Source organism: Rhinolophus hipposideros, assembly GCF_964194185.1.
Source record: "Rhinolophus hipposideros genome assembly, chromosome: 2".
Lineage (NCBI taxonomy): Eukaryota > Metazoa > Chordata > Mammalia > Chiroptera > Rhinolophidae > Rhinolophus > Rhinolophus hipposideros.
In genome coordinates this window covers 85467698-85589593 of record NC_138048.1, presented here as the reverse complement: position 1 = coordinate 85589593, position 121896 = coordinate 85467698, and the positions used below count along the sequence as shown (strand labels likewise).

The 121896-nt window shown below is 35.6% G+C and overlaps 2 protein-coding genes across 3 annotated transcripts; both read right to left on the bottom strand.

The window, feature by feature from the left end:
- Positions 1-1077: 1077 nt before the first annotated feature.
- DHX36 (DEAH-box helicase 36) lies at positions 1078-43964 on the bottom strand. Its single transcript, XM_081029760.1, has 25 exons — positions 43621-43964; positions 38555-38679; positions 37546-37777; positions 34604-34642; positions 33667-33837; positions 32577-32656; positions 31773-31847; positions 31465-31631; positions 29925-30006; positions 25763-25903; positions 25406-25508; positions 24944-25031; positions 23427-23482; positions 21871-21935; positions 20895-21038; positions 18699-18816; positions 17661-17759; positions 12979-13152; positions 12754-12840; positions 11662-11745; positions 8376-8475; positions 8193-8283; positions 5550-5670; positions 4792-4944; positions 1078-4398 (listed from the first exon to the last, which is right to left on the bottom strand). The coding sequence occupies exons 1-25, from the start codon at positions 43861-43863 to the stop codon at positions 4213-4215; spliced, it is 3024 nt and encodes a 1007-aa protein (XP_080885886.1). The 5' UTR covers positions 43864-43964; the 3' UTR covers positions 1078-4212.
- Positions 43965-54683: 10719 nt separating this feature from the next.
- On the bottom strand, positions 54684-114946 carry GPR149 (G protein-coupled receptor 149). Of its 2 annotated transcripts, XM_081072007.1 has the most exons (5): positions 113806-114946; positions 112650-112842; positions 106382-106839; positions 56740-56838; positions 54684-56462 (listed from the first exon to the last, which is right to left on the bottom strand). In XM_081072007.1, the coding sequence occupies exons 1-5, from the start codon at positions 114778-114780 to the stop codon at positions 56310-56312; spliced, it is 1878 nt and encodes a 625-aa protein (XP_080928133.1). In that variant the 5' UTR covers positions 114781-114946; the 3' UTR covers positions 54684-56309. The 2 variants fall into 2 exon arrangements, with proteins under 2 accessions (XP_080928133.1, XP_080928132.1); XM_081072006.1 differs by having other exon boundaries at positions 54684-56838.
- Positions 114947-121896: the final 6950 nt, after the last annotated feature.

Below are 121896 nucleotides of genomic sequence, written 5' to 3'. Positions count from 1 at the left end.
CATCTTTGCCTTAAAAAAACACCACACACACACACACAAATTCCAACAAACCAACAAAAAACAGGCTTCCAGGAACAATTAAAAATAATCAAATAATTTAACAAGAGAAATAGCTGTTAAAATGGGGTGAATGGAAGTGTATGACAAGTTAGGCACTGTAATACCCAAGAGGTATACAGCTAAAAGGCCAAGAAAAAGAAATCATCAAGGAATCTTTATTTCATTAAATGAAAGCTTTGCTAAAATGAATTCTATTCCTCACCAAGTTGCCTTCATTGTGTGAAGGTAACATGATACATTGTGCAAGGACTGAGAAATATATCACATTATCCTGAAAAAAAATTACTTGAAAATTCACATCAGACCATTAAAACAAGAATCAAAATTAAGAACTAGAGAAAGGGTAGTCACAATTGAAAAGAAGTCCCCTACCTCAGCAGGACAGTGGGACTCTCATCCCTAGTACGGGCTGGCTCTGCAGTGTGTCCAGGTCAGCTTCTTCCTTAGCTCCCAGGCTTTGACATCAGTCACCTAAAATGGTACAATTCTCTTCTGGCACTTGATTAGCAGTGACTTAACTCTACTGTACCAACCAACGGGAGAGAGGCATATTTTGTCATTTTCTGTGTTAACGAAATTTTCTGCCATCTCTAAAATTCAAAGAATCCTTCTCCCTCTCCCTGGTCAGACATATCCCTAATGCCCCAGTTACTTACCATATGAGGTGGAAAACCAAAACACACACACAAACAACTAAGGAAGACAGCAAAAAAGCACATGAAATATGCTCATCACTAATCATCATAGAAATACAAAATAAAACCACAACGAGCTATAACTCCACAAACCACTAAAGCTAACATAACCAAAGCAACAAGAAATAACTAAAAACACTAGTGCTGGCAAGGATTTACAAAACTTGGAACCATCGCACATTGCTGGTGTGTGTGTAAAATGATACACCTACTTTGGTAACCAGTTTGAAAGGTTTTTTACGAACAAATTTACCATATGACACAACAATCCTAATCATAGGTATTTACCCAAGAGAAATGAAAACGTATTTACACACAAACTTGTAAACACATGTTCATAGCAGCTTTATTTATAATAGCAAACTTAAAAGTCCATCAATTGGTGAATGAATAAACTGATATAACCATACAATGCAATACTACTAAATAAAACAGGAACTACTGATACATGCAGCAACATAAATATCTCAAAATATCTCAAAAGCACTGTTAAGGGAAAGCCAGACATAAAGACTACATATGATTCCATTTATTTGAAATTCTAGAAAAGGCAAAACACTAATGACCAAAGGCAAATCAATGGTTGTCAGCGGACAAAGTGGGGGCAGGAGATGGACTACAAAGGGTAACAAGGGAAATTTTTAAGTGATGGGAATGTTTTATATGAAGATTCTGGTGGTAACGATTACATGACTTTATACGTTTGACAAAATTCACAGAATAATACACTTAAATTGGCTAATTTTATTACATATAAAATAATACCTTAAAGCTTAGAGTACGGAACTATATCAAAATGGGTAACATGCTTTTTTATGTGAAATTTCTAAATATTTGACGAGGACGTATTGCTTTAAAATCATAATAAAAATGCCATTTAAAAACAACTAGTGTATTATAAATGATTACCACGATTACAATTTCATAAAATAAATATACACAAACTCAGCTAAAAACCGTAGAAGGAAAATTACGATTTACTTTGGGTAAGAGGGTACTACAATAAATTCCATCTAAAGCTTTTCTATAGTTTTCTAACTTTTAGGGTGGACTTTATTTTAAAAATGCAGTAAGAAACTCACTTGTAGTAATTGGTATAAATTTATCTAGAGCTTTTGCCCTACTTAAAGAATTAGGAAGATGTCAAAGACTCACTTTTCAAAGACACTTTCTAAAGATTATTAAGTGATTTCTTCTGTTTTTTCCATAAGTTTCCGTTTCACGGTTATTTGTTCAAGAGATTCTCAGTATCACTCACAATGGTGAGGCAAATAAATACTTTTTTCTTAATTTCATGCTTTATTCTTTAAAATGACCAAATGACAAATAGTTCTCAGCCCTGTAATTCATTTTCAATAGTAACACCCTATTTTGTAAACAAAACAAACAAAAAACTATAGATAATACTTTCAATTAAAATTTCCATCGTAATGAGCTACAGACACAAATTGGGGGTGATAATAACTGCTTAATCTCTTTGAGTAACTTCACCATTAGACAATTCTTTAGGACCATTTTCACCATTTATATGGAGACTAAATAAAGGTTTGCAAACATGGAACCAATTAACTAGTCATCTGTCTTCAGATTTTTAAAATGCTTTCTGCTAAGACCATTTTGGCCAACTGACTGTATAGTAAAAGCAAAAAAAGAGTCACACTCTTTAGAACAAACAGGACCTATTGGTCACCTTAAGGTTAGGGGCAAAACTAAAATGGTGCAATATTGTGACATGACTCAGTGCAAGAATTCAGTGAGATCCAGGTCACTTTTGGGAGACTAGCTCAGAGAATGGATTTAGGACACACCGTACATTCAAAACCTTGGAAGGCAATGATAGGTGGACACATGTTCCCAGAAATGGAAGCAGTACCAGAACCAGTGCTGTTAACAGATCATCATAGAATTATCAGTAAATCTCAGCCCTTGTAATACTCTTTTCCTTTGGTTTCTCTGCATTTACTGGAAGGCACAATATGTAGTTTCTAGGGTTTCTCTGTGCAGTATGTCCAGTACTACCATTTTTGTCAAACATTTGTGTCAAACTGTTAGATCACAAAATAAATGGTAGAAACAGAGGCCTCAGCAAACAATGCTCAATGAATAGCGTATTTCAGTGAACAAGCTTCCTGCCAAGTTACACAAAAGACCCTACCAAAAGAGGCTAAAACAATGACAGGTTGAGTTGGAGAATTCAGCAGCTCACTAGCATCATCAAGGACTCTGATCTTCCCACTGAGCCAACCTTGTGCATAAAATGGCTGCCGCAGTTCCCAGTGCCAGATTCAGACAAGACAATCTCCAAGGGGGAAAGCAGAATTTCCTCCTCTATGTCTAGTAGTGAGGAAAATTTCCCTCAGATGTTCCTGGCAGATCTCTTCTGGCCAGTGGCCAGGACAGGGTTACACAGTTGTAAGACCGTGCAGGGTCCAACATCTCTGGGCACAAGGCCGCACAGAGCAGGAACACGTGAACATAAGCAAACAAAAAAGGGAGGGACAGGATGGCTGTTGTTGGCAGCCAATAGTATTTGTCACAGCTGGATAGAGTTAAAAACATACAGTACATGTCACATTACCTTCTATTCGCGGAGAGGGTAAAATAGCACAGTATGGGGAAAAAAGTGTAATACGATAGACTATTAAAAAGTATTTTAGGGAGAAATAACTAAGATTCAGTGAGTACACTCTACGTGCCAGACACTAATCTATGCACTTGACGTATATTAACATATTCCGTCCTCACAATTGTTACCTGTATTTTCGATAAGAAAAAGTAAGCCAAGTAACTTGCCCAAGATATCTAGTAGTGGCAGAGCTGAAATTTGAACTTAGGTAGTCAGGCTCCAGACCATGTTCTCAATTGCTACATTATGCTACACAAGGTGACGTAAAAAGTATGGATGTATTCTAAAAAGATGAAAAAAAAATCAAATAAATGAAGAGGTGGAGATGTAGAAACCAAGCCAAAAAGTTAGCTGAGATTTACACACTGTACATTTTATTAAATACTGGGTTTTATTACAACAAATTAACTTCTGACAGAAGTTGCACTTAAAAAATGTGGCTGTGTTCATATTCCTACTTGACACTTTTTGGTTAACCATTCTATTTTTATTGGTTCTATACTCAGTCATTTTGGGCAGAAAAATTAATTTTAACAGAACAAAGGAATTTCTCACGTGGTATAACACTCAATATACATAAGAGGAATACTCCCAAAGTGTGGACATGACCACAACAGAGCATATGATCAGAGAGCATATTGTTTTTTATGGTATATTTATAACAGCTATATACAACATTGTGAACTCATGCACAGTTTTCACTGCCTACTGAAGGTTCCTACCTTACACATGAAAATTATTCATGTCCCAGTGTTTGGCATCTAGCCAAAAATTAAACTATGATGGAAAATGGCTGTCAAATTGGCTTTTCATACCACCACAGAAAAGTTGTCAGCTGTAATATCCATCTTGAAATCGTGGTGGCAAGTTCCTTGGAGTTGCTTTTTCCTGTGTTTTGATCAAGTCTGTAATAGCTGAGAGAACTGCACAGTCTCTGGATTTAGTGTCACTCCAGTCTACGGGATGGGGGCTTTCGATCTTCTCTTGCAAAAGGGTATCTAGTTCCTTTCTTAATTCCTAAGGTTGGAAAAATTACACAAGTTCAATAAAGGCAGATGTGCTACCAAATACTGTAATATGTAAAAGTGACTTTAGCCACTACAAGGAACTTCATAAGCTATTCTACAAAAGCCTGAAATATTCAGTGAGCAACTAACTAAAGTGCGGTTTTGAGTAGCCAACTAAAGTACAGTAAAATCTAAAAGTTCAAACTTCCAATCACACTAAGCATTTACAATTGTTGGTCTGTAACTACCTCAAAAAAATATGAATCAAATTCTCAACACTATTTTCTCTGCTGAAATACATAAAGAAATGTTTACTATAACATATATATAGCATCTGGAACAAAACCACAGACACATACTAAATTGCATGTAGATTCAGAGACAATCGTGTAAAGTCAGTCACCTTAACAAGATGTGCTATTCTTGCTGGTGACTGAAAGACAATCCATTCATCTACTGCAATAGTTTCCTGGTCGTTATCCTTCTGGATGGAAATATCACCTCCAAAGAACAAGAGACAGTATGGGGAAACTTCTGTGCAGTCATACAAGTAGATCTACAAGGAGAATTAAAGCAAATGAATACCATCAGCAGTCTGAATTACTGCCACATTAATTCAATACCACCACCAGTCTCAGTCGATTAGAATCAATCCTTTTAACATAGCTATTACCCTGTTAATGTAATTACGTACCAGTTTTGAAGAAATATCATTTTAAATGAGCCATTTTTGTTTCAATTCAAACAATAGTAGTATTCTTTAAACAAAATATTCTAAGAAAACCAAAACACTAACGAACCTGAAATTATTTTTATCTCTATGTAAACAGAATCCCACTTAATATTAGGACCAATATGCCAACAAGTTATGTGGACAGTGTAAACACCTGTATACCAGAAAATGGCAGTATTTCTTGAATGCAGCCTTTGAAAGACAATTACAAAAATCAAATAACGGTCCCAATTAATTCAAATACAAAGATCAATCATGACAGACCTGCACATTAAAAGTATAGGTTCTTTGATTAAGGAAGTTATAATTCACGTCAGAAAAAAATTGTTTTAGACAGAACGGATTTTGTTTATAATTATGAAAACTATACAATTATAAAAATACAAGGCTTATACTCAGATCTGTGATTATTTTAAGTATTTACTTACACTACTTGTTCTCATCTTGAGGTGATAGATAAGCCAGTTATAGTGAAACTCTGTTTGCTCCACATTAACGGATTTGGGATGAATAGCAACCAGCCCATCAGTTTTTGTGTAAACTTTCACCCTTTAAAAAAGTTAAAATGTAATTTGTTAAAAAAAATTCTGGGAGATTCCAAACTAATCCCTCAATCTAAAAAAATTTCAGAGATGACCTCAGTATATTTTTGCAATATAAATTTTATTTGAAAGAACATTTTTTAACAAAACATGGAAAAATATCAGCTAAATATGAATATGCTATATAAATCATAAAATCTCTTCGTGAGGTATAGTCAACCTATTAGAAAGGTGACAAAATATTCCTTAATTATGTTTATACTACACCACTGAAGGACAAAGAATGAAATAAACAGCTGAAATACTTCAGAGTGATTCAGACCAAGAGAATAGTCTTTGGTCTATTTTACTGTCAATCATAATAAAAAGTAGCCCTTAATTTACAGAATAACTGTGAAATGATCAAATAAAAAATTTCACAGGTTATGCTCACAGATAATAGAAATAAAAAATTAAGAATTTTGTTTAGAAGAGGTATTAGCTACAATTGATTTTTAGAAACCTGTTCTAAAACATATTTTAAATGTTTCACATTCATCCAAATCCCCAAATTTCAAAACAGGAATACTTAGAATAAATGTACTTTGACACAGCTCTACTTTAGCCTCGTCATTCCTATGGGTCTTTGCTTTGAGTCATAAAATTTTTACCTCAATTTGTAGGAATTTTTAATTATAATTCAACAGGGAGATATTGGTGGTTTGTTTTTAAACAGTCAATGATAATTACTTATATTAGATAAATAACAACACAAAAGCTGATAATCCATTAATTAATTCTTCCTAATTAGTTTTTAAGAGCATCTTTTTTTGTGCTTCTAGGAATCCGTAATACTTCTACCAAAATCATAAATTATAGTCATGAGACATTATTCAGAATAAAATCATAAATTATTTTACTCACTGCACAATTTAACCAATGCCACCCCGCACCCTATCTACATCACTAGAGCAGCAGAGTTTGGCCAACTTTTTCTGTACGGCAGCAGAGAGAAAATATTTTAGGCTCTGTGAGCCCTCTGATCTCTGTCGCAACTACTCAGCTCCGCTTGTATTGCAGGAAAGCAGACACCGACAGCACGTGAACAAACAGGTGTGGCTGTGTTCCAATAAAAATGTATACAGAAAGGTTTTGGCCAGTATGCCAAAATCTGCTGACCCCTGGTCTAGACCAAACCAAAGCACCAATCCAAAGAGAACTACATTCCCCACCGCCCCATAAACCCTTCCCAGAATGGCAGAAGGATATATAAAATATTTGTATTTCTGTTAAGATACCTGTCAAGTTAGGGATAGACATGAAGAAGAATTTGACAAAGTACTGATGTCAAAAAGTACTTGGATCACTTAAAGTACTGGATAATCCAGCCACGACGGTTAAAATTGATGTTACACATTATCTTATACATGAGAATAAGGTTTCTGAGCATCAGCATTTTTGACATATGGAATAATTTGTTGTAGGCGGTTGTCCTCTGCATTACTGAATAACTAAGAGCACCCCTGGCCTCTAGCGACTAGAGGTATTCCCTAGTGGTATTCCCTCAGTTATAACAATCACAAATGTCTCCAGAGACTGTCAAATGTCCCGAGGGGCAAAAGCATCCCATTTGAGAACGACTGCCCTAGAATGATGTTTGTGCTTTGAGGTCTATATTTTTTGTTTATAATCATAGGGTATACAACTTTATTTACTTAATACCAGTTCAAATATTTTATGCTACCACACAATAGCTGTTTCATATGCCCACCTAACAGAAATGACATATAATGTGGCATTATGAAACCATAATTTTCCCATTGCTACTAGACATCTACGTGCATGTTGTTAACAATAATAACTTTTAAAAAAATTTTGGAATTACATGCTTAGGACATATGCCTGAAATTAAAATACTCACTTGAAAAATCCACTGGGCCGGTGACTATTTTAAAGATAGTTGGTACATAATTCTAATCTAGGGTAACCTCCAAATGGGTGGCAACAATTCACACATCACTCGCAATCTGTGACTTTCAGTTTCTGTTTTCTCACTAGCTCATTTACTAGGCAAACATGCCTCGTTGTTCTCTCCAATTACTACTGAGGCTGACTCTATTTGTACACATCTTTAAGTTATACTTTATTTTTCAAAATAGTGAAATCACAATTTTATTCAGAGATAAATTATGAAACGATCCATTTTATAAGAGAGGAAGAAAATCCTAAAGCAAAACAATTCTAAGCAATGTCCATCAAGGCACTGGATTTTAATAGCTGGCTTACTTTTCTCATATTTACACTGCTATGATATTTGACTAACATTCTTTGTGAATAATGGGTGACGGAGAGCTGATTCAGGGACATGATGGGAAAGCGATGCCACTGTTAAACAGTTTGCCTTCTCTTAAATGCTCGAAGGTACAGAACAAGAATATGGCCCAGACTACAACTAAGAACAAATGTATAACATAAGCCCTGTTGCATTACAAGATTTCAAAAGTTTAAGGACAGAATTACAAAGAATTCATAATAATCTTCAATGCTTACATTTTTCTTTTTTTACCCAAATTTAGTCGGATTTTAGCAACTTTGGGATACAAACCAGCACAGATGACAGCTTTAATTATCTTCTCATTATCTATTAGGAGTGGGAAGGTAAAGAAAAAATAGTAAAATACTGATACAATGGACAATAGTAGCAAGTTATTTACATCACATTTTCTGTTTTACCTGAATTTATATTAGATTTTGGATCTTTAGGATTTCTACTGCTTATAAATCCAGCTCCAAGAAGATGCTCAGCAAACTGCCCTTTCATGTTATACAGCATCTAAGGAGCAATGGTAACAAACAGAACTAAAATACCTTTCACAGATTTATGGGTATTATAAAGCATACACTCACTTGTAAGTATAGCTATAAGCTTTCCCTGCTTTATGAAATACTTTTGAAAAACTGTGATGTTTTAGATAGAGCAGGGGTTGATAAAAACTACAAAATTTATAAAAATCTGTTTTTGTCAATAACGTTTTATTGGAACACAATCACACCCATTCATCCATATGTTATCTATGGTCGCATTGTACTGTGTCTGAGGTGAGTGATTGCAACAGAAACCTTATAGACGTAAGCCTAAAAGTTATCGTGTTCTTTTACAGAAAAAGTTTGCTTATTGTAGGAAATAACCACTACTTTTATGGATTACTCCATTTTTCAAAAAGACTAATATAATTTTCAACATTGTTCTCCACCTCATATTTCTAAAAAAATACAGAAAAGCATAAAGAAAATAACCAAAATCCATATTTCTATTACTGAGAATTAGTTACTGTTGTGTACTGACAAAAAAAAACTTAAGGCCTGTTTTTCGTTGTTATTTTCAAGAAAAATCACTATTCGGTTAAAAAAGATGCAAGGCTCCTTAAATAAAGCATTCAATTAATATAAAAAATATACATAAAGCAACTTCCCTAAATTCAATACTGTCAGAAAAATCATTACGAAATAATACTGTACTTACTTATTATGTATATACTGACAGAAGAATTAGAAATGCTATCCTAACAATGGGGTAAAAGTATAGGAGCTGTTTTATAGAAGTATTAAAATTGATTCTATCCGATGTTCACTGTAGTTTTATTTACGGTGGCCAAGACATGGAAACAACCAAAGCGTCCTTCGATAAATGATTAGATAAAGAAGATGTGGTATATATACACAATGGAATACTATTCTGCCATAAGAAAAGATGAAACAGTGCCATTTGTGACCACATGGATGGATCTTGAGATTATCATACTGAGCAAAGTAAGTCAGACAGAAAAAGTAGAGAACCATATTTTACTGATAATGTGGGATATAAAACTGAAAGCAGCAAAGGAACAAGACAAACAAATAAGAACTCATAAACAGACAATAGTTTAGTGGTTACCAGAGGGTAAAAGGGGAGGGGAGTGGTAGATGAAGGTAAATGGGGTCAAATACATGGTGATGGAAAGAGAACTGACTCTGGGTGGTGAACACACAATGTGAGATATAGATGATGTATTACAGAATTGTACACCTGAAACCTATGTAACTTTACTAACCACTGTCACCCCAATAAACTTTAATAAAAAATAAGTAAGTCAGGTTCAATTTAAAGAAAGTTAAATAGACAGAAATGAAACTGAACTAGATAAATCTCACATTTTCATAATCACTAGAGGGTGCCAAAAATATGTATATACATTTTAAGAAAGGAAAACTCTGTATTAATTGTAATACTCAATATATACAGGCAACAAAAGATGAATACAAGTCACGTTTGACTTCTAAAATTACAAAGGTGCTCAAAGTGGTTACCACCAGAGTCCAGACACTTCTGATTATGGCAAACTACTGCTTGAGCATAGATAAATATCTCTTAAAATGTGTATACATTTTTTGACACCCCTGGTATTTAATGAAGCATCTTTGTAAGCTTGAAATGAGATTATGATACATAAAGTTGGTTATATTTAAATGCATCTTCCTTTTATGAACTGTGTGTTTTGAGTTTCCCCACCTGATTTCTTATAACTGACTCTCTAGGTTAACTCCTGGCTTTTATTACCATTTTTTTTACTGTTCAGAATAATAACCTTTACAGTACATTCTGTATCCATAATTCTTGTTTTGTATTTGTTCTGTGTTTAAATAATTTCAGTGCATACCACCAGTTGACTTAGCATGCATGCTCCATCCCTGAATTCTTTTTGATTCATCTCTTAATAGCATTTCACTGTCACTGAGTTTTTCAAGAACAGCTCATGGGTGTCATATTTCAAGTGCTTTCTTGAATGCCTGTCCTTTGTCTTTATACTTGAATTAATATCTTGACTGATTATAGTATGCTCAAGTAACACTTGGATTCAGCTATCTTTTCATACTTGTGGTTCATTTCATTTTTCCTTTTTCAGGAAAATGTTATACCTCTTTGAATAAATATTCAATTACACGTGAATCTTCCAAGTGTAGACACTTATAATCTTCAGGATGGATCAATCCTGTCTTACTGTCTACAAGTTTTTTACTTATTGCTTTAACGTTTTTCTTTTGCAGCTGCATCTATAAACTGTGATTATGTCAAGCCTTTCTTCTATGGCAACAATATGCTTTAAAAGGGTGTCCACTTTGTTCCTTGCAAATCTTTTCGTCTTAAAATTTTCTTAGCTCAGCACTCTTCATTCATTGGGTTGGTTTATTTTCTTATTTTTGTTTTTCTGAATTCATATTCTTAAACTGTTCCTTACTATAAAGCAGTTGTAAAGTATTTCCTGTTGAGATATGCTGTGTTCAATTCCTCTTATCCTTTGGCTATAGTAGGTGTCAGAGATGTCACAACCCTTCTTTTAATTTAGTTAATGTTTGGGCATTTTTAATTAAATATGCTGGATTCTGGATTCTTTTAACCTCTTATAGATTTGTTAAATGTCCAGAAGCCACACATGCGTAATGAGGAATAATAAGGGTATTCGCCTTCACAATGGCTTGAGATCACTTCTCCAATTCAGTGCGTCTGTCCTCTGTGTTATTTTCTTCCATTTCACAAATACTGCCTGTCCAGCGTTTTCTCATTACAGTTAATCAGTTAAAGACAAAGATACCGATCCAAAAGTTAAAGCAAAGATAGTTAAAAACAGATTTTAGGAGTATTAGTGAAAATTTTCAGGTTGAATCGTCATAATGTCAAGTAGAGGATGGTGCAGGAACAGTAACTGAGACTTACTGTGTTTTCTTGATATATTATAGACTCTTGTGTCTTTTCTTAGCTATTGGTATTTTGCTTATTACATTATTCATCTTTTCTTGGTTTGCTGCATTTGATTTAATAAAGATTACTTCTATTTTGCATAAGGATTCAACTTCATAAGACAAACTCACACCTTTAACTTTTTGCCACAGATCTAAGTGTACAAAATGTACACACACACACACACACACACACACACACTAATATAACATATGAAGATCACTTCAGAACATTCACCATTACCTGCAGTGTGTTTGAAGACAGAAAATATTCCCAGCAATAGTCTTTTTCATATCTGAAACCACGTTGCCTGGCTTTTTCCCAGCCCTATGGGGCAAAGAAATGAAAAAAACTATACCGTTCCCCAAAGCAAGGATTACTTATTTGTTTGTTTTCATTTAGGTAATAATTTAATCTACTGACATTTCTTTTGTAAAAAGGCCAAAGAATTCTAAAATTTACACACACAAAAAATAAAACTCCCCAGAATCCTACTTAAGAGATAACCACCACTAACTGAATTTCCCCACCTTTCTATAAATAAGTATGTTATATGTAGTAATATATTGTGTATTTTATACAAAATGGCATACTATAATAATATAGTAATCAAAACAAGCATTCTGTTGAACAAATTTCAATGCTATTATTTATTTTTCAACTTCACAAATATGAATTTTCATCTTTTTATTTTAGCTAGAGGAAGACGAAAATGGGGAAAAAGTAATACTGAATGAACTTAAAGGGAAAAAACATATAAACTTTCCCCTAATATGCAGTATAAAACTGAGTCTAGAACTATAGTAAAAAGATGCTTTCTTGATAAACTAAATTACATTTATATTTTGCAAAGATGGGTGATAAATGTTTATCCTCAGATAAGCCTAGCTTTTGGGAGCAGAAAATGTCCCTCTATTCTGAATAATGTACAAGATTATACTACTCTATGAAAATGTTAAATCTGAATATAGGTATAGTTTATTAATGAACAAAGAGACCTTCTGTCATGAATGTCAGTAAGATACAAATGAATGTCAAATAAAATTTTTAAATAAATTGTTCACTTGTTCTATTATCAAAATACAAACATAAACTTCTTTTCCAAAAGGGTAAATGTAATAAGCTATTACAATGTTAATATTTTTAATGTTAATATTTTTAACATATTTGTTAATATTTTTTTAAACATTTACTTGATTTTAAACGTTCACATCTCACTTAGCAATTTACTCCTGATAGCTATATAATATCTATATAATATAGATTTTAAAGAGTTAAATGTTATCAGCTTTTCACTTAAATAAATGTCACAATCCAGAACAAGTTATTTTTCACCTCAAATGCATTCACAACTGTCAGGTGGTCACTTTTAGAATCCTTTGCCAATTCCTTTCTTCTTGCATCTGCAACCTTTTCTTTCCCCTTAAAAAATAAAGAAAAGGCAACTTAAATTGTTCTGATAATAGAGTGTTCTAATAAAAAGCTAATGAAAACTGGATCTAAGCAACAATTATTCTGTGTATATAAAAATGCCCAGCCTTTTCTTTGTATCTTTCTTACCAATGGAATCACAAAGGGATCTTTGAAGCTGAGACTAGCAGCAATGGTGAGTACTGGGTCTAAGCAACAGAACAGAGCTCCAAAAAGAATCATTTTTCCAATGTGTGGTTCAACTGGTAATCGTGCTAAGTGGACCCCAAGTGGTGTCAATTCTTCTTGTTTATCCAAAGCGTTCTGTAAAGGAAAGATTTATATTTAAAACTTGCCTTGTAAAGCATCACACTCAAAGTTAATTTTAGTTTGCTTAAAACAGAAAAAAAGAGGCCACTCCTCACTCTTAAGCCCAAATGCCCTAATATTTAAGATTGTTCATCAGTTTTAGTTTTCTTTATCGAAACATAAGTTTTGAGGTCAGCAAAAGTTAAACTTGTATAAATAAAAACTAAATTCATCTGTATCTCGGCTTTACTATAAATGTTAGGAGAGAAGTGGCACATTAGAAAACCTTCAATTGAATAAAGAAAATCACTCACAAGAGCAAGAGTTTGGAAAAAATATAACAAACAAAAAACTCAGAGAATATTATATATCGATTCCAGTATTAATAGTTTAGGAGGCATAAGACAGGAAGGCAAGAGATAACCCTATATAGAGGACCCTGAAAAATGGGGGTGACTTCTCTTCTGATTACCTAGATAATTTGGTCCAATCTTTCTACTGAGCATAGCTAGCAAAGCTTCTTGAAGACACAGAGGAGTTAACAAAAGAATTACAAGTCTAGGATCTGAGGAATGACAGAAGTCCAGGAAGTGACCCCAATGTTAGGGCTTTGTTTCCCTGGAAGAAGCAACATAAATCCTCCATGGTGGAAATGACCATCACCCCAGGCTCCAAATTTTTATCTACAAAGAACTTGGTAGATAGAATGTCCAGTATACAATTAAAATAACCAGGTATACAGGAAAATATGAACAAAAAGAAATAAAATAAAAATCCCATATGTGTCCCATCAGGCTCCTACTAAATGTGTCCCATTAGACTCCTACTAAACATTTATGGAGGAAATAACCCTGATCTTACAAAAACTTTCAGAAAATAAAAAAAGAAAAAGTATGTAATATTACCAATTTGTTTTTTGAACCTAGCATAATCTTGGTACCTAAACTTGAGAGGGACATTTGGAAAAAGGAAAACTAATGAATAATCTTATGCATGAGAAACCCAAAACAAAATAATGGCAAATCAAATCCCAGAAAGTTAGGTTTGCTTCAGGAATGAAAGTTGGTTTAACCTTTAGAAAAAAAAAAAAAATCAATGTAATTCAAAACATTACAAATTAAACAAGAAAATCATATCATAATCTCATTAGAGACAGAAAAGGTGTTTGATAAAAATCAATTATCCCTGCATGACAGAAATCTCTAAGTAAACTAAGAATAGAAACTTCCTTAACTTGTTAGTTTCTACAAAAAAAACTTCAACATGCTCAATGAATTGTTGACAGCTTTCTCTTTGAGAAAAAGAACACATTATCATACCACTTCTGCTCAACATTTTACTAGAGGTCCTAGATGACTGGAAATAAATAAAATAAATAAAATTGTAATTATATATAGATGTGACTGTGCAGAAAAAAATCTATATCTAAGTATTAGAATAAGTGGGTTTCACAACACTGATGAATATAAGGTTAATATTCAAAAACCAATGTCACTTATGTATACCAGACTTACAAGAAAATGAAAAATTAAAATGTTAGGGTAGAATCCAAAAAAAAACAAGTAACCAAAAAATAAATCTTTATGAAAGCTCTATAAAACCCCTACACAGAGAGCAATGAAATGCTGAGAAAGATTACATACCTAAATAAATGGGATAGATAATGTTCTGGTTTGCTAAGACTCAATATTGTAATTAAGGCAGTGTAGCACCAGCTCAAGATAGAAATACAGACCAACAGAGTAGAACAGGACCTACAGACACTAGATCTATGGCAAAGGCTGCAGAACAAAGAAGAGAGGACAGACTTTTCTGTAGTGTTCGGTCAACTGAACTACATATGTAAACTGATCTACATAAGTAAAAACTTTGGACTCCTAGCTCCCCTCTTACCTCCCAACCCCCACACACATCAATTGCAAAGGATTATATAGCTAAGTGTGAAAAACAAAATAGTAAAATTAAAACAATATATATATATATCTTTGTGACTCCAGGGTAAAGACTGACTAAAGGATAAGAAGCAATAATAGCAAAGAAAAAGACTGAGACATTTGACTACATTAAAATTAGGAATTTGTTTATTAAAGCACTATGAAAAAGTAAAAAGGTAAAAATATAAACATGTGCAATACACAGCTGACAAAAGGCTCAGATCAAGAGTAAACAGGAAGTATATAATGATCTCTTCCAACCTAACAGAAAAACAGGCATCAATAATTTATATAAAAGAGTCTATCCAAATGGGCAATTAACCATGAGAAGCTGCTCACAAATTCAATAGTCAGGGTAATGCAAATTAAAACCACAAAACTACTATATACCTACCAGCATGCTTAGAATTAAAGATTACCTAGGGTGGTGATGCTAGACCAATGTGAACTCTCACCTACCAGCACCAGTGGCACAGGTAGGAGTGTAAAGTGGTTCCACAACTTTGGAAAACTGCTAGGTGTTACCTACCAAAGTTGATATCTCTGTCTCTCTCTCTCTCTCTCTCTCTCTGTCTCTCTCTCTCTCTCTCTCTCTCTCTCTCTCTCTCTCTCTCTCTCTCACTCTCTCTCTCTCTCTCTCTCACACACACACAATATACCCATGACCCAGTGAATTCACTCCTAAGCATATACCCATGAGATATACTTAAACATGTGTACCAAGAAATACCGAATATTTAAGAATATTCTTACCAGCATTATATGTAATGGCCTCAAATTGTAAATAACCAAAATGTCTTTCAGTAGTCATATAACAAAGTACGGTAAAGAAATAAAAATGAATGAACTACAACTAAAAGCAATAATGCAGCTCAATCTCACAATGTTAAGTGAAAGAATCCAGAACCCTGTTCCCCCCTCCAAACCCCTACCCCACATCCTGTGAGAGTTCATGTAAATTTCACAAATTAGGCCAAATTAAACTGAGCTCTTTATAGAGATGTGCACTTGTATCATAAAACCACCAAGAAAAACAAGCAAAATATTACCATTACAGGCATGATCGAGGTTATCTTTAGGACTGAGGGGCAGTGATCAGGAGAGGAGCAGGTAGGCTTTTAGGATACTGGGAATGTTCTTCTTAACATAGTAATGATGACATAATGCTCACTTTGTGATAAATCATTAACCTGGGCATGTTTGCTTTGCTCACTTATCCTGTATAGGCATACAGTATTTCAGAATAAAAAGCCGTGTTTTTTTGTTTTTTTAAAACTGGCCTCTCGACCCTACTACTGGCAAGGATTTTCTGGCCTTCTCATGATTTTGTTGCTGCAAATTGCTTACAGTGGCTCTTCAATTCAGTTGGGAGAGGGGAAGTCATCCCACTCAGGTCTCAGAGTCAAACTATCCTCTAGTTAGTTGTCCATCTCTACCATAAATAATAAGTTTATTCTCAGCACCACCGAGCTTTCCAGAGCTATATTCTATTAGACAAAAGTGGAGGGGACAGAAGTCACTAGTAAAACTGTACTACTTACTAAAATACCGGGAACCTCACTAAATCTAATATATATTCCAACAAGGGTTAGATAATATACAATGCTTTCTCATTTAAATTTATTAGAGCTATTGCGATGTTCTGATATGGGCCAAATTCTCAAACTAGTCTGCATGAATGGCTCAAATAAAACTGAAGTATGCAAAACACATTTTTGGCATCCTCTAACCCAGCACTAATCCACTTGCAGCCATGTCAGAAATGTTGTTTCTGAGCTGTCCCTTACATATAGCCCTAAGTCACATGTGCCTATCGAGCACATAAAATGTGTGTATGTGACTGAAATACTGAACTTGTAATTGATAATTCAAATTTTAATAGTCACATGTGGCTGGTGGCTCCCATACTAGACAGCACGGATCTAACCTCTTTCTCTCCAGCCTGGGCACTCTACTCAGTACCTTCTTCCTCACTAGGCACAACTCAAAGCCAGTCCTGTGCCTCCTCACAGCATGGTCTTGGGCAGGAATGCCTACCAACCAAACGTAACACACTGGAACAAGTTACTCAAAACACTGATTTCATGAAAAAGAAACTAAGGAAAAAAATCTGTAAGAATAAAATGACAGGTAGGGGAACATGATATTTTGGAGAATAGCCACCTGTTAAAAATATAAGAGTTGCCTTTTTAACATGTCCATACTGTCATCAAGTTACTTAGATTTGACAGAAGCTCTAACAACATTACAGCAATCAGAAAGTGTAGAGTAAAGCAACCAAATTCATTTCAAGAATACAAATAAAGACAGAGACCTGTAATTCAAAGATTTCAAAATGTTATGTAACTTTAAATCAGACCTACAATGAAAAATACTGTGTAGAAAGGGCCCAGTTACATAAGAACATCACAAAGGTATCAATTTATACCTTTCTAATTCGTATTTCATAAACTAACCTGAAAAACCAAGTAGTGTATTAAATTTGGCACTGAGCAAAATTGCAGTAATGAGAGTAAATATAACATAATTAGCTGGCTTACATGCTCTAACACTCTATATCTAAGTTAGAATTTAAAAAAACAAGTTTACCAGTTCCATCAGGTGTTTTATGGAGAGTGACACTGCTTCATTTGATGGTGGATCCATTAACCTGCTCAGAAAATGAGCAATTCCACCTAGCCTTAAAATCTGGGGAGAGACAAATATAATTAAACATGTATCATATATTGACATAACAGCTTAGTCTTCCTGTGTCACTCACTCGAGTCAAGCATCAAATCTACCGTGTTTCCCTGAAAACAAGACCAGGTCTTATATTAGTATTTGCTCCAAAAGATGTATTAAGGTGTATTTTCAGGGGATGTCTTATTTTTTCATGTACAACAATCTACATTTATTCAAATACAGTCATGTCATCTTCTGGAACATCGTCAGAACGTACTAAATGCATCCGACTGGCTGATGATCTTAACTGGGGCTTACTTTCGGGGAAACATAGTATACATGATTTTCAAGTACCAGAATAAGTTAAAATCATATTTGTGATTCTATAAAAACATGATTAAAGGCTGATGTACTACTTTCTACATAGTATACATGATTCTCAAGTATCAGAATAAGTTAAAATTATATTTGTGATTCTATAGAAAACATGTTTAAAGGCTGATATACTACTTTCTACCACTCACTCACCAATTCTCAACTAATGAGAATAGTTGGTTAAAATTTCAACAAACAAGTTGATTTCCAGTTATTTTCAAAATAAGGATAATTATATCAAAATATATGATACTAAAAAAATGGTAAGTAGTTATAAAGAGGGATAACATCTTAAGATGAAGTTAACAGGGGCTAACATTTACTGAACACTTACTATGTGCCAGTAAGAATTTTACATGAGGTTAACTTAAATAACTTGCCCAATGTAACAAAACTAGCTTGTTCAGGGAGGAGTTGGGATTCAAACACAGGCAATCTGGCTCCAGAGCAATACATGATTAAAAATTTCTAAATAAACATTTGAAGGAAGTTTAAAAACAGTTTACTAAACCCACATAGAAAACAAATGCATGGTAAAAATTAGAACCCCACCCCCATTTAGTTTCTTAACCCGCACACTTAATTTACCTTAATTTGTAAACAAAGTTCTTCCAAAGGAGTTCTCAAGATTTCTGGCAGCTGATAGTCATCCAGAAGGCTTGCTCTAAGACCGTTATACAGATGATAGCAATGACCAGGTTGAACTCTTAAAAAAAAAAAAAAAAGTGGTGGGGGAACATTTATCAGTGACTTTTTAGAACTCGAGAGAAAAGAGCAGGTAGACAAGGAAAGTAGGCAGTATCTATTTCTTACAAGCCACATCACAACTCATTTATTTAATGATTATTTTCATTAATCATATATTTCTTCTCCCCACCTGTTTTGAAGAGCCTTAAATCTCATATCCCTATGTCCTAGTTTTAAGAAATAGAAGATTCCCTCCCCCCCACCAGTAATTTCGTTCTCAGTTTCTACCTTACTGTAAAATCCAAACTACTGTGCTCAGTAACAGCAGTCTACCCAGGTGAATTTTTAAATGCCTTATGAGTATTTTATGTAATAAATCCTGACATTATGTTAGCCTGTCTATATTATTTAAAAAGCCTTTAGGTATGTGCTATATTTAGTGAGCTCTCCGAGGAATGTTAGTAATTTTTTTCTTATTGTTTGCATCTAGTGACAAGAATATTATTCTTTGGACAACATTAAATATAGATGTGAACAGGTGAGGGTATTCATTTTATGTAGTTTCAAGCAAAACAATGTTTCTATGGGCTCTTATGAGGGGTAGGCCCTTTTCCTATAGGAATAAAAATAAATTCTAAAAATCTTAGCAATTTCTGTCACAAGTCTGCAAAGACCCATCATCTATATCATGTCTGAAGAAACAGAGAGAGCCTCCACTGAGGAGCACATAATATAGTTTGCTCTCTCCAAAATAATTACCAATCTTAGGCTTTGCTAAAGGAATTTATATCTAAGGATCCTACAAGGGACCATTTTCCATTTGAATTAAAACACTGTAATTCCACAGTTAACCGCCACTAAGATGGTGGGGATGAAGAGTCAGATAAACTTTAATACTTCATTTAATTGATTTCCAAATTGTTTCATGGATGAAACCTAAGGCCTGGAGTGTGTACTATTCACTTATAAAAGTGTGCAAAACCCACGTACTACGGTGAATGTTTTCTAAATCAGTATCCAGTAGTGTGACAGGTCTGCATGGGAAGACCCTAGTCTTGCTGGTCCCCAATCAAGTTATCCCCTAATAAATGATTAGAGGAGTACTCTTCTTGGACTAAGCCATGACTCTGGCTCCACAGCATCAATTACATAATCTAATAAACTACATGGAAGTCAAGCTATACTGGGATAATCTGCAAAGATTACAGCAAGTGAGTCAGAGCTTTATCGGTATATTACAAATTTAAAATGGCTTGTAAAGTTTTGTTTCAACTCTCATTTTCTTACTTAAGCCGATATCTGAAGACTAATGGGAATCTTTTCATTCTACATGTAAGAGGCTAACCCTCTTCTTCTACAACTCCAGATAATGATTCTACCACGCACATGAATAAGGATGTAAAAATATTGTGAAGTATGCATAATAATGAACAAGAAGTACAAGTATTTGTGTTAAAGGCCAATCATTTTCCTCCCATTAAGACAGAGATATTTTTATTTCTTATGTTCCATTACATCAATGGACAAAGGTACTTTCCCTGTGTTTTCACCCGTTACTAACAGTACAGCTCCGTCCAGTACAGAAATTAGGAGCCCAGACTGTGGAAGCAGACTGCCTGGATTCAAATCCTGGCTCTGCTACTTACAAAGCTGTGTGACTTTAAATGGATTATTTAATTTCCTTGTATCTTAATTTCCTTGCCTTAACAGAGAGATAATAACCTCAGAGCATTGTGGTGAAGATTAAGTAAGTTAATATGATTAGGAGATGGCCTGTCATTCAGAGTATTAGTAGTTGCCATTATCATTAGTATATATGCTTTAAAAAAAAATGTACCTAGGTAATATAGCTAATAAGAATTAAAAATAAATAGTAATTTTAATTAACTGGATCGAGAAATAAGAAAAATCATAAAATATCATTCCAAAGAAACTATGATTAAAACAACTTTCCCATTTAAAAATGTGTAAATTTCAAAAAAAAAAATATGAAAGGTAACTCTTAATAGATAATATTTTTAAATGCCAGCAATACATTTTACTACTACCTAAAATGTTTTTGTGTTCTAAAGGCTTCAGACAAAGGTCCCATCTTACCTTCCGGCTCGACCTTTCCTTTGTTTGGCATTAGCTTTACTAACCCACTCAGCAGACATTGTACTGATATTATTCTGTGTGTCAAAGTGTGTCTCCTTTATTTTTCCTCCATCTATCACATAAACCACGTCATCTATGGTAATGCTGTTTGAAAAATAGATATATGAAGTATTAAAAGCACATTAATCTATAACAGGCCCACAGAGAGGGATTTTAGAGCATTTTTACTAGATGAAATCGATTTTAGCAGTTCAGGATTTTCACCCCTCTCCACACACTTAGCAGTTATGGAATTCAGCACCTCATCGCAGGCAGCCTCAGCAGCTGCAATGGCAGCACGGTGCCAATTCTGCAGAGGACCTGCTGAGTTCTTATTTGTCCCCAGCCAGACTTCACAGCTTGTGTGATGACATTTGTACCTGGCTTTGTGGACACCCCCTGACCCCCCATGGTCCCTAGTGCCATGGTTTAATATCAGTTTCCACAGAAGAGTCTGTTGCAGTGATACTGGTATACCTCCAAGAGAATACATTTTACTTATTTATTTATTTATTGAGAATACATTTTAAAAGATGTACATATTTAGGTTGGTGTAAAAGTGCGGTGTTTGCAACTATTTTTAACCTTTTAAACCTCAATTACTTTTGCACCAACCTAATAAATGACTGCCAAATTACCAAACAAGTCCATCTCCAACCAACAAAAGGCAAAGAGAACAAAACTGACATCAGCTCCCATGGTTCTTTAGGAAAGGTTTGGGAAAAAACCACTTAAACGGCTGTTTCTGAAGAGAGCTACATTAGTATAGGTTAAATAACAAAACAATAAAATAAACCTATGCTCACTACCATGACTAAATTAATTTTCAAAAAATTGCAAAGCATTTTGTAAAGAAAAAAAAGATTAAGGTATGTTCATCATTTATCAGGATCAAAACTAATGTAATCACTAGGTTGATATTAAAATCTATTTTTACCTGGTCTCTGCAATGTTGGTAGCAATTACTATTTTCCGAACACCAGGAGGGGTTCTTTTAAACACCTGTAAGAATAAATAGATCAAAACTCCAAAAGTATAGTAATTTCTGATACATCACTCTTGCAATTGGAGGAATTCCTTCAGATACTGTTATTTTTTAGCATTCTGTGTTCATTAGTTGACATATGTATACATCCAATATTTCCAATATTTACAGATGCATTTATAAGGTATACAGCATTTTCAATATTACAAAATTCCTTTTCAGTAAACTAATCCAAATCTCCACTCATGTCAGAAACAAGGTTTTAAATGAAATATAATTTAAATTCACAGAATGTTTTTAAACAAAAGCTGGACAGTATAAACATCTTAGTGTCTAATCAAACATTTAAGGAAGGGAGAGAAATTTAGTTTAAGGATAAGAATTATGAATTACCCAAAACTATATGGTAAGGACACCAACCAACCAGCAAATGCCCAACTCATTAGAATGGATATTAGCTGGATGTACCATTTATAGTAGCTTTTGAAATCAAACTAGATTAAAAAAAAATCCCCTTCAAATGCTGACTCCTATAAACAATGCCACCCTTGACAGAGCCACCCAAATAGATGAAAAGACATGTAGCCAAGTACCACTTGACTGTAAAGCAAAGGGAAAAAAAGCATAAACTTATCGCCTATAGTATAAAAATAATAATAATTGAGAAATCTTGTTTCCTGGTCTAGTCACATGTTCTCTAGCAAAGGAATAAATAACTGTTAGGGTGTCAGAGATGGAAGTGCCTTCTCACTGGATACTCTGCCATCCAGTTTTTGGAATCAAGAGTTCTGTTTCCTCTTCTTTTCCCTCAGGTATACACTCTGTATCTAATTCAGCTGGCTGAACCTTAGTACTATGGAAACAGCAAAAAGGATATTAGAAGGGTCTCAATAAAAAAAAACGTGTTGATATTTTCTTACAAAAAGAGTGGAAAAACTAAAAGGGAAGAGAAGTAGATTTTCTGATCCATCACATTCCACCAGGGCTCGCAAACACTGCAGAAAATTACCTTGCCTTTGAGAATGCTGTGTTCATTCTAACTAAGGATCCCTGAATCTTACTGAGCCAAAATATTCAAAACCATACAAAACAGGCCAATCTCATACATGCTAATATACTAATTCTAGTAAATAACAAGTTCAAATATCAAGGTATATAGTATGTCAGATGCTTAATTTCTAGGTTGAGTTATTTTTATTGGTATTCACATACCTCTTCTTTTATTCAGGAAACCCACACAAGTTGTTGGTGAAACCAATCTTTATAAACTTTTCCCTAATGTTGACAAAATTAATTTGATTTGTGGATTACCCTCTCATTCAAGTTTTTGAAAAATCATCCCCTGAAGACTCATTTGGAAAGGTACTTAAAGAGTATTTTTTATATGGATTACTATTTGAAAATATACCTTAAAAATAAAAACATAGTAATAAAATAAAACACACAATTATCAGTCCTGTAAGCTTGCCTCCGTTTAAAAGACAGAGTGAATAAATGTAACAACATACCTGTGTCTGGTTAACTGTAGGCATCAGTGAATGTAAAGGTATGATAATAAATTTGTCTGAAAATTAAAAGGAAAATTAAACTTTAAGATAGTTGCAGAAAAGCTCCATCAGACATATATGGAATAATGAATTCAGAGGCTAAGCCACATAATTCTTCATTTATATTCTTACATATAGTCAGACCAACTTTATTCTTATGTTCTTGTTTTCTGAGTGCTCTAATAAGTTACTGTCAACATTTTATTGTTAGATTAACATATTTCCCAAATTCTTAGAATGCTTAAAAGTTGGAGGCAATGTTTTCAAATACTAGAAAAGCATCAACTCCATTCCCACTACTTAATAGAAGATCAAAGAATTTTACTTAAAATGGATCTAAGTTTGTATTTTGGATAGTCCTCACGATTTTAATGCACTGGTTAAATGTAATACATTCCAAAAGTGACCCTCATTTTTAAACATTAATTTTGTTAGAAATCTAAATTATATTCATGTTTTAAGTTTCAAAATGAAATAGCTCAAACTCATTCATGATTATTAGCCAATAGAAAGTTTGATGTAGCATAGTATGGAATGGAGGGTGAGTGTTAAAGAAGCAATGGTAAATTTCATTTAGCTGTGGTTACAAAAACTGCAAACTGATTTCAATCTCTCGCAACTGTGCCCAAATGATTCAAGGTAGCTCTATTTCCCTAGTAGAGAACTGTTGTTAGTCAAAGGAGATCTTCGCATAGACTCTCTATGATCCTTCTGAACTTAAAAAGTAGTGAAACGCTGTCAAGCAACTGGTATTGCTAGAAAAGAATGCTCTAAATTACTTGTCTCTGTTACATAGTATGAAATACATCAACTCAATCAAAACTCAAGCCAAAAAACTAAAATTGAATTAAGCCTTCAGATATAACTTCCAGTTTATAGGAAATACAGGTAAGAGAGGATCAAATGAAATGATACATAAAAATTCAGAGAAATCCAGAAAATTCCGTAAGTCATTGTCATGGAGGAAAGTAAGGAAAAGATAGGAATAATATTCTACAGCTAGAGTCAAAGATTTACCTGGTTTAACTTTTTCAATAGTTTAAACAACCTAGCTGTGAAAGGCATTTAGGGGGAAAAAATGGGGAAACTTGATTATAGACTAAACTAGTAGATGATATTAAAAGATTAGGCATGATAATGGCATTGTGGTTATATAAGGAATTGTCTTTATTTTTAGAAAAGCATGATTATACATTTAGAGATAAATGTGACAGCTACAATTTACTTTAAAAAGGAAAAAAATTAGACACCAAGAATAATTCTTGCACTGAAGTAAGCGCTTTATGGTAGTCATATGATTTCTCTAGTTTTCTGTAAGTTTAAAATGTTTCATTACAAAGTTGAAAAAATGAGCAGTCAGGGATAATAAAAGTAAAAATGTTCAAATGCTGAACATTTCTGCAAATAAAAGATGAAAACCAGGCTACATGATCCAAGTACCACTCTTGGAATTGGAATAAAATACATTTCTATAATACCTGATTTAAACATCACTTGTGACATCAAGAGATCATGTAAAGTGCTGATATTGTCCCAGCCTGGTAGAAAGACCAATATTGCACCATCCTGTATGGAGGGGAAATAATCATTACAAAGGATCACATAACAAAATACACTAAGAGTAAAAATCTGTACACCCTTAAGTCTTCATTAAAATTATACTAGCTCAGGATTAATTTTGGTTACTGATTATAACTAAAGAGCATAAGCTTGTTTTCTAAAAATAGGATCTACAAACCAGATTTCATTTATTCAGTCTTTGCTTCAAATAGGTTAAATGTCTAAATCTTTTGGTATTTTGAGATTTATTCCTGGTATCAAAAGCAATTTCTTCCATAGTCTATTTTTTTTAAAAAGCATTTAAGAATTTTTTTTCTTTTTCATGGCCTTGATATGTAAATAAAATTAAAATTATGCTACTTGAAGAAAACAAAACTAACCTCTTCTTCCAAAACAATGTATCGAATAAGGGCAGCAATCAAATTCAGATCAACTTTATCATCATCCATCATTTCCATAACATCTACAGTACTTGCAGAATACCTATCAAAGTTAAGTAGACAATCATGAAATACTGGGTAACATTTCCTAAGGTTTAACTTCCTATAAATTCTAAAAATTAACTCAACCTGCAAATGGGGGAATTACTGGGATAACAATAGTGTTTACAAGTCAAATCAGCATAGTATTTAGCTGATGGTCTCCTTACATATGCACAAATTCAAGAAGACAATCCCTGATTTTTGTTTTAGTCATTTAGTCACTGTATTCTTACTTTCAAACAAAATATAACTTACCTTTTCCGCAGGTCCCTTACATAATCTGGCCAGCGTTCTTTATAGACTGCTTCTTTTTCTTCTTTTTCTTGTCTATTTACATGCCCTTGCATGAAACCTCTCTTAAATTGGGATCTGTGTTCTTTTTGTTCTGGAGCATATCTACAATAAAAACATTCTTAAATAGCTTCACTTTTTTGAAACTCTGGTTTTAGCTAACATCTACAACTTTTTACATTTATAATTTTTAAAAAGATTTTAAAAGAACATTTTCACTATAATTTCTAGTGAACACTAATTAAATATAAATTAATTTGCAAGTATTCATTAACATAAAATCTGACATTTTGTATAAAAATCATTCTTCCCTGTAGAAGTATATACATCTCTAGATCATCTTCAGCAATCAAAATGAAAAATAAACAGTAGAATAACTTTCACCTTCAATTTTAAGTTTGCTCGGAAAAAAAGTTAGCATTGAGTCCAAAATAATAGTTATGATTGCCTAGCAGACGACTCAGATTTTACATATAGGTTTCCAAACCCGAGTACACACAAGAATCCCCTAGAGTTTGTATAACGTAGATTCCTAAATCCTACACCTTGTGATTTGGATTCAAGTCTGGTTGGGGACTGCAAATCCAGGAATTTTAATTAGTACTCCAGGAGATTCAGATCGTGTATCTATAGATCCACAGACTCAGGCTTGAGAACTATGTTAATTCTGCTCAGGCCCACAGACAGCTAATGGCAGAGCCAGGATGAGCATTCAGCTCTCACGTCTGTCCAACACTATACTATGACTCCACCATGCTGCACTAACCGCTATAAGCAGGGCACATCTCCACAAGAATGTCACCTATATAGGTTCTGAGAAGCATGGCAGTGGAGAGAGACAAAGAAAAATGAACCTGAACTTTAACCCCAAAACCCCTCAGAGTTCACCTAGGGACAGCATCTAGATGGAATGGGGCATATGGAGCATGGGCTTTGTGATTCAGAATATGGGAATGATGTCCTTCCTTTGCCATTGACTAGCTACGTGAATCTCTGGCCTTTAGTTTTCTTGAGAGCTTAGTACCATTGTAATAGTATTGGCATAAGATTAAAAACAATAAAAAAGGGACAGAGTAAAAGCACAGTGCCTGGTATATAGCAGGAATACAGCAGACACCCAAAAAAGTGTTAATCCCCTTCCCTATTCAGTACCTGTGACCCAGGAATCCCCTAAAGTCTTCGATACATATAGAGTCACCAGCGTGAGGTAGGACAACCTGAGACAGAGATTAGTCCTAGTCAGCAGGATGGACCCAGTTGGCTCCGCTTCCAACAATTCCAACAACAGAAGAAACCTTTGACCCCCATGCCCCAGGGCCCAATCACAACCCTCCATATCATCTCACCCTACTGTCTTCCCTACTTTCCTGTAGTGCAGGTCTTCTGAGAAGGCGGGGGTTTCTGCAGAAAACTTCTATCCAAGGACACCCTCCTTCAACTCCCCTCTTAGGGCCAGTTACCAATTAACGAGTGAATCGATACCATCCTTTTGCTTCAAGAGACCCTTTAGTTACAGTTCCTTGAACATAAGGTGTCTTCTAGAGAGCTTAAGAAAGCAATTCATCTTTATGTAATTTTACATTACTGATCTCTGAAAGTTTGTTTTCATTATTGTCAAGCTGTTGACTATTATTCTCTTAGAAAACAACTGGTAAATGTGCTGTGGTGGGAAGTGGGACACATGGTGGAAAGTGGAATTGAGGGAGGGCATAAAAATTTACGGGCACTGATAAAACCAGAACAGTCTCTCTACCTCACTTTTAGTATGTTCCATCCTCTCTGACATACACACTTTCTTCAGTCTTACTCTGAATTTCACTGCTTTCCTGACTTGCCCAGCCTATCCCTGCTATTTAATCTCATCCTTAACAAACTCTACTTCCCCAGAACAGGTCAGTCATACTTTATATTGATAGCATACCCATATCTCTGTCTAGATATAAGCTGTGAGGGTATGTACCAAGTCTTTCCTTGTTTTAGGCTCAGATCCTAGCACACAGTGCAAGGCATACCTTAAAAAATATGTTAAATAAACATCTACTCAAAATTTAGCTGATTCTCTCCATGTAAAATACGTAGTAGGATCTTTCTTCTCACCTTCCTACTATCATTTCTTCATTTTCTCATTTATCAAGCTGCAGAATCTTGAAAAATCTCCTCACAAGTGTTTTACATCGGCCCATATACTTATTCAGATGTTTATTATAGGCCAAGCACTGTGCTATGCATTAGTTACAAAGATGAACAGGACAAATCCTTGACCTTGAAAAATGTAAAACCTAGTGCAAAAGGCAAATATAAAGAGATACATTACGTGGCAATAAGGTTAAGTGTTGTAAGGATCACGATAAAAGTGCTCTAGGAGTCTGGATGAAAAAGCAACTCATTCTGTGAGAGGTATCAGAGAAGGTTTAACGGGCAATCAACCTGGGATTTGTTTTTACATAATCAACAGCTTACAGATGAAAGGAAGGAAAAGACACAAACATACGTCTAAAAGGTAGAAATAACATGTATCAAAGCACCAAGTTGTGAATAAAAAGGCATATGCTGGCAGAGCAGAGAATGGTGCATTAAGGATGCATGAGGCTAGAACAGGATGGGGTCAGACTATAAAGAGCCTTGAGAGAACTAGTTACGGAATTGGAACCTGATCCTATGAGGCTGCCCTTTCCCAGCGCTGTTCTCATCAAAATACCAATGTTGTGCAACCCTTTGAAGAAGGCTGCTAGTAGCTACGGTTAATGGCCAGAGTTTTGTGGGGATCAGTGACTTACTTGGGCATACCAGTGAGGTGCTCTGCTATGCACCGTGATCCATCAATAAAGGTTCTTAAACAGAAAACTCTCAGCGGTCTTGCCTAGGGGGAGACAGCTCACATGACCAGATTTTTAGGAAAACACATGGCAGCAGTTGCTAGAGTGAAGACCACAGTGCCAAAAGAGGAACTATTATATTAGCAGAGGAGACGTTATATGGACCTTCAGTAGAAGAAATAAAAATGAGAAGGAAGACATGTTCAAGGCAAAAGCTCTCAGGGTTTGCCTTGCAGGGGCGAGGAGTACAGAAAGACTTATTAAATACGTAAGCCTTTAACTCATCCTAGAATATAATTTCTTGATAAATATTAATAGTTTCTAAATTTATAGCTTAGATGACTGGGTGGAGACCATCAGTAAGCATGATAAGGCATACTGAACAAAACACATTGTTTTAATTTTTTTGGTGGAAGCATGGTGGGAATGAAATGAATGGTAAGATAATGATTTCTGGTTTTAAAAATGTGAGGTTCTAGGTATCCAGTATCTATGGTACTGGAATGCTTCTGAGTGTAGAGTTATATAACAAGTTTACATTTCAGAAGAGCTCCAGTTTTGAGGCTGTAGTTCAAAGAGCTATGACAATATAGAAGTACGGGCATGGAAATAGGATTGCACAGTGAAATCACAACAGACTGAGAAAAGGCTAATTGAGAACGCTACGGGAAAATCATTTTTAAAGGGTGGGGAATGGAAGTGCAAGGAGAATAAAAACCAGGTACAAGGATCAGAAGTGAGGTTTAAGCACTGAAGACAGAAGTTCCCAAGCTTTGCTGCCTGCCCAGGGACCTATTTTATTTGACATCCAACCTTATTTTATATTAGTTTCAGGGGTACAGCACAGTGGTCAAACACTGACATAATTAAGGAAGTGACCAGTCCAGTACGCACCTTGCACTATTTATAGTTATTACAATATTGACGATATTCCCTATGTTGTACTTTACATCCTGGTAACTACCAATTTGTACTTAATTTCTTCACCTTTTTCACCCAGCCCCCTACCCTCACCCCTAATGGCACCCATCAGTTTGTTCTCTGTATGCCCAGGGATGTTTAAAAAATACTGATGCCTGGATATCAGCCCAGACTCTGTAATGTAATTCAAGTAGGGAGTGTGAATGTGGAATCTAAATTTTAACATGCTCTAAGTGATTTTAATTTATAACCAAGTTTGGGGATCCCTGATTTAAGGAAAATGTTTTAGAAGGGAGTTGTTAAGGGTGAGTTTCTGAAACTAAAGTTTGCAGGAAAGGTGATAAATTAGTACTTTTTTAAACTATTTTTATCCCCCAATATTTACTCACCTTATTTTTTCAATTATATCTTCCAAAAGATACTCCACAACCGGAAAAGTAAAACCAGGTATATGTATCACTGGACAGTTACCTATTATGGTAGACAAAATATAAGTCTGTACCCAAATGTTCAAAATAAAAATAAACAGATCATAAACAGGACAAGTCTGTTACTTTTTTTTTTTTTGAAAAGTCCATTACTTTTTTAACTTCAGAAAATGGTCTTGAACTTTTACAGTTCTACCTTATTTTTTCCCTATCTAGTTCAATAAAATCAGCGATTGAGTCTTGACTCAGTATCTTCATTGCTACTAAACTGTACACACATTTCACAGTTCTACAAAGTAACCCAGAATACCAAAGAATAGACTATTTTAAATTGGACTCAAAACTGTTAGTGGTTATTTTCTCTTCATCATTAGCCAAGATGGGGCAGTGCAGATTTTATTGAAATCTACATAAGAAGCATTCTTTTTGTGGTACCCAGCATCAGGAAAAGCAAGTAGTTAAAACAATACCTAAACAAATATTAAATTGTTATTATTGTAGAATCACTAGCTAAAAAAAAGAAGTTTCTTAGTACTGTTTTTTAAAATGTTATTTTATACCAAACCAAACCAACAGTACACACTGTAAACAAAGGTCAACACTGTAGCAGAGGTCAAATTATCTGAGGTGGTACCACAGATTTGCCTCTGACTTGCATAAGTTTGCATAAGTTTGAGTAAATCACTCAAATTTAGTTCTGGATACCTCATCAGAAAACAAGAGACATGATATACTCAACCAATCTCACAAGGCTTTGAGCATCAACGAGGCTGAATACAAGAACATGTATCAAATTGGGCTGAATACAGTAACACGTATTCAATATAGCTCTATTCCATTTTAACTCTCTCATTTCCTCCTTCCTTCCCCAATAAGCAGGAGACAGTGAAGCATAATTTTAAAAGGTACTTTGCAGCTAGTCAAATTTAGTTTCAAATCCCCTCGCCCTCTGTTAATTATGCAAACTTGGGTGAGCTACTTAACTGCTCTGAGGCTGTTTTCTCATCTGTAAAAATGAAATAATAGCACCTGCCTGACAAGGTAATCTGAGAATAAAGACAAAGTGCCAAACATACTACCTGGCACAAATTGACGGTATTCTGTGAGTTGTCGCTAGTATTACTGTTATTAGCCAACTGCTATCCTAGCCTGTGATAGATAGTGCATAAAAGCCACAGAAGAATCACAAAAAAAAAACAAAAAAAAAACTTTATAAAAATTATTGAAATCTGTGGCTTGACTTCATTGATGCCACCTTAATTATCTGGTAGTAGCACCAAAAAGTTACGTCTTCACTACAAGAACAGAGATGATGCCATTATTTAAAAAATAGGCCCAATTCTCTAATCTATGAGATAGAAAAATGTTAAAATAAATGAACTGCTAAACACTTATTTTGACTACTCGATGCTCAGCACTGTGTTAGATTTTTGAAAAATTAACTCTGAATCCAATGGCTTTGTGGTAACTTTCTACAGTAACAATCATAAATTTTACTCACCAAAATATTCTGAAAATTTCTCAGCATTCAATGTTGCACTCATCAATATTACTTTCAGGTCATGTCGAAAATTGAGAAGATCTTTAATAACAGTCATTAAAACATCTGACTGTAGATTTCTCTCATGGATTTCATCAAGCACGATATGACTAACACTGGACAAATGCCTAAAGCAGAAGTGTGGTGAAGTATGTAACTCAGTATGAAATTTGAAAAAGGAATAATTTTACGTCAACCATCAGTATCATCCAATTTAATCATTACATTTTTAAAAAATAACTAAATGTCCTGAATTGAAACATACTCACGGGTCTGACTGGAGCCACTGAAGGATAATTCCCGTAGTACAGTATAAGATAGAACCCTGTTTCCTTGGCAACCGACTGGAAACGAAAGACAAGAGTTAATAATTCTTGGTTTCTTTACTAGTAAATTACTAAGTACCTTTCTAACAAAGGGTTAGAAAATCTTCAATTTGAAAAATGCTGACAGTTTTAATGAGTACCTTCATACTTAATTTTTTAGTTATAGGAATGCCTACCACAATAGGGTAATGAGAAATACTACATTCAAGTTTATCATACATTATTTTTGTTGTCATGATACAATGTTAATAATTTCTTTTTAAAGGCATAACCACTAACATTCAGAAAACGACACATTACTTAGAGGCCTAAACTTCCGTTCAGTGATTGGAAAGTCAAACTTCCGTTCAGTGATTGGAAAGTCAGTTGATTTAAAAAGGTAAATGGAAACTTTGTCTCCATAAAAGTACTAAAGAAATACAGTGGAGTGAGATCAGAGGGTTAAAGATACCAAAATCAAGTCAGGGGCTGGGTGGTGGGGGTATAAGAAACTGACAGGTGATGGTGTTCTAATGTGCGTCCAGGAAATAAGTTAGTTCTCTAATCATTCCGAAACATAAGACATTAAAATGGCAATCCAATCTGAATTTGGGTTAAAAAAATGACTCTGTGGGTTGCAAGCCTCCTATGCTTCAGTTACTTTAAATGTTAACTTTAACTGTAATAATCAGCATAAAAATGGGGACAATCTCCAGCTTTACATTTTCACTAAAATCTCTCAGTAAACAAGGCATGAACATTCTTTACCTCTGGAGACGAATTTGGTATCCAGTACTGTTACCATTGCCACAAGATTCTGCCCTTTCTGCAGCCACTCTCTCTGCAACCTTTAATTAAAATAAACGATAGTTACAAAGAAAACAGAATTCCCTTCAGTACAAATATCCTGAACATCCACGGATCTTTGGGATTGTTGAAAAACTGTTCATTACGTTCTCATGAGTTAAAAAAAAAAATTAAATTCTGAGGTATCTAACATTGTGTGTCCCTTAAGTGCTGCAGACCATTTGCTTCTTATGCTTACTTTTCATTTTCTCTTATAAAGCCCTCCAAGGCAAAATTCTCTCTCGTCATTATTTTCAAAATGCCTTTTCTATATAGCATCCTTGCGTTATTTTCTCCCTCTTTTTGTCTTTTCTAAGAGTTGGAAATCATGGTCTAAACTTGTAATTCAAGGGTAAATACCATGTTTACCTAAAAATAAGACCTGGCCAGACAATCAGCCCTAAGGTGTCTTTTGGAGCAAAAATTAATATAAGACCCAGTTTTATTTTACTGTAAGACTGGGTATAATATAATATAATATAATGTAATATATTATATATGATACCGGGTCTTATATTAATTTTTGCTCCAAAAGACGCATTAGAGCTGACTGTCCAGCTTGGTGTTATTTTTGGGGGCATGGTACATGTTGATTTTTAAAATTTTTTTGTTTCTTTTTGTTAGAGACTGATGTTTCTTAATTTCTAGTTCTTGTGCTCTGAAAGTTATGGCTGCCAAAGACAAACTCTGGATAGACGAAATGTTATTATAATCTGTGGAACTAAAAGTAACCAGCAGTCTTTTTATGACCAAATAGTGATAAGTGAGGCTAGAAACAAAAAATGACATGACCAATTTTAAAGAAATAATACTTCAGAAGCAAAATCTCCCAATCAGCATATCCCATATACACTGACTTAGGCCATTATTTCACTTTTTACTACTTTAAATTAAACTACTTACTCAAAACCAACAGGTCTTGGGAAAATAAGTGAAAAAAATGCTACTAGCAAGACTACCCAAAGGAAAATGGAAAATAAAGTGGGGAATTGTAAAGTGAGAGATAACTTACTGAAATGGCACTGATTCTTCTTGGCTGAGTACAAACTATCCTGCATGCTGATCCTTTTCCTCTTGTGATGTAGTCATCCAAAATGAACTGAGTAACTTGAGTGGTTTTTCCACAACCAGTTTCACCACTTACTACTATCACCTGATGATTATTGATCATATTTACCAATTCCTATTTCAAAAGGAAAAATAAGTGAAGGACATCACACGTCGACTAAGTCTGAAAAGATAGTTATCAAAATTCTACCAAACTAAAGGTAGCTGCTTCTAATAAACATTAATACTGTTTAAATGTTGTTACACATAATGCTGGCAGTTTGGCTATCTGGATCTACCAGGTTTCGAGAGCTAAAAAAACACCAAATTATTGAAAGAACAGAGCTAAGGCACTATTAAAGAAAACACACTGGTAAGAACAAAAAGAGACAGCTCACAAGTTCCAGGCATAAGAATTAACATTAATTAAAAAGAACGTTGACATGTGGGGCTATTGAGTACAAGGCAAATCCTGAAACCTAAACAACTACTGAGGACATTAAGGATTTATATCATAATTCATCAAAATAGCTGTCTGCAGGACAAGTTTTATATACTATTTTAACGAATAAGGAAAAGTATAATTTATTTTAAGATCATTTGCTTTCAAATAATTAAAATGCTTAGTTTTAAATACCTAAGTGACCAAAATAACTTACACCTGAAAATTCTATTTTTTAAACTCTAAAGATTTCAATTATGGACATAAATACGAGCAAACTTCAGGAAAATTGTTTCATGACCATTTTTTCTTTTTGTCCTTCAACAATTCAAAAGAAAATGAACTTCCAATAATATCCTTTAGAGAAAAGACCTTTAATTTATATTTCTTGATATAGTTTTTAAAAATATTGTATAGAAGAATTTTGCAAATCAAATTGAACAGTGCATATTCATTTTACCTTTTGCATTCCAAATGAAGGCAGCTTTTCCCTGAAATTCTGAAATTAAGAAAAAAAAAAAGTTATTAATTTTCACCAAAAAAAGAAATATTATAATCCTAGTAATCAGAATATATCATCAATAAATAAGCTAGAATACAAACGTATTTTTATTATCTCACAGCTTATGTAAAGAATCAAGACTTAAATATTATTTTTTATAAAAAAGAATTAGCAATCACTATTTTTGAAACACTGAAAAATAGAATTCTATTATTCTTAGATAGCAGCAGTAAAATGAAACCTGATCATTGAATAGCATTCTTACAATCCCTCACTTTCAGCATTTTTTTCTGTTTGTTTTATAGTATATTCATCTTAGATTTGATTTAGACATCATATTGTTTTCACTCACAGATCCACTATTTACTAATGCATTAGGCATTGAAGCAGATTCAAACATTATTTCTGGGTATTTGCCTTTGAGTATAAAAATGTAAAACAAGTAATATCTGCAGTAAGAAAATCAGGTACTACCATTTAAGAACTGTGATCTTGGTTAAGTCAAAGTTGGAGTCTCAAATGTTTTGCCTCAGGGCTGCCAAAAGATCTGAATTTTGAAAAACCCTTATATAAAAAACAAGTAGCACTTTTTGACACACATAAGCTACTTCAACAAATTTTTGGTGAGTTACAACTAGAGTACTAAAGAGGGAGTATCTAATTCCTTCCTGTATCTTTTACATGATAATTTCTTTCTAGTTTTGCAAACTTTAGGAACCCCACACACACACTGCATAAAAATGACATACATGAGTACTAAGAAGCAGCACTATGGTTTACACTGAACTAGGTACGTTATATAACATTAAAAAAAAATCTTCAGTGGTATAAAAACATAAGCCTCAAGCTTTAACAAACCCCCTTTATTGAAAAGGATAAAAAAACAAAAACCTAAAATGATAACTGTCCTAGGTAATCTAATATATTATTGCCACGCTTTTTAAAAATTTCTTGAAACACCGTCCGTTAATTTTTTGCCAATTTGGTTTGTCAAGATGAAGACTATGTCCAAGTCCCCTAATATATTTTTTATTGAGATGCAATTGGCATATAACAGTTTCAGGTATACACCAATGATGTTCTGCATACATTGTGAAATGATCACCACAGCAAGTCTATTAATATTCAGCACCACACAGTTATAAGTTTTTCTTTTATTGTGATGAGAACTTTTAAGATGCACTCTCTTAGTAACTTTCAAATATACAGTACAGTACTACTAACTACAGTCACTATGCTGTGCTTGTTATGGTCAGGCCATTTGTACCAGTGTCACAAAAATGAGTCAGTGTGGTGACTTAAATGAATTCCAGTACTTTGAAATAACAAGTCACCATACTTTTCTAAGTAATTAATTTTGTTATAATTTTAAAATTATTTAAAAACTATCTCTTAACAATTTCTAAAAATATTAATATTCCATGTAGTTAAATGTAACCATCTTGGCATAAGTATAAAGAATCTATCCCATTAAATTTGAAAATAGCACTAACCATATTTGTTTTCTGCATATGTAAATGCTGCTGAACAGAATTACAATCCAATATTCTTTCCCAAGGTAGACAAACCTTCTATTTCCTAATTTCTGGCTATAAACCTGAGGTGAGGTAATGAGATTATAAACTGTCGAAGAATGTCTTATTGCTCTTCAGAAAATACAGCACCATGATGGGCATCTAGCAAGTGGAAAATCAATGTTTACTAACTTATAAATAAGGAAAAATATGGAATATTACCAAGAAGGATTAAAGAGTCAAGCTCTTAAAGGCATCCAAATTTTAGACCTGGTTCTGTTATTAGCTATGCAACCACAGAGTCACTGAACGTGTAAGATTCTTTTCCTTCATCTCTTTAACAGACACGAGGCTGTCGGGAGGTTTATATCACACAGCACATGTGAAGCATTACACCTGGTCAATAGGAAAACCACTCCAGTTGATTTTATGTTTTGAACATTTCTTCTTTTTCTAAACTAGGTCTATCACTCATCTTTAATATTTCAGTTCTGTCCTTCATACAAAGCAAACAGACACAGTAGCTAACTCTCCTTGTTCCTAAGATGATAAAATCAGCCCTGCTCTCAACCACAACATTCTGAATTAATTAATTAATTAATTAGGCATCAAAAGGCTACACAATTTGGCCTCTAGACAACCTCAGCTCATCTGTTCTAATCAGAATACCCAATATTAACTGGCAGCAGTCAACGCATCCCTTCTTCCCCACAGGAGATGTAATACTCTTCCTTCCTCAAAAATGGCAGTATTTGCATATTAAAAATATGACCCTCAGAATCCCTAGTATTTTCACCTTATTTTATTACATCTATCTCTAGAACATCTGCAAAGCATACAATTGTGCATTGTAACAAAAAGAGAACTTAAAATAATCTTGCCTAGCAGGAAAAGAAAATACTGAAAAAACTCAGAATTTCACTTCTTGTCACAGTCCTGCCTTTAGAGTGTTGAACATAAGCACATTATGTAACTTTTGAGGGACTTAATTTTATCATCTGTTAAAAGGAAGGAGCTGTCATTAAATGGCCTAGAAGAAACTTTACAATTCTAACAACCTTGTCTCTTATGACATCTCCCTAAACTGGCCCAGAAAAGTTAAATTAAGAGTGATTTCTTTTTTCATTTGCACTACCATTTTCAAATATTTCTTCTCCTCATGATATAAGCTGCTGTAGATGAGACAGGCTACTGAAGGTTATATCTAATTCCACTCCTGTTGCTTTTCTCTACTTTATGGGGGGAAAAAATTCCCACAGAGGAAGGCCTGTTTGAGGAATCTCCCTGATCTATATACCATGCAACTACCTCTAACCACAAATACATTTTTATTAAGTTTGAGAAGAGATGACAACAATTTTTTTCCACATCTTGCTTGCCCATTACCTGCATTTCAATATACCGAAGGTCAGTTTTTTTCTTTTGTAAATCTTCTAATAATCGTTGGTCTAAGCTTCCATCTGGTTCATTTTCTTGCAAGAGATACTCAGAATCCCGGTCAATATATTTGTCCCTGATTCTAAATGTCCTCTTTTCTTGATTTATTGATTTCTTTTCCTGGTCCTCAAATTTCTTCTCTGAGTTTGATTTGTTCTCAGCAGGAGCTTCAGTACCATATCTATTTTGACAAAATAAAAAAATGATAAAGGGTTAAATAAAAAACAACTTCAGCCCTGAAACAAAACAATACTCTAATTATTTCAAAATCTTAAAGGTTTTATTCTTTTCTCTTAGAGCAATTATAAAAATTCTTAAGAGTCCTATAATGAATTAAAATTTTTCCTCCCTACAAATAGTAATGCTAGATAAGTTCTTCCTTGTGGTAGTTACACACACACACACACACACACACACACACACACACACACACACACATCCCCCCATTGCAATGATTTAGTGTTTTTCTGTTTGTGAGCCTTGTTTTATTTCACAACTTCATTTCTTCCTGCCACCCTTCCTGAGCTATAAATGGGATGCTACATTACATAGTCCCAGAAAAACTTCCAATTTTTTTCTCTACATGATGCAGGTTCCTGTGATTTTCCTAAAACAGCAGCAATTTAACTTCTTGCAGATCTCCCCAACAGAATTTTGTAAATACAAAGATGATGGGTAGAAAGAATGAATAACAACTGAATAAATCTCATATGCAGATAGACCATTCCTACAATTTAGCTTTCCTGTGGGAATGAATATGTCACCTAAATTTTTTTTAACTTTCACCAAATCTGCTCAATTTATATACAAAAAAAACACAAAAATTACTTCAGGCTAAATTTCACTCATTGAAGAGTCTAAAGACGTTATTTTTATTATCTTTTTTTGTTCCCCTAGCCAATGCTATAAAAGAAGTGTTTCACCTTGCCCATACTTTAAAAGAATACTTTTGTTTTACCCATGATCTTCGGGAGCAAACCAGGATATTTGTGCTTCTGAATCTTTATCATTCTTAGCTTGGACAGAATGTAGTAGCTGCACAATTTGTTCTTCTCGGTGTTCATCCATGTGCACTACAGCTCTCTATTTAATGCAAAGAAAAAACATCCTTACCAACATGAGAAAGCCATCTGCAAAATTATTTGATAAAAAAGGCAAAGCAATACATGTTCAACAAATATAAAACCAAGTTCAAGTTATCCCACACTTGTCCTTTTGCCCAATTCCACATCCTAGACCTAATTAATATTAACATTTTTGTATACATCCTTCTAGACCTTTTTCTACTATATGTGTACGAAATTAGCACGACTGTAATTAGCAAAAAAGAAAAAAAAGCATATTTAAGTCCCTTAAAACTTGGTCTCCCTTACCTTCTACCCTCACATATTAAGTACTATGATTGTTCTCTCATCTTGAATTTTCAAAGGTACACAAAATTAAAGTTAATATTAGGTTGGTGTAAAAGTAATTGAGGTTTAAAAGGTTAAAAAATTGCAAAAACCACAATTACGTTTGCACCAACCTAATAAAACCCAAATGTTGTGTTGAAAAAAAAAAAAAAGTTAAAAACTGGAAATACTATTCTGGTTGCAACGAGCATTTTAAGAATATTTTAAAACTCTTACACTAAAAAGAGGAATAAATTGGGAAGTAAGAAGGCTGACCTGATGCAGCTGCTTCATAGAATGAGAATTTTAAAAATACAGAGAAAATAAGAGTTATATTGTTTTACTGGGATAGAATACATGGAAGAGAAGAGTTACACAGCACAACATGAGAACAAGAACTTTTTAAAAACTGCTCTTTCATAATTGCAAATTATAATTAGTTGAAGTGTAAGTAAACCCAAAAGTGGGATGACTGAAAAATGAAATAGCCCCTGAAAACATCATTTATACTTTTAGTAAAAACACAATCTGCATTATTTCATAAATTAATTTTAATGAGGATTTCTGTACAATGACGGTCCAGAGGCAACGGGCAGTAGAAAATTTGTAGGTCTGCCTCCCTCTTAAACTTCTTCCAATTCCATCACCCTTTACTTTACCTCACTCCCCGTATGGAAAATCTCAAGACACACATTTTATGTTTCATGACTATTTGATTTGATTTGATCTTTTAAAAATTATTTTCCTTCCTTTTGGACATCTTCAAAATTCTTTCTGCTTCTAGTTATAAATTTCTGGCAAAGGAGACCCTCAATGAGGTCCAGCAAATTGTCTATGTCTATCTTATCAGCTTGTAATTAACTGCAATTACCACCCTCTGTATTTCAAACTCCATTCTCTGTGACAAACCAATACCATCTTCCAGATCAGCCTCATAATTTCACACAAATTAATCACAAAGAAAACAAAAAAAACAAAGGATATGTCCTCAATTGCTTGCCACCAAATCTAAACCCACCTGTATCAGAACCCATCCTTGGCTCTTTTCCTTTCCGTTTAAAATCAAAGAGAAGTCCTGCTTAAGGTTCATTTCTCCACCTACACCCTACAGTCCAATTCCTTTCACCTCCTCAGGGCTATGTCTTTCTATTGAGATTTATCTTCCTTTCTAAATCTCTCTCTCTCTAGTAGTCATTAGGCTGCTCATCAATATTCTGGTTTGCTTCTTTCTAGGTACATGGGAAAGTGCATTTTCCCATCCTTGAATTAGGCATGGCCATGACTAATGAGTGGGGAGTCTCTAAGAATCAAGGGTGATGATTTAGGGTGTTCCCCTCACCCTCTGCCACCAAAACCAGTTATGTTCCAGATGGATGGAGGCTGTGTAAGCTTTTCGCTCATAATGAGAATTCTCAACTGAACTCCAATGGTCAATCTGTTGTTATAAGCAATTAAGAACTGGGGGCTGTTTACTACTGCAGCATAATTTGGTCTACTCTTACATACTGTTCCTCTCTACTGACTGGCTCCTTACCATCATCAGTACATGAACACTGTCAAACTTCTTCACTCTGAAAAACAAAACAAAGTCCTCTCTTGAAATCTCCCACCTTCATCAGTTCTTGCCCGATTTTTCTTCTTCCTCTTCACAGTAAAACTGCTTGACAGCACTCCATTGTTTTCATCTCTCCTTCACTAGCCGCACCACTACAATCTGGTTTTTATTTCCATCATTCCACTGAACGGGCTCTCATCAAGGTTACCAATGACACTGTCGCTAAATCCAATAGACTGTTCCTCTTACCTATGTGACATCTGCAGTGTTTGCCACCCTTGATCACTTTCTCTTTTTTACAGACATTTTTCCCCCCTTAAAACAAAACTCCTGGATTCCAAAACAACACCCATCTCTTTACTTCTTCTCTGGCTGCTCCTTCCTAGATCCTTTCACGAGCTTCTCTCCCTCAGCCTGCCCATTACATTCCCCTGTGCCGCACTGGACAGCTCCAGGGATCTGCAGACCAGCAGCACTGACACCACTGGGACTCGGGTAGAAAAGGACAATCTCTGACCTCAGCCCAGTTCTACCTTCTAACAAGACACCAACTGATTCCTATGCACATTCAAGTTGGAGAAGCAATGGTATACAGAATTCCTGCACTGTCCAAGTACTAGCCGTAGGGCCACAAACTGCCAGATGTTCTACCTCCCTCAAATCACCTTTTGCACGCCCTACAACAGTGTCAAACTCAGTCCTTAAGCTGAGTCCATCATTTTCCTCCATCACCTCTGTTCCTTATAAAGTCATAAAAGTATCATTTCCCTTTCCTCCAAAGAAAATCATTTTGAGTTGAGCTCTTAAGTCACTTTAATCTGTCCTCCCTCCTTCTCCACTGCCCATGTCTTAATTCAAGTCCTCATTTCTCTCTCACCTTCATTACTGGAAGGGCTACTTAACTAGTCTCCCAGTCCCAGGATTGTCTCTTCTCAATCCATTCTCTATACCACCAGAGTGGATTTAAACACAACCCCCCCCCCCTTTTTTTTCTTAAAATGCTTTAATGGCTTGCTGGAATTCTTAGGGAAAACTCAATCAATTTCAAAGCCCTTGTATTTCTAGCCCAGGTCTTTTCATATTGCCAGTTGTAAAATCAAAACATCATGACCAGTATTAATAAAAAAAGAGCAGAAAGGTACAAATAACAACAAAACCCAGAACAATGTATAGGGAATTAAGTATTATTTTATGAAACTTTTTTTTCAATTATAAATACTTGTGCACTAGGTTGCAATTTAAACTATATTCATTTTTGTGGAAAGCATCAACAAGTTTGAAAGCCACTGCTTTCACGATAAGCACATAAGAGGGAAACCTGTTATGTTGAAGCTAGATTACCAAGATTCCTGGACAACAGGTTAGGATACCCTGAAATGTATTATTAGATTGAGACAGAACTGACCTGGTCTCTAACCTCAAATTGTGAACTAGAGAATAAGATGATCTAATTTTTGCTTTTAAATGATCACCAGGAGTGGCTCTACAAAGCATAACTAGTGGAAACTAGAAGACCAGTTAGGAGGCCAGGAACAGAAAACAAAATAGTGGCTTGATCTATGGTAATTGCTGTGGAGATAAGTGGTTGGATTTGGGATATATTAAGAAGGCAGAACAAACAGATTTGCTGAAACAAAAAAGAAGAATCCAAGATAAATCCCATCTTGGCCTTGGCAAACGGATAAATAAACGGTAGTGACATTTACTAAAATGGAGAAAGTTTGGGGAGGGGTTGGAAAGCAAGTTTCATTCACAATGATCCAGCAACTGATTTCTGATGGAAATAATATGAACAATTATTCCTCATTCATTTAACTTTTCATCTGTTTAGGTCTTTTATTTCCCAACTAGACTTTAAGCCCCTTGAATATCATAATTCTTCAGGTCCCCACAGCAACATGCATAAAACCTTGTGTGAAATGGGCAAATAAAATTTGATAGAGTCTTAGAAAGTTACTGTGTACGTCCTTTTACAGTAATCGCTCAATTATCTTCTAATTTCAAGATGACTTAGATGTGCTTCCCTTAATTAAAAAATAAAGTTTGCTTCATGAACAAGTTAATTTTGGTTGCCAAAGAAGCCTGATGGTTTTTCTGGAAGAGAATAATATCTTACGTTTGTGAAGATGAATGGGTAACGCTCAAAAACATTTCAATAAAGAACGACATGGATCAAAGAAAAATGAAAAACGATTTAAAAACAAAGGCCTCAACGGTGATTTAATTACACTCTGTACCGAATATAAAGGGTGCTTTTGAAAAAGTCACTAAAAAGCTGTTGTTCTAAGACTTACGTAAAGAAAGCTTCTGTTTAATTACATATTTATTAGAATAGGCCACCCAGGAAACTTCAATCTTTCCTTTACTGCAAATCTCCAAGCTACAAACCAATCACCATCCTGAAAAGAAGGTCCTCCGCCAAACCATCTCCTGAAACTTCCCCTTCCGTCTAGGACCCTAAGTGTCCTTCTCAAAGCGGAGCTGCCAAGAAGCTGACACCTCCCCAACTCGACAGGAAAACAAAAGGCCTGGGTTTGCGGCTGTTTTAACACTAAACATGAAAGCTGGGCTGGGCTACTCCTCGTTTGAACGATCTACGTTCAAAATAGTGCTCAGCAGCTTTTGTTCCCTGCAAACCTTTACCTCCTGTAAGGGGGGGGGTCGCTATGTTGGAGTTCCCCAGGCACAAATCTTACACAACAGTGACCGTAATTATCCTACGGGAAAGGGCAGCCAGAGGTAGGATGACAGCGACACGCGAATGACGTTCATTTCGGTCGGAACCTGAAACGCACGTTTCTGCGGTCCCCAGGTGTCACGTCCTTTGGGCCAAGTACGCGGTCAGCCCCCATCCAGTTGTCTGCGTCAGGTCCGATGCGCACGGCTCACGGCCAGCCGCGTCACAGTCGCTACAGAAAGCCTTGTACACCGTGGCGCTTCCCACTGCGCTTCCCAAATCCCACGCACCAGTTCACAAACCAAGTTGGAAAACAAAACACTGCGAAGAAAAAGTTAGGGGCGGGGTGAGAGAGAAAGGAACACCTGTCCCGCCTCATGCACCATCGCATCTCAGATTACCTCCTGCCTCTCCGCTTCCTTGTTCTTCTGTCCCTGTTTCTTCGCGTACCACAAGCCGATTTCGCGGCCTTTCAGGTGCCCGGGATGCCGGCCTCGGCCGCCTCGACCGCCTCCGCCGCCGCCGCCGCCGCCTCCGGAGCCCCGATTCCCTCCATGGCCTCTCCCATGGCTTCCTCCATGGCCCACGCCGGAGCTGCGGGGCCCACCATCGCGGCCCCAGTTCTGATGGTAGTCATCGCTCATTGTCCCAGAGGACCACAGCGCGTGAGGACCCGCAACCGCGGCAAATGGCGACCGGGACCGGAAGCGGGTGCACGTCCACTCTCACTTTGCTTCCGGCGCCCAGCGCGAGAAGGAGGGGCCTTGAGCGTCACAAGCATCCATTTCCGGTGACGTCACGGGTAGGCCGCCGTGGAAGTCGAGAGGGTGTTGAGGTGCAATCCCGTTGGATGTTCCCTCAGTCGTTTTCTGATGTGTGTCTGAAGGGAGAGCAAGATAAAGGCTCGTGGGTTTACTTTTCTCACTCTCAACATGTGAGGAAGTGGGTTTTATTTTGTTATTCCTTCTGGTTAATTCTAGAGTTTGCGTCCAAGTAGGCCCAGGATACTAAACATAGGTTGGCACAAAACCCGTGGGATGATGCATTCTCTCCTAAAAACCCTCTAAAGAAGTGAAATGAGTTCATCGTATCTTTTTTTCTTTTCCTAGTGCTATATCTTGGAAAAAACCTGGCACTTGTTTCAAATACCAATTGCCCCTGCCTCTTTTAAAAGGTTATTATTTACTATCTTTATCCAATAGCATAAGATGAGCATGTCTACCCAAATTCAGTGCAGAGCAATTAGGCAATTTAACTAAAACATCAGTTGAAGATTCTTATTTTCATATGAAGCCATCTATTGTTGATTGACCAGGCTACTGAGTGTCTAGCACAAGCTGTTCTTGAATAATCAAGTCTCTGGGCCACACAGGGTTCGATATTCACTGGGGGATAACCAGTTTATTTCCACATTTAACTGATTTAAAGGTGTTGGGGATACTCACTGAATAAGATAAGTACGACATCAGCTTTCATTTGCTTACAGTGTAGAGGAGAAGATAAAGACTAAAGAAATCAGTGTGCAGTGAGTTAAAAAAGGAAAATGCTGTATTCTGTAAAAAGACTGTGGCATTAAATATATGTGTATGGTCAGACAGTTAAGTTGGTGAACTCATCCTAGAAAAAGTGCTACATACCTTATCGCTGAATATCACTATGATCACCTTTGCAGTACTCCTTCTGGAAAGCTATGCACCGACGCCAGAACCTAGTCTACCTTTCGAAGCAATTTTGGAACTCTTTGTCAGGAATGGCCATCAGAGTTGTTGTTGTATTACCTTTGATGTCCTGATGTCATCAAAATACCTTCCTTTCAATATTTCCTTTCTCTTTGGATAAAGAAAGAAGTCAATGGGGGCCAGATCAGGTGAGTAGGGAGGGTGTTCCAATACAGTTATTTGTTTACTGGCTAAAAACTCCCTCACAGATAGTACCCTGTGAGCTGGTGCATTGTCGTGACGCAAGAGCCATGAATTGTTGGCGAAAAGTTGAGGTCATCTAACTTTTTCACACAGCGTTTTCAGCACTTCCAAATAGTCAACTTGGTTAACTGTTTATCTAGTTGGTACAAATTCATAATGAATAATCCCTCTGATATCAAAAAAGATTAGCAACATCATTGCAACAGGTTTATGAACCTAATTTTTGGAACTCATATATATATTTTGAGAGAAGCATTTGATTTCCTGAAATCACATATCTGCGTAAAAGCAGAGCCTCCCCAAAGAACTCACTGTCATATATCCCTTCCCTGTGGGAAGAACCAGGGAAGATTGGCTTTTACCACTGGAGACTAGAAGTCAGCACCACACCTTAACAGACATTGCTCCCATTTATTCTCATCAGAGCCCAATTATCTTTCCTAAATATCTTTTGTTTTCCCGTAAATGCCTTTTCCCTCTTTTCCTTCCTCTGTTAAAATGGCACATCAGCCCCAAGTTCTAACTGCCTTCTTAAGTCACAGAAGTTAAATTTTTCTGTGAACTTTCTTAGGTGTGTGACTAAATCTGTCTTTTCTCTTGCTTATCTGTCTTTTGTTAGTTTAATTTGCAGGCCCCCAAAAGCTAAACCTAGGAGGTAGAGGAAAAGTTTTTTTCCTCCCCAACAACCATGAGATGTTACAGCAAAAAGAATCTAGTTTTGAAGTCAGATGAGTCCTTTCTAAGGAAAGAGAAGTTAAATAGTGACTTTTGAGATATGTAGACTTTAACCAGACTGATGGGGAGGGGAGAGATTATTACAGGTGGAGGGGAAAACATGTGAGAAGAGATGATGAAACATTGGAGAGTGAGAAAACTACACTGAAACTTAAAGACTGATGGACAAGATAGGAAGTAGCCTGATCGTGGAGGACATTATATGTCACATAAAGAACAAGAGTTCACTTTAAGTAGTGGAGTGATTACTTTGGCTGCTTTGCATAGAAAAGAATGAAGGAGGCAAGAGTAGGTATAGGGGAGGCAACGTGGGGTGACAGAGCAAGATGGGATATGGGAAGTACTGGAATTAAGAGATATTAGGAGATTAAATTATTAAGACTTAGTGATTCATCGAATGTGGAGAATGAGAGGAAAGGGTCAGATAGATGACTTTCAAATTTAAGATTTGAAAGACTATCAAATGAAGAGATACCATATCCTGAGGAACATAGCATAAGCAGAATTTTTTTTGGTTGGGTGGGGGGAGGGTTGAGTTAATGTGTTTAATTAATGCATGTAGAGTTTCAGAAACCTATGAAACATACAAATTGAGATGTCCAGAAAGCGGTTGGTTATGTAAGTTAAAAAGCATAGAGAGCAGACTGAGGTTATACATTTTGGGAGTTCTTGGCAATTATTAAGACCATAGGATTGAATAGTTCCAATTGAAGTATCTATTGGGCGCACAAGATACAACAAGTTGTGAATTGTTCAATAGGTAAGATTACGTAGGCATGTTGAGTATGGTGAGGGGGATAGTGTGGATTGTTAGGTGAGAAAGTGTTATGGACTGAATGTGTCCCCTCAAAATTTATGTGTTGAAGTCCTAATGCCCAGTGTGACTGTATTTGGAGAGGTGGCCTCTAAGGAAGTAATTAAATTAAATCATAAAGGTGGGACCCTGATCCATTAGGATTAATGTCCTTGTAAGAAAAGTGACCAGAGAGCTTGCTCTCTCTTTCCTCAGAAGAAAGGTCCCAGGAGCACAAAGAGGCTGTCACCAAGGCTGGAGAAGAGCTCTCCCAGGAACCGAAGCAGCTGGCACCTTGATCTTAGATTTCCGAGCCTCCGAAGCTGTGAGAAATAATTGTCTGCTGTTTATGTCACTGAGGCTAAACCTGTGGTATTTTGTTATGGTGGATTGAGCAGCCTAATGCAGAAAGTAAGTGGAGGAGAGAACAAGCATTATTTGTTGCTTAGCGTTTGCAACAAACGCTAGGTGATTCACATTAGTGATCAGCAGAATAATGACCCCCAGAGATGGCCACATCCTAATTCCTAGAAACTGTGAATGTGTTACAGTGCTTGGCTAAGGCAAATTAAGGTTCCTAATCAGCTGACCTTAAAATGGGGCTGTTACCCTGGATTATCTGGATGAGCTTTATGAAATTATAAGCGTCCTTCAAAGTGGAAGAGGGAGGCAGAAGAGAAGTTCATAGTGATGTGATGTGAGAACTCAACCAACTGTTGCTGGTTTTGAAGATGAAGGAAGGGGGCTATAAACCGAGGAATGCAGATAGCCTCTAGTACTGAAGAAGGAGATGGATTCTCCCCTAGGGCCTCCAGAAAGAAATACCTTGCCAACACCAGTGAGAACCCTTGTCCAAACGTCTACGCTACACAGATGGAAGGTAGGAAATCTGTGTTATGTCTCTGAGTTTGTGGTAATTTGTTGTGGCAGCAATAGAAAAGTAACGACACTTCATGTTTCGTACAATCCTCATGAAAACCGTGGAGGAAGAGGTAGTGTTATTTCTATTTTCTGATAAATTATATTATTTCTATTCATCTCATGTTTGTTGATCCTAAGCAGAATCTTGGTTATAAATTTTAAATTACTATTTTTTTCTGACGTCTTCAGCATGAAGTAGTGTGCTATTGATTGAGGTTATTGCTTTAGGCAGACACTTAGAGTAAATGTCATTGTAGTAAAAATCTGCACAAAAGGGAGATTTTCAAGGAAAGACCAGAAAGATATTGGTCAGAAGAAAAGTGTCATTTGTTACTTGGGTTTTTTTTGTCTCTTTGTTTCTTTCTTTGGGGTTTTTGTTGTTGTCGTCGTTGTTGTTTCTGCTTGTTTTTCCTTTTTGGTTGGGACCACAAGAATTTTTAGGTTGCCTAATGCCAGAAAGCAAATGGAGTTACTGGTTCATTATAATTGCCATTGTTACTCTTTCTGGTACTCTGCCATGTGCTGTGTTCTAGGTAAGTTAAACTATGTCTCTCTCAAATGTGCTTTCCATTGATGATTTGGCTTCAAACCTACAGTGTTTGGTATCTACCTTCCACAGGCATCTACCTCCCAGTCCAGCCGCCTTTGAAATGCAGCAAGTGTGAGCCACACATACCACACTACTGTGGGAGGCTATCACGGTTTTCCCAGCCTCAGGGAATCTTTTATTCGCCATCTTCTTTACCCCAACCCTGTGAAATCACTCTTGCATAATATTTCATTGGTCTAATATTCATGAAGGCCTGAGTGGGGATTATTTTCAGTGTTCCTTGGAAAATGGAACCCTTAAGTGAGTCTTACCTCCTGTTGGAGTGGGACATGCTGATAAAAGTAATCTTAGACATCTATAGAATATAATGATCTGGCTGCTTGAGGATGAGAAAGGGGAAACAACGTTGCTTTCTCTCACAAAGCAGGAAAAATACGGAAGAACTTGTTAAGTATCTCAATAGAATATCTTGTCATATAAAATTTTGGAACTCAAATTGGGAAATTTTAGTTACACTGAAAATGTATTTATAGGATCTTCTTGACTGTAACTTACAAAAAAAATCACAAATTTACTTAAAATACAACTCAGATGGGCAAAGAAGATATAGGGTGTTTTTTTAGTTTTTGATTTTTTTTTGTTTGTTTATTACTGATCTGTAATGACGAGCAGGGAAAAGAAGGAGGAGGGACACATGCTAGAATGGGGCTAATTAATTAATTTATTTAATATCTAATCAATTTATTTAGCAATATGCAATAGCAAACAACAAAGTCAATTAATAGAATGTGTTAATGTTAGAAAGTAAAGGTGGCTAAGACTAAACTATATAAATTGATAACAATGTCATGTCAAAGGAGTACACATACATATAAGTTTAAGAGATCCCAATACGTTTACTATTGAACAAAAATCACTTGGCTAAATACACCTATAGCATCAGTGAGAGTATCCAAAAGCAGTAATGAGCTCTATAGGATAGTAACTATTACAATAGATGCCCAAAGCTCACCAAACCGGAGTGGGGGACGGCACTGGAAAAGTCATAAATCAAAACCTTGCCAGGACTGTAGTTGAGAGAAACTCAGGCATCTCCCACACTGCTGCTTACAAGTTCTCAAGAATACTGCTGCTGTTGGCATTTTTGTTGTTGTTAGAAGTCAAGGTATCTTCTGATGCTATAAACTGCAGGCTGCATATAAGTTTTTAAGGTGATAACAATCTGAAGAATGCTGCGGTTGTTGTCGTTGCTGTTGTTGTTAGGACGTTAGAAGTTAGGACATCTTCTGATGTTGTAAGCTACAAGCTGCATACAAGTTTTCTTAATGCTAACCAGTTCTCAAGAAGGCTAACCATGGGGAACATCACCGGGAACCAACCAGCGCTCACCAGGTCCGCGACTGGAAGTCAGGCATCCCCGGGTGTTGTAAGCTGCATGTTGCTGGAAGTCTTCAAAATGTTAGACTGATAAAAAATCACCAATGACAAATGACCAAATGTCCAAATAATAATAATTATTACACTGCCAACTGAGGTCTGTCTTATATATTTTCTCAGCTGTACCTTAGAGCCAAGCATCTTGTTCCTGCCTCCCCGTCCAGGAATGGAGAGTTCCAGGAGGGTCAGGCAGTTACTGATACGAATGTTGCGTATCTGGCCAAAGGGCCAGTTCATCCAGATGAGCTACCAGGACTCGCAATGTGTCTGTCATGTCATCCTGATATAACTTAGCTACTTCTTCACTTCATCTGCTGATGTGGGCGAAACAGACAGAACAAAGAGGGGATTCTGTCAATTTCTGATCAAGAATTTCTTTAACCCTAACCTAGTCATCACCTCACAACACAAACAACATCTCATATCTCCCTTACTCAAGAGAATGAGACCAAACAGAAAAATAACCTCATCTCATGTCTCCCCTGCTCAGGAGAGTGAGACCAAAGGGAGACAGAAAAACAACATCATCTCATATCTCCCCTGCTTGGGAGAATGAGACCAGAGGGGGACAGAAAAGCAACCTCATCTCATGTCTCGCCTGCTCGGGAGAATGAGACCAAAGGGAGAATTTACTCAACCCCTGATCACGGCACAGAAATCACTTCACATACAGGAACAGATAAAAGCTAGTAGACAAAAGCTCACATCAACCAATGAAAGCAAATTTTCTTTATCGTCTTCCCTACATGATCTAATATCTAAATGCCCTCCTTTCTGGACAACAAGGAAATAGTAGAAAATTGCCAGCTCATTTTTTTGTTTGTTTGTTTCAGGTAAGTATGAAGTCTATTTTCTATTATGTCTTTCTCACTCTTCCCTCTCTCTAATGGGAAGATTCGATAGCTGGAGGCTGGAATCATTTGGAGACATCTTCATTCACACATCTGGTAGTTGATACTTATTTGGGGCTGGAATCTTGGCTAGCTGTGGGCTGGAACACCTACCATAACCTGTCCATTGGGATTCTATGTGTGACCTAGTTTCAGCCTCCTCACCAAATAGCAGCTGGGTTCCAAGAGCAAATGTCACAGAGAAAGGTGGAAGTACATGACATTTTTATTAACTAACCTCAGATACCTTACTGTAGTTGAGTCAGTCCACTATACTTTATTAATTGAGTCAGTTACAGCAGTTCACCCAGGTGTAAGGGCAGTTAGGCTGCACCACACTGTGGGAGGAAAGTCAAGGTCACATTATAAAGGACAATGTGGGATGGGAGATATGCCCATCTTTGGAAGATACAATCTGCTAGTGCTAATTCAAGCCTTCTCCAAAACCATGTTATACTACCCTTTTGACAGTTTTACAGACTTTTCATGTTGCGTCACAGGAACTATTGCTATTATCCAGGTGTTAACCAGAAGTAGCTAAACGAATGATTAATACTATAAGTAACACATAATGAGTGTTTATTTTATGTCAGGTACTATTTTCCCTCTATTTTACTACAATTAGATCAAGAAACTCAAGGAACAGAAAGACTAAAAAGAATGAGACTTCTCCAAGGAAAAGATACCACTATCACTGATGTAATTCATTAGTGATTACATTATTATTATTATTACATCATTAGTGAAAAATAATGCTAGAAATTTTATGAATGTTAGAAAAAGAAATCTAGCATTCCTTATGCCTCCTTGCTTTATAAAGCTTCCATTTTCAATAACTGAAACCTCGTTTATCTATTTATCAGAGAGATTTTAAAATACTAAATGGACATATTTTCAGTTCTCTTCCCCATAAGTCATGTTCCCCAATAGACATTTCACAATTATAATTCCAGAGAGGTCAGAGAATGAAGTCTGCCTTGGGAAGGGTGATATGAAGAAATGAAAATCTCTGGCACGTAGGAAGTAGAACAACAAGATGGCTGTATTATCATAGAATGTGGAAACAGTATTGGGGAGAAAGAAGGGAAGATGTGTTTGTATTATGACCTCCTTCCCCCATCGCAGCTTTTGCTACTTTTCCTGCTTACAGTCCTGCAAGCAGACCATGTTTTGAAGCTACACATATATGTATATATATGTAGCTTCTTATATATATATATAGCTTTTATATAGCTCCCTACTTATATATATATATATATAGCTTTTAGTATGTACAAATATATAGTATAAATATAAATATAGCTTTTAGTATGTCCGATGTTTGTGCTAAAGAGAAAAATTACTAACTGAAGCCTGTATTCCCCTGGAATTGTAGGAGGTTTTACGTTTTTATTATCTCAACTTTATCTGTCCTCCTGTATGCCAATTTTGTCAGTTCCTACCACCAGCTATTCATACCTCATTTACCTTTGGAGATTCATTTAGACAAATCAGGATTTTTCCTGATCTTTATCCTAAAATTGGTGAACACTGAGGTCTCTTGATCCAAGAATACCCAACCCTTTATCCAAATCCATCAAGGGTATTTTTGAATGAAGAATAAAATCATAGTAGGTTTTCATATAACCCAGGAGGGCGTAAAGATTCATAGTCTTCGTATAATACGTCAGAATAGCTAAGAGGTTTTAGAGATAATCTAATCTACCTGGGTTCACCTCATCCCTAATCTTTCTAACATCCATTCTAGAATAAACTGAGTTCTAAAAAGTTTAAATGTAGGTCAAACAGTGGTAGAGTCGTAATCAGAATCAGAAACTGAAATTAAGCTTTCTGATTCCTAGCCCAGTGTTCTTTCCATGTACCACAAAGGTAGTTACATATAGGGAAGGTTATAGATTGTGGATATATCAGTTAAAATTCTTACAGAAAACAGATGGCAAACTTAAACTAATTCAAGAATATGCACACACACACACACACACACACACACACGAAGTGTGATAAAAAAATAGGGTGAACGTTAAAATAATTGCAGTAAAAGACACATTGCTATTAATCCTCCTCATAGTATTCCTCCCTCTCTTAGAACACACTTATCCCGTTGTTCCTGCCACTTTCTGAAGCAGTTCTGGAAGTCCTCTTTCGTAAGTGTCTTTAGTTGTGCTGTTGTGGCTGCCTTGGTATGCTGAATTGATTCAAAATGTTTACCTTTCATGGTCATTTTGACTTTGGGGAAGAGCCAGAAGTCTCATGAGGCCAGATCCAGAGAATAAGGTGGATGAGGACATACTGTAAGGTTTTTATTTGATAGAAATTGCTGTATGTCAGAAGCGATGTGTGACTCGGAGCATTATGATGGAGGGTGAATTATGGCGCACTTTAAAATACATCTTCTCTCAACTGTAGCTCACACCCGACTGACTGCACCAAACAACTTGAAATTTGTCACACACTGTTACTAAGGTTCAATGCACCGCTTCCCGTATTGAAGATCCCTTCCTTTCCATTGGATGGCACATATTTTTTGATCATACCTCGTGTGTGTGTGTGTGTGTGTGTGTGTGTGTGTATACGTATACATGTATATACACACACACATACATACACACACTTATTGCAACTATGCACTTGGGTGCAAATGTAAAGAGACTGTAAAAGGTTTCAGTAAACTGGATTTAGTAGTAACAGAGATGTTACCATCTCTAGGCCCAAATGGATGACAAAAGGGAGCACGTACTGGTATCGTGGAATTAGAGGCCTAAAAGGAGCAGTGACCATTGGTAAAGAGACAAATCCAGTGCAAAGTGATCTTTCAGGAAAAGATTTAGACTAATAAATACCCTGAACTCCCTCTCGTCTTTCTGTCTGATCTCTTCCTGGACGTCCCCATTGGCTAAACCTAATGGGAAGCAGAGGGCATTCGCTTCTGTCTGTTGATGTAGTTGGTGCAGGTCAATCTCTTAGTGCACAGTAGGATAGAGAAAACTAGAGGAATCTGTAGGAGAAAAGTTAAGATAACCAACATTGTGATACAGAGCATATGCATATTTTGATATTTTAATTGCAGTGCATTGTAAATATACCACCAAGAGGCAGAGAGCAATCCGAATTTTCTGTCCCTTTATTCTCTATCAATTGCAGATAGTAATTGGCTTCCAGCCTCTTTTTTGAATTTAGTTGACCAAGTATTCAATGGATGGCATTGCTTTTTTTTGTTGTTTGGGGCATTTTACAGCTAAGAGTGGGAGTATAGGTATCCTCACCTTTCAGCTAAGTTCTGAAGGCATGACAGACTTTCCTCCTTTTATTATCTTCTCTAAGGGTGGGTTATTGATGACATCCTATTGTAATTTTCTTATTTCACTGAAAATACTGAAAAGGAAATTTCTCTTAACTCTCTAATAGAAACATAAAAAGGAAACAAGAGATACTGTTAGCAGGAAATTTGGAGTATTACAGAACCTTCTTTTTAGTTGTGGTACGTGTCCTATGTTTTGGAGAAAAGAGCATAAAGATTAACATAACATAGAGTGACCATATAATTTATTGTTCAAACTGGGACACTTTTAATAATTAAAGAGGACATAATTGTTATGCCAGGATGACAGTTGTAAACTAGGGCTATCCCAGGCAAATCAGACATTCTGTCATTCTAACTATGAACAATTGCCACTATCTGCTAGTTCTATTTCTTTCTAAGGAAAAGGAAAAAAGAAAACATTGTTAGAGGTCGGGGATTCCAGGATCCATGTTAAAGACCTTGAGTGTCTTTCATAACATACTTTCCCTTGAAAACTGCATAATGTCTATAAATAATGGTTTTTCCTCTGCCTGGTCTCCTTGAATTTTAGGTGAAAAATTGATGAATGAGTACTACAAAAAAAATCAAAATACATATTTAATCTAAGTTTTAAAAAAATATAATGAAAATACAAGATGTTAAGGCTTCTGTTGACATGTAGGTATATACCTTTACTGTAGCTGTGTGACCGTGGATTTGTCTAAAACCTATGACCCTGACCTTTTAAAGTTTCTGGAAGTTGTATTTCTGCTAATTGATGGAGACAAAAATATACCTCTGAGACACCACAAGATGGTGGTATTTTTATTAGGTAACAAGTATTTTTGTCTTCAGATACATACTTTATAGAGAAAAGAGATAAACTATATGAAATACAGTATTTATTAATAATAAGAACAAAATAACAATGCAAGGATAAGATATTTAAATATAGCAAAAGATATTTATAAGGATATTATACCAGAAACACAATTTACAATCACTATCACATTAATGAGTAAGTAAACTTTATACTAGTGTAGTCTACCCGTCTCTCTGAACAAGGCTAGGGAGGAGGAACAATTCATGCTTAGGTACAGCCCCTGTAGAGGTTTCTTGTAGATTCCACTACTCTTGCTTTGGAGTTTGAAGTGTTACAGGTTAGTATGTGATGCTGATTAGCCTTTCAAACTATGGCTTTGGGTTTAAATTATCCTGGTACTGTGTCAATACAGCAGACCTTTTAAGTGTATCCATTGTATAGTTAGTTCAACAAACAAGGGCAACTAACTGGGAACATCCTAGTTTTTTACAGTTGTGGCAGTATAGGCCGAGGTCCAGTGTGGGTGGGGGAGGGGAGACTGGAACCCAGGAGGAAAAAGGGGTATTACTGTCTTCCGGTCCAATTCTTGTGTCCTTCAAATATTGATTTCCATTAATCTTGAAATATGTACCTCACGATCATTTAATAAAATGTATTGGATTGTTTCTTTGCTTGAGATACACATATCTTTGGGAAAGAAACTAAAAAGCACCTAACTTGGAATAATATTTGAAATAAAATTTTCTGTGTTTAAAGAATGGCTAAGAAAGCTTGCCAACTCTGCAGCTTTAGAAACAGATACTTCTGTTTTGGGCTTACAGGATTTTCCTCTGCTTTACCCAGAAGTTTTTCTTGTATTTGGGCACATGTCACAGAACTTAACCTGGCAGTGCTTACCCCAATTTCCATTCAAATAAACAAAACAATTCTAGAAATGGTGGACTATTTCTAATTCCACTTGTAACACACAGCATATTTTTTTAAGGGCAATCTTGACATACTGAAAAGATGAAAGGAAAACAGTTATATTTAAGAAAGAAAGAAAATGTTCAACAAACAATTTGCATTTTATAGAAATGAAGGAAACAAACAACTATTTACAGACTAGGGACATGCATGATTTGAAGTTGAAAGCTAGTTTGCCATTTTACACAAGAATGTACTTCCTAGACATCACTGTAATGCTAAAACTGTAACTGTACTAAGATTGTGTTGCTAGCCACATTTCGGCAAGCCTCTTCGAATACCACTCAAGAGTTTTGCTGCATTTCTTCCATTCTCCAAGTGTCTTTTTTTCTCCTTTCAGTTTAAAGGCCAACATTATGTATAGAAACACGTGCATGGGAACAGTATATTCATTGAGTTTATACAATTTTTTGTTTACTCTGAGGTTGACAAACATAAGCAAAAACATTAGTAAACTAGGCCAAGATTTGATTTAGAAAAGATTTTTATAAATCGGGTAAGAAACATCTTTTAATTACCACGGTGTGTGATCTATATAGGTAACACATCAAAAGCACTTACGTGTTTGCACTAGTTCCAGCTGTTGGCACTAAAAATCACTAGTAAATCTGTAAAGCTTATGTAAATCAACAAATAAAAAAAGGAAATCAAATAGCCTCAGAACAAAGCTGTCAGTTTAGCAGTCTGAAGGTGCAGAGTCATTCTTGCCTTCATTCGGCCAAGTGATCACAAGCCATCCTTGCTTTCTTCCTCTCTTTTCCTGTAAGCTTTATTTAATAACTGGATTTCCTCCTGGTAGCCATCCCTCTCTTGATGTTGCCTTTTACTGTTCTGCCTGTGTGCTTCAACGGTGTCTGGAATGGAGATGTTGATATCACCATCAGGATTACTCGTGGGTAAAAAGAGCGAGTAGGAGGCTGTTTCCCCTAAATCACATGAAACAAAACGATTTTCTTTGCGTGAGTAGCGTAAGGATGGAGATCTGACCTGTGGGGAGGACTGGCTGATGTTGCTAATGATTGACACTGTGTCCAAGGCCTCTTCATTGTCACAGATTTCAAGAACCTCCAAGTGTATTTTCACACTGGTGTCCGCAAATGTGGAAGGAGAATCTTCTGAATTTGGTTCATGGCCAACACTTTTGGATCGATAGACTTCGATTTTCTTAGAGGCTGGGGTTATTTTTTGTCCTTCTGCGCTTACCTCATAGGTGGAAAGAGATAGGGTTTTCCCTGTCGGGGCTTGGAGAGACACCATCCCCTGAAATGCACACAAGGGAATAGCAAGGGCACCACCGGAACGCTGGGGACAAAAACAAAATGATTATTATTGAAAACTCGTTACTGACATTAGGCCATTTAGAAAGTCATTTTATTCATCAACAGAATAATGTTTTTCTATTTAAGACTCATCTCCCTAGAAACCTTTTACAGGTAAGGGATTTAAATTTTACCATCGAAGTGCCATCCCTGTTCACTTTCTCCTAGAAATAAAACATCTAAATGAGGGCAGTCAGGAACCTTTGTTTGAAGATATGGGACATATTTCCAACATTGAAGGCAAAAGTTGGGTATTGATGGGCAGCAGTAGGTGTTTCCAAGAGCAGAATATGAGCATAGAATTGAATGTGTATTTACAATCTGGAATTTCTTTTATGTTTTTGTTACATACTCAGTTACATTAAGAAGTTTGCCTAAGTTGAAAGAAATGCATAGTTTGTTATCAAAATGCACTTTTCCCCCCTTGCTTGGTATGGCAGAGAGAATGAAAATTGTGAAAGTATGATTCAGGTTAAGTACAAGAAGTATTTCAACTGTTAGGTTTGCACATGCAGAAGAGGAACCAAATGTCACTACAACTGTGCTACAGTGTGCTTACTTTTCAGCAGAGAAATCACAGTCATCAAAGTAAAACCAATAATAGAGAACTCCCCCATATCTTTGCAAAAAATTGCCTAAAAATTTAAACCTTTTACATTAGATTTAAAACTTTGTATATTAACTTTTTAAAAATTGTGTTCACTGCTAAAAAATACTTCAGAAATGAAGAAAATAAGACCAATTTGTATAAAAGTCTGTACCTTTTATTGTTGATTTATGCTCTCATACTTTCAGTTGACTCATTTTTTGATTACATGTTAGTCTTATGAAGCAGCTTGAGGGCTCATGGTGTTTTCACATCTTAGGATGATCAACCTTTCCAGATTGCCAGTAGCTATCCTAATTATAGCACTGAAATTCCTGCATCCCAGGAAACCTCTCTGTCCTAGGGAAACCAGGATGGTTGTTCAACCTATTAGCCATGGGCATTTTGTATATGGACCTAAGAGTGGCTAGAGGAAGCCCAGGACCAGCATCCCATATTGGAAAAAGCTAGGATTCTCGTCTACTCGGAGAAATATTTAGGGGAGCATGCCTCATGAATTCCATTTGTGGTGCTGTCATGCCTCGCTGGGCATGTGAGACGTGTCGCCAGGCTTTCCCCATTTTTGCCTACGGAGAAGTCTTGAACTCTATCCATAAGGGGACCTGGAAACCTAACTTTATGGCCTTGTACCCTAAAGGGCCATAAACTTTGAAAATTCATACTATGAACTTCAGTACCCTTCTGCTGAGGCCCAGAACTTCATGAACTTCACATGTGTGATGTCGACTGTAGGAGGAAAGGCAGAGGGACGATACTTAGGTTCGTTACTGTACAAGAGCATTGTTGGAATGGTGGCAACTTTTTGGCAAAGAAGTGACTTTCATTTACTTATTATTAACCCATTTATTAAACATTTTCTGGGTGGCTATTCAAGAGTCTGAGCTTGGCCCAGATGTATAGATATGCTATACACGAACATATATAAAAATACGTAATATGTACAAGATATACTATGCTTGATTCAAAGACTTCACAGATAATTGGGTGAGAAAGACATGTGAGGAAACAAAATATAAATTTCTTCTGTAACTGTCATAATAGCGATAAGAACCAGGCTCTGTTGGGTTCAAGGAATGACCATCTCTGATAGAAAGATTTCATGTGGGGGTGGTATTTGACATTGATCCTAAGAATCAAGATCTTAATCAAGAATCAAGAAAAGATTTACAATTTTAAATTTACAGTTTTAAAAGCCTTGCTTCCTGAGTAATGAGTCATGAGTTAAAGGGCCAACCTAAAACCTTTCAACCCTGAGAAAATATTTCTTGTTATCAAAGTCAGAAACTTCTGTTTCTTTCTTAAATCAAAATTGACTGAGACAGAAAATTTGACTGTCACTTAATAATGTGAATTATAAATACAGGCTTCTTTATTCTGGAACTAGTTAACCTGAAAGCTAACTTCCTTACATTATACTGTACTGCAAGAAAAGAAAACAAACAAACAAACTATATCACTACTTAAAAAATTGTTCATAAGTTTTCTCTTTTATATGGTACACTATATAAACAAAGTCCTATGGAGTATACCAGTTTAAAAAAGAAAAAAAAATGTTTGCTAAATGGGAGGTGGGGTGGGAATAAGGGGAATGGTGGGGGGATTAGAAAGCACAGTCAGTAACCACAAGATGGCCACAGGGATACAAAAGTTAATTTGGGGAATGTAATCAATAATGTTGTAAAGATTTTGTAGGGTATCCGATGGACACTTGTCTCTTTAGGGAGACCACCTCAGGGAAGATGTAGATGCCTGATCACTGCATTGTACTCCTGAAGCTGAAGCTGAACAATAATTAATGTCAACTACAAGTTTATATATATATGGTTACAAGAAGCAGAGTACAGCATTAGGAATAGAGACAGTGGAAATGTAATGGCTGTGTGCGATGTCAGAGGGGTAGTGGATGGGGGGATGGGTTGACACAGTGTGAGGGATATAAATGATAAATGTTTAACTATTACATTATTTTGTGCACCTGAAACTAATAAAAAAAAAAAGAAAAATGTAGTGAGAAAACTGAGTTACCAGTGCCAAGCAGTACTGGCATGTCTATTTAAAAATAACCTTTACTGGAGTATCACCAGCATAACATGCCTTTATGTGTACCAACCTGCATCAGTGGTGAGCAGTTAATATAAAAGCAAATGGAATGAAGAATATCTTTGCATCTGTTTTATACATCCATGTAGTACATATTTCAATAACTACCCTATGCTAGCCTTATCTTTAAATGAACCAACAAGCTTTATTGAGTTATCAAATCCCTCTCATTAAAACTGACATTATAGAATTGCATAGTGCCAGAGAGTAGCTAAGTATGAAGTCGGATTAATCTGAGATAGCACACAAAATCTTGAGTTATCAAAATTATTTTGTGACATATTTTTTTTTCTTTTCATGCATGTTTATAGTAGCAGGATATATGTGCTGAAAGGTTATATATGTATACACACACACACACACACACACACACACACACATATAAATTTCTTTGAAAGTATTGAAACATTCTTATTCAAAAGGATGGTCTCCTTTTGAGACTCACAGAAGTAAAAACACAGTTTATCCAGAAACAAAGTAACCCAAAATTGGCAAGTTAGTTTCAGCAAAACTACTTTCACTTTAGACTAATTCAATAGTTTTAATTTTACTGGTTAGGAAAGTATTTAATGTATAAGTCGTTTTGGTTTTAGATTTGTATAAGAACTATAAATGTAAGGCATTTGTACCAAATTTTGTTTGTATGTCTTTAAGCAAAATCGTAAAAATTTGATTTCACATTGAAGTTCATAGAATTTTTTTTCCTTTTAAAGGGACTTGTCTATTACTTAAGTTAGAGAAACATTGGTTTAGGTGAGGGAAAATATGAATTTGAACTGAGGGAGCTGTAATGGGGTAGAGATTCAGAGAGAGAGCTGACAGAATTTAAATCAACAGAATTTTTCACCCATTGGATCTAAACCATGGATCATTTTTTAGCATCTCAGATTGCTCCACACAAAAGAACAAGAAATGAAAAGATAGATGACATCTTTAGAAGGCATTTTGATTGTGTTTGATGATAAAATAAAAGCTGCATATATCTACCTACCAGCAATCTTATGTCTGAGGCAATTCCAACCCCACATCTCAACACATAATAATGTTTATTTCAGCACTGTTGTAAGCCCCCAAATTAGAAATAACTTAAATGTACATCACTCAGAAAATACTTGAATAAATTATGGTACAGTTATGTACTGGAAAACTATCTTGAAAAAATGAGTTTAAGCTATAAGTTCTGCCTGTGTAAAATAATTTCAATACATTTTAAGTTATAAAAGCAAATTACAAAATGGTATGTATAATATGATCCAGTTTTCACGTAGAAAAACACCCACCAGAAATCAACCAAATTATATGTTTATAGGAATAAAAATAGATATACAGACACACCGGCACACACATATATGTTATAGGTATAACAAAAGGTTTGAAAGTCTATACGCCAAACAATTGTTTCTTGGGAAATGGATGGGGGAAGGATTTCAATATTTCTAAATGATTTGATGGTGATGATGTTGCTCATGGAAGTTGATTAGGTAATAGAGTAGGCAGAGAGTAAAATACTATTACTAAAAGGTCATCAACAACATAATACGGGCAGGGGAATGAATGTGGGTTGTCTGTGATGGGGTCATCCTTAGAGTTCAGTGTGATAATTTGGTGTTTGTGTGGCATTTGGGTTTTTGTTTTTGTTTTTTTTGCCTTTGGGGTTTGTGCTAGCTGGCATGTTTCCCCGAAAATAAGACCGGGTCTTATATTAATTGTTCAAGGGATGTCATCCTGAAAAATCATGCTAGGATTTATTTTCCAGTTAGGTCTGTTTTCAGGGAAACATGGTATTTTTAGGTTAGGAGAGAGGAGACAAGCTGGGTAGAGAATGTTGTCTCAAAATATTGCCCTAATGGTTTGGTTGATTAGCATGAGGATTTCAACTAGGGTGTAGCTTATTTTCCATTCACATTTCGAAAGCATAGATAATGACACTTATGACAAGCAAAATTAAAATTAAAAAATATCAAAAAGGAAAAGGATCCACTGGTCCTAGGCAGGCAAAAATTTATTGTGCTCTCAAAGTGGCGAAGGTCTATAATGAGTCAGATTCTCCTCACTAATTATATTGGAAAAAAAGTATTATTAACATTTGAGTCCCACAAGCAATCAAAGTAAACATTAAGTTCAAATAAAGACTTGAACTTCAGGGGGAAAAAAAGAAATACTGCAGGACTTGAGTCACAAACTACAGTGTAGCCCACATATTTGCAAACCATTGAAAAAGTTCATGAACAATTTCAAAACAATACTAAAAGTAAAAAAGCAAAAAACACTAAAACCTGAAAAGAAACTTAACATTAATTACAGAAAGGAGATCATATAAAAGACTTAATATTGGTTTAATTTATCTTGATCTTTGTACTAACTTCAATAGTGTCCCCTTCAAAATTCTTATCCACTGGTTACCTGTGAATATCACCTTATTTGGAAATAAGGTCTTTGCAGATATAATCAAATCAAGATAAAGTCATACTGGATCAGGGTGAGCCCTGATTCCAATGACTGGTGTCCTTTTCAGACAAGGGAAAGTTGGACATAGACTCGCATAGGGAAGATGGACATGGGAAGAAGGGGACAGCAACTGCAGTCCCCTTATTCCCATGTCCATCTTCATAAGCCAAGAAGGAAGGATCGCTCCTGGAGCCTCAGGGGACTATGGCTCTGCGTACACCTTGATTTTGGACTTCTGGGCCCCAGAAATCTGAGTCAATAGATTTCTGGTGTTTTAAGCTGTACAAGTTTGTGGTAGTTTGTTACTGCTGCCCTAGGAAGCTGGTATGTTTTATGCAAACAGATAAAAAAACACATGTGTAAATAAACACTTTGTAGAATTTGACAACTGCCTGTTTTCTTCTAAGGAGACTAGATTTACGAGGTGTTTCTGTCAAATCCACATAGAATGTAACCTCCTCAAGAGAAGGGAATATTTCCTTGTTGATCTTTATTTTCTCTGCCATTTATAACAGTGACTAGCACGTGACAGCTCCTCAAAAATATTTGTTGGATAAATAAATATGAAACATTGACTTTGTGGGCTGTAAAACCTACAAGATTCCACAATTTATCTTTCTAAAGCATAAAAAATAAGATTACCTTTTAAAAACGTTGCTGTTTAATTTTTTTTGTATCTTAACAGCCCTATATAATGAATGATGATAGAAGTACATCAGAAGAACATATTAGAACAAATTCTTTTTATAAAAATAAAATAGTGTATTAAGGGACTGAATTGTGTATGAAAGTTTAATGCATGATAAATGACGATAGATTCAGAGAACATAAAACTACTCATTTAGTAGTTGCTGCTTTATTTCCATTTAAAAGTCAGTGAATTAGCATATGCTGTCAGGAAGAATGATAATCCATTATTGCTGTATTCCTAAGTGTAGGTGGCTGGGAGCTTTTTTGTTTGGAAATGAAAAGCAGTCTCTAAACCTCAGAAATGCTTCAGGAGGAGAGGGTATGACATGTAAACACATTAGCACAAATAATCTGCTCTGATAATTGATTCAGACTTACTGACCTCGGGCATATTGAATTTTTTTATTTCTTCACTATAAGCCTCTAGGTGAATTCAGGGTGAAATTACAATATAAAAAGAGTTGCTCCTAACAGGATGAAGTATTCTGTTGATTATCTGAATCACTTAAGAAAGACATATTTAGGCACATGAAATCATAGCACTCACTGGACTGGAGTTCTAATTTCTCATTTTACAATGGGAGACCTGACAGCCAGCGAGGTGACATGACTTGCCCAGGGTCCCGTAGGTAATAGCAGTAGCAGTGACACCAGGATTCAGGTTCCTCCACTCCCAGTTAAGTGCTCTTTCACCATGTTGTCACTTTACGAGAAATCTGCTTTAGCAGGAGTGGATCATGGGTTTTCTGCCCTGGCAGCTAGAATTCTGTCATTAATTCATGAATAATCCAAGTGACTAAGAATTTTAATCTAAATTAAAATCATATAGATTATCTTTAGATGATTTGCGTGGCTTTTAGGCATCTAAAAGTATAGACATTGAGGAATTAAGTCGAGCAGACCATCTAGGTTTTGGAGAGAAGAGATAGAAGCACTTAAAAAAATAGCAGGGAGAGAAAGAACTTTTAAGAAAAACAATAAAGTAGATTTTTAATAATTTATTTGTGGAATTTTATTTAAAACTGTGATTACTATATTTTCATATATTCAACCCCAAAATATTCCTTGTGTCATCCTGTTGCCTTCATTTAAATGTTTAATAAACCACAATAAAGAAGAATATACATGACCTGCTCAAGGAAAAGAGAGAAAAGGCAAGAAAATACTGACCTACAATATGGCATGGAAAATGCTAGGTATTTTAATATATTTCCCATTTAATCCTCACAGACCTTTGAGCTGTAAATTATGCTTTTCCTTTTTAGTGGTAAGTCTCACACCTGTAACAGATTTAGGATTGCTATTCATCATGAGAAATATTTACTGATCCTGCTGAACATAAACCATATACCAGACTTCTTACTAAGCACTTTATGTACAGTTTCTTATTAATTTTCTCATCAACCTTGTGAAATTTAGACACTGATCAACCTCATTTTATAGATGACATAATTGACTCACGGGGAGATAATTCGAGTTAAAAAATGTCTTAGTCAAATCCAAATCCAAAGCAATCTGTCTCACACCCTCTGTTCTTAGCCATTCTGCTACTTCAGGGCATGGTGTTAGCAGTTAAAATATGAATAACACCTCCCTCTCCTAATCCAGTTGGAACCCTCAGTGTCCTGTGGGAACTAGGGAGAGGAGGGATTTATTCACATTAGGAAGTGAAGGGAATATTCAGAGAAGATACTTAGGAAAATGGTTTCTAAATAGGGCACTAAAAGATCATTTCAGTAGTCAGAAAAATAGGACAAATGCATTCCAGGATGAGCCAACAGTAAGAGCAATGGCAAATGGAATTTGGGGGGAATGACATAGTAGAGGGAAATGAGCCTGGGTACAGAGGCTGGGCCCAGGGCTGAGAGCCCTGCACAGCGGGACAATGAGTTTTGATTGTATCATACAGGCAACAAGGGAGATTTTTGTTTTCACATTTGTAGAATGGAAGGAAATTAAGATTTATAGACCATCTCCTATGTGCCACTGCACTTGGCACTTTACATGTGAAATCTCATTTAATATAATGATCCATAAGGGAAGTAAAGCTATTTCTATTTTACAGAGAAGTAAATTGAAGTGTGAAGAGGTTAAGTAACTTGCTTAGGTTACATAGAAAGTTAAGTTTTGAAATGTGATCTAAACTCAGGTCAGATTTCAGCTTCTTTCCACCATGCCATGTATGGTCTAAGAAGATAATTGGGGACCCTGTGAAAGATTGGAGGAAGGAGAATGTGGTGGCAGGGAGACCAATTAGAAGGTGTTTAAAATCACTGTTTGCAAAAGAAAAGGGGATTTGAACTCCAGTCGCGGTAATAGAAATGACAAATGTGGAATGGACAAATGCATTCCAGGATGAGCATTTGCAGAGAGAAATTTCAGACTACAGGGGAATTGCAGAGAGAAAACTTGAGACTGTGCAGGATCATGGTGAAGTACTCCTGTGGGATTACATACATCGACCTACCTCTGAATTTAGGAGTCACTTTCTCCGTAACCTTTACCTCTCTAAGCCTTAATTATCTCATTTGCAAAATAGGAAGAATGAATGAATTAACGCATGTAAAATGATTAGCCGAGTGCCTCACACAGAGTGCTCCAAAAGTATTAGCTATTATTGGGATGTGCGTAAGGGGAATCCATGATGTTTTTAAGATTGCTGGTGCTTGTGTCTAGTACCAGTAGTTGAGATAAGGAGCTTAGGGGGATGTAGACATGTAATCCTACTTTTATAATCTGCGTCTCCTATTTAGGCAGCATATTTCTCTACCCCATTTTATTCTAATGGTCTAAATATACTGAATAAAAGCCACTCATTATGGGAGTGGATGAAAAATATGACTCAATGTATACTGTACACAGAACTGACTTCAAATTTAATAATGTAGACAGACTGAAAGTAAAAGGATGGAAAAGGATGTAGCATGCAAACATCGATGGAAGGAAAGCAAAATGGCTATACTAATATCAGATAAAATAGATTTCAGAGCAAAGAAAATTACTAGAGACAGGGAAGATTATTAAACAATGATAAAAGGATCTACCAAGAAGACATAGCAATTCTAACTGTGTACCTACCAAACAAAAGAGCTGCAAACATGTAAAGCAAACTGATAGAACTGAAAGGAGAAATAGTTAAATTCACAGTTACTGCTGTAGACTTTACCACCCTTCTCTCCGTAATTGATAGGATAACTACACAGAAAATTAGCAATGTTACAGAAGAATACCATAAACCAACATGATCTAATCAACATTTATAGAAAGAAAAACTTCCATTTATAGAAAACTCCATCTGATAAGAGCAGAATACATGTTTTTTGAGTTCCATGGAACATATAGCAAGATAGGTCATATCTGGGCCATAAAATAAATCTTAATAAATTTAAAAGAATTAAAACTATACAGAGTGTGTGCTACAGCCACAAATGGATTCAAGGTAGAAATAAATAACGAAAAAGACAACAGGAAAATCTCCAAACTCTTAGAAACTAAACGAAGCACTTCTAAATAATCCATGAGTCAAAGAGAAAGTCTCAAGGGAAATAAAGTACATTGACCTGAATGAAAATGAAAATACAACCTATCAAAATTTGTGGGACCCATCGAAAGCAGTGCTGAGAGGGGAATCTAAGGCGTTAAATGCGTATAATAGAAAAGAGGAATAGTTTTAAGTCAGCAATGTAAGCTCCCGCCTTGATAATCTAGAAAAAAGGAGCAAAATTAATTCCAGGCATGTATACAGGAGGAAATATTAAAGTTGAGAGCAAAAATCAATGAAATTGAAAACAAAACACTAGAGAAAAAATCAATGAAACAAAAAGCTGTTTTTTTAACCAATTGATAAAATTGACAAACCTCTAGCAACACTAAGTAAAAATGAAGGCACAGACTGTGCAGACATCAAAAGAATAATAAAGGAATACAACGAACAACTTCACACATTTAAATTTGACAACTAGGATGAAATGGACTATATTCTTGAAAAACACAAACTATAACAATGCACCTACTATGAAATAGATAATTGGACTCATAATTTTTAAAACTCCCAAAAGGAAATCTCCAGACACAGATGGTTTCACTGGAGGAATCTACCAAACCTTTAAAGGATAATATAAATTCTACACAATCACTTCCTGAAAATGGAAGAGGGAACATTTTAATTCATTTTATGAAGCTAGTTTTGCCCTGATACTAAAACTATTAATAGAAAGAAAATTACAGGTGGATATCACTCAATGTAGATGCAAACATCCTTAATAAATATTAGCAAATGGAATTCAGCAGTCAATAAAAAGAATTGTACTCTGTGACTAGGTGGGGTTTATTCCAGAAATCCAAAGCTAGTTTCAATATTCAGAGGTAAGTTGATGTGATTCACTGTATTAATATGCTAAACAAGAAAAATCACAAGATTATTTGAATTGATGCAGAAACAACTATTTGACAAAATTCAACATCCATTCATGATAAAACTAGGAATAGAATAAATTCCTCATCTATAAGGAACCTACAGCTAACATAATGTGAGAAACACCTTTCCTTTAATATCAAGAACAAGGCAAGCATGTCAATTCTTACCATTCCCATTTAACATAGAGCTGGAAATTCTAGCCTGTGGAATAAGTAAAAAAAAATGAAATTAAAGGTACACAGATCAGAAAAGAAGCACTAAAGCTGATGATACTTGTAGATTACATGGTTGGTCTTGGTAGAAAATTCCAAGGAATCTACACAAATATCTGGAAGTAATAAATGAACTAGTCAAAGTTGGCTGTAAGTTAAATATACAAAATCATTTGTATTTCTATATACAAGCAATGGACATATGGACATAAAAATTGCAAATACAGTATCATTTACAATTGCTCAAAAAGTAAAACACTTAGGTATTAGTCTAACAAAACCTGTATAGGACTTAATATGCTGGAAACTACATGATTTATGAAAGACATCAAAACCTAAGTAAATGGAGAGATGTATCATGTATATGGACTGGAAGACTTGACATAGTAAAGATGTAAGTTCTCCCCAAATTGATATATGGGTTTAATGAAATTCCTATTACAATCCCATCAAGTTTTTTTTTTGCAGATATAGAAATGATTATTTAAAAATTTCTATGGAAAGGCAAATAAACTAGAATAATTAACTTATTATGAAAAACCCAATATAGTGGCAGTAACCAGTCTACCTAACTTCAGTATAGCTACAATAACTGAGTCTGTATTATTGGTGGAGGAACAGACACACAGATCAATGGAATTGAATAGAGAACCCAGGAGTGGTAGGCCCACTCAAATATGCACAACTGCTTTTTGACAGGTGCAAAACAATTAAATAGAGATAAGATAGCCTTTTTAACAAATGGTGCGGGAGTAATTGGACATCCATAGGCAAATAATAATAATAATAATAATAATAATAATAATGATAATAACCTGGAACTAGTTTTATACTTTATTCAAAAATTAACTCAAAATGGATCATAAACTTAAATGTAAAACTGTAAAACTTCTATTAAACACATAGTTTTTTTCTTATCTTAATAATAAACACTCATTCAATTGATGAAAAATGGTCAAGTTCCAGCGTGAATCTTTATTCTACCTTGATCTTATGGCCAAATTATAAGCTTCTATTTCAGAAGCATTACATTTAAATTATTTATTATTTACAAAAATTGGTATTCTCATATTTTTAATTCATACTTTTTTGACTTTACCTAAGCCCATGAGCACAACCATCAAAGCTACAAGAAATTTTGAATTTAAGTGTGTTGTTGCTCTTGTAATTATTGGACAAGTGTTTTCCATTCTCTGGTCTAATAAAGCTAAATCTCTTGTCTTATCTCTAATAATGACATTTCAACTCAGATATGATGTATATCCAAATTTATTTCCATGTGTTACCGATTCTTTCTGGTTTTCCCAACAAAATAGAGAATAAACTGTCATTTGAAAGGGAGTATACATTGATTTTATTTAAAAGAGAAATAAGATATTATCAGGAATAAATGAATCCTAAGAAATGAAATAGTTTTTTTCTTATCTTAATAATAAACATTCATTCAATTGGGTATTGTATCAGTTAGGAATATCTTACTAAAAGTGGTTTCATGAAAAAATTTTCTCATATCTCATTGACCAGAATTAGGTCAGGAATGAAGGTTTATTTTCATTTGTAAGACAGTTGCAAAAGATAAATACAGTGGTTTTGGTAAGATTACTATTAATCTAGAAAAGGTGTTAAAATTCATGTTGATGGTATTTGTAAAAGTATAGAAAACAAAAATGTTTTTATTAGACAGTATAGTATAACAAAATGTCAAACCAAAACAAAAAAAAAGGAAAAGAAAAAAAGAAACCTATGGAGACAGATAGTTGATGGGGGCAGGTGGGGGGTATCCTGGGACAGGGGCTGGTGATAGATTAAGAGTAAATGGATACATGTGATCTAATTGGTGTGATAAAAATTTTTCTAAAATGGGTTTATGGTGATGATTGTACAACTTGGTAAATTTACTAGAAATCATTGAAGCATATACTTGAAATTGGAGAATTATATATGTGTAAAATATTCCTCAGTAAAGTTTTTTTTTTTTAATTAAAGTTTATTGGGGTGAAAACTGTTAGTAAATTACGTAGATTTCAGGTGTACGATTCTGTATTACATCATCTATATCTCATATTGTCTGTTCACCACCCAGAGTCAGTTCTCCTTCCATCACCATATATTTGACCCCCTTTACCCTCTTCTATAACCCCTCTCCCCGGTTACTCTCTGGTATCCACTAAACTATTGTCTATGTCCAGGAGTTTTTGTTTCTTCATTTGTTTGTCTTGTTCTTTTGTTGTTTTCAGTTTTATATACCACATATTAGTGAAATCATATAGTTCTCTACTTTTTCTGTCTGACTTATTTCACTTAGCATTATAATCTCAAGATCCATTCATGTTGTCGCAAATGGTCCGATTTCATCTTTTCTTACCGCCGAATAGTATTCCATTGTGTATATGTCCCACAACTTCTTTATCCATTCATTGAAGGACACTTTGGTTGTTTCCATGTCTTAAAGAGCATTTGACTGACATTCGGGAGACCCTGAAATACTGTAATTGTTCTGCCACTGAATAAATAGCTGTGTGACCCTAGTCAAGTAGTGACCTCACTGTAGATCTTTCTTTCTTCATTGTCTATATAAAAAGGAGGTGAGGCAGATGAACTCCATGGTATCTCTTGTGTCTCCCCATTTTAATATTCTATTTCTCTATGTTGGCAAAGTTAGCACTAATGTTCCTTAAAAAATATCTAAGTAAGATGCTCTTCTGAAAGAAATTAACAACACAAAATTTCCTTTAAAAACTTGCCAAAGAAATTATGGATTCAACCTCCTTCAAAGACCCCCTCCCTTTTTAATCAATAAAGCATTACTGCTGATGGAATTTTTTTTTTATGATTTCAAAATATATGAAACCTAAGCCACCATGCACTCTGTACAAAGAAAATGTCTGTGGTAGGAAGATAAAATAAGAAAAAAAGTGAAACAGATTATAAACCAATGTTTAGAAAGTAACCTACAAGGAAATTTTAATGATGCTTATGTAGTTTAAATCATCAATCATAAGAAACATTTATTGAACACTAGATATAAGAGACCAGAATCCTGCATATATGAGTATAATGGGTTTGTGTGTGTTTTATATATGTATAATATGTATAATAATTTGTAGTTAATTTTTTCCTGATAATAAAATAACACATTACTGCTTAATATTTGCAATTAAAATGCCATCTGAAGAATATGTCAAGCAATCCTTAGGTTATAGCAAATTAAGGGTGATGTCCATGTGAATATAATTGTAATCCTTTTGAAAAAATAATTATTCAACTCTACATAGCTATATAACTTATATGGATATCATGAGTTATAGAAATGAGTAGGGTTTTATTTTCATTTTTTACAAAATTGTATTTTTTTTGCAAAATAGGGGCAAAATTCTCTAGCTTCCTTTTATACTTCTTATCTAGAAAATTATCTAATAAAACTAGTATTTATACCTTAAAAAAAAGGCAATACATGCGATCAGACGGGTGGTTTGTCAGTGTAATTAAGCTGGGAATTATGTTCTCCTGAATCCCCTTCCTTGCATATGTTTCTAGGTAAGAATTGATGGAGACAGGGACTTACTCAGTATTTGAAAGGCAGAAACAATGCAGTGGCCATAACCATCAGAAGCTCATTTTAAAGGCAGATTCAGAGACAGAAGAAGAGCTGCCTGGCAGGTGCCAGCTTGTCATCTCCCTTTCCTGCTGCACCTCTAGCTTTGCTTCCTGACAAACAGTGGCCTTGATCTACATCCAGATGTTTGGCAGTGGAGCCACAGAGGTTGTAGTTTATTCAGAGGCAACAGCTTTTCATAGACGTCTATGCAAATTCCCCCATCATATTCCTGCTTTGGTGGCTAGACATGTTTGGCTTCCCAAATTGACTGATTATGCTTGGTAATTCCATCTCTGACCTTCCAGGAGCTCATCCAAACCTGCACGTCCCCAACTTTTCCCACAATTCTAAATGAAGGTCTTATCCCATAATAGTCATAGTGCATCTGCTCCCCTGAGGAAATACGAAATCCTAGTTCATGGGAGAGAAACCCCAACTTTAATAGTTTTTAAAAAAGCAATGTTTTTTTTTAATTAATTCAAAAACCCAAATACACTTAGGGCTGCAGGTGGTACCATGTAGTTCCACAGAATCTCTGTCATTCAGTAATAAAATGAAGAAAAAAAGAAAAACAACCGTGGATAAGCAGCAACCAAATAAAGAAGGGGCTCAACCTCATGCATAAGCTCCTAAAAGTTGTGGCTACTAACTAAAAGGAACAAATGATTCACTTGCTTTCATAGATCGTTGTATGGAAAGAAGATGATTTGAAAATATCAGAAAATTCTGGTATATAGACTCCATTTTGGCAAGAGGTGATTTGAAGTATTTGTTCTCAGATGAAGGGTCTGTATAGTCCAAACTATTTTCATAATAATACTAAAGCTTTATTTGCCATTTTCACTGTGTTGACATGTTCACTGATGGTACAAAAGAAATGATGTGTAGAACTGCTGGCACTTTAATGATTCAAGTCAGTGGCATCAAATTCTGTTAGTAGGTGTTTTATATTTCACTGCTGCATGCAAACCCATACACACACACACAATCCAATTTCACTTAAGAATGTCCTTGATGAGGTGAGTATTATTATACCCATAGATAAGTTAACTGAGATGCGGAGATCTTAAGTACCTTTTTCAAGGTCAAGCAGATACTAAGTAGTAGAAATGAGATTCTAATCTGGGCAGTATGGCTCCTGAAAAAAAAATTATACAGTCCAAATCATTAATTCACTACATTTTTATTGCATACCTAATATGAGTCAGACACTATTCCAGGGCCTGGAGTCATAAAATGATTTTCTTTCCCTTCCCTCCCTCCCTTCCTCACTCCTGTCTCCCCTTCCTTCCTTCCTCCCTTCCTCCCTTCCTCCCTTCCTCCCTTCCTCCCTTCCTCCCTTCCTCCCTTCCTCCCTTCCTCCCTTCCTCCCTTCCTCCCTTCCTTCCTTCCTTTCTTCCATCTTTTCTTCCTTCCTTCCTTCCATCCTTCTTTCTGTGTATGTGCATAGAAAGCTATAGTTCTTTCTGGGTAGTATGATTTTAGGTTAGTTGTCACTTTCTTCCTCATTCTTTTCTGTATTCTTGAGTTTTAAAAATAGTAAGCATAATGAACAATAAAGTCATTATTCTTAAGACAAAACGTAATACAACTCATGTCGCTTTTGAAGAAAACACAAAGTAAAATTTCAAATCTTGAGCTTAAAGGAGTATGAAAAGACTGCTTTGTGCTTTCTGCTCACAAATTTTCTTTCTTCTTACTACTTACAAAGCAATAATAGAATTTGACATGTGGACATTGTTTTCTAAGACTGATTTAGAAGGCAAGTCCTCTAAAATCTTCCCATCCCACACAGCAAATACTAAAGCAATTCTTTTAAAAAACATTGTTATAGAAGTTCTTGAGAAAAGAATTAACTAAAAATCTTACGATATTATTGGATCTCAAAGGAGTAGAATGCTAATGATGCCATTATACATAGGACATCATCCATATGAACACTCTGAAATTAACCACTTGCCTTCCTGTGAAAGTGGAAATGGTGTAGCTGACTAATCTTCTTATTCCTAGGGAAAGAATAATATACACATATATAAAAACATCAGGAATAGATAAAAGTCCTTTTCCTGATTAAACTTACATGTTTGTAACATGCCTGATGGTGGATTTTTTTTATTGATGGAATTACTAAGATATTGACATTTAAATTTTTTCTGGATTTTGGTGTTAATTTACATTAGTTATTTGTGTAGTGGATTGGACAACCATGTGCACAAATACATGTTTTAACTTCACAGGGGGAATATTTGTGATGTTCCAAAGTCTTTTATTTTTTTATATGGGCCCGTGCACAGTGTGTTTTATGCTCTTCCCTATCAATAATTTTTAAGATTTCAGAATAAATAGGCTATCCTAATGTGGCAGCCTTAGGAGTCTGCAATAGGGCATCTAGGTTCTTAGAATCAATGATTCTCTGTAATATAAAAGTGTTTGAAGAAAATTAAATCCACTGGTTGAGACTATTTGTTCTTTAGTGAGTCAGGCCTATAGATCAGCTTCTTCAGTTCTGTAGACTAGTTGTTTCCAAATGACAGTCTTAGATTGGTGCTGAGCTTCCCATGTAAGTATCACTGGCAAAGCTTGCTAAAAATACAGATTTTTGGCCTCACTGTGAGATATTCTAACTCAGTAGGTTTAGAATTGGAACCAAGAACTTAGATTTATAAAGAGATCGCTAGATGATTCTTACATGTAGCCAGATTTGGGAACCACTGACTTAGACGATACTAGAAAATAAACATAGAGATGTCACACAGAGTAAATAAATTCCTGGTTAATTTACTGAACATCTCAGAAAAGAATGTTATAAAATATCATCCTATATGCCTATATTGTATTATTTCTTAAGATTTAGTGATTTCCCAAGCTAACAAAGCAAATGGGTATTTGCATTAGCTGGGACACTTAAAAACTATTTTAAAATATCAAAACCTCAGGGAGGAGACAATTTACCATGAAACTAAAGTTCCAGAGCCCCTCACAAGCATGGGCAACTCTGAATGCTGATTACTGTTGGAAGTTGTAATGTCCTGAGTGGGGAGGGGAAGCCAGCTTGCAGTCAGAAAGCATTTTTAGGTAAGTGTATCTGGGACATGGTGAAAGAGATCTTAGAAGAAAGATGCCTGAATCTTCAAGGCACCAATACATTTATTGTGATTTCTTGTTCTAAATAAATATTTATGTTCATACCTAATTTTGTATTCAAGATTTGCATACTTTTAAAAAAGTTGTCTCACCAACAGATATGATATTGAAGTCCCACATAACCTGTGTGCACACCTGTCTTAAGGGTCAGTATTAAGAAATCACAGCAGGAATATCAGGCTTATTTAGAGACGTGCTATTGGAGAAACATTGGATGTGAGATCACTTGATAATACACAGTACCAGATTATCTTTGAAGAATTCTCTAGGAGGGACTTGAATAAAGGGTGCAAAGGTCTAGTGGAAAGAAAAAAACATGGCATATACAAAGAAGTAAAATTATTAATAGAAGGATTGGAGCAAAGAGTTCAAGAGGCAGTTGAGGAAAGATGAAGCCACAGGAACCAATCACTTAAGCCACAGTAAGGATTTTCAGCCCTGTTCTGAATGAGAAAAGAACCACCAAAATGTTCAAAATGGGGTTGACATAACAAAAATTACATGTTTGCAAATATATCCTGGGCTGTGGTCAGTACACAGATTAGAAGAGTTCAAACCTGGAGGCAGGAGGACCAGTAAAGAGGCCATGAAAGAATGGAGATTTAAATTAGAGGAGAGACTATGGCTATGGTGAAACACCATATGTCTATGGGAATAGCAAGACATAGGATGCGGGATTTGGTGACTCATTTGATGTGAGTTGTGACAGAAAAGAGGAGTCAAAAATGTTGACCAAGTGTCTGGCTTGAGCAACTGGATAGGTGATGGTGTTATTTCCAGAAAGAGGGAACACAGAGGAGAAACAAGATGGGGGGGGGTGGGGTCATGGGGTCAGGAGAAGATCAAGAAGGGTTCAGTGTTGGAAAGCTGCAATTGCAACGAGAGAAATTCAGCAGGGGGTTGGCTATTGGAGCCTGGGGCTCAGGAGAGATTGGACATGGAATATAATACATATTTGGGCCTATAGTTGGGATGAAATTGATTTGGGACAATGTGTGACATGAGAAGAGGATCCTGAGAAACAAGAACATTTAAGGAATGAGAAGAGATGGGGGAAATCATAAAGGAACTCAAGAAGGGTGAGCCAAAGAGGAAGGAGAATAATTGTAACTATAGAATGTAATGGAAACCAAGGAAAGAATAGACAAAAGACACAAGAGTGGCACATGCTACTGAGATTGCAGGTACAGTAAGGACTGAGAAGTTCATTGATCCCCGCAGAGGTAAGGAATCTGAGATGGGGAATCGGGCTACCACAAACGGAGTCAATGAAAAGATGCACTTATATGGTCTTTCCTCTTAGGGGCCAATACAGGGACAGTGGCTGATGAAGCTCTTGGGAAATTTTAAAAGAAATTCAGGAGACTTCACCCTTGATTGCCAAACACTTTGATCATATAGCCTGGATTTTATCTGATAGCTTCAGTTTTAAAAGTCCTTTCTTGTCATATACGAGAACTGGTAATCAGATTTTTTGTTGTTTAAGGAAATATGGTCACTGTATATTTTAGGAATAGACATGATGAGAAAAAGAGACACAGTTAATTCTGTTTTAGGAGAAAAAACAATTCTTGGCAAATCTTGGGAAGTGAGGAAAGATTGAAAAGCAGTTGACTGTTGGCCTATCTCTTGCTTTTGTGATACCATCATTGGAAATTCAGCTTCATTCCTCAGAGAAACTCTTGAACTGAACAAACTTCCTGGCATTTTCAACAAACCACCCATCCTTTCTAACGGAATGGCATCGCAGAGGCGCTTAATAGCCTTGTTCTCTCTGGCTAGTCTTCCAAGCCTTACATTATGTGGTACAGTTTGAGCAAAAAGAAATATTTAAAAGTAGCAGCTTTTGACAGAGGTTTATTTCTGGAAATTCTAATATCATACGCTCCTTAGGAAATATTCAATATGAAATTTTAATCCAAGTGTTCACCCAAGAGTCACTTTTTAATATCACTTGCTTCCTTTTCTTTTCCTAGTAGAGATACAAAATCTATGTTAATATGCAATTTTATTTGTGTTACATAGGAAACATTACCTCAAATTAATAAATTATTTGAGAACAGTTTGTCTTCAATAGTTTCATGCCAAAATATTATATTTTGTAAATATCATATTTTTGCAAATGACTCATTTTAAAAGAATTTTTTTTCTCCTTATTGAACTCTTTAGTACCATCATAAAAGCTCAACAAAGGGCATCTTTGTAAGTATTAAATCAGTATAAATTCCTATCCAAGATACCTTTAGGCCAGGTGTGTCCAAACTTTTTTCAACGTTTTTTACCAAGGGCCATATGCAGTAAAATACACAAACAGCCGGGCCACTCACTCGAGGTGAAGTACATATTGCCTCACCTGGTTTATTTAAGTAAACTAAATATATTTTTGGAATTTGCTGCGGGCCAATTAATAATGGATTGTGGACCGCAGTTGGCCCGAGGGCCGCAGTTTTGACGCCCCTTCTTAGGCTATTTTGTCACCTAGAATGTAGGACATTATTTTCACCAGAGGACTAGATATGACAGAATATTAATTTTTAATATGCTGAATTAATGCTCATACTGAAATTTATCATGAATCAAATTATATTTTCTCATAATTTATAATTGATAGTTGGCAGTCAGTCTAAACAAAAACTGGAAAAGATGAGTTATGCTGAAATTGGGTGTATATTCACATCTCTGTTTATGAGAAATATAAAATGATTCTGTTTTTATAATTTGCTCCTCAGTTATTCAATCTTAGTTGATGGGAGAGGCATTTCTCACAATACCCATCTCATTGTTTTTAAAGAAGTCATATAGTTAGGCCTTCAGTTTTCTTAATGAGATTCATTTCCTCCACTACAATCAAAGTTTCTAAAAACACTTCCATAGCAGCGATATGTTTTCATAAATCAATTTTCTATTCAAGACGCTCCTCCTTATATTGATCAAAAACTACGGTGAAGGTTTAAATTAAAAAAAAATGTTTCAGTAAAAGACACATAACCATTAATCCCCCCTCAAAATACTCTCCCCCGCTTCAAACACACTCATCCCATCGTTCTTGCCACTTTCTGAAGCAGCTCTGGAAGTCCTCTTTCATGAGTCTTTAGTTGTGCTGTCATCGCTGCCTCAATGTCATGAATCCTTTTGACTTTGGGGAAGAGCCAGAAGTCACACAGTGTCAGATCTGGTGAATAAAGTGGATGAGGACACACCATAATGTTTTTATTGACAGAAATTGCCATACCAGAAACAATGTGTGACATGGAATGTTGTCATGATGGAGGATGATTTATGGCACACTTTAAAACACACCTTCTCTCAATGATAGCTCACACCCAACTGTATCGAACAAGTTGAAACTTGACACCCACTGTTACTAAGGTTCCACATGCTGCTTCCAATGTTGAAGATCCTGCCTTTTTATTGGATGACACTCAGCAGCAGCGTTCAACATATTTTGTGATCACAACGGAGAGGCTCCGTGTTGTACATCGCTTCTGGTACAGCAATTTCTGTCAAATAAAACCATTATTGTGTGTCCTCAGTTCACCTTATTCACCGGATCTGGCACCGGGCGACTTCTGGCTCTTCCCCAAAGTCAAAATGACCATGAAAGATAAATGTTTTGAATTGATTCAAGACATTGAGGCAGCCATGACAGTGCAACTAAAGACACTTATGAAAGAGGACTTCCAGAGCTGCTTCAGAAAGTGGCAAGAATGATGGGATACATATGTTTGAAGTGACGGGGAGTACTTTGAGGGAGATTAATGGCAAAGTATCTTTTACTGTAACAATAATTTTTTTTAATTTAAACATTCATCGTATTCTTTTCTCACACCTCGTACATTATACATGTCAGGATGAAGCAATGTGTATAAAGAGATTATTTATTGGGATTAAATTCAAAGTTCTACCAGGAAGTCAAACAATGTATAACTGTATGTTAATTTATATTTTACATATGTAATTAATACTGAACAAATCTTATTTTGGAGAAATGGATAGCAAATTCATATAATGTGTCCACATATTTCATGGTTTCTCTTAGGGAAGCTGGAAGGAAGAAGCAGTATATATTTTACAGGGCATTCCTGTTTTAGAATGCTTTATCTAAAAATACCCAAGGCAACAAGGCTATTGAATAGAAATGGAAGATAACCTGCAGAACACTCCGTTTCTTACAATGCTCGTGAGAGGTCGTCCTCTTCAGTGGTTAGGAGGTTGGGTTCAGGATTCACGTCTTGGCTGTACCACCTTAGATATGGGGGACCTTAGGCAACTTCTCTGTGTCTCAGTTTTCTTTAACATATTATAGGGATAACAATAATGCCCACTTCATAAGTTTATTTTGAGATTTAAATGAAATAAGGTGAGAGGTGTAAAACAGATGTGTCAAGTATTTAGAGGAGTGTATGTTTCAAGAAACGTTAGCTATTATTGTAAGCTCTAAACACTAATAGTCCTGAACGTAAAATTAAAAAAAAATCCAATGAAGGTAACAGTCAGTAAAATACATAGGGTAGGTGAGGGTAGTAAATTGTGGTAGAAAGCAAGATGTGAATTGGCAGCAGAACATAATTTTAAAATGAGTGGGAAGATAGTATCGTATATCATTGCTTAATGAATATTTGAGAATATTCATTAAGATATTGGAGAATGGTCCTTGAACAAGAATAAAGTATTAAAAGAACAGAGATTTTAGGTAAAGGATGTTTTGGTTTTAAATTATAAAGCATGTCAGTGTAAGCCAATATGAACAGTGTGCTCTGGGCTAGAACATCTTCGTGCTCTGCTCTGCAATTAATGTTTTATTTTCACAAATAGCTTTATTAAGGTATAATTTACATACTGCTAAACTCCTCCATTGTAAATTCAATTTATCATATTTCTGGTACATTTATAGAGCTGTGCAACCATCGCGACAATCCAGTTTTAGAACATTTTCATCATCCTTACCACCAAAAAAAAAAACAACACAAAAAACACACAAAAGTTTCCTCATGCCCATTTGCAGTTAAACCCTATTCTGGCTCCCAGGCCCTGTAAGCACTCATCTTCTTTCTCTTTATGTAGATTTAAATCTTCTGAACATTCTATTCTACATAAATGGAACCGTACAATATGTAGTCTTTTGAGTCTGGCTTCGCTCACTTTGCCTAATGTTTTTTAACTTTTTTCCACGTGGTAGTATGTATTGATAGTTCATTCCTTTTAATTGCTGAAGAGGATCCCGTTGTGTGGGTATACCACATCTTGTATCCATTCTCTACTCGATGGATGTTAGCACTGTTTGCAGTTTTTGACTATTGTGAATACTGCTGTTATAAATGTGCATGTATGGGTCTTTGCATGAACGTATGTTTTCATTTCTCTTGGGTAGGATCCTAGGACTGGAATTGCTGGGCTGTATAAGTTCACGTTTAACAGTTTGGGAAATTACCAAATTTTTTTCCAAAGTGGGTATACAATTTCACATTTCACCAGCAATGTTCCAGTTTCTTTACATCCTCACCAACACTTGCTATTGTCTGTCCTTTTGATTGTAGCCATTTTAGTGGGTGTGTAGTGGTATCTCATTTTGGTTTTAATTTGAATTTCTCTGAAGATGTTGAGGATATTTTCATGTGCTTTTTCTTGAGTGCCAACAGAATATTGTTTGAATTGCTGTATTTTAAAATTCAGTTCTGTTGGTCACTTAGGTTTTTCTTATAACCAGTAATTATTTTGAAATGTTCCCTAACATACCAGAAATGTCTAATTGATTTAAGACATTTAATATCAAGTCATTATATTTGGTGGGGATGGGGATGGGGGTGAGAAACTGCAAGATAAAATACGCTTTACAATGTATGGTGTGGAACTAAGATAAGGACATACTAGATCTAATTGGAGAAATAACATTAATGAAGTCCATTTATGCAAGAACAGGAAAGTCATATGTTGTTGAGTCAAAATTAAATTTGGTGATATGCACTACTTTTCTTAAAATATTTGATTACTTCCTAGCACAAATTTCTTAGGAATATGCATTTGTCTTTACAAGGGAGTAAGGAGAAATAGTATTCTCAACCTAAATGAATCAAATTGACGCTAATATTGCCCATTTTGCTGCCCATCTACCTCTGTCATAATCCAAACAATAAGAAATCTTCCAACACAGGTTATTCTGCTAAAATTCGGAAATATTTTTTTTTCAACGTAGTGAGTTTCCCTGTGGGTTTTCAAGTTTTCTTATAACTCTGGCATTATTACGAGAGACTAGGAAAAATTAAAAAACTGAGTATTTGAAAAAAAAAAAAGACAGGCCTTTGTCTCTTGAAATTTATCAGTGAGGCTGAGCAGGAGGGAGTGGGGAGGAGCAGTTGAGCACTATATGACTCCATTTGGGTCAGACCAGATAGCCAGTGATGGCATTTCCATCATACAGGTAAGACCCAGCTACTTCAGGAAGTTCTCCAGGCAGCACTGGGGACCAGCTGTAACAGGACTCAGCCAGGTAGCCAAGGTTGGGTGGTGTAGGAAATACTCAGAAATCCAGGAAGGCTGACCATTGGTATAGGAGGTCTGTCCAGGAAAGCACAGACAGCACCCATCTGACTCGAGATCCCTTTGCTAAAAATCATTTTGCAGAAAGCCAATTTATTAAAAGATCATGTGACCATTTGATCAAATTTACCATTTATCAAAAAGCTCATACTGAGAAATACCTCTTGAATATATTTAATTAATATATTTTACTTGAGTTGTGTTTTAATTAATGTTCAATTTATTAAATGCCAAGGGTCGTAAGGGTTATTAAGTTTTCTTATGAGTATGTTCATGAAGAATGGGTTCATAAGAAGAGTATTCATATTCAATATATTCAAGAAGAATATATTCTTTTTAAAAAAATATTTTCTTATTTTTATTTTTTTATTGGGGAATATTGCGGAGCAGTGTGTTTCTCAGGGCCCATCAGCTCCGAGTCATTGTCCTTCAGTCTAGTTGAGGAGGGCGCAGCTCAGCTCCAAGTCCAGTTGCCATTTTCAATCTTTAATTGCAGGGGGCGCAGCCCACCATCCCATGTGGGAATTGAACTGGCCACCTTGTTATTAAGAGCTTACGCTCTAACCAGCTGAGCCATCTGGTTGCCCCAAGAAGAATATATTCTTGATCATATTCAAGTAAAATCTATTCTTGACTATATTCTCAATGAGAATATATCTAAATTCATTTAATATATTCAAAGGGAGTGTTTCTTAAAACAAATAGTTGTTATATTGATAAATGTATTAAATCCAGTGATCATTCAGAAAATTGCTCCTTCAGGAAATTGATATTTTTGTCAATTGTTTTGTCTTTTATGTGAGCTCTGTGATTGGGGGGTGTAGAATTAGGGCTGAGATCTGGAAAGTGGAGGAAAATGTCTCTAGTTTATTCAGATCGTAGTAAGGGCAATCCAGGACACAGTGCCTGTATCTGGTGCCAGCCTGCAGGAAAGGGATGCTCTATACTAAGCCGGAATGAATGGAGGCATTGGGCATGAGGCTACTTATTTATAGCCAACTAAAACCCAATTGTATGAAAATAAATAGTGAGTCTGGATCTGCAGAAAATGAAATGAGTTGACTCAGCTGTTGGAGAACTGGGGAAAGCAGAAGTTCTGAAAATGGGCACGGGGCTGAGAAGTTCCACTGAACAGGCCACACTGAAACCATTTCAGACCACTCGCTATCATCTCTGCTTCCTGTAAGTCCTGGGTGGTCCCAAGATAGGAGACAATTCAAGTGGGGTTTGGCTGAGGCTATGAGCACCTGCTTCTATATAGATTTCTTATCTTGAAAGGAAGAGGCGTTTTCATTTTCATTTTTTTTTTCAGTCCTTGGAGGTGAATATGGAGCACAGTCTGAGCACACGGAAGTGGGTTACAAAATGCCTGTTCACTGGATCCCATTATGTGTTTCTCAAAACTCTTATCAAGTCATTTATGGCCTTTCTCCTGACAAAGTTCTAATTTATATTTTGTACGGCCAATTCCCCAATACTCAGAGCCCTATATTCCACAGGCATATGATTGAGAGGTGCTGCAGTCATACCTTTGAAAAGGAAAGAAAGTTACATGCAATAAGAAATAGCAAGTGATGCAATTGTGTAGTTTAGGCCATAGAAGCCTAAAAGTTGGGCTTACATAACTGGGAGAAAGAAAGCCCTAATACTCTGGAGAGAGAAGCGTTTTGAGGTCAATTTGGAGGACAGTGCAATCAATGAGTGAAAGAATTATAGGTCATAGTATCTTAAGGCTGGAAAAGATCTGAGGGTTATTAAGTTCCAGACTTTCCATTTTTCTTAAATGTTTCATTTGTCAGATGAGAAAACAAAGTTGAAGAGCCTGACCAGTGTCACATAATCCATCTCAAAGCCAGAGCTGGAGTCCAAATTCTGCCCAGCAAAAAGAACTCCACTCAGGGGTCGTGGGGCTGAAGCCCCTTCATGTATAATTACTCCTCTGGTCAGGATAGAGCTAACCATGATGGTTACTCTTTTTAGCTACAGAATAACTATAGAAAAGTTATCAGTGCTACTCCTAGCAGAAGAGGGGTGACATTTGAGTCATTGCTAACTTTTCTTCACCTTCTGTCCTATCAACTTCTCTTCTAAACTTCCCCCAAATGAACATGCAAATCAACTACAGCCTTGACTCTACATTGTTTATTTTGTGTGTTTGTATACATGCCTGTGTTTTGAGAACTGATTATTTCTTAAAGACATGAGTGTGTTTCTTACAGGATACAAGTGTATAGTTCATATTTGAGTTTATAGGCTGTACATGGGTCAGTCTGTGTCTAGGGACTTGGTGTTTAGTGGTAGTTAGGTAGAGGAATTGTTTGCTGAAAAGAAACTCAAAAGATGCCTGCTATAGGGCACGGCAAGGATGTGTTAGCAGGTTATTCCACCTGGTTATCAGCCCCAATCCCTCTGTAGATGGAAAATCCAGAAGAGGCATTCACATTTTTTGTAGTGATGGTGAGTACTAAGAAGCTTAAAACTCAGAAGAGGAACTCTTACCATAGGCATGGCACTCAATAAGCCAAATATTTGTTCTTTCTGTAAAATTTCAGTAACCTAATCGTTGCCATCTTTCAATGACTGCCTAGTCCTATCATAGCTATTGACAGGTGCGGGGTGGGAAGTGAGTAGGGCAAAATAGACGTCAAAGAGAACCCTGGAGTCTGACACTCCGCTATACTCTTGACCAGAAGGTTGACTAGTTTTGTGATTTTAAGGGAGCTCGTTTTTTTGTTTGTTTGTTTGCTTACCATCAAATATACACATGGACTACACTTTTAGAAACTGGTTGAGTGACAGATGTAAATCCAGAGATTTCCAATGTATTATAGTAACTCACACTTTTCTGTAACTTTCTGACTTTTTAGTGCGGGTAAGGGGAATGACTAACAGCTCATAACAAACAGTTGAATGAATATATGAATAAATACATATTTAATGAACAATAAACACCTAATATTTGAAAGGTGCTTCATACTTTTAGCTTGTTTCACCTCAATACCCTGTGAGGTGAGTATTTTTATTCCCCTTCTCAGTTGAGGAAATTGAGAGTCAAAAAGAGGTCGAACACTAGTCACAGATCAGAACTAGAAAGTGCCAGCTTTGAAGCATCTGGCTCTGACTGCAGAGACCCACAATTACAACTACACAACTACAAAGAACTGGACATAGTTTCTGAAGACCCAAGTACACCTGTCTACTTTTGTTTGCATCCATATAAGCTCAGCCTGACAAGTTCCCACCAAAAAGATTGAGACCTGACCTCAATGGAATATTCTGTAGAAGGAGGAGGATGGTGCTGTTTCTGGGTGCAACTCTGTGATCATAGAAATGGGCTGTTTGTACAGATGTTTTAAAGAGATCAGAATTCCACACTTGAGCCTGTATTCATCTCCCTGACTGCACAGGGAAGCCCTTTGTAGTGTAAACCTGTTCCTTAAGGCAACTTTCATCATCCCCTCTGGAGAGACCACGTTTCACTCTTTGATGCCATCTATCACTTGCCTTAGGAAGACTGTGCATTCTCTATGGGCAAAATATCCCTGTGGAAGATGTTGCTGAAGAATACACAGGTCAGGACAAAAAAGAAATATAGCCACTGCAGACTGAATCCTCACGGAGCTGAGCTGACACTGAGATGTGGTCATCTAAAAAACAATTTATAATTGTTCTTACAAAGGTGTTTCCAATCAATAAAGTTAGGAAGGTCTAAATAGAAGAGTCAATGTCTTAAAAATATTATGATTATGTATGTTCCTCCTATTGATGGGATAAATTCAGCTTTTCATTTTTGGCAAAAAAAAGGGTTCAAGTGTATTTTTCTTTTCTTTCCCTTTAAAAGAAATATCCAAGAGAATCTCAGGATTATGCTCACTACATGTTGAATTTTAAAACGTGTAACTGAATATATATATAAACAATACCTATCACAGCTATTTTTGAACAGAAATTTCATACCAAAATGAAATGTGGAAAGTTCCTGGACTTTTCTTGCCTCTGGGTGTTAGAAAGCTCTCCCTTCCCCCTACTCTTTCTGCCCCATGAACTATTATTCCTTTTATGGTTCACAGTGAGAGCTGTGATGATTTCAGTTGTCCCTTTGGCAGAATTCTCTGTGCCTGTAGCACTTTTGTACAAACAGCAGTAATCAATTATCTTGACATATTGTCATTATCTGTGCCCTCCCTCCCTTCCTTATCTCTGAGTTACTTGAGTGCAAGGATTCTAACCTATTGCCTTTGAATATTAGTACAAAAGTCCTGGGCTCAATGAATGTTTGTTGAGTGAATAATATAAGCCCAGGCAGAAAGGACCCTCACACTCTCTCCATACTAACTAATGTCAAGATGCAGTGACCTAACATAAACTCAAACCTGACTGAACCCAAGCATTGGTCAGACCCTGGGTCTCCTTTCCTTTTGGTAGCATAGGAATCAGTAAGCTTAAATTATTTCCCTGGTTTAATCATCTACTATCTCTGGATGTTTTATTAAACTTCAAAAAACTGGGCCTTTTCCTCCATCATGGGAGTGGTAGGAACTAAGTAAGACCGCATCTAAACAACCACAGTTTCTTATTAGAGAAAGCATTATCATCACATCCAGCAGGCTCCTGGCACTCTCGAAAGTTCCGAAAAATCTATCCTGAGAAGACAAAACAACCTGGAAATATTTTCACTCTACCTGTGTTGTTTCCTGTTATGAAACAGTACATATCTTGTGAAACCCTATGTTACGACGCTAGAAAAATGAAGCGGAGGATAAGATAGACAGTGAGAACAGGAAGCCTGAGCATTGTTTTTGTGAAGGACCACGGATTTTTGTAACATGCCTCAAGGTGCAGAGGAATTTAAAATAAAGAAGTAATATTTTTCCCCTATTTTGAGTTGGATGGAGGAAAGCGTACTGATGTGTGAACCATATACAGTTTCTAATGCATTTTTAAAAACACCGTTTTTTCTCTTTTTGGAAAACTGTTTCAGTTAATAACTTACTCAGAAGATCACAATGATTCTATGTTACTTTACATTTAAAGTACACTTACATTTTGTTTTTCTCATCTACAAAATTGGTTGTGGAAAATTAACTGTAAATTGCTGAGTAAATAGCAACACTTCAAAGTGTATGTACTCTTATTTGTGGGAAAATAGCAATTTGGACTCCAGTTTTCCTTTTTGTAGTCCCTGAGTGTGTCAGGAAAATTTCCAACAACTTCTCTGTCTCTTTCTCTCTCTCTTTTCCCCCAGTTTTTCACTGTACTTCAAGCCCTTTCTGAGTTTCTAATTTTCTGAGTTTCTAAATACTCAGGCTTCAAATTATGCTTTTACCTGAGGACTAATTCAGGAATAAGTTTCTGGTAGTTTGGAAGAAGCATTCAGAAGACATAGCTCTTGCCTCCTCCCCAGCAAGGCCTGTGGAGCTGACAGGCGGGAACAGGGGCAGGCAGATCATACTCTATTACTTACCAGCCCCTGACTCTATTCTACCCAACTCAGGGGCCCTGAACTTGACTCCAGTCCATCTGTGTGACACGTGGAGGTTGACTGTGCTAGCACAGAACTGTATCATTCTGAGCAGAATTCTTCCTGACCCATGAACCACAATCAGGAAAACCAAGATCACTGTCAGGGTAAACAAACAACAAATATAAACATGTGCTCAAATAAAGTAAAGGAATCACTTTGCCATATGAGGCCACTCCCTAGTGAGTGGGAGTGGGAATTAACACAGGAGAGGAGGAAGAGCAAATAGGTTTCCTCCGAGTTCCAGGAAAAAGTAACCACTTGTAGGAAAATCTGAGAGACAGTGGTTGATGCCCAGATCATTCATTCATTTATCACTATGGAACATTAAGCTCACACCAGGCACCATACAAGACTCTGGGAAATACAAAGATTAAAAAGATTCAATCATAATCTAATGGAGATGGCAGACAGATAGTTGCAAACACACAGAATTAAAGATAAGGTAGAGAGAGAGAGATGCATTTAAAACGGCATAGCAGGAGAGCAATCACTTATGTGGTGATAGAGTGCCTCCAAACTTACTGAAATTATCTTTGGAAATGACCTTATCTCCCATTAGTCTTCCCAGTCAGAGAAAAGCAAGAGAAACACTGGGTCTACTGAGATCATTATATATAAAGCAAATGTTTTGTAGATCTTTTAGTGCAGACTGAAGCCTCCTGGGTTTGAGTCAGCACTAATCTTGGACTGGGAGTGGGTAGGCTGGAATTTGAGTCGTGAGTCTCTCTGATTTCTTCTTTGTAAGGAGATACATTTGGGGAAATATCTTTAAAATCAAGTTGTTTAGTAATGTCTAGAACAAAACTAAAATCTATTCACTTAAAAAATCATATACTCTGTCAAGTACGGGTAATATTTTCAAACCTTGATGTGTACAGCCGAAAAAAAAAAAAAAAAACAGATGTGGGAAAGCAGGAAATCATGTAAAAGTAATTTCTTAATAGGAAAATACAGCCAGGGGTTTCAAAATATTGATTTAATATCTGAACATTGTATGTTTCTTCACTATTAATACTTTCCTGACTCCATAGGCTCAGGCAGATGCAGCAACTCTCAAGAATCATAAATGTTCTAATGTGTATCTAGTTTTGAATCTTAAATTCAAAGAGTACTGAAGTGGTTGGAATTTTGAAAGATTCTCAGTGGAACATTTCATTCCAAGCAGATTTTTATTTCATGTTGGCCAGATGAGCTTCAACTTATAAAATATATTTAAAAATTTTATTTAGATCAACCTTTATTTCTTATTAGAGAATTTTTATTTAGTGTGAAAACAATGTAGCTTGTCATTTTATGAGGTAGCTAACTTAGACTTATAAATTTAACTAAGAAATAAAGTCAAGCAGCAAATTAATTATCAAGGAATAGTAGAGGTCACATGTTACTGGTTTCTGTTAAGTAAGGAATTTATATTTTAAGATATAACTAAAGAAATAGTATTCTTAATTATCAATATATCTTCCTGTGTGTGTGTGTGTGTGTGTGAGAGAGAGAGAGAGAGAGAGAGAGAGAGAAAGAGAGAGAGAGAGAGAGAGAGAAAGAGAGAGAGACTTTTGTGAGTTTTACTACAATGGGAGGCTTAAAAATGTTTCTGTCTGTAATAAGTTGTTGGCTTTATTACTCTTCTTTGCTTCAAAGGCTCCCTAAATTTAACACTCGTTGTGACTCAGTTTAGGAGTTATCCATTTAAATTAAACATTATATAATTTGATAGGGTGTCGTATCCAGAAGGTTTAAAAATCAAAATTGTGTCTGAAGGAAAACAAATTATTGTGATTCTAAAAACACACCTTTAGATAAAACTTTATATCAATAAAATATGTTTAGAAATGTAAATATTAAGATCCGATTTTTATTATATATGCAAGGACTTTGTAGGGGTGAGAGATCCTTTTTCTCTTCCCTTTGTTTTTGTTAACACGGTAAGTCTTCATCAACCATTTCCACCAGTGGGCAAGGAGGGAGAAAGGGAAAAAATTGAGAATGATTTCTTCTGTCTCTTCCTTCTTATTTTAAAGAATGTAGTTTTTTAAAAGATTAAACTAGAAGATAAGTTCTTGCGTTTAAAGCTTATGATACTAGCCATGTAATATAGGTGTCTGAATCCTTCCCACTGTTCTGTATGTCCATTGGGGGGAGGAAGGAAAGTAAATCTTCATGAATTAGCGATTGCATTTGAAATGGAAGCAAATCCAACTCCTATCATTTGGGAAAAGTTGAGAGTCAAGCTAGGAAGACCAACCGCCTAAACCAATTTTGGGGTGAGGTGCCTGGATAGATTCATCAATGGAAAAACAGAGAAAGAATGAGATTCTAAGAGAGATAGAGTCCAAAATGCCCATGCCAAGAGAAGGCAAGCAGGAAAGGAAAGACTGAAGCTCATGTGATCAGACACTGGATGTTGTTGTATGTGTTTGATGTTGAGTCCTCTTAAAACATGGACTATGTCAGCCATGAGTTGGAAGTGGCTTGTACTAACTGGTAAGGTTTTCCACAATCTTGAGGGCGAGCTGTTAAAAAATTAAATTATATAAACTTACAGTAAACTAAATTATACTACAGACAAAGATAATGAGTACTCAAAACTCACCACTTGCTATTTAATTACTCATACATTTTGTTATTATATTATATGCTCTTGAGATTATTTACATCTATTGTACCTATATGTAGGAAATATCATATAATGTGCTACGGCACATCTCTTCCTAACTGTGCTTTCAGTGATGTTACTCGGGTAGCTTGAAATCAGCCACGATAGGAGTGTTTATATCATGGAAGTCAGCAAATGCTACAAATTAGTGCTTGATTTTTTAAAAAATTAATTGCCTAGACTTAAGAAAGTAATAGGGAAAATGTTAATGCTACATATTAGAATTAGAAGTGTGTCTGTCTATAGCCATTACATTGTAAAGAGCACAGAAAATTGAAAACTATTTTCTGATTCATTAAAAAAATTCATTTATACATTGACAAACAGAAGACAACATATGCCTTTGTTATTTCACCTTCATCTTATTAATATATGAAAATATTAACCAACATTTATACTGGAACTACATCTATTTGCCAATCTATAGGTTGGCTATGGATTTAAGGTTTTGGCAAAAATTAGTGAAAGCATTCTGTGAGAATCAAGTGGCTATGTGGAATATACAATAAAGAATAATGTCTATTTTAGTGTTATTTGTAAATTGCGTACTACCTATCCTTTATATTAAAATTTATAATAAGCGTTGTAGGTATATATGTCTACATATAGACCTAGGGAAATATTTATCTCATTTCATTTTATTCCTCAAAGCAGATGAAAACATCTTTCACGACTGTCTAGACCGAAGATGAGATTAAGCCATGTATGTGAAAGTTCTTCATACATGGTTAATGAAGTGCTATACAAATAAAAATTGAGATGATTAGGGAAATTAAAGCACCTTCTTTTTCTTCTGATCCACACTTTTTTAGAAGACTTTAAATGGAAGGAATCCATACTCTTTGAAACACTCACTGGGGAAGAAAGTTGCTTTATGGAGCTAGTAAAGTTGTGTCAATTTCATCAGTTTCTGATATTTTTCTTCCTTATTTTTATGGCCTTTTATCCTAAACTTAAAAATAGATCATTTAGAATGGTTATTTCTGTGTCTGTCTGAATTGAAACCCTTGTGGTTTCCTAATATCCACAGCTGAGAACATAAAGCTTTGAGAGTAATTTGAAAAACAAAAAAAAAATCCTGAAACACCACGGGGAAATGAGGTAAGCAGACTATAATTACTAAAATTGAAATTTGGCTGCAATGGCAAGTTCAAAAGCCCAATTGTTTCCATATATGCTCTTGGATCTTAAATATTAAAAGTGTCCGTTACTCATCTCATCGATATAGGAACTGACCCAGAGGAAGCAATGCCGTTTGTTGAGTGCTGCCCACAGTTATTACCACTTGGTCAACTTGGCAGGTGGAAGAAAGAGAGGATCAAGTCATCCCTGCTTAGTTTTCACCGTTTGTTCGGATTAAAGAAAGAAATGATGTCTCATCTCAGTCACAGAGCTGAACATGACTCCAGTAAAAATAAGAGGTGGAGGAAGGGATCTAATTACAATTGGAGCAATTTTTCTTATTACTTTATGATTTTGGTTTATAAAGTATAGATGAGTGGTGCTCAGCCTACGTTTCTCATTGGAATCATTGGTGTAAAAAATATTGAATACTAGATACATCCAGCTGAGATCTTTGTTTGGTTGCTCTGAAGTGGGGCTTGGGTACTGGTATTTTTTTAAAAGCACCTCACATAATTTTAATGTCCAGATGAACTGAGACCCACTGGCTGGATTCAGATGTTTTCCTTTACTAGGCACTTCTCCAGAGATCAGGCTCATTAAACATAAGTCAAAGCTTGGATCCATAATGTGATTATCTTGTCAAAGACTCAGGCTACAGTGATTTTTTTTCTTCACCTTTGTACAAAACTAAAATTCTCACATAAAAATAGGGCTTAAGTAACATTGATTAGTGAGTGAATAAATGCTACTATAAAGTTAATATTTTGAAGATAAGAAAAGTCACTTATAACCTATCTTTTACCATAAATGTTTAAAAATTGTCAATCATCAGCTCATATAATAAATATCACCTGTATCCTTAGACTAATCCTTTCTAATCCTCCTTGGACTCCTCCTTTCTAATCACTCTGGATCCTATGTTGAACCCACGTCCCTCCTGGAACATAACTCTCCACATTGGAATCAAATTCCTGTAGTATTTCCAGAGTAGTTGGCAGCTTTCCTCTGGCCCAGAGATAGGTACTCCATTTACCCAGGTATGACTGTTAGAAGTATTTGAAGGCGTGGCCTGAGGTATCTTTGTAGACCTATAAAAAAGTCTTTGCCATTTGACACTTAAGTTATTTTTACCAGAGAGCAGAAAAATAACTATTACAAACACCCGCGTCACCTCCACAGTCCAGCTTGAAACACACAGTTGCTTTCACTGACCTCTGTTCATTAATTCAGCAGTATATTAGAATCTGTACTGTATGAAATACATATGTATCTAAAGTTTTCTCTGCTTGATGTTTCTCTATTGTTACGATCGTATACATGTGTAAATGGTTTTGTGTATTTGAAATTATTTATATCACAATATTAAATTCTCATAGCAGTCCTGTGAGCTTACTAAGGGTCCGATAGGTTGCATTATTTGCTTTAGGTGTTATTTCATGTGATAGGTAGTGGTTGTGCCAATGGACAATCTAGGGGAGGATCTTTATAGCCTCCCCAATATTCTTCACTGGTTCTCCCAAAGTCACTTCAGTCTTGTTCTCCAATGGAAACCAGTGAGCTTAACATCACTTAACATAACCAGTGAGTTAAGCACGACTTTAAGTTCTCTAGATGTCCTTTCTTCAAGCTTGTCATTCTGATGCTCCTTCTCTATAAAAGTCCTGGAGCCTCCACTGGTGACACAGTACTATATTCTGTTGAATCAGATGACATCATTTCTGAGTGATCATTTCTGAGTGATTGCTGCCTCATTTTTATTGTAATGAATCAGAAGTTTACTGTAAAAGCACCTTCCTAAGGTCATGGAATTAAGTTCAGTTGATAAGTGTTTTATATCTAATTCTGAATATCTTTGAAAGAAATTTAAAGCTACTCAGTAGACTTGGGAAATGTATCTAGGATCTCTATCTTCCTCTTTTTTATTAAAAAATTGGAGAGATGAAGGAATTATACAAAGAAGATAGACTCTGGAGTCTGACAGCTCTTTTCCTGGATGTGTTCTCTTCCTATTTTCTGTGTCTAAATCCTGCCTGTCTTTCACGTATCATTTAAAAATACCTGATACTCTGCAAAGCCTTTCCTAGGTTTCCAGTTAGACATTCTTGTTATACCATGTACTTATTAAATATTCATTTATTTGATTTTTATCTTCTATGTTAGGAATTAACTCTATGATGATAGAATGTCTGTTTTGTTAGCCAACTGCTCGATCTACCAATAGCACCAAGCATTGTGCCTGGCACCTAGTATACATTTAAAAAATAGCTGTTGAATGAAATCATAAATGAAAGAAAGAAAGAGAGAGAGAGAGAGAGAGAGAGAGAGAGAGAGAGAGAGAGAGAGAGAGAGAAGAGAAAGAAAGAAAGAAAGAAAGAAAGAAAGAAAGAAAGAAAGAAAGAAAGAAAGAAAGACATAATCATCTCAAACATGGTGTGTTTGTTATGCATTATACACTAAAATAAGTATTTGATATACATTATCTTATCTAATCTTCGCAGCGTCAGTTTTATTACTTCCCTGTATTATCAATACAAGGGTGCAAAAAGGCAGAGGCAAGACTGAACTCCGATCTGCCTGTTTCTAAAGCCCAAGCTTACCTGCAACATCCCATAAGAGACTAGGGTGAAAATACATTATAATCCATGATTAAAACAAAGAGTGGTAAATATCATTTTATTTAGAGTAACGTTTGCTCCAAAATGAATGGATGTTGGTAAGATACTTAATTGGAAACTACAGTAAAATACTATGGAATGTTTTTTTGTTTCACAAGATGATAAATGTATTTGAGTTTGTGGTTCCATCACTTATAGCTGTAAGATTCATGGGAGAAGGGGGCTGTTTCAATATTTATCTTTCTTCGAATAATGAAATGCAAAACAATGTTATTTTCTAACATTCTTACAATTTTTTTCCCTTCTTATAACTGCTTAAAATTGATGACTATCATAAATTGGTGACTTGTTTGTAAGTGGATTTAATTTACTGGTTGTTTTAAAACTTTTCTGGCTTTGCAGATAGTGCCAGTAAACTGAATTTAGACTTCTAAATCATGGCTTAAGATGTACAAAAGATGACTCTTGAATAGAGTATAATCATGAAGGCAGAGTCTATGTTTGCCCAGAGGCAAGGCAGTGTTCCCAATGATTATGCTTAAAGGGGTATTTAACTATAAAGGAGATTGTTTAGCATATTTATGCCTTGCTTTGCTGACACTTTCATCTCACATAGAGTATAGAAGGCAATAGGGAACAGTTTTCTAGAATCTAATTCTGACCAATAGGGGGAAAGAACTGGCCAAATTGGAAGAGTTGGCTACATAAGGAGAAAAATAACTATTTTTTCCTAGAATCCATGCTGTCAGGAAGGGAATGCTTGGACAGAGTAACTGTATACCTTCAAATTTGGGAAGGCAGATGTGAATAAAAACAAAAAAACAGATGTGAGCGTCAAGGCTATAATTCTGTCTGTATAATTATAAGAGATCAAATTAAGGAAAAAAAGAAGATTGTACCTTATAATTCAGTGTAGGTTAGGTCAGGCTTACGGGGGACCTATAGAACAAAAGACTCATCACCGAAGATGGAATGATCGGTATTGGGAAGATTAAATTAAGAAAATGATTTGTGGCTTATGAAAATAATAAGGGCATCGAAGAAGTCCTCTGGAAACATGTTCAGATAAGAAGATCAAAGGAAGGAATAGGCCTACTTCTCGCAGCCATTGCCCTTAAGTCAAGGCGTGATGCAGAAAAGCACATATCCTCAGTCCTAATTTCCTTAAAGGTCCTTTGTAAAGGAATTTCAAACATAAAGGAAACACTTGTGAGGGTAAATGAAGTACAATTTAAAACAAGAAACAATAGGAGAGTACCCTGCTACTGTAAGAGAGTACAAGATTTCTCTCTGGAAAGTATTGTACTCTAAGTTACTAGGAAAAGTTGCCATATAAACACGGTTGATGATCTTTAAGCAAATAGGAAACTGTACAGGGAAACGTGCAGATATTTCTCATTTTTAAAATGGGAAGAAGTGAAATCAATAAATTATTCAAGTGATATGTATATCTATGCCTGGAAAGTCTCTAAGATCTACCAACGAAAGTTTGAGAGTCAAGTAAAAGAAGTTATAAAACGTTGACACAGGATGAGTTCACGCAGACTGCCTTATGAGACCAATTCCTTTCTTCCTCATGGCTGCTGGACTTACCACTTTATCCTCTGTGGTCCAAAAGTGCATTGTCTGTTCTCTGTCTGCTCTTGTCTTACTGAAGTGCAGCCCTCAGTGAAAGTACACCTGTCAAGAGGTGTCCTTGAAAGTCTATTTCCTACACGTACTTGGCTGTGAAGGCAGGGAGCTTATAGCTGTATATCCATGTTGTTTTTATAAATAATATTTATTGAATAAATAAACTAATTAATGGCAGATAAAAGAAATGTATTAGAAAATGTTATATTAGTATTTCATTAAAGCATCTCATAATATCCTAATGATATACTTATGAACGAGAGGGAGGAAAATATATTAATTGCAAGGGAAACTAAGGAGATGAATAACTATTGGAACCAAAATGCTAAAGGTGTTTTTAAGAAAGCCAAAATGAACAAGGGGACTTGTTTTTACTAGTGTGCATCAGACCTCTGTCTTTGGCCCTATCTTGCTCCACACTTTTCATTAATAATTAGGTTAAAATATGAACAATTACGTATTAAACCACGAGTGATACCAACTTATGAATGACAGTATAGAAGTCAGGTCTTAGAATCAGCATCCAAAACCATTTTTGGTAGCATTAGAAAAGGCTATTGAAAGTAATAGAAGAGTGAAATGGAACAAGAAAAAATGAACAGAGATATAATTGAGTCCATACAATAGACTACAAATGTACCAAATGGCTAAGTAGCAGCACGAACAAAAGGGCTTGAGGGTGATAGCTGATGTTAAACACACCAGTAATGCGATATGGCTGCCAAGTAAGTGAATGTGATCTTAAGAGGCACTAAGAGAAGTGTAGCTCATAGAGTAAAGGAGGAAAGACAACTTGAATATTCTGTTTGATTCTGGGCTTTACATGATTAAATGGCTATGGGCTATTGTGAGTTTATCATGAGGAAGGTTGAGGAAAGTAACAGTATTTATAGGTAACACCTATATAACATGGCACTTCTATAAAATGGTTTTGCTCTAATACGGTTTGAGAATTGGGGGAAACCCTCATACAACACGGCATCCTAGAACACGGTTTCACTCTAATATGGTTTAAGAATTAGAGAAATCCCTGAACAACACGGAGCGTAGTAAGAGCTTTTAGGGAAAAAGATATCTCATTTGAGATTTTTCATTCGAGCGTGGATGTCGTATCAGATTTGACTGCAGAATTTTAAAATTTATTAGAATTTTAAATCCATTTTGTTTATGGAGTATTAAGTTCAGAGGCTGAAGATACCTTGTCAAAAAGAAAATGCCTTTGTTTAGTAGTGCTTAGTAGTGATGACGAAGGAAACATTATTTAATGCATATTCATATGTTATACTTTTGGTGAAAATTGCTTTAATAAAGATATTTCTCTTAATTATAAAAATATAATGGTATGTTTATTTAGTTTTTGGAACTAACCCCTTTTTTTGTACTAGTTATTTGTTTCCTATAACATGGATTCGCATAACAAATCATTTTTTAGGAACCTAACAACTTTTTACATGGGGGTTACCTGTAGTTAGAATACACGAGAAAAGACTAATGTGAAGAGTTGGATAACCATATTTCATTAATTTACCAGGAGGTGGAAAAGGGACCACATGGTTCTGGATGGGCCCAACGGGCTGAAGAAGGACATGGTGAGAGGCCTAGGGCCATGGACGCTCATGAGAATCATCTGGGCAATTTTTATTTATTTTTACCTTCTTTAAGATTGGGAACTATAACATACGTTCAAGAGAGCATTAAGGGTAAATACGTGGGATAAGAGAGTACAATTACTCCCTAGAGATGAAACATAGACTATTGTTGGTACCCTAGGGTACCAACCCTATTTGTACTTTCTTGCTTACTCTCTTTCTAAAGGCAAACGCTGCTCAGATTTCTATGATATCACCCCCAAAGGTCATTTTTAGGGTTTTTACCACTTCTGTATGTATTTCTAAACCATGTAATTTAGTTGTACTTGCTTTTTAGCTTTATTAAACACAATCATAGAGTGCATTGTTTTTTCATTATACTTGCAAAACTCACATTTTATGTAGCTTTATTGTTACATTTCATTGTTTTTTGGTTAGCAGCTGAACTAGATTTTGGGAGACTTAAAGCCTGAAGTTTATATTACTTGTGTTGGAAAATACACTTTTGTGCATGATATTCTATTATAAAAATATTCAATAATTTATCCATTTTCATGTTGATGGACTTTTGACTCAACCTTAAATGTTGGGGCTATTACAAGCAGAGCTTCCAGAAACATAAGTATGTTCTCAGGTAGCACTGTCCAGTAGAACTGCAATGATGGAAATATTGATATTTGTGTTGTCCAATACAGTGGCCACTAGTCACATTTGGATATTCAGCACTTTATTTGTGGGTAATGCAACTAAGGAACTGAATTTTAAATTAAAAAAAATAATTTAACTTTAAATAGCTACATGTGACTAGTGGCTAGTGTATCAGATGGTGCAATTCTAGGGTGTATACCTAAGATGGGCATTACTGGAGCATGAGTCGTGTATGTATTTAACTTTTATGGATATTGCCAAACTGTTTTCCAAAGTGATTTTAAAAATTTACTCCACCAACAGTTTATATGCGTTCCTATTGATCTGCATTCTCATCAACTCTTGGCGTTGTCAGACTGTTTAATTGTAGCTATACTTGTGGGTGTGCAGTGGTCTCTTACTGTTATTTTAATTGACATTTCCAGATTATGAATGATGTGATGTACTTTCATGTATGTTTATTTGAATTCCCTCTTTATGGAGTACCAGTTCAAATATTTTACTATACATTATTGGGTTATCTGTCATTTTCTTATTGATTTATTGGTGTTCTTTATAAATTATACATTCTACCAGAAGTCCTTTCTTGATTATATGTTTTTTATATATCCACACAAAGGGAATTTTAAAACATATTGAAACCCCAATCTTACTCCAGACCAATTAAATCAGAATTTTTGTGAGTGGGACCGGGGAATTTTTAAAGGTTCCCCAGGTGATCTTAATCTTCCTATGTAAGGTGAATAGATTAGAATTTAATGTAAGAAATGACTTGCTCCCCATGAACTATTTTCTGAAGCAGTTATGGTACTGGGTATGAGGAATGTCCCTGGAGTCAAATGGCCTGAGTTTGCTCCCAGGCTCTGATAGACTTTAGGCTTAACTTCTTTATGTTCCAGTTTTTTGTTTGTTTGTTTGTTTTTCATTTGTGAAATTGGGTAATAATATGTACTAGATAATCTTTGTGAATATTAATAAGAATTATATGTAAGGTGCTTAGAACTATGTGTGACACATAGCAAATACTCAATAAATATTAGTTATCTCACCATCATCATCATCATCATCATCATCATCATCAAAAGATTAAATTTAGATACCTTACAAAGTAGTGGAAACCAGTATCTTCCTTAATGAGAAAACATCAAAATCCTGTCACTAAGATAAGGAACAAGGCAAGAATGCCTGGTTAAACATTGCTTAACTATTAAACATTGTTTTAGAGGTATTAGCCAATATAACCAAACAAGATAAATTAAACAGAGGCATAAGAATTAAAAAAGAAGAAGTAAAACTCTTTCTCTTTGTTGATGACATGATAGTATAACTAGAAAACCCTAGATAATCAATGATAATCAATGCTTTTATTTAAAAAATAATTATAATTCAGTAGTGTGGCATATATAATATTAACAGATGGAAATCAATATCCTTAATATACAAAAACAAAAACCAGTTAGAGAACATAATGGTAGAAAAACCTCATTTACAATGAAAACCAAGAAGACTGAATACTTACAAGTAAATTTAACAAAAATTATAGGAAGGAAACTTTAAAATCTTTCAGGAGAAAGATACAAAACACATTAGAACAAATAGAAAGACATTCCCTGTTCTTGGATAGGACAACTCAATGCTATAAAGATGTCAGTTCTCTCTGAGCTAACTTGTACATTTAACACAGCCCTTATGAATCTTTTTTATGGAGTTAGACAAGTGGAAAGTAAATTTGATATGAAAAAGCAACATACAAGCATAGTGTGACAAATAATGAAAAAGAAAAAAAAGGGGTGGGGGACAGCAGCCCTGCTAGACATTAAAACTTACTATAATAGCTTTTCTAATTAAAACAGTGAGATACCAGTACATAAATAGGAAAATAGTGGAATAGAATATAAAGCCCAGAAATAGACCCAAATAAATATGGAAATGTAGTATACAATGAAAATTGTATCTCAAAACACAGTAGGTAATAATGGACTTTTAAATAAATGATGCCTTTTAATAAATGATGGGTAACCATTTGGAAAAAAGATAAAACTATATTCATATCTTACACCTAATAGAAAAATGCAATCCAAATGGATCGAGCCCGCTACATGTAAAATTAAAACCAGAAATACCAGAAAAACAGGGAAGAAAACAGGGAATTTCATTTTAAACTGGCTTTCTAACAACTATGACTCAAAATACAGAGGCAATTAAAGGAAAGATGGATGGTTTTTACTTAAACAAATTAAAAAAAAACATGCTAAAAAATAAAAATACCATAAGCAAAGTTAAACAACAACTGACAAAGTAGGGGGAAAAAATTGCAATAAACATCATAAAGGATCCCTAACACATATAGAATTCTTAAAAAAAAAGGGGGGGGATAAAGAGGCAACAACCCAATAGAAAAGTGGGAGAAAGATAAGAACAGTTTATTAAAAACTAACTATGAAAAAGCCTGTTAAACATATGAAAATTATTGAAACTCGCTTATAATTATATAAATATAATTTAAAACAACTCTGAGATATCATTTCTCTCCTATCACACTGGCAAAAATTAAAAAGTATGATACTTTATTACTGAGATAGTGGGGAAAGAGCCCTCTGTTATACATTACTGGTGGGAGTACAAACTGATGACCCTTCTGGAGGGGAATTTGGTAATTCTTGACAAAACTACACTTACATTTTGACCCAGAAATTCTAATCTAGGAATTTATCCTGAAGATATACCTCTAACAATATGAAAATACATATGCATAAGGTTATTCACAGCAATATTATTTTTAACTGTAAAGTATTAGAAACAAACTAAAGGCCCATATCAGGCAGTGGATGAATTAGGTATGGTGTATCCGCACTATAGATTATCATGCAGCTATAAAAAAAGAATGAGAAAGGTCTCTATGAAGTGATATGGAGTGACTTCTAGGATACAATGTTTAGTGAAAAAAAACACACAAAGTGCAGAAAAGTATAAGTAAGAAAGGAGTTATAAGAAGATTTACATGTGTCTGTTCATTTTTGCAAAAAGAAATAAAGGAATGTTAAAGCAGAAAGCATGAGATTGGTTACTGACAGAGGATAGGTGAGAACAGGATGGAAAGAACAGGAAAATGAGAACAGGGAAGAAGAAATGAGGAAGGAAATTCTATCTTTTATGTAGTTCTGACTCTTGGAAACATGGTTTTACATGCTCTAACAAATAATCAAAATAAAAAACAATAAGGGAGGAACTAAAAATGTAATGTAAAATGAAGGGAATGGGAATGAAAAGAACTAATTTAAGTAAATGTGGAAGGTTATATTTTTATATAAACTGTAAGATTAAAGATAAAAAGAACTGTACCTGACTATTATACTCTAGTTAATATTTTCCCCCTCAGGGATGTGAGTTAGCAATTCTAAAACTACTTTACGTGCGTACTAGCACTGAGCAAATCAGTAAATATACTGGTGAAGATGAAAGCCAGTTTCACACTGTCAAAAAAAGAATTAACAAGTAAGAAAAGGGAAAGGCATGAATGAACCCTGTGGTATTTGATTGGACTTGGAGGTATCAGTATGAATATATAGTTTTAAACTATTTATACAGAGAAATTGATGTAGAAATATAGATATGTACATGAGCACACATATATGTATTTCCTAGATCTGTCCAATGATAAGGTCTAGAAGCAAGACACCCCAGCAGCAATGAGCATATCTTGTACCCAGATGTTAGTTTCTAAATGCCATTCTCCAATAAAAGGAACCAGAACTCCTTGGGAAAATGGTTGATTCTTGGGCTGCCTCAAGGAAAATGAAAGATGGGGATGGAATATCTTGTTCTGCTAGAAACTAAGGAAGTGTTAAAAGAACAACAAACGAACAGACAAATAAAACTACAAGATGAGGATAGCACATTGAATGGATATAGGCATCAACCTGAAGTAGCTGCCAATGGCTAAATCCAGGGCAATTATAGTAACAAAATAAATAGTAATAGTGTGGCTTATAACCTATAAATTAAAATAAATATAAGTCTATGCTGATATAAATAAATAAGTAACTGGAGATGAGATAACTTTCAATAATATAGAAGGAATGATAGTAACGGAAAATCACCATTGCATAATAATTGTTGCAGTCAAGATTCATCAATTAATGCTAAAATTAGTGGGAAAAGGAGGATATAAAACACTTTGCATAGTCTCACAATGTCTCCCCACAAGATGCTTATAAATTACAAAGGGAAAACTAGTAACTTTACATGGAGAAATTTGGCAGGCATCACCTTTACAAAGTGATCAAAGTTTACATAACCATCGTAAGACATATCAAGATCATGTAATTCTTGATACGATGTGCTGGAAAGGGCAAACATTCTGGGATAGTCTTGCCCAAAATGCAAAACTTCAATTTAATCAATGGAAAATATAAGACAGTTACAAATGAAGGATATTGCAGAAACAAAACAAAACAAAACAAACTGGCCAGCGGTCTTCAAAAGTGTCAAAGACATGAAGACAAAGAAAGGCTGAAGAACTGCTTTAGATTGCAGGAGACTGAGGATACATGACAACAAGTGCAATATGGGCCTAAGGGTTAGATTCTGGACCAGAGAGAGGAGATCAACTGGACAACTGGCAAGTTCGAAATAAGATCTATAAATGAATCACTAATTTCCTGATAAGTACATGATTGTCCTATAACATGTTAACATTAGTGGGAGCTGGATGAAGGATATAGTAGAAAAAACTGTTTTGTAAATCTAAAATTAGTTCTCAATAAAAAGTTTTTAAAATGTAGTGAGTTCCCAGGCATTTGAGCTCAAGTAAAAAAATAATCACACAACAGGAGGTTGTGGAAGAGATTCAAGCCATAACTAAGTTCTATACATAGCCTTTAAGGCTTTCTTAAACTAGAGGGTTTTTTTAAAGAATGTTAACAGAATTATTAGCTTAAAAGGTGAATTATAGCTTTCCACACAAGCTTTGATGCCAGGCTAATCCCCTTGAATAATCCCCTTGAAAGTGAAGAGTTAGACAGTTCACTTTTACTTCATTTCAGCAAAGGATACATGCTGTGAGGTTCACAAAGTGTGTTATGATGTATTTGAATTAGTTTGTATTTCATTTCCCTTAGCTTCAACTTCCAAGTCTTTAAATACTTGTGAACAAATTTGCATTCATGGATGAGTTTTCAGCTGTACTTCAAATAGCCATTCTAAACTATATCATATATCCACACAAAAGACTCTAACAATTTAAATCAGGTGGAAATTATATTCTTAAGTGGAGAAAAGCAGATTTCAAAATAGTATATGCAACAGGATCCATTTTTGTTAAAAGTAAAAATATATGTAAAGGAAAGAGCCTGAAGTTTTATATGATAAAACATACACAGTGGTTGACTCTCGGTGATTGGAAGTATGTATTTTTTCTTTCCTAATCAAACACTTCTAAATTTTCTAAAATAATCATATTAATTTACAATTATAAAATAATAAGGATTATAAATGTTTTTAAAAAGAAAGCAATGTAACAATTTTTCAGGTCTCTGAACAGTGAGTAATGAATGAACCACTCCAGACAAATGGATGTAGCCAAATATAAAATATCTGTACTTGTGACAATCATTTGTATTAGGATGATTTGTGGCTACAAATGTGGTGAATGACTTTTTCTCCTATGGTCACTTCAATTAAAAATCACTCAATGAAGAGGTTTAAGCATTTGCAAGGTAACAACATCACAGGAAACACATCATGTGTCTGATTTAATGTTTTAATAGATTTTTTTTTAATGAAAAGAGAAGATGCATTTTTTTTAGTGAGAGACAAGAAATATATGAATTTTTTTTTCTAGTCTTGTTTCACTTTTGGGAGCAAATTTAGCCTTGCTCTTTAAACTAATATCCATCTTCTAGTCATTAGACACTAAAGCAGTATTTCTTACATTTGCATCTGAACCAACTGTGGGTTTCTGTTTCTGTAAGTCTGGTATGGGAATTTTGTTATTTTGCATCAGGGCTTTGTTAGAAACACAGAATCTTGGACCCTACCTCAGATCTACTCTATCCCAATCTATGTTTTAACAAGATCCCCATTTGACTAACTGTGTTTCCCCAAAAATAAGATCTAGCCGGACAGTCAGCTCTAATGCATCTTTTGGAGCAAAAATTAATGTAAGACCTGGTTATATTATATTATATTATATTATGTTATATTATATTATATTACATTACATTACATTATATTATATTATATTATATCTGGTCTTATAGTAAAATAAGACCGGGTTTTATATTAATTTAAGCTAATTATTATTAGCTTAATTATAAGCTAATTATTATTAATTAAGCTTATAATAATTTAAGCATTAGAGCTGATTCTCCGGTTAGGTCTTATTTTCGGGGAAACATGGTATTTCCTCATTGATCTAAAGAACCCAATATAGTCTAGTTCAACTTTTGAGTTCCGTAGGTTTCTATGAAAATTGCTAAGAGAAATAATATTTTAAAAAGATTATAGAAATCACTGTTGCTGCTGAACTCTTAGCAAACAACACAACTTTAATTTATAAAACTATTTTTAGATAGTTAAAACATTTTCCTTAAAGTGAAAATAAAATTTCTTTGATTCTCAGGTGACATTATTGTTAATTCTTGTTGGCTTCTTCTACCTTATGCTAGGTGATTTGTGTAGCTAGTCAAACGCAATCACTTCCCCATCCTTTGTCTCTCATTTGAGGATTGTTTCAGGATCTGTGTTTCTATATTCTCCTGACATAGTGGAGGGCCTTTCATCTTTTAGATGCTATGATGATAGGGTTATAAATGGGATTAAGTGGCATAGTTGCAGCATATCTTTGTTTCTGATTTATAAAAATGAATGAGTCTTTAGAACTCTAAGACACTACATTAAAAGAAAAGAGAATGGAACCCATGGATAATTCGATGAAGTTATAATTAAAAGAGAAAATTTTTTTAAAAAGAGAAAAAGTAAAGAAAAAAGAAAATTAGAGTGATTACCCACAAGTCACTAAATTATTTTATAAATCCAATTGTCTTTATTCATAGATGGCAAAACGTTCGGATTCTAGAAAATCATTATTGCATTTGAGGAACAGTCACATCATGGCTACCACATTAAAACTTTGTAACTGAAAAACTCTGACATTTCTGGCTATTTTTTCTGAGCATTTTAATAGTGAACTGCTGAGCATTCTACCTCCTGGGGGGTCCAAAGAGACGTGATTGTGTGGCTAAGTTTAACACTGAATTTCAATCTTACAAACACTCTCAACTCTGATAAATTTAATTAAGTCACATTAAAACCTGCTGAAGCCATTCTACTACCATGTTCATTACACTTTAACCTTGATCTAACACTCTCACTCCTACCAGGATTTTCAACAAGATATACTGAGAATTTGTTGACTAATATGCTCTAATGAAAAAAATTAAGCAACGTGTATTATAAAAATAAAGTAAGGCTCACTAAATATATTTTAAATCGAACCTGCTTTTTTCAAGCCTAAGAACAAAGAGCACACACTATTCAATGTAGTCTCATTGATATGATCTGATAAACTGAGCCTACATATTTGAAAGTACAACCATTGAAAATCAAGAGATGGTGTTTTCATAGAGTAACTGCAATTCCCACAGTTACAGTAGCACTATAAGACACGTGAGTTAACATTTCTTTCAGAGCAAAAAAAGACTTAGGAGAAAAGGATGAAATGAATGTGCTTTCCCCGTCCCATCTACTCACGTGAAATATTAATATCTGCTGGTGAAGAATAGAGTATAACCCAAAACCTGTTTTGGGTCATAGAAAAAGTTCTCATAAGCTTTACAAGCCTAAGGGTATTTTGGTTAGAATGTGAACCTTAAAGTCCACAGGCAAGTTTGCAAAGGGAAAATCGTATCATAACATCAGCCTGTGGCCGAAGGATTTCTTACTGTTGTTTTTAAATTTATGATAGCATTTTATTTAATTTCAACTAGTCTCTGAAAATAAAATTTTTACCTTTCCTGAATATTATATTGTCTATTTTACCACTAATCGTTTTTTCACAACCACCATTCTGAACTACTTGTTCTTCACAGATGTTAAAATATTAATACTCAATAAGCAAATTTTTGTAGTTAAAAGATATCTGGATTGATCAAACTTTTGTGCTTTTCACATATCATTTTATCTTTTTTGATTTACAGAGGTTATGGGTAAGTTGTACTTCTTCATTTCCATAGGACTATATATTTATATGTAAACAGTGTCTGATCCTTTCATGTTTCTAGGTGTAGTTAATTGATTGTGCTTTCCAAACTACAACCAAGACGTTTAAATGAGGGCTACAAGTTGTGATATTTTAGATAATAATATCCAATATTTTGACAAAATATATAAGACAACAGTCATTTAAAATAATGTTCAATGGGAAAAAAGCATGTCCCATAAGACTAGATACAGTAGGATATCCTCTTTAGAAAGCTCAAAATAAGCAAAACTAAGCAATGTATTGTGATAGAAGCATATTCATTTGTGATAAAATAACAAAACAAAAAAGCATGAGCAAGATTCAAGATATCTGTAATCCCTATGGGGTAGGCATGAGGATGGGATAGAGCAGTAGCTTAGTAGATAGTTGCAAGTTATGGAGATGCACACACTCACACTCACACACACACACACACGCTTCATCATGAATATTAACAATTTTTCAGTGTGAGAAAGTCAAGAGGTTTAGATTATTCAGGAACAAATTAATAGTGAAATTATAGAGGTTATGCTCTTAAGTAGGGTACCATATGGTTCTAAAAATACAGAGCATTTTGGCCTGTCAAAAATAAACTTTTCACAGTATTTTTCAATTTATGGCAAATAATTTAGTGATGTTTTTCTGAGATACCTAATCACTAAATGATATGAATTATTACTTTAATAATATACTATATTGTATATTTTGTTTTATTATGCAACTTTTAAAATGGTGACATCAGAGTAAGACTAGTAGTTTTAAATAATAATAATGGAAATCTCAGATTACTCTGCTCATATTCATAATTGCTGTTATGTGGTCATATAATGAATGCATTATTTCTAGTAGATATTTCTAGAATTATGGTTTTGATTCCAGAGACAAGGTGCAAGTGGACTTTGATTTCCATTTAAATCATGTAGAAAAAGGCTTCTCTTCTGAGTAAATCAATAGTGTGGAAAGCAAGAGCAAATTTAATTGCCAGATATAAGATTTTAGAGGAAAGAACAATCTCATATCATTATCACACTGTAATTTTAATGAAATAAGAAGTTTCCTTCATTCTAGGCAGGCTGGAATCTGGGAGAGAATGGCATAAGATTAAGGTGTACATTCTTTCATGTTTATAAAACCATTCTTTGATCTTTAAATTGATGGAACATTCATCAGGGCTTGCAAGGACTCACTTGAGTGTATTCTGGAATAGAACTTTGTTTTTCCTTGCTGAGTACTAGAAAGACTAGTCCTAGCAAGATTAACAGGCATGCTGTCTAGTATAGTTGCAGCAGGACTATCCTCCTCACCACGAGTTGTATAAATATTTGTCATCACGTTAAAAAAGAAAAAAATAGAAAAACTTCTCTTGGGTACTTGTAGTGAACTCGTTGGGTGAAGGAAAAATAAAATCTACAAGCTTACTAATTTGAAACAAGCTCTGAAGATCTAGTCTGAATTTACACAGATTACTTGAATTGAAAATAGAATTCCCTCCCCTTCTTAAAGAGCCTATTTAACTGGGCCAATGCCAAAATAAAGATTTTGAATGAAAATGTAGAAATGATTTAAAAAATTAAAAAAATCTTCAAAAGACACCTTGAAATAAAATTTAGTATTATGGAAATTACTTGAGACAAATGTAATTAGCCTTGGACTTGATTGAATGAAATAAGCAACTGGTAGTTTTCTCATGCCTGTCACAGTTGATCTCACTTTTAATTTTACAGGAAGAACAATCTTTACTGTACCTGACGAGGGGTTCTTTCTGATTTACTCCTACACCATTCCCAGTCTGAAAGGTCTGGTTTCTGACTCTCCTCATGAGAAAGTCTTCTTTCTGGTCCTTCCAAAAAGGTGGTTTCTTCATAGTGAATATCACCTTCTGTTTTTTTAAGAAGCAGTGGATCCATGCCCTTTTCATTACGAGAATCGTGTTTAGCCTCTGTAATATCGGTACTTGTGCATTTGTTGATGCCTGTTAGTGTGGAGCTATCCAGAGAGGGTGTGGTGCTGATTTCCACTTTTATGGCATTGTAGATATTATGAGAGGCTCTCAGAGAGTCTTTTGTAGTTTTGCATTCAGAGTTCATGAGGTGGTGAAAGGATGTAGAATTTCCATCATCATCATAGTAATCTTCATGTGCTATTTTATAAATTCCATAACTTCGTTCAAATGATAGATTGAATTCAAAGGCTCTCCTTTTGGCTAAGTGAAAACAAAAACAAAAATCCATGGTTAGGAAAGTAGATAGAAACAACAGTTGCATATATACATTGTAAATAAAATGAGGGAAAGTGCATTCAACTGATTTCTATGAATTTAAAAGCTGTCTTCCTTTACTTCTTGTCCGTTAGGCAAAACAAGTATGCCTCGCAAATTCAAGCCATCTTTTCACTCTGGGCTTGATTTTTCTCACTTGCACAATGAAGGGGTTGAAATGTGTACCATGCAATTTTCAAAGCAGATTTGTATAACAGAAATATAACCATAAATTAGGAAACTCTCATTTATATTCAGTTTTAGTGTTAGCATTTTCAGTCTACCAATTATCTGTACCATTCTTTATTTAGGGACAAGAGGCATTTTTTATAAATTTTATTTTGCTAGAAATTAATTATGAAGTAACTCTTAATATTATGTGAGTTATTCAGCTGACAATATCATCAACAGATATAACTACTTTAAATATTCTGATGTAGAATATTCCTGACATTTATGTTTATAAATGCCTACATTAAAAATTAGACATTGATACAATACAGTTTTGAAACTTTTTAAAATAACAGGTACATTTTTGATACAAATAAATTTGAAATAAATTGTAAAATTGAATAGATTTATATTTCTGTGAACTGAAGCACTTTAAAACATGTTTGTAAACCTGAGGAGGTAGAAGATAAGTTAAGCTGCAACACATAAAACTTTGTATGGTTTAAATCAGGTGAAATATGATGGTATCCTAAATCTAGCACTGCTACTTGGTGGGTATGGTACAAAGTCTTAGTAGAATAGCAAGTGAGAATGTGACAGAATGTGATACTTTTTTATGTAAATGTCAATTAAATACTAGACAGTTTTTATGTATTAAGAATGAAGTTATATCAAGATGGAAGAAAAAATGCAATTTAATGTTTTGGTTTTCATCTTTCAAAACATGGCTCTTTCAAAAAAAATTCTGCTTGAATACTTCTGTGTTTTATAGAAGACATTGAGCTATCTTACTGTCATTCACATGGTAATATTTCCCAGAACTGAAGATTTACAAACAAATTCTCCTGACTTAAAAAATAGAATTTATAGATATAATTCATTATTTGAGCCAAAACATTCATTGTTTGAGCCAGAACACAAGAATTTCTGTTCAAAATGCTGGCGCGGATGTGGAGAAAAGGGAACGCTAGTGCACTGTTGGTGGGACTGCAGATTAGTGCAGCCACTATGGAAAACAGTATGGAGGTATCTCAGGAATCTGAAAATGGAACTACCCTATGATCCAGTAATTCCACTCCTAGGCATCTACCCGGAGAAATCCAAAACTCCAATTCAAAAATCTGTATGCACTCCTATGTTTATTGCAGCACTTTACACAATAGCCAAGATATGGAAACAACCAAAATGCCCATCGGTAGATGACTGGATTAAGAAGCTGTGGTACATTTATACAATGGAGTATTACGCAGCCATAAAGAAGAAAGAAATCTTATCATTTGCAGCAACATGGATGGATCTAGAGAACATTATGTTAAGTGAAATAAGTCAGAAAGAGAAAGACAAGTACCATATGATCTCACTTATATATGGAATCTAAAGAAAAGACTATGTGAATGAACTAATCAGAGACAGTTTTGGGGACGCAGAGAAAAAACCGAGAGTGGTTAGATGGGTGTGTGGGAGGGGGTTGGGGATAAGGGGAAAGGTGAAGGGATTTGGAAGCAGCTGGTAACCACAAGATGGCCTCAGGGTTTTTTTTTGAAAATTAATTTGGGGAAGGTATTCTATAATGTTGTAAAGATTTTGTTGGGTATCCGATGGACATGCGTCCTATTTGGGAGACCACCTCAGGGATACTGTGGATACCTGATCATGGCATTGTACATCAGAAGCTAAACATTAATGAATGCCAACTATAATTTTATATATATAATGTGATGGCTCAGTGTGAGGTCGGAGGGATAGTGGATGGGGGGAGGGGGGTTCACAGTATGAGGGATATAAATGATGAACGTCTAAGTATTACCTTGTTTTGTACACCTGAAACTAATAAATAAATAAATTAATTAAAAAAAAAAAGAATTTCTGTTCAAAGAAAATAGAAAAGTAAAGGCAAATGTAAATATTTTATACACAGTCTCAGTTATAGGTCTACTTATTTTTTCTAGTAACATAGTCCAGTCAAATTGAATTAGGACGTTTGACTTCATCTACATTCAGTATGAAGACTGAAGGAGCCAAAAGAATGTTTTAATTATTCGTGGCATTCCCTTTTCTTTAAAAACCATATAAAGTGACAAATAGTCTATTTAGGAACATTAAGCAAACTGTCATAGAATCCCAATTTTATCATATAACACAATAAAATGTATGTCTGTGGCTATATATTTTATTAGCTGAATATTATAGCTATGAAATATACTGAGGAAAAATGACTGATGTTTTTGAAGGAGTGTTCAAAATGTGTCAATGGAGATGTCATGAGGTGCAAGAGACAGCCTGAGGTAGGCTATGAGAAGAAAGTGGAATTGAGATAGACCATGGGGAAATAGAATATTGTAGGGCCAAGTTATGCACATAGGTCATGTCACATAACACAGCAACAACCCTACACAATAAACAGCTTATCAGTCCTACTTTACGGCTGCAAAGATGGAGGCTGATAGAGGAAACCTACCTAAGATTACTTACCTGCTAAAGAGATAGGAATTTAAAGCTAACTGATTCCAGATTTGGAGTCATTAACCTCTATGTGAAATTGCTTTACTACTAATCAGATGCATGAGAGAAATATGTTAACAGAAGCAGAATGTCTAAGATGTGCTGTCTTTAAATTAGGGGGTGTATATTAATTATGACGTTTAACCAATAGAAACATTTATTGTTAGTGACTTTCTGTGACACTAAAGGTAAATTCCGACTGAGATAACTAATGTAGATAATAGGTTATAACAATATAACACAGTTGACAGTGTTTGACTAATAACTTACAAGAAACTTAAAGACCATCAGAATACAGTTAGGATCTTTTGAAATCTATACTACACTTATGAAAAATATAATGTATCTTTTGAAAAACAAACTCATAGATAAACATGATTAGCTCTAGTCTTTTGCTTTAATCACATCTTGCTAATTACAATTTAGATATAAGTAATTATATCAGCTTAGAAAAATAAATAATTCTCCAGGATAATATGTCATGAGATACTCTGATTTTTCATTCAAAAAAATGAAAACTGAAAATCGATTTTTATATAAAACATTTTAACTAATTAAAAAAAGTCATGTCATGCAAACAAAATGAGCGAAAGCCATGTCCAATTCATATGTCTGTCACTTGAGACCTCTTTATAAAACCATTTTTTAACAATTGTTTTGAGACACTAGTAATACAGATTATTGTTGGAAACAGGAAAGAATTATCATTGCTGTGCTTTATTTTCATGACTGACATTCATTTTCTGGTTGCATGTCTCTCAGTTTCCGTTCAGTGAAGCTGAGATGTAGAATTATATTTACATCTGCAAAATGAACCTGGTAAATATGAGTTAGGGAAAATACTTTTCCTTTCTTGCTTCTGTGGTTCACCGATAAAGAATGTAAAGGAAGGATCTTAGTTTGTTAAGGAGGAAAAGCTTAAATGTGAACCTGGTGCCACACTCCTAAAAGATCCAAGTTTTATAACTGATCAAGCACCTGCCTACCTCAAGATGAGCCATCTTTAGAGTTTCAAATTTATGTTGTTGTGTCATCCTACCAATAGGAAAATTTATGGGGGCAGGGGTCCTCATACAGTGAAAACACATCATTCTTATAAAAGAATGTCCCGATCTCAGAACTTGAGATCTTAAAAGAGAATGGAGCCGTTTGAACTATAAGCATTTAAACTAATGTTTCTCCCAAGGTTTTGTTTCTGAAGCCATGTCTCTTTCTATATGCTTACATATTTCAATACCTTCCCTGAATCTTAAAACTACAAATAAGATAAATGCTCATATTAGAGGATACATATTATTTTGATCTTGATGAGCATGGTTTCAATTTCAAACATGAGATTTGAATGTGATTCTTGATTCTGGTAGCCTGCCATGGGCTCTTCTATCTTGGCAGTACATGACTAAGGTACTTTCTAGACCATTTGCTATGATAAGTCTGTTGCATTGCTTTATTTTCAGCTCTGATGTGGGTGTCCATTACTTCTTAAGATGACTGCCCTAAATGACTTCACTAAGACTTCGTTTTCACTGGCTCTAGACTCTTGGTCTCTTTCAGATTCTTAAATACTGTAATACAGGGCTGTAATACAGTGTCTGGTCTGTACCTGCTGCCAGCTCAAGTCTCCACCAAGGAAGCACGGTCCTTACTTCATTGATTTAGTGGCAAAAGGTTAACGTTTGAGAAAATGTTAGAACTTTCAGTTTCATAAATGATTTTTGTATGCTCTTTGTTCTTCTGTGTGGCCCCCAAAAGATTCGTTATTAATTTTCTCTGTCACTGTTGCTCTGGATATTAATCTCCATAAGCACATAATTCTTTTTAAATTCTATGGTTATTTTATTTAAGACATTTGGCATTTATTAACAATAAAACTTTATGGCACCCTTAACACACAAAAAAAATCTTCTGTCATGTGAAAAATATTTAGACACACTAAATTTTAAATGTTAATAATACATGGAAAATGACCAGTTCTTGACTCTATGTAAATGGTTATAAGATGGTTATAAAATAACCCTGTTGCATAATTGATTGCAGAATATACTTTAATATTATCTAGGTTTTATACTCCTAAAATAATCTGATGTGAACTATTTTTATTTACCCTTTCTTCTCTGGTAAAGAACAATATGCTTCCTTATACTGAGCAAAGGACAATTAATGGAACAGTTAATTTAGTGTACAGGCATGCATTCTTAGATTTATTAAAGGGTAAAACATCCTCTCTTTTGTCTGGAATGACAAAATAATATCTTTTTCCTTCCTGGCAGAGTCAAAATATACAGGCCTTTACTCAACCTTTCCTGTCTCCATATAGGAACAATTAACACTCTAGTGACTTTTATAATCGACTGACTACCATTCTAGGTGTACTCAGTAGAACAGTTTTGTTTGTTTTGTTCTATTCTTGTTTTCTGTAAATAGCATGACTATATTCATATATGGCGTACAGTGACAAACTCTTGGGGTGGGGGCAGGTTGTTTTGTGTGTATATGTATTTCCTAAAAGCAGAGGCATACACTGAAAAGGCATACATTTGTTTGGGTACTGTTTCCAGGCACTTGTCTGGCTTTCTCTGAAAACTTTCCAAAACACCGGAAGAATACGAGCAGCAAAACAACGAAAATGCTTTTCTGTACTCTTCCATTTGATAATAATGGGCTATAATATAATGAGTTTTTAATTCTTCAGAGAGTTCATCTTTTTTCAGATACAGGTTTCTTCATGTAGACTTGGAAGATGGATTTATTTTCTACTCTGGGCTAAGAGCTCTGGTGGATAGACCGCCTAGGGGCGTTTGTTGACTTCATGCTGTTTTGAATAAATTTTCTCCTCCCTTCTTACTTAAAATAATTAGTCAATGTACCAGCACTTCACAGAGTTGTTTTAAACCTGCCTCATTTAAAACTTCCTTCCAATACCATCCTAAGAATTGTTTCACACTGTAATTTCTTCCCTGTATTTACCACTTACATTTGTCCTTGAACTCTTCATGCTACTCAGGACACTTGTTCTGTAGACCACTTTTTGGTGTTTGACTACATGCAAATTGCTCCTAACAGCCACACTGTTGAGGACTTACGTTTTTTCCCATCGGACGCTACTGCATACACATCTTGCTTGCAGTTGATGATGCAGCCACAGGGCAAGTGGGTCCAGCGTTTCGACAAGACAAACACTGGGGTCACTGTGGTAGCCAGCAGGGTGAGAAGGAAGCTGAGCATCTCGAAGGGAAGGCTCTGAAACCCCACCACATGCTGGACCACCATGTGGATCTGCAAAGTCATAGAGCTTCAGACGTATTCCAGCATCTCACTTTCCACTTCCCCAGGCCTTTCCCCCAAACAAGCATGCTGCCCTAACCCCCTTCTCCAGTCCCCTTTGCTGCCTGAGAGCCAGAGCTCAGCTTCTGGGCTGGCACCACGGCTTGAGTAGTGGACTGCTGGGGTCCCTTGGGAGGAGGCCCACTGCTCCAGACATACAGGACTTTGGGGTTTTCCACTCTTGAGTGTCTGGTCTGTACCTGCTGCCAGCTCAAGTCTCCACCAGGGAAGCATGGTCCTCAATGTAGGGGAGGTTACAGGGCAAACAGGCAGGTGTCTGTGAAACCTGAACCTGGTCCCCCAAATACCCTGGACCCCCATCTCTGTCCCAGCATGCCTGTCATAGCAGGGTGCCACCCTGCCTCCTCTCAACCAGGATTCCTCATGGAGACTTGATCAATAGCCTGCTTTGTCCCCTCTCTTCTCTCTCTCCTTCTGATGGAGCCTCTGCTCTCCCTGCTGCGGAGGGGCTTTGCCTCCTTAACAGGCAGGAATGGAGCAGAAAGAAGGGGGTGACAGAAGGTTGGGGGGGTGGGGAGTGCAAACACCCTTTTTGTAACTACCTTATTTTTTGTATTTTTTGTAACTACCTGAATACTCCCAGATACTGCTACGAGAAAAGAACATCCTTGGCCACGACAGAGCTAGGAAAATTAAGTCTCTAACATCCGACAGCGCTCCCCTCCCCCTGCTCAGTTTTCAAAGGAGGAGCACTTCGCAAAGGCTCTCTGCCAATTAGCGCTACCCTTCAACTGCCTTCCTACAAGTGCTTCCCTAAAACCATGTGAGACCCATTTGGAAGCGAACTTAACTGCGCGTCTCCTGGTGACTCTCCAAACCAGGGACGCTGGTCCCAACACGCAATCACACTGTCTGGCACACACACCCGCGCGCTGTGAGCAACTGCACTTTTACCATCATGGGCAGCCAAAGGATGACTTTTGTCAGCGCCAGGATCAAAGAGAAGCGCTTCTGCGCTATGCTCACGGTGAAACTCCTGGTGCCATAGCGAGTCCCCCGGTTCTCACGGCTGCAGGCTCCGGCCCTCCCGAGAGGACCCGGTCCAAACGCAGTGTCCGAGTTCGGGGAGCACCCGGCAGAGCAACGCAGGGCAGGGCCCACAGCATCATCTGGGCACACGGAGGGCGCTCTCGCCCCAGTTGGAGGGGTCCCGGGAGTGGAAGCTCCGCGGGAAATTTCCTGGTAATTGGCATAGAGTCTCGGCGGCTCCTCGGAACACAGCAGCTGGTGAGTAAGCGGCACTGCGAGGCCGGCCAGGAGTCCGAAGGCCGAAGTGTACACGGCGAAGAGGAGCAGCACGTAGGAGCTGGAACAGTCTGCCAAGCAGCCCCAAGGCGTGCGCACGAAGGCGCCCCAGCCACACAGCGGGAGCGCCGAGAGCAGCAGACTGGCTGCCCACACGGTCAGCGCGGCGCCCAGCGCCTGGCCGGCTCTCGCGGAGGCTGCCTGGCTCCCTCCAGTGCTGTGCATCGTGTAAAAGTTGTATGAGACTAGGAGACACGCCTTCAAGTTGCTTGAGAGGCCCTGGCATAAATATAGTAAGGCAGAGATGGTGCACAGAGACTGGGAATAGCCAGGGACCTCGTCTGGCCACTGCAAAAACAGGAAGATGGTCACCGAGAGGACGCTCATGAGATCATCCCCAGCCCAGGAAGCCACCAGCATGGACACAACAGTTCTGTTCTGCGTTTTCAGCAGGGAAACTAGTGAGTAAATGCTGCCTGCCAGGGCTGCGAGAGTTACGAAGCATGTCAGGCAAAAAAGATAGATATTCAGAGTTCCTGGAGGATTTAAAAGGTCTGTCGAATTATGATTTTCTTTCCATAGGCTAGAGTCATTTGTTGATAAATTACTGAGAAATACAGACATTGTCCTTGGTCAATACTCAATTTCCCTTTCAGCGAGCCTGTAAATATTCTCACAATAAAGCATGGTTGTTAGTTGCAAATCAGATCTCATTTTCTCCTACCAAGTTTCCCTCTAGAGGTTCCCCCGGTCAGTCCAGCAGGAAATGGTCAGGCATGTCTCCTTTAGATCTGACTCAACCCATGTTTAAAAATCGGGTTCCATTGAAAGCATCAACAAGAAACTTTACAACACTGCAATCAAAAAAACAAAACAAAAAGAAAACAAAAAAAACAAACCAAAAGCTCCTTCCCGAAACCATCAAGTTTAAGGCATGAAAGCAAAAACTCCTCAGGTAGCTTGAAAAACAATGATGCCCGGATCCTTTTGGGTCCTTCTTATGGAGCAAAGCAGCTTGTAGGTTCAGGTAATCAAACTCTATTCACTTTTTAAGAGCAGTAAAATGATGCATTTGTTTCCAGAGCTGGATTCAAAGGCAGAGAGATTATCAGGTAGGTTTCAGCGGTGTAGGTTCAGAGAGAGACAGAGAGACAGAGGGAGAATGAAAATGAATGAGAGAGGCAGAGCACAGCTCTCCTTCTGAACCGCTGTATTCTTCAATCAGCCAGTGATCCTCTGAGCTGCAGGAAGGAGGAGTCAACTCCAAGCAGGAGAGAAGCAGGAACAAAAGGGAGGGGAGTTCAGTGTAGGAGAGAAACGATGTACATCTTCTCAGCCTGCCTCCTTTGAAACCAGAAACAAGGTCCTTGCTAAGCCTTCCCCTTTGGTTTTGACATTTAAAACCAGCCCAATCCTTGCTCAGGTTTGATGTGAATGACAAATACCATCTGTGAGAGGTCCAAGCTACTCCACTAAGGGGCTGCTTTTATGCTTATCTAGACCTCTTCCACAGTCCATAGGAGGAATACATCAATGCCTTTTTTAAAAAGGATTTTGTTTCTTTAATATACATACATATATGTGTGTGTATATATGTACATATACAGAGGGTACCAAAAAATGTATACACATTTTAAGAAAGGAAAAAAACTGTATTAAAATTGTACTAATATATACCGATAACAAAAAATGAATACAAGTCATGTGTATACATTTTTTGACATGCATGGTATACAGTACTTAAGAGTGTCCTTATGGTCCCCATTACATCTAAACACGATTCTGCAGAATCTTTGGGTAGTGCCATCCTAATTTTAGGAATGTAACTATTTTTTGTCAGTGTCATCAGGTAAGCAAGCTACCATTTGAATAAATAATATTTCTCGTTGTGCAAGTCAGTTGACCTATAGGGCCTAAAAAGGAGGTTACCCCACAAAAACATCTTTAGCCAGAGTATTTGGGGTGTTGCGTAGAATAATTGCACTCTGAACTCATTTTAAAAATTGTCAGTTGTGCAAGCTGGATGCTTAGCAAAGAAGTAACTGACAGCAGTAGTTCCAGTCAGCCATTTCCCCAGATTCTTTGCCTACGTGAAAGCACCCTTCTTTAGTTGAGACTCATCACCTGAGAGCTACCTTCCCACGCAGAGTGTGTATAAGGGCGGGGGTGGGGAGTAGCTGAATGGAAGCAGGGAAAGGGAAAGGAGAAGGTTGATGTGGTGATGATTTAAATAAATGGAAGTGATAACAGAGTCCTGATCAGTCCTTTCATTTTAGAGATAACTGAAGCTGCATTTTGAACCTGCATCTATTCAAGTGGAAAGTGATTGTCTTAGTCACTGCCAGCCGTACACTGCAATAAATACAGTAGGCGCTTGGAATATCTTGACACATTTGATTTCCCCTTTCCTTGGCAAATGGAAACAAAACCACCTGTGATAGCTAGCTCAGCACTCTAGTTCTCCCTACTGAGAGTAATAGACCTTGCAGTGTGATGTGAGTAAGAAAGGTCTGGGGGTAAATTCATCTTAAAATAAGTCTGCTTCAGAAAGCACACAGTGATGAACAGACCTTATTTTTGGCCATTTTCAAAGTTCTGTGGCATGCTATTCTGTCTCTTCTCTCAGATCTTATTCTTTCCTGCCATAAGCAAACATTGTTCTTCACTATGGTGTTTAATTCTGGATTTTTCAGTTGGGTTGGACAATAAGTATCATATTGTTAAAATACAATGAATGGAAAATGGTAGGCATTGCAATACCACTTGAGGTCTAGGGACATTTCTTCTATTATTACCATCATTTCTGGGTTTTCCATTAAATGTAAATTAAGTAAAAGGGACACCTAACCACTATGTTGCCCTGGTTTCTAGGATATGGCAGAAGAGAAAACGGTGTTAGCCCATGTTCAAAGGTTGGTGGTGACATTGCAACCAATTGAGAGCTAGGAGAGATATTAGCATTTGACTCCAGACTCTGCTGTTGTTGGTGTAACCTTAGGCAGAAGTTCTGTGCTTCCTCTGAGTGTCTGTTTCCACATCTGTAAAATAAGGGGGCTTGACTGGATTGTATTTAGTACCTTTCAAGTTCTAAAATTGGACGACATAATTTTTACTTATTTTTTTAATTAAAGTTGATTGGGGGTAACAATGATTAGTAAAATTACGTATGTTTCAGGTGTACAATTCTATAATACATCATCTAAATATCACATTGTGTGTTCACCACCCAGAGTCAGTTCTTCTTCCTTTACTATATATTTGATAATTTTTAAATAGCTTAGGTTAACTTTATCTTAATTTTATTTTCTGCCTACTTCACAATAACCAATATTGTCATCAAATAAAAGGTGGAAGCCTGTAGAGTTGATGCCTGGAATCTCTATGCTTTCTCTTTTCCTATGATGGCATAGAGGCCCTTATCTATATGAAGATGGTATAAGATTCAAGAAGCCCAGAATGTTGGGACAACTGAAGGTTTATGGTTGCCCTGGGGGTCTGTGTGAAACTATAGTAGCTTTGTATGAGTGAGAAGTAAAAGTTGTTGTGTAAGTCACTGAGTTTGAGGGGGGGGTTCATTTTTACTGGGTCATAACCTAGCTCATCCAGTTATGGTTAGGTATACTGTTGTCCACACGTGGGTCAGAAGAGGTGGAGCCAGATTTTAAAATCATAGTCTGACTCTCCTTTTTTTTTTTTTTTTTTTAAGGAGGGCACATCTCACAGTGGCCCATGCAGGGATCGAACCGGCAACCTTGGTGTTATCAGCACCATGCTCTAACCAGCTGAGCTAACCAGCCACCCCATGCATTCTTAATCACCACAGATACACAAATTCTGGTTACCCCTACTTAGCACCCCATGCTTGGGAACACTCCTAATGGGTGTCAATGATCATAGAGGTTCTTCCTGCTTTCCTTTCTCAGAAAGCATGTTTCGAATTTCTCATTTTTCAAAATTTTAATTTGTAGACAACTGTTTACCAAGCTTTATGTTTTATAATACATACATATACTACATATATATAATATATATACACAAGTATGTATATATAACATATGCATATGAGTATATGTATACATATAATATGTACATATTATATATATATATATATGAGTTTCTTGAAAGTTGTAAGCCTTCCCTTCACCATGATCTCATTTTAATAATAATTTTAAAAAGTCACTCTAAATACCTTTCAAAGAACCAGGACAACTTTTAGAAATATAAGAAGAAAGATTTCTAAGGAGACTCTGTGCCAGAAAAACATTTTACTTAGTTCTTGTGAGTGACCCTCATTCCTCTGTCTCACTTTTGATAAAGCTTCAATTATTGTGTCTTCAATTACTTAAAATTCTGTCCTCAAATTCCTTAATATTACAAATTTATATCAATTTAAATAGAAATTATAATTATGACAGAACCGTTTAAGTAAAGATTTATTTATTGTTGTCTTACTGCTGCTTTTTTTTAAGTTTTAAAATATATATCAAATGTAGCATTGCAGACTATAAAACAACCCACAGTAAATTACATGACAATAATTTCATTAGTCTTTTTAGGTTATGCAGTCCTTGATGTAATTACACCTTTGCAAAGGACTGTAGGCAATTCATTTCTTTTAAAGTCTACATTGTATCTGAAAATCCTCAGAGTAGGAAGCTACATTAAAAATTTCTAGTTGAATGTGGCAAAACAACATCCCAAACAATGTGGGGCTTTGGCAGTAAGAAAATAAACAAAGGAGGAAATGGAAGCAGTCTTGTCTTGTTTTATGAAAATAAAAAAAGCATCACAGATAAAGTTAATCATGAAGATACTATATTTCTCTGTTTCTATAAATACAGTGTTATGCAGCCAAAACATGTTAGAGGACTAGGCTAGTTTAAGACTCTTACTAACTTAATCACCAAAGCTTAAGTGAAAGATCTAATAAATTATCACACACACACACACACACACACACACACACACACACACACACACAAATGACTCCAAATTTTTCTTTTGTCCAGGGAACAGGTTTTAAAAAAAAATCACAGAATTTCCCATATAAGAGACCTCTGAAACAATCCCCACAAATATCAAGGAGCATCTTTGCTTTGACTATGTATGTAGCTTGTTTTTAAATGTCTCATCAGAAACCTATAATATTTAATACTGTCTAATAACTATAATAAGGACACAGTTTAACTTGGTTCCAAGTCAAAGAGACTAACTTCATGAATTTATTCTTTGAAACCCTGTTAAATACATTGTCAACCCAAAGACCCTCCTTGATATTTGTGGGGATTGTTTCAGAGGTCTCTCAAATGGGAAATTCTGTGATTTTTTAAAAACCTGTTCCTTGGAAAAGAGCAAAAATTAGAGGTATGTGTGTGTGTGTGTGTGTGTGTGTGTGTGTGTGTGTGTGTGTTAATGTAGAACAGCTACAGAGAGAAGGTTTGTTATTAATAGTCACTGCATGTTCAATTTTATTTATTCTGGGCAAGGACTATGATAGTTACTTAAGGTCTGCCTAGCTCTATAATATCTGGAGGAGAGTTTTTATAGAGAGCTGTGTGAGGCTTTTAAATAGATTAAGAATGACTGAACCCATCCTGTAGAATATAAATATGAACATGTATAGCTTTTCTAAACATAATTGCATTCTATAGACTTTCTTCCTCTCCACGGAAATCTTTAGTAAAAGGTGAAAGATTTATGCGATCTCTATAGACTTTCTTTCATTCATTCATTCAACATCTATTTGAATGTCTAAAGATCAGACAGTGTGCATTGTGGTAAACAGAGCTTTATAATTTCTGCCCTTGTGAAGCTTACAGTCTAGTCATATTTTTTACTATCTTCTCCCTTAAATCCTCTCTGAAAATAACTTTTTATCCTAAGGGATTCAGCATATTAAATATTTATTGCTTAGGATGATAATGTCTTGATGAACAACAAATTGACCAAGCCTTAAATTGGCAATGAGGTAATTCAAGGGGACTGATGTACTTTATGTTCAGGGGGTCCATTTGAGCTACAAGGTTTCAAAAAAAATTATTTCAACATCTCAGAATCTCAATGATACAATAATGTCTTGAACTAAGTACTATCGTTACAAATGATACACAAAGAAGTTCTGATGTTAATTTTTAATTTCTTTCCACTAAGGAGCTGGTGAAAAGTTTGAAGTAGCTATGAAAATAGTTCTTGGTTCTGGTCTGGCCAGATTTCTCTTCATCTTGCATGGTCCATGTTATTGCAATCCTTAATTATTGTGTGTGCCCGCCATCATTGCTGTTGCATAGCAGTGTGTACTGGGGTGTTTGTTTTAAATAAAGCCTTTCCTCATATTTTCAGAAACTTCTCAGTTGCTACATCTATACATGGTTAAGGTTTGCTTTAAGTACCAAAACTTCATCAATCATGTTCTCAAAGATGGTTGCTCTTTCTAATCCTTTGCAAAATGAATGCCACTCATTGCCCTCAGAGTGGCTTCTCCTTCTGCGCCCACTGCCATGGCTTTGCTTTCTAACCTGAGCACTCTGTCCTATAGGCGCATCTGTGATATCCGGGGTGATAGCCTCAAAGTGATATCCGGGGCATGGTAATAATATGTTTTATCTCAGGTCCTTTGCCAGGAAGAGTCATTTCCTTATTAAGGTCCTTGTTTACTTAACTAAGTAGAAACAGTGACTTTAAAAGATTTCTTGGTTTATTTTAGCGATTGGCAAACTATGGTCTGTTTTTGTAAATAAAATTTTAGCCATGCCCATTTGTTTAAGTCTTTTTATAGTTGCTTTCAAGCTACGACAAGAACTGAATCTTGAATGTTGTGAATAAAGGCTTTGTGACCCACAAAGCCAAAAAGTTTGCTATCTGGCTTTTTACAGAAAAAAAAAAAATGTTGATCTTTGATTTACCTAAAAGAACATTTCAAAGCAAAGTAATCTCCCATTGGTAGAATGTTTGGGTCATTTGTGAGACTTAGACATATCCACATCTTATGTATTCTAACATGTAATAATATAAATTATATTATATATATATAAATTATATGTAATTAATAATAATAATATCAATAACAGTTATAGCAATGGATAATATTTGGTTCTTATAGTGTGCTGAACATTCTTCTATTCATATGCGTTAACTAATTTAATTCTAATTTAGCCCCATTTTTCAGATGAAGGAACTGAGGCACAGAGAGTAAATAACCACCCTAAAGTTACACTACTGGTAAGTGAAGGAATTAGGATTATGCAAAGGCAGAACCCTGGATTATAGAAGCAGGATTGCATGTACTTTGTTTTTCTGTCCTGTTCTGTAGATTTCTTGCCTTTGCAAACATCCTGTGAGTGTTAATAAATCAAAGGAATTGCTGGGAAAGAGAACTTCCTGAGGCAATACAAATTTCTGAGGTCCTAAATCAGTAATAGAATAATAGAATGATGTAGATGGCAGCCTGTTCTTTCTTTTCATTTAGTTTCATTGAGCTCCAAGGGTTTTAGAGAAATTATCTCAGTAGCTCTTACTTTCCTAAGGGAAGGGAAGTTTTATCTAAACTCTACTGCTAAGAAGTTAATGCATGCAAGCAAAATTGATTGTTCAAGATAATACCAGTGACTGAGGTGGAAATTAAATCAACTCTCCTCCTTTTTCTCACTTGTTGTATACTCATAAGGGCAGAGGTATCTCTAGCTATGTGGTGAGAAATACCCAGGGTTTTGGGTGTGTTTAAAATGAAATTTTTTATTTATT

Excerpts from the sequence above, each read along its gene's own strand:
- DHX36 (XM_081029760.1), bottom strand. The coding sequence starts at position 43,863 with ATGAGCGATGACTACCATCAGAACTGGGGCCGCGATGGTGGGCCCCGC. Across the intron at positions 21,936-23,426 it reads CTACAGTTAACCAGACACAG|GTGTTTAAAAGAACCCCTCC; the intron begins GTATGTTGTTAC and ends TTATTCTTACAG. Across the intron at positions 4,399-4,791 it reads GAATAGCACATCTTGTTAAG|GAATTAAGAAAGGAACTAGA; the intron begins GTGACTGACTTT and ends TTCCAACCTTAG.
- GPR149 (XM_081072006.1), bottom strand. The coding sequence starts at position 114,780 with ATGTCTGTATTTCTCAGTAATTTATCAACAAATGACTCTAGCCTATGG. Across the intron at positions 112,843-113,805 it reads TCCTTTGGCTGCCCATGATG|ATCCACATGGTGGTCCAGCA; the intron begins GTAAAAGTGCAG and ends ATGACTTTGCAG. Across the intron at positions 106,840-112,649 it reads AGCGTCCGATGGGAAAAAAC|CCAAAAGGAGAGCCTTTGAA; the intron begins GTAAGTCCTCAA and ends GTTTTCACTTAG.